The 117,614-nt window shown below is 37.8% G+C and overlaps 1 protein-coding gene across 1 annotated transcript; it reads right to left on the bottom strand.

Annotated features, from left to right (window-relative positions):
• Window positions 1-13,315: 13,315 nt before the first annotated feature.
• On the bottom strand, window positions 13,316-99,530 carry JAKMIP1 (janus kinase and microtubule interacting protein 1). The gene is made up of 21 exons (XM_063401595.1): window positions 99,387-99,530; window positions 89,155-89,429; window positions 80,830-81,324; window positions 69,264-69,473; window positions 68,501-68,620; window positions 66,551-66,697; window positions 65,783-65,923; window positions 62,579-62,638; window positions 54,868-54,996; window positions 53,507-53,635; window positions 51,536-51,619; window positions 48,260-48,322; window positions 47,007-47,105; window positions 43,892-43,993; window positions 41,022-41,075; window positions 40,025-40,090; window positions 37,597-37,665; window positions 34,375-34,452; window positions 32,598-32,801; window positions 16,938-17,003; window positions 13,316-14,227 (listed from the first exon to the last, which is right to left on the bottom strand). Exons 2-21 carry the CDS (start codon window positions 89,281-89,283, stop codon window positions 14,138-14,140), a joined length of 2,535 nt encoding a protein of 844 aa, XP_063257665.1. The 5' UTR covers window positions 89,284-89,429; window positions 99,387-99,530; the 3' UTR covers window positions 13,316-14,137.
• Between the last annotated feature and the right edge of the window lie 18,084 nt (window positions 99,531-117,614).

Below are 117,614 nucleotides of genomic sequence, written 5' to 3'. Positions count from 1 at the left end.
AAATTTTGTTCTTGCATTGATAACTTAATTGTAAATTTCATATTAAGTTCTTGACATCTATCCTGAGTCCCTGGTTGAATTTGAAAATTTTGACACTTCCTGATGGAAAGCAGATACCCCTGTTGCTTGACAACAGGAGATCACATGCACTGTGCTCATTTTCAGTGAACAGAAGAATCAGATTTGATTGTCTCAACAAAACACACCAGTGAGACAGTAACCAAAACAGCTACACCACAGAAACCAACAAAGGCACTTTTGTCTTCCTGCACTGCTCTGCAGCAAATGCCAGCAGAAAATAAACTGGCCCCTTTGCACTGAACTGTAATTTTAAAATTACATATGGATAGAAAAGGCAATGACTTCCAAGCTCTCAGTTCCCAGTGAGTCAGAAAAGGCTGCAGAATTTCCACAGGATCATCAGTAAGAATAATTTTTATTTCAACCCAAGTCAGCTGTGCTCTATTAAAAGATCTTGACTGGGAGGCACAATTTAAGTGGAAACCACAACACTTCCAAGATTCTTCCCTTGTTTTCTCAGTAATATCAACTAATAGCATGGTTTGGGTTGAAAGGCACCTTAAAGGTCCCCTAGTTTCAACCCCCCTACCATGGGCAGGGCCACCTTCCACTAGACCAGGTTGCTCAGGCCCCATTCAACCTGGTCTTGGAACACCCTCAGGGGTAGGGCATCCACAACTCTCTGGGCAACCTGTTTGAAACTAATGCCAATTCCTTGAAACACAATCATTCCTTTCCTGCACCTTCTCATTTATTTTTTTACAGATATCAACACTTGGTTGATATGTGGGTGCTGTCAAAATAAAGTGACACAAAATGATGTATAAGATCCAATGCTCAGGTGGCAGAACATCACATTGACAAATCAAGACCTCAGCTGTCATGTGAAAACTGCAGAAAGATGCATTGCTTGTTCTTTTCATACTTTTCCCTCACCTTCAACAGACCCCCTAATGCTCACATCTAGAAACTGATAAGTCAACACACATGTAACAAGCTGCTTCTTTGGTGTATGTTCATTTCTCATTCAGGCGTATCCTGCAACTGGAATATTGCAGACAGGATGCTGATACTGAGTTTGGAAATTCAAATCTTCTACAAGATTTACGTGACTACACTCCACCATAAAATGCAGTTCACCACTTGGTGATCAGTCTAATTGGATCTTGCACAGCACACAATTTCTCTTTTATACATCTGTTGATGGAGTATGATGAGCTCAAATAGGATTTTTCTTGTAACTATTTAGGCTTAAATACAAGATCGAGGTGATGAGACAGAGAAATTCTATTTTGATACATGCTGGTAAAACTCCAGATAAGAGGGAAAATCCCTCTTCAGTTTTACAGAAAAACACCAGATGTCTCCCTCCTCCTTTTATCATTGATATTGAATTTCTTTTCCCTGCTATCTCAAGTCATTTTCTACTAGAAAAAATGCAAGTGTACTTGTAGTACCAAAATAGGAGGAAGAGACAACCAGAAATGCAGAAGGCATGAGATCTGATGCTGCTGATGCTATACACAGCATTTAAAGAACATTATCCAGTGCAGCAGAGTAAAGTAAACACAAATTATGGTCTGATCACTTATACGGAAGACTGGGTGACTGAGACTCTAACCTCTTATGAAATCAAAAATGTAAATTATTACTTACAAAAGAAATGGCTAGAAAACTTCATGTAGAGGAAAAAATAGGTTTTTATTAGAGTACACCATAGAAAGAGTCCTCTTTCTTGAAGACTTCTTGGATTGGTCTTAGGCAATCAGTCAGTCGTGTATCTTGTTTCCACACCTTTAAATAACTTGACACTTTTTATCTTATTTTCAATTTTATCAAACCAATAGTAATTCTTCACTACTTCTTCTCTGGTTCTGAAAGCCCTTACTCATTTTGATTTTAGCTGTGTAGTACCTTCCTAGTGCATTTCTTTGTTGTATCTGTTTGCAACTCAGTGTAAGTTCCTCAAGAAGTACCTTAAAATATTTTTAAATCATATTCTTCATTCCCAAGGAGAAGTGAATACACTAGTTAAAGTAACTATAGCAATGGCTCAGGTAAGGAGTTGGTCTTCCTATCACCTCGGAGCAGCTACACAGACAGGTGGGGTGAGATGCAGCTTTTGAGCTCTCCACAGAGATCTCTCCACTCTGTCACAGAGACAACCTCCTGGAGCTCACTGCCTTGGGACTGTAGAAACACTAATGGTATAAAATCACCAGGCCTGAAAAAGTACATTCAAATACCAGGTTAAAAAAAATTCCTCCAGCTTTATGGGTACAGGAGTCTCTCTATCTTCTCCCAGTTCTGGAAGTGCTCACAGTCTGACTGACCTCCAATATGAAAGGGCTTTACTCATGCTCATTACCTCTTGGTTAACTGCAGTTAAAATCAGGAGAGTTCTTGGGATATCAGGTCACAATTTGAATGAGTGTGAGGCATAGCTGATCTCACTTTAAATAAAGTCTCAATAAAAACCCCTGCACCTCAGTGCATGAAGAATAAAACTTTGTTTGAGTCCACTCTGTGAAAAGAATTATTCCTTGTCAGCAAAATGAATTGGCAGAAGCTGAATGCCATATTACAGCACGAGCAGAGCTTTCCCATGCAGTCTGGAGTGAAGGGCTTGAGCAAACAAGTCCCATTCAGTGTATTCAGGGCATATCACAATGCTGCAGAGCCACAAACCACTGACTGTCCCAGCTCTCTCCCGGCCATGAGCACTGCATCCATCTTCCCTTGCTAGCCATTATCCAGAAAATCTCACAGACATCATTTATTGTCAAAAGTGCTTTTTGCTCCAGCATTTGGGCATGAATAACATGCAATAACTCATCCAACCATGTGTCCTCCTCCACTGAATGGTGTCCACAAGGCAGGTCTCAGAAGTTCTTCTGGGCTCTACTTTTAGTGCCAGCTGAGACCTTTTGCCGTGAGCACATCACTTCAAAGGTTAAGGAAAAAGGTTTGTTGAGTGTCCTCAATGTGCACCTAAGAAAAGCTCTGATGCAATGAAGCTCCAACTGCTGATTCCACTGGGTGTGAAAGAGACACTGGAAAGTACTAATGAATAACAATAATAAAAAAAAAAAAAGAGGTGGGATGAAGCCTCACACTTTTATCCTGACTATACCTCTAATGACAGGTGTAATCCAGAGTGATACAAAGATAAAAACTAATTAAATTTTGCAGTGTTTTTACTTACCAGTTGACTTACCAGGTTAACACTATTGTCCACATCCACCAATCTTGTAACATCTGAGTCTTTTTCTTTCTTCTTTTGCAATTTCACAGTACCTTGATCTTTTAAAATTCTGTTTTCATCTAAAAGCTCTTCCATTTTTTCTTGTAGTTTGATTTCAGATAATTTTAAACTATAGACATGATGGTGAGATTCTTCCAATTTTGTTCTGAGAAAGTCTTCAGTGTTCTGAGAGCACTGCAGTTCAGTCAGCAGGTCTGCCTGTTCTCTTCTAGTGTCCTCTTCTTCCCTCAGGAACTTCAGGTTTTGGTGAAATGCCTTGAGATGGCGTTTCACACCATGCTCCACATTTTCAATACAACTCTTCCACTCCATTTCCTCCCCACCAGGGTGTTCACAGCCCTGAGTCCCACTGCACACTGACTGCAGTTTCTGCTGGAGGTGCTGTGCCATTCCCTCTTCCAACTCGGATGTCAAAAGAGCAATATGGGCATTGAGATCCAGGACTTGCTTTTCCAGCCTAGATACCTCACCCTGAAGGTAACAGTCCCTTTTCCTCAGTACTGCTGTCTGTTGTCTCTGCCTTTGTTTGTAGTGCTCAAAATATTCTGACTGGCTTTTTATTTCATCCTCTTTTGTCTTCAGCTGCTCCTGAAGCCAATGCAATTTTTCCTTGTGCTTCTTCTCTGACTTCTTTTGGTTTTCAACCTATCATTTCAGTGAGATGTACAGTTAACATCTTAATATGAAAGCTCTTGTTTCCTCATAGTTTTTCTTAATTTAGTAATAATTCTGCCCTTGTTTTCTGAAAACTCGGGAATTACATAAGTAGAATTTTTAAAAGGTCAGTAAAATATTGTGTTTGGAGCAAAAGTAACCAGTTTTGTCATTTCAGCCATCACTGAAACATCTCAGTGGGAAACAAAACAAACTCATCCACATCTGTTACTACATGACATACAGGAACTTTTCAGACACATTTTTGCATGTTTCACAGTACATATTAAACCAAAATAAACCTTAGAACTATAATTCATATATCCAGCTCTGTTTTTTCAATAACAGTTGCTTAACACTGACAGTACTGTAGCACTGGGGTGTTTCAGGCAGAGAAGCAGCGGTTCTGTTATAGAAACAGGACACACACTTTCCAGAGCCAAGGATTTTTTCCTTTGCTCTTCACCATCCCTGTCATCTTTCAGCTCCTCTTATGGACTCCTGAAAAAGGAGAAAGGAACAGATGCCTTTTGAAAGTGTTGGTGAGAGACTGTGGTATTCTCCTTTGCACTACAGTGTGCTTGAACACAGAGACTTAGAGGTGAAAGATGCCAATGAAAGGCAGAAGAGGCTTTCATGAGTCCCCTACTGCCCTTGCTTTGAGCAGAGTAAGAGCCACCAGTATCACAGGGACACTGCAGCAAATTTGAAACAAGACTGAAGGCTCAGACACATGAAGGAATGACTTTGGTTTTTTCAAGGACTTCTTTAGATCAGTCATTTTGATCGTCAGTACTTTCCTGTCTGAGGCACTCACTGGCAAGGACTGGTCAGATGGAGCATTAGGCTGAAAAGTCAGGTAGATGTGGGCTAATCTTTTGTTTTGTTTTGTTAAATTTTGATGGGAATATATGTCTAAGCTTTCCGAGTCTTGAAAAATACATTTCACTTTTAATTACAAAAGCAGAAACTATTTTTCATTTTCGTGACTATTGCCACACAGTACTAGTGTCCTGTTAGAGTATTCGTCTTTGATCTAAAAGGCTGAGAAAATGAAAGTATATCTTATGATAAATGGAGTCAAAAAGAATTGTTTCACCCAAGACTGCTCCTGAAAAACTTTCACTCCTTCTTCATTTTGACGAATCCATCAAATGAACAAACTAGGAAAAAATGCCTGTTGTATGGGGCTAGAAAGATTAAGTCTGACCTAAGACTTTATCCTGAGTGGATCCTAGGGAGAGAGTAAGAAGGGGGAGCATAAATTTAATCAAGGACCTGAATGAGAGAAATAACAGCAGTGCTGTCAAAAATAAAAGAGAAACAGAAAGCTGGGAGAAAAAAAATCCAAAAATTCTTCTGATTTCTTCAGTAGAAAAAGAGAAAGGCTGAGACCATTTATTGCTTAAAAACATGTCACTGGAGATGAGCTCGACTTAAATTACTACCACAAAGAGGAAATAAACCAGGTCATTTGCAACCAGATCCTCTCACCAAGTCGATCAGGTCCTCCTGAACATCCCGCAGTTTCCCTTTAATGCGCACATTGGCAATTTCAACCTGCTCCAGCTTCACATGAAGTTGATCAATCATCTCAAGAAGTGTTTTGTGTGACAGCTCCAGCTCCTTCATCCTGTGATAGTGAGAATGAACATTTCTGCTAAGTTAATACCACAGTACAGTTCCAGATGGACAAGCAACATATCAATTTATCTTTATTTTTGTATTTGTCTCCCCAAAATAAAATAGTAACAATTTTTTGATCAGTAATATAACAAACACTTAATTCTTAACGAGCCTGCTGGGGTTTACACATTATGCTGGAGAGTGTCAAAACTGTTAAATCTTACACTTTTCTGCTGGCTTAATAAGAATACCATAAGGAAACACATTTACAAGATTTCTCTTCAATGGAGTTTGGCACGCTATATGAAGTAAGAATTTACCATAAAGACAACCACAACACTTCAGTCTCTGCCTGTACCTGCTCATAGGATTATTGGAGGTTCACAGTCAGTGAATTCCTTGTTTATGACAGTAAATGCTTCCCATCAAAATTAACATTACATGCAACCTGCTGCTACCTACGTTTTATGGGCTGAAGTGACTGTATCTCACTTGTAACATGCCTTCAGTGGGTACTAAACCCTACAGTGCATAACTGTATTGACTTTGTCCACAAATTTGGGTTTTGACAAAATACAGGTTTGCTTTGCCTGTTGTTAGTCAAATGGCAGCATAAAATTATGAAGTGTGACATGAAAATCTGTTTAAAAGATTAATTATTATTTTGAAAAAAAATTATTAAAATATTTCTGAAAAAATTTCTTGATGAATTAAACACAATTAAAAATTATATAAATAAGTGTTTAAACGCCATTTACATTTCCTAACTTTTTAAACTTTGACATTCTTTAGAACAGTGCTGTTGCTGACTATCAAAACCTTATTAGTCTAGTCAAATGTATAATTAATGCTTAATGAAACCGTCATCTACTTTAATGATTAGCATTAACAAACTAAATTAGATGAAGCTTTCTGAAACAAGGAACTTTTTATTACAACACAAAATTCCAAATTAACTCTCATTTTAAAAGGAAAGTAATTTACTTTACAAACAGAATTTACACCCTATGAATATTTAAGAATGAAACACCCTGAGAAAGCTGCCTAGTTATTTCCAACAATGTGTTACACCATGCTGTAAATCTTACTTAATAATAATTCTTTTAAAAAATTATTATTGCACTTCTAGTCTGATAGCTATACAAAACACACATGCATCTTCTCCAATACTCTAAAAACACAGAAAGTCTTTCTTTTTGCTTGTTCTCCACGTATCATTTGACAACCAGCACACAGGGCAAAATGAAGAGTACATTTGTCACAAAACAATGAATTTTAGTGCAACCCCCCTTTCGTTTACCTATTTCTTAGGATGGAATCTGACTCCACGCAGTCCTCTAGAACACCTTTCAGTTTTTGCCCTGACTTTTCCAGCTCTTTTATTCTGAGGTTCAAATTCTCTTCTCCAGCACTGTTTACTTTTTCATCAGGTGTGACTGCATCTTCTAACTCCTGGAAAACCCAGGAAGCAGCAATTTTAACACTGAAATTCAGGATAGCAAATCCTTCATTACTGGGAATTCTAATACAGTAACAAAATTCTTGTTCTCTTCCAGATGAAGGATCCATGATGAAAAAAAGCCCAAATTCGGTTCTCAATGTACTACAGTCTAAGCATGCAATAACAGAGTCTAAGCCTCTGATGATCAAATGAACAGTCCTTCTTGATTCTGAACACATTTATTATTTATGAGAGAGTCTCATCTCATTAGCCCCATTAGCATGTATGAAGGGAGTTGCTGTTCACAACATGAGATCCCCATAAAAGATTCAGTTAGACTAATTAATAAAGGAATTAGGCATCAAAGTTTAGAAAAGAGAATAATTTTCTACTAAATATGGGAGCTCATAAAATTGAGTGTGTTTATTTTGGATAAATGTATTATATTGTTTCAAGACAGAAGACTAAAAAAGGCTATTTCCTATTCAAAAGGCATTCCCTAACTATTTCAGAGAAAATAGTCCATTTATTTAATTAGTATTCTGGAATTCTGCATGCAGTATTTTACTTATATCTAATTCACCTCTGACAGGTCATAGAACCATGGCTGAAAGAAACTTTCAAATTTGGGCTTGAGAAGGCAAGCTAAGGTTGTTTTTGTTCTCCTGCCTCTTTTAGTCATAGATCTAAAAATTCTTCAGAAACTCACTTCAATGAGTATAGTCCTAAAACTGTGTCCTGGTTTCTGCTGGGACAGAGATAATTTTCTCCATAGAAGCTGGCACAGCGCTGTGTTTTGGATTTAGGATGAGAATAATGCTGATAACACTCTGATGTTTTGGCTGCTGCTCAGCAGTGCTCACCCTACGCCAAGGACTCTTCAGTGGCTCATGTCTGCCAGTGAGGAGCTGCACCAGGAGCTGGCAGGGAGCACAGCTGGGACAGCTGATCCAAACTGTCCAGAGGGATATTCCACACCACAGAGCTTCATGCTCACTATATAAATGGAAGGGAATTACCCAAAAAGGGGCTGATTGCTGTTCAGGAACTGGCTGGCCATTGGAGAGCAGGTGGTGGGAAGCTGTAGAGCAAAGCACACTTGATTGTCTTGAGTCCTGTTAAATTCTCTCTCTCTTTCTCTCTCCTTATAATTACAATCATTAGCATATTAATAGGTAATATTTTGTCTCAATTATTAAGCTGTTTCTCCAACCCAAGAGATCCACCTTTTCTTTCTGATTCTCCTGGCCACAGGTGGAGGGGGGTGTGGGGGGAGCAAGGGAGTGGCTGCACAGTGCCTGGCTGGCAGCTGGGTCAAACCTCGACCAGCTGGCACCTGTGAAATGCCTTTGATTTTGCTGCATTTGTGTTGATTTGCAATTGGATCTGTAACTGGAATTCAACCACAGAGTTTGGATTTTTTACCAGGGAAATAATGCAATTACTTTTTTTTTTTTCAGACAAAGGCTGAATCTACAGTGCAAAGAAGATTTAAGCAACTTTTTTGATACAGAGGAGAAGAAAATGGCATAAACAGTGCAAAAGATTAAAAAACCCAGTTCTCTTTATCACCTCATGTTTCGGTGTTTTGTTATATGCTGTTCACAGGTTAATTACACAAAGTGTTACAATCTTGGTCAATTGTATCAATTCCCTGGCCTTATGTCAGCCACGCAAGGACCCAGAGCTGAAACGATTCAGCCACTCCTCAACTCCTGTTAAAAGCCATGATACTTAAAAGTGTAAATAGACATCAAAGAATAAATCCATGTAGACAACAAAGTTCACACCTCTTTGTAATACCAAGCCCAGTCCCTTCCCAGAGACCACGCATCCCTGAGACATGTTAACATAATTATGGCTCTTCCCTGGATGGTATAATTTCCCAGATGGAACATTTTCTTCAATTTAGAGTTCCTTTAGACATCAGTATTTTGTCTGTACTTGTTATTTGTAAATGGAATAAACACTCTGTTCTGTGACAATGGTTATCCCTGAATAGCACTGCAAAAGGCATATATAATAATAGTTACATTAGAACATTGTTACTTTTCCCATTAATAATTTACAGTGGAAGCCAAATTAGTATCATTTGCAACTGTAGCATGAAACTAGGAAAGCTGTTACAACTGACACAGCAATGAGAAAATTAGTTTCCTTCTTCATTTATACAGCTGGACAGATGGTTTGAAAGCTGTGTCACAGAAAGGGAAAATCAGGCCCAAATTCTGTGATTCAGTCCATCTTGTACAGACTGAAACACAGAATAATAGAATCACCAAGGGTTGAAAAGAGCTCTAAAACCATCAAGACCAACCACTAACCCAGCAATGCCAAGCCCTGCATTAAACCATGTCCCCAAGTGCCACATCCATACCTTTGAACATTTCCAGGGATGGTGACTACCAGCTCCCTGGACAGCCTATTCCAAAGCCTGAACACCCTGTTAACACACTGTGCCCATTCCCAACTCTACAGTAAATACCAATATACAACAGGTAGTAAGACCGTAATGATCTGTTTTCCAAAAGTACAAATCCTGTTAGCTCAGTGCAGAAAAAACCCATCATAAATGCAATGGAAAAAGTCAGCCCACTCAGCCAATTTTCCTGAGAAAACTGTCACATGTAAATGACAACATCATAAAAAAAACCACATAACAAAATAAGGAAATGAAGCTGTTCATACCTTCTCTGCTTTGTAAGACCCTCTCCTGTCTCATCGTGGCAGCCCCGTGCTCTGACCATCCCATGTTTGTGCTTGTAGTTCCATATTCAAAATAGTGATGAGCAGATCTGTGTCTATGAGAAGTGTTTCTTTGCCAAGTGAATCCTTGTTCCTTCATTGGCACGAGATTTGATTATTTCAAGCTCTGTTTACCCCCCACTGTAGTCCTTTGCTTTTGCAATGCCAGAACTCTCTTGTGCAGTGGAAGCCTTCTTTTTCCACATTGTCATCACACTGCTAAAAGCCTTAACTAAAACACAAAAAAAATCTATTTGAAAACACATTCTCTAAATGCTTGTTCCTTTGAACCATATATTGTGAGCAACACATTCTTTTGGGGATCGAGATTCCAGACTTCTGCATGATGCTTGTTTCCAAGGTAAATTGTGCTTTCTACCAGGGTTATTCCAACCCTGACACCAGCCACAGTTTGCTGCATGTGACTGAATTAATCTTGTGGAGTGTCTCAGCTCCTTCTGCAGGTAAATGCTCTTGTCCAGTGATTTTTTTGTGCAGAATACTTCTCTTCAGAGCCTGATAATTATCTACGAAAACAGCTGCTTCTGAGGCTGATTCCTGCACCTTCAACAGCTTTTCTCTGTCCTTTCTTAGTTGCTCACTGCCTTATGTTATTTTTGTCAGTCATAATTTCCACTTCGTGTGATGTATTATTGTAACCAGATTATTCATGTTGGAGTTCAGTGTGTCCATGGGAGCAGACTTGTTTCTCTGTGGTTTTCTACACAAATATGATTTTCAAGAAAATGTGAGGGAGGAGAAAGTTATCTTCTAATATTGTGCTCTTAATGTTTTCATCTTGTCTCAACATTTCAGAAATAATTAAAATTAACTATTTCTTCTTATTGCCTTTCCAGTTCTGAAGCATTGATTTGCTTTTCCCTGTTTGAAGGAGTATTTTTTTTTTTTCTGTTTTCTAACCATTCTCTTAAAAAGGTCTTGCAACTTCCATTTTTTCAGTGTGTGCTTCACCCCAAATTTTTCTTGCAGTTCAGGTGGTGAATGACTCTTTATCTACCTCTGCTGGTTGAGGTTGTGCCATTTTTGCTTCCTGGTAGCTAATGACTTTTATTTCACCTTAGAGGATGCCATGATTTCCAAATATTCATGTTCAACTGCTTCTCTGCTTATCACATTTATCTACATGCCCATTTCTCCTAGTCCTTCTTTCTCCTTGAAGAGAGAACTGAGCACAGACCATCATGCATTCTCTTCCGCTGACCTCTCAGGCCACCATGGAATCTGTCATTTATCCAGTGCTGTCTTTACAAGACATTGCCTAACTTTTCAAGAAACGTTCAAAGAATCATACTTCCCTCACTTTAAAGTTTTCACCCACTTTAAAGTTTTCATATTTCAATCTACCATTTTGCCTTTCTCCAAAACCCTTCCTTTCTGCACCTGTGGATTTCCAACTTAGGAATTTAATATGAATTTTACCACTGCAGGGTTGTAAATGTTTATTTGTTTCCAACTTTGAACAGTTTGAGTCCTGTCAGGTATTTACTATAGACAACTTAATGTCAAACACTTAGCTTTTTAAATGTAGATATTAAAAAGGAGATCCTGTGTTTCTTGGGTGAAATGCAAACCACATTTGTTGAAAGCATGCAGTATGGAGACAAAAATCTCAGTACTGTAAGAAAACCATTTGGTAGATAAGAGTTCACATAGCAGCCAGTAATTGCACTTGTATTTTTTCTTCTGTTTGGTTGGTGTGAGAGTGTAAGTTCTGTTTATATTTTTTTTCCAGTGTTTATGATGTGCTGGTCCTTATTTGATTGTGAAATCATTCCAGCTTGAAGCCGTATCTTTAAAAAAATCTCTAATTTTAAGTTCAAATATTTTGCAGCTTCAAGAATTATGCAAACTGTTTTATGAAAAAATGCACCAATTTAAAGCTGCTTAATAAATATTTTCTGTATTTTTCCACGTGGACTCAGCTTTTCACTCCATAGGTTCTTTTAATAGCCTGCAAACAAAACAAAAAACAGAACAGGAAACAAAAGCAACAAAGAAAAGAAAAAGTCTGCTGAGCTTTAGATAAAAAACATTACTTCAGAAATACGTGTTGGTATCAAACCCTAAATTCACAGACAGCACAATGCCTTTCTGGATGTTTTATTTTACCTTCAGAATGACTAGAACCAAAATTACTATCAGTAAATCACCTGGTTTGCCTTGAAATAATTAACTGTTGAAAAGTCCAACTATAATTAACTATCTTAAAATTGGCTTTTCTGTGTTAGATCAATCAGAGACAGATTCACCTCTGGCAAGATGAATTAAAGGACAGTGCCCTTCACACCAGCACCACAATGTGGTGTGCACTCCTAGAAATGTCAGAAGCTGAGTATTTATGTGGCTGCACAGTCATTGCCCCTGTGTTATCTCCTCAAAATGCTTGTCACCAAGCTTGAATTTAATTACCTAAGCACTTAGTGTTAACAGCAAGAGTAGCACATTATATCATCACAATGCATTTCCTGGAGATTATTAACATTTGCAATTTCTTTTGATCTTTTTTCCCTCTTTTAATCCAAGGGGAACCCAAAATACTATCAGGTAACATCAGCATGGAAATCTATAGCTCCCTTGAATGCACAGGATGTCAAAATGTTTTAAATGGAATTTTTAAAATGCTGGTGATTTCACTGTTTCTTGAATGTGTACAAAGTATCTCTAGACTTGGCCAGTATACCTTTCAACATATTTAGAAACAAGTATATGCATCTAGATGTTAGAACCACTAACTGGGACTGGTACAAAAAACCTGGATAAAATTCCAAATACAATAGTTTGGTGACTCTTTTAACATTACTCTTTCAAAATTATCTTAACCAAAACAGCATCTGTCTTATCTGATCTCATCCAAAAATTCACTGCAAATTGTGGAAAGGTGAAGAGTTTATCATAAGGCTTCACCTTTCTTCAAACCCCTCTCTATAAGCATATGCTCTGTTTTTTACAAAATAAAGGAAATTTCAGAAGTAATCCTGAATGTACTGAAAAATATTGTCCAATTTCAACTACTTTCCAAGTTGTAACAATCAAAAGAAAACTTCTAAGGAAACTATAATACCCGAGAATTACATTCCACCCATCACCATCTGTTACCATTTTATTGAAAAATGAAAAGCCTATGCAGCAGTGGTTGTGATGAAAGCCCAGAGGAAGTTCCAAAGAGCATCAACAGAAGGATGATAACTGAACATACTGGACCTGAATAAACCCTAGAAAGAGCCCACAATAATACAGGTCTGATTTCTCAAAAGTACTTGAGATCTGGACAGCAGAAAATATTGTTTCACTCTAATAATATTGTTTCATGCTAATAATAGGGGCTTGGGGTTACTACTGCCATCATTCTTTTTCATCATACAGGACTGATAGCAGTTTCAAAGGTGTTGAATAAACTCACATTACAAGGAGAATAGAATGAATAAGGAGAATTATCTTCAAGGATGAAGATAATCCACAGTAAATTACAAAGAAGAAAAAGCTTGGAAATTTTGTGAAGGTAAAAGCATTGTATGTTATTGGGTTAAAAACCAAAAATAACAAACCCAACAACATTAAGAACACAAATACTGTATAATATTCAATAGCTTTAAAGCATAGTTTAATCCTCAGACAGTTAGGCTGCTGAGTTACCATCCTTCCTGAAAGGCAGTGTGGAACTTGCAGTGCTCCAGGGAAGAGGACTGGGACCGATTTTCTAAATTGCATTTCCCTCTTGTTCTCTGTGAAAGGTGAGCACTGGCACTACAGCTGAGCACTGGCTACAGCTGAAGAAATTCACTGCCTTTTGCATTGAGCTGAAAGGATCAGGACACTGTGAAAGGACAGTGAGAATGATGGCAATGTCTCAAGGGACAGGCACAGAGGTTTTTATCCTCACCCTTTTCATGTCGTGTCATTCACTTGCAACCTTCAAATTGCCTCATAAAATGGAACATTTGTTATTATTTCCTAAGTTATTTCAGGGCCACAAGGATCTGGAGGAAGTAAAATCAACTCCTTATTTTGCATGGGTGGTTATGCTCACAAGGCTTCTTAGAAACAAAACTTAAGCCAAACATTGTTTGCCACCTCTCCATCCAGCATGATAGAAGGCAGGAGCCAACAGCAATAAAAACTTTCAGACAAAATGTAGCTGCTGTGCAAGAAGGGAAAGCACTCACTGCAGTTATGGCAGGCAGGATCTTTGAATACAAAATCATTTCTCATTGAAAACCCAATTATAGACTTCCTGCAGAAATCTAGGAAGGAAAGTATCCAAGTTGGACTTTATAGATGACTCTTCCTCTCTGTGCAGGTAAAACCAGTATGCCCTTCCTCATGGTTCCAGGGTCTTACAAACAATCCCCAAAACATGGCAAAATCTAGGAGTCAAAAACTGAGTACAAAGAAATACAAATAATACCAACCACAGGTCTCGGCTCAGTTGTGTCATCAAGGCCACAGAATGAATGCTAGTGAAAAAAACAAAAAAAGGAACAAAAACTATAACATAAGATCAAAAGAAAATGAGGAAAAAAGAAAAGAAAGAAGATGTAAGATATGTAATATGAAATCCAGTGACATTACAGCAGTTATTCTTACATCATTAATTGAGTTGATCTGAAAGAAAGACAGTATACCAACCTTACTAAAAAGCAGTAAAAAAAAAAGTCAGTATTTGAGGGCAGTTTTATAATGGCAAAATCTTTGGATTTTTTTACTTCATATATATTAGGCTTGGATTTGCAATTCACTTAAAGAAGTACTTATAACTACATACACTAAAGCTTTCCTGAACCAAGACTTATCAAGCCAAGAGCACAACCTAAATGCAATTGAAATAGCAGAGAATCAGCTCTGAGAAGAGAAAAACGTGTTTAAACAGCATTTGTTCCTAATATATCAACTCACAGATTAAAACTGAGATTTTATATCATTCTTCCTTATAGCCTCTAGAAACAGGACAGTTTGCTGAACAATCCATAGGGTAGAAATACTGTAATCTTTATGTTCTAATTTGACAGAATTTTACACAAAACTTTAAAACTGAATCTACTTCTAAAAGAAAATGGAAAGTTGTACTTCTGATACAGTAACCTTAAGTGGTGCATTGCCCTTAGCTACCACCAGCAATGGGCTCAGCAATAAATGCTGCTGTTCCTTCAAAGGCATTAAACTTCTCTGGAAATGAAATTCTTGTGCTCAGTATCAGTAGCATGAAGGTGTCAGTCTGCACCCTTTAACACATTAAACCTTTAGAAGAACAATGAGGTAAAATTGTATCATTCAGTGATTCCCTGACAACACAATCCTCCTTTGGGCCATCAGAATGGGATTTAATCCCAGGGGAAAAAATAATTCAAATGTAATAGGGACAGAAGGAAGCCTTCCACCCATCCAGAACTGAATTAATAGAAAGAGATGAAGCTTTTTTGAGGTCTCTTGCTAATGTAACATTAAAGCAAAGAGGATGTTAATCATTTTAACTCATTACCAGCTTTCTGCTAAGCTTGTGATTAAGCTCTTTCTTTTCCAGTGCTTTTCCACATCCATCCGGCTGATGAACCAGCAGAGATAATGCTATTTTCCATTGCCAAAATTATCAGTCTGGCTAATCCTACACCTGCTCTGTAAATGTAATGGCAATGCCTTCAAGGCTTACATTTTGGCAATAGCAACATATAGAGATGTTGATTTTTTAGAACAGGATAAACAATAATATTTGAAATAATTAATATGTACAAGTATTGTCTATCTCTCAACATGTCTCTGCTTTGAGGGGTTAAGTGTAGCACCTTAGACATCACTGGCTGCTAGGCAGGAACAGCTTCAGGTATAGACGTGGTCAGGGGCAGAAGAGGGCAAAGGCAGCAAAAGAGCCCTTTTGGGGGTGAATAGTGCCTGTGTTTCTCTGCCAGTGCAAACATGGACACTGCCCTCCCAAAGGACACAGACCAGCCCCAGCCATGTCACCGTGGGGGTGACACAAAGCAATAACTACCAACAGCACCAGACAGCCCAGCTCCTGCAGGCTCCTCTCCTGGCTCTCCCACAGATGGATATCAGAGGCTGGAAAGTGCAGGTCAAGGTACAGCTGGGGGGCACAACCACTGTGGGAGCAGAGGGGCCAAGGAAGATGCTGAGGGAATTGGAACAGTCGCTGGAAGTGCAGCTGGGAGGACTGCCACCTCCTGAAAGCAGATGAAGGGATGCTGAGATCAGAGAGGGGTGAGGAAGAAACTTTTCCACACCCAGTCAGCTGCTCCCCGAAGCCTCTCTCTGTTCTGCAAACCCCACTGACCCCTTTCAACTCCCTCCAGAGTCCTGCAAAAGCCTTCCTTTTGCCCTTTTACCCCATTTTCATGCCAAGAGAAGAAAAACAGTGACTGAAAACTCCACTAATGTCTTTGTTCAGCCCAATGGCAGGTTTATGTAGCATTACATACCCATAAATGCTGAAGAAAATGAACCTGAGATTTGAGTCATATTGGGGCTTAGGCACTGGTTCAGCCAAAGTAACATAACTAAAACACTCTGCTGGAGCCTAGAGGAAGACTCATTGTCAGTCCATCCTCTGCAGAGCAGCCTGAACTCCACAGACCTGGGAAAAACCTGAGCCCAAAGTCCAGGAACCCTGAGCCATCCCTTGCTTGGGAACCTCAGCAACACAAATTAATTTGCTAACTAAAGCCTTGATGAGAGCTTCTTCTTCAAAATAAAAAACTGACCCATTATATTAACTTGTTTCTAAATTAAAGCAAGAAATACTCCTTAATTGTAGTGTTTAACAGGCACTTCACTAATTTTGTTTTATTTTTCAGTACTTGAAAGTTTTGCAAAACAATGCTGTCCAAAGAATAGGGCTGAGCTAACGAATTTTTTCAGAGACAAATCTTTGTTCTTTCTTGATTTAAACCACAGCAAATCCTCCTTCTTCTAGTCTAGAGCCTCTCCAGACTCCTTGATCCCTCCTGTAATTGTCAGAAATTCTAGATAGGAAATAATTTTGAGCAGATTAGAGACAGCTGCATTTCAAGCAGCAATGACTCAAACTCAAATTTTATCTTGTCTTAAAACAGATTTTGTGATATTAGGTTAAGTACTATCAACATCGATGCAACAGAGAAAAACAATTTTGTATGGAAAAAAAAATCCATTGGTACTGCCCAGACATAAATTTACCTTTTCCTCAATTTCTTTGAGTTGCCTCTTTTGAAGTTCTATTTTATCTTCTAGATCTCGAATTCGCTGGAACAGAAAAAGCAAAATAGACATTATTATATCTAATATGAAGAGCAAGTTAATCAAAAAGATAAGAAACAGGTATAAAAAAGAGAACAAATGCCCAATATTAATGTAATACTTCCTTTACAGTTATATTAAGCATGTCCATGGCAAAATTTTCCATGTTTCCATGAAACCATGGCATTTCAAACAATCTGCATGTTCAGAACATCATGTTTACTGTCAGAAAGTCCACTCATCACCACTTGTTAATCATAATTTTAACATATACACACAGACATTTCCATTTTGTACCAAAATTCCTTTTCTGTGCAACTGCCAGTTTTTCTTCTTACCTAGACAGTCAGCAGATTACACTATCACATTTCCTTTTAACCCATTATTTTCTGTTCCTATAAAACATAAGCATGCTTCCAGCATAGTCAGGCTACACCAGAGAAAAGAGAGCACACAGATTTTCAGTTTATCACAAAGATACCAGAGACTCAGCTCTGTCCTATAACCAGTCACCTCCCACCAGAGCCAGATGGAATGTTTCCTTCACTGCAGCTCTCCATATTTTTAAGGGTTTTTCTTGTTCAGTTTCACAAAGATCCTTCAAAAACAGGACTGCTGCTGGGTCCACATATTCTTTTCTGTATCACATATCCCCTTTTTTCCTCTCTGTAAGTTACACTTCTTTTTTCTTTTTTTTTTTTTTCTTTTGATGTTGGGTGTTTTACAAAATTTAGATGCATTTTATTACACTTCAGTATATTGTACTTGTTACAGATAAAGTAGGTTCTAAGTTATTTTTTCTACAGGCAGAAACCTGAAATCTACTAAGAGTCACTGGTGATCAAGAAACAGCTTCATACAAGATTTTTTGGGGGATTAACTACCCAATCTCAGCCTGGCTTACAACAGCGAGGGGTGTTAACAGTTCCTGAACTTGGAAAGACAAATTATCATCTGCTCTAAGGTGGATGGCATAGATAAATAAAATTAATGCAGCTGCTGCTGCCTCACTCCCAAATTATTTTATGACTCTCAAATGGATGTGAACAATAGTAACTCTCAAAACAGCATTCAGTCATTACTTACAAACCTGTGTGTCAGCTGATGCTGGGAGTTTTTTACCTGCACTCAGCTCTAAGACCTCAAATAGGGGTAAATGCTCCACACTCATTTTAGCCCAGCACAGCTGCAGCAAGGCAGCAGCTGATCCACTGACCAGGCTGGTTCAGAGAAAGTTTGGCTTGAAAATCACAACTCTAACCTGGAGTTATTCTAAAAATGAGGTAAACACAACCCTGCAGTTCACTTTTCGTAGGGCATACTCCTCCACACAAATATTGAAGACAGGCCACAAGCAAAAAAACTTTGTTATTGTAGCTCCTGTTTCAAAATGGAGGATTTTTCTTAAAGACTGTTTTGAATATTACACACTCAGTGTAAGTCAAATAATATCTCCACTGTATCATACTGCAGTGCTCAAAGATTTCCCCAGATAATACACAAACCAGATTACCCTCATGTGACATAAGAGAATGCACCTTTGCTGACAATCACAAATACCCAAGCACAGCTGTATTAATTTCACTTTTCCTCTATTGTATTTGAATTAATTTATAGTTTATCCACACCCTGTTCAAGGCAAGCCTACCTCTCAAGTGATCACCTTCATATACTGCATGTACCAGGAATGTTACAATCACTGTAAATAAACATGGGATGAGAAGCAGGCAGATGGAATCACCCCCAAGATCTCCAATCCATCAGGTCAGACTCCTGTTCTCTCCTACTCATTACATTTATGCTGATTCCTACTTATAACCACATCCCAGACTGACAGACTTCACTTCTCTAGGGGTTGTGCTATGCCCTGAGGTAAAATTTGATCGTAGAGAGATAAGTGGAGAGAAGCAATTTTTTTAAATACCATTTTCATCTTCAAGATTTATCATGCAAAGGTATTTTTCAGTAACTCCCGAGAGTTTGCCTTTAGAAAAGAAAATGAAAATAAAAAAGCCACCTAACATCTGGTGGCTTTCTCACCTGAGGGTTTAGAGCAAGTGTTCCTCTCTAAAAGAAGAAGTTAATTAGGATAAGATGGCATTTCTAGGATTTGGGAGTTCTGTTATTCAAGTAAAAATCAAGATGTTATTATTCCCTTAGGAATTTTTAATCTTTTCAGGATTATAGCTATCCAGCTATTTTCTCCAACTACTCAGAACAGTTCAAGAAAAGGCTGAGGCTTCCATTTTCCAATTCCCTCCTGTAATAATTGTCAAATTTTGGGAGATGAAAGATAGAAAATAGTTTTAAGGTACAGAAACATACCTTCTTAAAAATCACATAAAATACAAAGACAACCTACCAGCTGAAAGGGAATAGACAAAGGACTGAACTTCTTAGCAGTGAAAATCTACAAAAACCCCTCAAAACAATTAGATTGGTAACAGTAAGGCTGATTGTGCTGGTTTTGGCTGGGGTAAAGTTAACTTTCTTCACAGTGGCTGCTATGGGGCTGTGTTTTGGATTTGTGCTGAACACAGGGTTGATAATACAGAGATGTTTTTGTTATTGCTGAGCAGAGCTTACACAGAGCCAAGGCCTTTTTTGCTTTGCATACTCCACTCTGGCAGGGAAGCTGGAGGTGAATGGGAGGCTGGGAGGAGACACAGCCAGGACAGGTGACCCAAACTGACCAAAGGGATATTTCAGACCATGTGACATCATGCTCAGTACATGAAGTGGGAGGAAGAAGGTGGAAAGAGGGGGACATGTGGAATGGTGGCATTTGACTTCCCAAGTCCCTGTTCACATGATGGGCCCTGCTCTCCTGGAGATGCTGAACACCTGCCTGCCCATGGAAAGTGGTAAATAAATGTCTTGTTCTGTTTCTTATGTTGCCTTCTTTGCGTAGCTTTTGCTTTCCCTATCAAACTATCTTCATCTCAACCCATGAGTTTTCTGCTTTCCTCTTCCAATTCTCTCCTGATCCTGCTGGGGAGGGAGGGAGGGGTGGCTGTGTGGGGCTTGGCTGCTGGAGGGGGTGAAACCACAGCAGTTCTGTTTGGTGCCCAGTGTGGGGCCAAAGGATTGGGGATAACAACAGATTCCATTAGGATGTACTAGATTGAATTTAGAGCTCTTGGTGCTATTCAGCCAGGAATCAGCAGGCTCCTGTTCGTGCCATGGGGCTTGATCACCTGATTGTGTATTGGAATCTACTGCTCAGTAGTGGCCATTTCTTGCTTTCCCTGCTTGCTGGAGTGCTGCACTGCTTATCACCTCACTGAATGGTGCCTGGGAAGGTTCTGATAACAGCCATGGGCAGGGCCTGGGCTGGCAGGTGGCCAGGGCACTGCTGCTGACCCACACAGGGTGGATGCAGCCAGCAGGGCAGACACTGATGTGTGTAAATTGTATTCAGAGCTGCTCCAGACGTGTCGCTGAAGGGTAATATGCTGAAGGCAGGTGATTGTTAAACATCTTGTTTAAACAGCTTGTATTCCTCTCGTATGAGTGGAAATCACAGTGACAGAGTACTTCTGCTGCAAATGAGTGCAATTTTGTAACTACTTTCTTTGCTGCAGAAATTAAAGAGTTCAGATCTAGACAGGTCAAAAAAAATGTTTTAAAACACAACCTTGGGCTGGAATTGTTCATCAGGTATCAAAGCTTGGGCTTGTTTGCTCCTAGTTGTTTACTAGCTTTCCCATGGAGGATTATTGAGGAGGATGAAGTGGGAGTAGCTATTCCCATGAATATCCTCTGATTGCTCAGGGATAGCACTGGAATATAACCAGCATAGTTCAGCTATTTATATATCCTAAAAATCTGATATAATAATTTATTTCCATTTAACTGTAGAGAAAGCCTTAAAAATATATACATGTATATGAAATATATTGGCTGGAGCAAACCAACAGATTTAACCTTGCATAGAGTATTTAACACATAAAAAGAATAATTTTCCCTTATTGTACCTATCTGCATTTATTGCATTGTCATGATCACAAAGACAACAATTTCCAAAATACGACTTCAAAAAAATACATGTAAGATAAATAATCATAGCTGTAACAAAAAGGTATCTTCTAGAAGTAGCAAGACATGTTCATCAGTCAAAGGCTATATTTAATTACTGAGCAGGAAATTACACAAAAGTTGCAGATACCAACTAAGACCAAGGCATGACTGTTTGAGATTCAGTATAAGCCTTTACATCTTTATCTACTGCTCCTTGCATTTGCAAGAAATACCAGTCAAGAAGCTGTGGACTCACACTCAGATTTCAACGCCTGATCAGATGCTTTCAGCATATTCTGATTTGTTTATGTTTGTGAAGGTGTGACTGTGACAACAAATCACACAGAACTATTTCATTGTTATCATGGAATTCTACATCCTTTTATGCTTCAGGGTATAGATTGATGATCATTAAGTTGAGCTTTTCCTGCTATGTGATATAGAGTTGTAACAATTGTACTATAAAAGATGCATTCAGCTCTACCCATGACATGGCTTGCAGGAGCCTTGCAAATCCAGGATAATTCAACAGCAAAAAAAAAAAAAAAATGCAAGGAAGCAACATAATTGACTCTATTTTGCTCTCAGAACTTTGATAAGTCTCAGCTGAAAAGAATGCCACAGGCTGCTCTCTCCTTATTTCCTGTTTCAAAAAGCAAGGGATAGAAGACATGGCTAGGCAACCTGACTCCAGCAGAGTGTTTGTGTTTCCTTTAGAGTCCCTAGCCTGGTCACAGTCAGAGCGAGGATCAGGGACAATGAGGAGCAGAGCTCTGCTGGGTTCTAGCAATTCCTGTGTTCCTGCAGTTAACAGCGGCCCCTCAGTCACACGAGTGCACCTTTTTGTCAGGATTCACGAGTAGTCAAATCATGGGGCCCTACAATGGAGTTACTGCAGGCAAACACGCAGAGCCAGGTAAAAACAGAGCAATGGGAATGCAAGCATGGAAGAGAGGAGTGTGAACACAAGGGATGGATTCTGAACATCGTTCATCTTGCCTGCATTTACAACCAAACCACCAAAACAATTAATACTTATGTGTCATTGATTCTTTTACAAAAGCAAATAAAATCTCATCTCAAAAGCTCTGGATAATAGATGCTGCCTTTGCAAACACTCCCTGCATGGAGCTTCCCTGACTTTCCAAAGAGGGTTGGACCACCCCCCATTTCAGTACGGCACGCACCTACTCGTTAAATAAATCATTCTGCCACTAGCAGTGAAGCCTGCTGCCTACTCGATAAATAAATCATTCTTCCACGGGCAGTGAAGCTCGCTGCCACTTCTGGGTGAGCTCCAGGCAGCCGAGATGCAGCTGGGGCTGGGGCGTTCCCTGTGCGGAGCTATCAGCAGATGGCTCTGCTGGCCAGGCTATGCTCAGCTGAGCCACCCGCACTGCCAGACATCCACAGGAAAAAGATGCTCAAGAAGCCTTACTTATTACTTATTACTTATTACTTATTACTTATTACTTATTACTTATTACTTATTACTTATTACTTATTACTTATTACTTATTACTTATTACTTAATTGCGATTTGTACATACTTTCAGGTTCCAGTATAAAACTCTTCTTAGTAGTAGGTACACCTGCAGCACAAACATAGGAGGCACAGACAGAACAGCCTAAAAGTGCTAACAGTTTAGTAAGGGAGGACACATCCAGAAGGGTCAGGCAGCTAAAGCACACATTTCCTTTGGAAGTCTGCAATGCAAAGGCAGGCAAAGACTGTCCCTAATGTGGCAGGCACACAGACATGACACTATGTTACTAACAGAGTCACAAAAGTGACTTTACCATCAGTCAACCAGTTATATAAATTATATGTTCACTGACTGCAGGCCTCTCCAATTTAATTCCTGGAGAGATGCTGAACACAAAAGGCTGTCCAACTGCCCCAAAAGCAAGAAATTTGACTCTCTTTTTCAGCAGAAGATTCCTAATGTGCAGAAGCTTCCTCATAAATGCTCATAACTCTCCATCTCCTTTCACCTCATGATGGAAATTTCACTTTTCTGGGAAACATGATCCACTTCTTGAAGTGCAGTGACTCACTTAAGCAATTCTCTTTGATAAACTTGGATGACAAGTGCCTTCCAGTACTGTCAAGGGAACTAAGATAAGAAAGCTCTTCCTTTCTCAAGTAGCAGAGGACTGAGACACCAAGATGGGACTACAAATTCCTACTCCCAGCAGGTCTGACCTTCCTACACAGTGGGATTATCTAAGTCTGCTGGAAGCATTGCTTTTATAGGCAGTATGGTACCTGAACTGGCCTTGGTGGGACCAATTCAGGTATCTCTGCACCTACAGCTCAATTTTCCCAATAGCTGGAAACTTTCCAGCACCCTTGTTGCACCCTTGTGCAAGGGAGGAATGACAATAATCAGTCTGCACCCAAACTCAGCAAGAGGCTAGATAACCCTGGATGCAGACTGATTATTGTCATTCCTCCCTTGCACAAGGATGCAACATAAAGGATAAAACAGTGTTTAAAACTGAAGACAAAGATTCAACGAAATAATTTTAGTACACTTTCACTGGAGAACCAGCCTGGTACTGATTTCAAAAGGCAAATTTCTGTGATTTGTAGCATCTTTTGGTTCCTGCAGCTACACTGCAGCCTCGAGGTTTCAAGCCACATCTCTGGGAAGTCTGAGGAATCAAAGTTTAGGCAAAATGCAAGCAGCATGATGGTGGGTGTGTGCCTGGAAATATTACTCTACTTTCACTAATAGAGACATTTGAGTAACACAGGCTTAGAAGACTCAGCTTTTGGTTTAGCCTGAATGGCAGTATTGCTCCATTAAAAAAAAAAGAAGGTTAATGGCATTCCCACACAGAATACATGAAATATGAGTGCCCAGCATGCGTTTTAATAGCAATCCATCTACATTAAGTACCATTCCCATTAATATTGTGCCCCTTGTAAAGGAGCACTGAAATAAATGGAAATCCTTAGGCTGAGCTCAGTGAGCCCTGGGTTGCAGTCTCAGAGCTATCATTTTTATACTGGAGGCAACATTTCAGCACAGTAATGATTTCTCGTAAATTTGAGAGTTAGACACAGGAGGAACCTCCAAATACAAAGAAACAAAATTGATCTGAGATGTACAGAAGTGCCCCACTGCATTTAATGCCAGGGCCAGATTTCCTCCCCTAAGCAGCCAAAATGTGTGCCCTTCCTCATTTGATTAAACTTGTCTTTCAAGCTACCTCAAGTTCTGATGAGAAATGGACTGTGTCACTCTACAATTACACGGTGCCTTTCACAGATCCTGTTTTGTCTGGGTTTTTTTACTTGATGTCCCTACTAAAGCTGCCTCTTTAGTTGCAAACACAGACCGGGAATTTCTGCATTTTCTCTCTGTTGGGCAGTGATGCAGGCTAGATGGATTTCTTCATCCAAGCCTTCTGTCCTCTCCAATTCCCCCGTAGTGCTAGTCAGACATTGACAGTCCTGGACCAACATCCTGGATGGCTTCAAACCCTCAAGAAGCTTTGTGAAATGGGGAAAAAAATCTATCAGGAAAAGAACTTCTGTGATAAATTTCATCTTTCAGACAAACTGCAGAACTGATGTTCTTGTTCCCTAAATAAGTAAGTAAAGAGCCCATCCATATGAATGTACTGTTTTACAGACAGCAACACCAAGATGATAATTAATCTAGCTGCAAATATCCTCATTACCATGCTACTGTACTTGTGAAAATACAGGAATGTACTAATCAGGGGGGTTAGAAATCACCTTAACAGTTCCTGTGACACACTCTTATTGGATTTACATTCACCAGCAAATCCAAGAAAACAATTTGATAATTTTAGCACAAAGCAGACAAAGAAGGATTTGCTAAGCTGCTTAGAGCCTGGCCCTGAAATGTTGGAAAGGTTCAGGTTACTGTACATTCACAGGACAGGCACCATGGACAGACTACATTCAACATGAACCATGTTTTGAATGTCAGAAGTCATCTTATGATCAAGAAGGTATCTCATTCTACAGCAAAATTTGGCATGGGAGCTATTTTATCAATCTGACAGAGGGAAGAATCAATATTGTTTCATTATATCATTATTTCAAGAAGATTCTTATCACTGTTCAGACACAGGTATGTAAGATCTTCAGTAGTGTGAACAGCATAACTATGTTACATGTATAAATTTAAACAAAGATGAATATAAACTGACTTGCCTTTAGCTATTATTCAGATCACTAAAGTGATGGATAAACATTCTTTTCTTGGGCTTTTTTGAAATCTAATGCATTTTAACAGCTGTTTAAAAGCCTGTAGTGTTTTAAAAATACAATTTGCATAGCAATTGTCACATGCATTACTCAAGCTGTTGGAGCTGCTGCTGGAAGGGGTTGTATTCACAAATCCAAATGTTCCCTTTAATCCCATATTCCTGGAATGTGATTTTGCGTAATGGTCATAAGGAAACAAAAATGCCTCTGCAACAGCATTAGCTTCAGCTGGTTTTGTTGACATGCCATTTTACTTCATGAATGGAAACTTAATGTAAATTTCAGCCAGTTGCATATGAAAATAACAGATTGTTTTGGATGGACTGTACCTCTCTGACTCTCACTATGATTTTGTTCGCACAGCAGGTATCTTTTCTCTGTTCTGAAGTCTCAACCATTATAATCTAATTAATAGCTACTGATGTGGGAGAATTGTTATTTTCAATCTTTATTATGCATCTGTAGATTCTTTATTTGCCTTTCTGAGGAGAATGAACGTTTTAGCAGCAGCACTGATGCATTCAGGCACATTTTTAGTAGTAAACCGGTGAATTTTATAAATGCATGCAGCCCCAAATAACTATCTGTTATGATCTGATACAAATTACTACATTTATGTAGTATTTATTAGTAAACTTAATGCATCTTTTTTAACACTGAGAATCTTTTAATTTATGCAATAACATACATTGATATCTAACAAAAGAATATCAACAGTCCTACTGCTTTTCATTAGGGAAAACCAATAATTTAAGTCATATTAGATTTATATTTACATAGGATGGCTATACTAAGTCTATGTGAGGTCAGAAGACAAAACACATTCAACATCTTAAAACTGACTCTGTGACAGCCTAGATACATTATCAGGCAGGAAAAAAACCCCAGAAGCACAATGTAATGTTTATCTAGCATTAAATTCAGATTATTTTACATTCAGATATTTAAATAACAAATTCCCATGTAGGTAATTATAATGATATATGTATGCATTGTGCCTATGAAAATACACTTATCCTTAATTTCTGTAACAAACTTCACACACTTTCTTTTTTAGACTTGCCTTTCCTCAGCTCCCACTTGCTTTTCCTAAGAAACAGGGTATTCAGGATTTCAGAGAGGATTTCAGCATTCAAATTTCAGATAAGAGTTTTCTTGATCCTAATATTATGACAAGGCATACAACTGCTCTTACTTTGAGTAGAGCCTCAATCACACCTTGTTTAGGACAAAGACAGCAGACCTTTCAAATATAAATTTTTTAGGTATTACAGCAGTCCTATCACCACTTACTCAGACAAGTAGCATCACTAAAGCAATAAGCAAAGCAGACACCGTTGAAGACTATGTGAAGAAAATATAGGGAAACACTGGAAGATGAACATATAGAAATTACTAGAATTAACTCTCATCTGCCATGCATGTCAGCTGTGAGAAATTACAGAAGTTTATTGTGATATGGTCATTATAGCAGCAATAATGTGCTGAAAGACTCCATGTTCACTCCTGCATGACAAATCAATACCACAGGTCAACCATGATTAGCCTAGTCATGATGTGCTTGATGAATATTGATGACAGTTATACAGCTGTGCTATATCAGATGCTTTTAAGAGTGATTCATGAATATAAAAAATCGCATGATCAACAGTAATCTATTAGATTTTAAACAACAAAGAAGAGATCATTAATATTAAGGAAAAAGAAATCAGTGGTTACTCCATGTATACCTCTTCATATTGTATGCAAACAGCTAGCACCTTAACAACTGAGATCCAAAATAAAAACCTCAAACCATCAAATCTATGTAAATTCAAAGGAAAAATTATCTGAGCCTCCCCAGTCATTATTATAGCAAAGTTCATAGTAATAGTTCCACCTAATTTCTAAATTGTGTGACACAGCTGTGAGTTTTGATCAAGCCAGCCTCTCTGGCACAAGGCAACATGGCAGAGGAGGGGTTGGCTTTAATTTGTCCTCTCTGTCACAAAGCACTGTGCCAAAGAGGGCAGATTTAAGGCAGCACCTCCTTATGCCTGTCAATGAGGTACACTGAGCACAGCATCCTCCCTCCCTCTCTCCCTCCCCCAAAAGCCTTCCTGTCAAACATTAAATGTAAATAATCCTCCTGGGGTGAGAAACAAGCACCAACCACCCCCTTCCCCAAACAAGTATCTGTTATAAATGGCTGAGACAATATGATCATATAGATATGATGACATCCAACCCAATGGATTTTTAAACAAGTTACTGTCCCAATACAGAAAAATTGCTCATATACAAGAGAGCAGGAAAAACTCACAGAGCACTGGCATTCCCATAGCTTTGTTTGGCCTTTAAGCCAGAAGAACTGTGCCTTAAGAAAAGCTGCTGGTCAGAAAAAGAACTAAGAAACTTAGTGTAGAGAACTAGCTTGTTGTTTCTCAATATCAAGCAATATTTTGACATTTCAGGATGAAAAAAGATACTGGTGCTTCTGATTTTCCTCGGTGTCCACACAAAGCAGCGTCCGAGGCATCGCACCAGCAGCGAATCCTCCTCTGTGGAGTGGCACAGGAGGGCAGTACCTGCTCTGCCCTAAAGCTTTGCCTTCTTCTAGTAAAACATGCAAAAAAAGTGGTAATTTCTGCTCCTCTTACAGTTTAATAATCCAATCTGGTCACAGGACTAAATGCTCTAGATCATTTCTCTTTAAAGAAAACATAGTTACAATTTTTACAGCTATATGCCAATTATTTAAAGCTGGAATTGGATAAGTTCAGAAGTTCATAGATGTCTTATATTCTAGAACTGAAGTAATGATTTCTTACATTCTCTAAAACTGAGCTTCACCTAAGAATATTCTAACTCAAGTTAGCATAAAACATATTCAGTTTACTATCGTACTACAGTACAGCTTAGGAGAAAAAATCACACTTTTTGATGACAGAATGAACTAACCTACCTTTTATCTTTCTTTTTTTTTCCTAACAATTTTATACAAAGATAAGAGTTCTCTGGGAAATTATTGGACTATATTAATAAAATCTGTCATTCATATAACTTCTGACTGGCAGCAGCCATTTTTGGAAGTGAGTCTGTGTCAATCTGCTATCCTTCAAAGATTTTCTATCTTTGGATTTAAAGTAACTTCAGATGAAATCAGAATAAATTACATTTCTATAATAAATTTTCTTCATGTTTGAATACTGCCAACAGTGCAATTTGAATAAATCTATCCTAATTTAAAGCCTGCTTCTGCTGACTTTTCCCAGTTTCATACTCCAAAAGCAGCTACAGTAAAACAACAGAAATATATTTTGGTTTTTAATTTGTTTGATTTATATAAAGCATAATTTGACATTTAAATAGTTACTAGTTTTAGAAGACAAGACAATTACAATATATATTTTTAAGGTGAACTAACCATGATGCTGCGTGGATTTTCTCTACTGGGATTTTTTTGGGCTGCTGTTGTATTTTTGGTTTGGGGTTTTTTTGTGGTTTTTTTTTTTTTGAGTTTGCCTAATTAGGAAGTTGATATCACTACTTCAGAAACATGTTGCATTGCTCTTTTTAAAATATCTTTCCTCAGAGATGCATTTTATACCTATACAACACATTTCTCTCTCCCTCTAGAAGTGATTTAAAGTATATACATTAAAAATTACTCTTCTTAATAGAACCTCCTAATAATGACCTTCATACTTAAAAAAAAAAAAAAGCAGTAAAGTCATGCCACTGCACTGACTAGAGCACAAATGTCACTTTTAAATGAAATTCTGCTAAAAATAAACCATACACTGATTTCTAAAAGGTTATAATAGCAGTGTAGCACAATGAGACTTTTTTGATGGCAATATCCGCACGTGCGCTATCACTGGGAGCAAATATCACAGGCTGCTCATGACAGATTTTTAATTAACGTGTTTTACCTCCTCCAAATAGAGAGGATGGTGTAAATCAGAGCATCCTCTCTGACTTAGAGGGAGTACTGCCAACATGCTTCAGCTGAGGATCTGTCCCCCAGACCTGCATGTTGCACTCTGGATTTAATAAAAGTGTTGTGTGCCTTAGCAAGCAGATCTAATCACACAGTCTGTCTAATTTGGCTCCACAGAGGCCTGGTTTCCTTAATGCACAATGGGTATACATGAATGGTTCCATTTATACACTAATGAACAATAATAATGTGGGGCTATACATGCCCAAGAAGAACAGACCTACCAATGTAATACAGAGCCTAACTTCCTAGAACATTATTTCACTGGAACAAAGTCCATACCCAGTGGCCAAGAACTCAAGCTTTACATCTGGACAAAGAGGAACACACAAAGCAGCACAGGCTCACACCTGGGCAGCCATTTACCCATTTCCTTATGCCCACCCCGGTCCCTTTCAGACAGTCACTCCCCAGGAAGGACATTTAGCAGCTCTGTAAAACCAGCACCTCACACACTAAATCCTCAAAGGCCCTGCATGAAGCAATCAATCCATAATGAAACCCTGCATACCAACCTAGAGCTTTCACCACATGCCTTGCCACTTCTGCACCCTGCATGTATGGTCAAGGAGCATCTACAGGCAGAAGGAGGGAACTCTTTCTGCATCATCAGATCTCCTTGAACCCCCACTCTGACACAGAAACTCAGAGAAGATTGTTGCCAATCTGCCAGATAAGCAGAGTTGCTCTTTTGAAGCCCTTGTATCAGGCAGACCAGAAGGTGATGAAAGCAAAGAAACAGGTCTTCTGAAATGATTGAACTTCTAAAGTTTCATGGAATTTGGCGTCTTTAGTACATGGTTTCTGTTTCAGGGAAAGTTTGAGGGTGTTTGCAGCAAGGAGACTCTGAATTAAGCCTTGCAGGTCCATCATGTCCTACCATTCTCTGTAACCTTCACTCCAGCAGAGGAAGAAGTGTTGCACATACTGTAGAAGCAGTGCAGACTGTAAAATCTGGCCAGCTCTAGACTACTGTTTTGCCAGAACTAAGTGCAGAGGGTGCTTGCTGATGTCACAGTGTCAGCAAAACTTCTCCTGGATGTAAACAAATGAGGAAAAGAGGGTACTTCTCAGAGGTGTACTTTACTTCGTGCAGCTTCATCATTCATTAGGATTCTGCCAGCACAAGTGGGGTTTCATTTGTGTAACACTCAGCTTCTGTCATTTGCTAGTGAGATGAAAGTAATCCAGTGAGAATTAGCCCTCCAACATCCCAGGCAAATTAACTAGCATCTATCCCTTTGTTTTTCCTGTTTAATAGGGAATGTAGGGGTTGGGGGGAGAGCATGTGTGTGTGTTAAAAATAGATGACTGAAATACTTAGATGCTTATTAAGCAGTGGAATTCAGTTTAACATGTCCTGCAGGGGTGTAACATTAGCATGTCTAATGAGATGGGCACACACAATCCTATAAAATGGATCTGGAGACAGGTACATAAAACATCCATGGCTAATGAGGCTATGTTGATGCTAGCATTTCTGTTTTCCTATGCACTCATCATATTTAACCTTATGATGTGAAGCAATCTGTGAATACATTAACTGGAGTAACAGAAGATGTGCTCCAGATGTGCATATAAAGTGCTATAATTGATAGCAAGCAGGCCATGGAGCAAACTGGAACAAAATCCAAATTAAACCCCAGATATAGATAAAATATAGATTTTTCAAGTCCTCTGGAACAACTTTTTCACTTTATAAATCTATTTCTATTTTTTCCTTTCTATTTACCACTATTACATGAGCTCAACTTAGAGGCTCTGCCCAGATACCCCAAAAATACACACTAACAAGGGACACAAATGTGTCAAACCACATTCCTGGTGAAAGCAAAGGACCTAACTATATCTAGTCTGATGCTAAAATCTGAAATTGTCAATTATTTAGGTATAGAGGCATTACTCAACACACAATGTCATTCACACCCATTAAATGTCATCAACAAACAATATTTACCCAACTGCAAAGCGCTGTGTTATTGTTCTGAGTAAAACACCAACAGTCTGGCTAGGAAATTGGACTGCCTGAGAGACTAACAAAAAAAACTCCATTCTAACTAATTTTCAGCTACACTAATAACATTAAGATCTTCTGTCTCCATCCTGATTTGCCAAATTTAATATATTTACTCTACTCTCTCTTTCTGACACTTTTAATGCCTGGTACCTACCTTCTCCAGCTTTCTGTGCACCATTGCTGATGACTAAAAATAGGTGACACCTATTAAACAAGTTCATCTCCTGTTCTCAGTGTTACACATTCCAAACCAAGGGAACAGAATCAAGGAGTAGAGAAAGGACTTGGAACTCAGAGGTCAGGTCTAGCACAGCCACCATAAGCACTTCCCACCACTGCAGGATGACAGGAGATGACCACAGCAGTGCTGGGTCATATTATATCAGTTTCATCTATATTCTTCTACAAAGTCAACCTGAACAGAGAGCAGCCTGGACTAAACTAAAAGCAGTTCTTGCCCCAGCACCTGAATCAGCACCTGAAATAGCAACAGTGCTCTGGACACATCTGCATGGCACATTTTGGCATTTACAATATGTGATTTCAGGCTTGCACAGAATATAGCCAAGCAGTCCTCAAGAGCGAGGACATCTGCCTACAACTTCCAGAGTCAACTACATAGGAGAACCAAAATCCTTGGAAACAATTATTTCTGCTGCAGTAATTAACCTCCTGAGACATGCAGTTCTCTTCTTTTGCTGAATATTTGCACAAAAACACTAGCAATGCTACAAATACTAAATGATTACCACACTTCTATAGGCCAGGACCTTGCCAAATTCAAGTTGTCAATAATTCTGCTTAAGGAAGCTGTTTGGACAGACAAGGCTTTTCGGAATGAATTTAAAGGAGTGAGTTTGTAAATGGCCTCTTAAAAGACTTCCTGAGACTACTTCTTTTTTATTAATAAGATTTTACAAATAGCTAAAAAAATAAAAAGGGGAAAAAATAAAAAATGTGGATTCCTGTAGCTACTGTTTCTGCCTTTACTCTTCTCATAGTGTTACACACTAACTTTTCTACTTTAGGCCTTAAACTTGCAACAAGCTCCCCTTGGAGTCCTGTGGAAGACGGTGTGGCTGCTCACACATGAAAGGTTGTGCACCAGCACCCTGTGGTGAGACGGTGACTCGTTCTGTGTGTGCACCATGCTCAACACAACCAGGCCCTGACGCCACACGGCTCCTCGGCACGGAGCTCAACAGAGACCAGACTGAACACGACTCCACGAGGTGAGGGTGAAGCGATGCTGTCGTACGGGCAGTGGCGGCAGCCACAGAGGTAACACCAACACCGAGGGGGAGGAGAGAGGACAGAGAGAACCAGGGTTACCTGCTGGGCCTGCTGCAGCAGCTCCATGCGCTCGTGCAGGATCTGGCTGTCGAACTCTCGGCTCTGCCGCAGGATCTGCCGCCGCACCTTCTCCACCGCCGCCCGCAAATCCTCCCGCTGCGCCTCCGTCAGCGACTCGCTCGCCCGCCGGCCGGGATCCTGCTGCAGGGCATTGTACAGCGTGGCTTCCAGCTCCTGGATTTTCTAATGCAACCCAAATCACACACAGACAGGCTGGCGTTTGAATCCAGCAAGCAAACGGCCCACCAGGAGCTAGGGGAGAAGGCTAGCAAGCGAAGGCTGAGGCAGGAGGGCAGGATGGACACAGACAAGACAGAAAGCAGCAGGCGTGAGCAGTGAGGAGCATTCCACACAGAGTGCACGCAGCCTCCCAGCACGGGTTGACACCCGGGAGATGGGCCCTCTTCTAGCAAATCATTGACTCTTCTGTTTAACAAAGATTCAGAAGATAGGTCTGCACTCAATACCTGATAAAACTCCAAATCCTGATGCTGAACACTACAAATCAAATTCAAACTAACAGATTTCCTTCAACTGTAGCTGAATTGTTAAGCCATCCTATAAAATAAAAAGACCACAGGAAAAACTGGACAGAAATCTCGCTCTCCCTCTCTGTGGCCCTAGTGACCTGATATCCATGGCTCACAGTCCACGTCACTGGCTTAGTTCCAAGTTGCCATAAGCAATGAAGCAAGGAACACTTGTATACACTAATCCCTCATCCGTCTCCTGCTGCCTGCCAGATTCCCAACATGATTCTCATGCACTGACCAAACCTGCAGTACTTTGCAAAGCAGAGAACACAGGAGAACTTCACATCCACATGGAGAATTGTACTCCCAAGAGGAAAGGAGGGAATCATGGGCAGTGTTTCCTTGATTACTGGGGTTAGTATGATCCTATCAAAAACCAGCATCCAGACTAACAATATTTGGATCAAGAGCATCTGACCACATCCCTTTGGCCCTCATAACACCTTTGTGAGGTAGGTAATTCCATCCATATTAGTGATGCATAAACAGCTGCACAGAGAGGTTAAATGGCTTGCCCAAGGTCACAGTGCTAGAAATAGTGCCTGCTTGCTTTTATCTCAGTTATCTGCTCTGAGCACTAGACCTTGCTGCTTCTCTGAAAACATTTTCCACATAAGAAACATTTACAGTGTATAAATAGTGCTTCAGGCCATTATATTTTGATTTCCCAAAGTTTGACTATTAGCAAAGTTGTGTGTATAGTTTTACCAATTCCTGGATAATTTCTAATTGTTTGTTAGCATGAGAAAAGGCAAGGTTGCAACTTCCCTTTTGAAAACGAGGAAGGGTAAGGTTGGATAGGATCGCACAGGAAGGAATTGCATAGGTAGAACAGGCATTCCTGATTTAGGACAGGTTAGCAGCAGTAATACTTACAAATGCTTCAGGAAAAGAAATATTGGAAAAGTTCTAAAGTAATTACTGGTGTATTTTTACCAGTCATGGTTTTTTTCATACATAAATCATTTTTTCCCGTTCCAGATATACCAACAAGATGTTTGCATATCATAGAATAAAAAATGCCATGCAAAAATATTACACTTGTAAGTACTATAATCCATTTCCTAAACTTTTGTTTAAGAAATAGTTGATTTCTAGTCTGGCAGGAAAAAAAAAAAGTAAAAAAGAAACTTACTTATAATTAAAAGAAAAATAAAACAACAAATCCTGCATTTTATCATATCTGTTTAAACAGAAAAAATTAATGACTTTTCTTTTCCTACCATGTATGCCTGGTCCAGAGCTTGCTTCCTGTAGTCGAGTTCTTCCTCTAAATAACCCTTCTGTTTACTGAACAGGTCCTGAGCAATAATAAAAACAAGGGAATGTTTGTTCTTTATCCTAATTCATGAAGAATCATAAATGCCATTATTTTTATGCAAGCTTTCCACTTGAAAGCAGAAGAAAACCCATAGCAAATGACCACATTCATCCAAAGGATATTTGGAATATCAAATTTACGATACTAGCACTTCAAATCTTCAAATATTAACAAGCTGTACCTAGAAAGCATCGACCTCTACACCAGTGCACAAACCTGCCTGGACCTGACAGGAGTGCACAGAGCAGCAGAAGGTGAGTGGGGATGTACATGCAATGTGGTCCAGCAGCAGTAAATTACACGGGGCAGGCCAAGGGAGGAAAAAGACACAAGAGAGGGCACTTTATGAAAATACCCCGTGGAAATACTATGCTTAAGGAAATCAGCAATTAGCAAGCCCTAATTGCCGTTGTCTGATCTGTTCTTCCAGGGAGGAAACCCAAACATGCAGGGCCTCAGCTGCATTCTGCAGCACCATCCTGTGATGTGTTACTGAAGCTGAAGTAACAACTCGGTCCTCAGCTTGTACAGGCAGGAGGCCAATTTGAAACAGGTGAAGTGATGCCCAGACAGGTTGAGTGACTAGCTGAAGAGCTGAAGAAGTTTTCAAGATTTACAGAGATTGTTTACTTATGCTTTTAAAAATCAAATTCCTCAGCTTTCACTGTTATTACATATAAACCCCATAGACTGGGGTTCAGTGGAACTCAGTATCCAAGCAAGTTGTGGACATTCAAATGGTTGCCTGATTAGTCAAGCCTTTAGAGTGTTTTGAATGACAGAATCCTAGAATAGTTTGGGTTGGAAGGGACCACAAAAATCATCTTGATCCAACCCTCCTACTATGGGCAGGGACACCTCCCCCAGACCAGGTTTGATGATAGAAAGTAGAACATCAAATACTTACTTAATTTTATTAGCTTTTCTTTCAAAGTAGGTTTTCACTCAAAAGAATTAGTTGTAGAACAAAAACCGGAAAAGCCCTATTAGTGAATTCAATATTTTCTATCATTCTTTTTTCTAATCAACAAACTTTTGCATTTCCTCAACATGTAGAATAAATGCTGAATTAAATACATAGGGTTCTTAAGATCACTATTGGCAGCTTTTATTAACAGTATTAAAAATTCAAATATTGTTGCTCTGGTTAGTTTTCTTGGATATGGGAATGCCTCAAACTTACTTGGCCAAATTTTGCCATCAGGTATATATGTGGACTTCTGACAACTTTTCTGTCAGTTGCCAGTGTAGAACTGGTGCCAGTAGTAAAATATAAGACCAGTATTAGTGGATTCAGAGGAACAAGGTGATATTTGTTCTCTGTATAAGAAGTATAATATTTACTATCAATTTATTTTGTAAACTTGGAGTTTTTTTAATTACCTATTAATTAATATTGAAGGCAAACCCAACGTTTAAGTCAAACCTTGATCTTGGGGCTGGAATTTGGTTGGGAACAGATGGGTATCTATTGCTGTGATAGCCATTTCAGAATCTTCTGCTCCAGCATATTCTAAATATGCTACTGGTCCTGAAGGGAAAGGGCCTCCAACAAGTCCTGTAGGACATATTTTCCAGCCCTTTGTGGGCATCTTCAGAACTTTGTGTTCAGAATTTTGAGTTCAGAACTCTGAAGAATGTGATATGGTATTAGATACCACGTTTATGCCACTGAATCCCACCATGACTACCCAGGTAGCTCATTTTCTGACAAGGATGAATTACAGCAAGGCTGTTGTACAGGATGAAACACCACCATGCACTTGAGTGCACAGCCAGGACAGGCCTGGTCCTGACTTTATTACAGGTGTCTGACACCACAGAGGTCGACTGGCTTGTCTGAGACTATAAAGTGGGTCAGAGCTACCACCAGACCCCAGAACAGCAATGCAGCTGCCCTGATCACGTTACATCTCAAAAGGGATAGTAAAGGCTGCCCACAGAAAGCAAGAGGGAAGGAAACAAGAACAGGACCTCAAGCCCTTAACATGGGTCTCAAGGACAACTAAACCAGTGCTCAGTCCTTCTAAAAGTATCATGCTAGAATATAATTTCTCAACTCATTGAGTCAATCATTAGGGATGCAGATTGTCAGACTGCTGTGCTAAACAAATAGATGCAAGGGCTATCCATAGTAAGACTTGAAAACATCACAGATAACAAGGGGGATGATAATATATCAAGTTATAAACCCTCTATTTTTTCCATTTTTCTTTACCAAAGAATCCAGTATTTGTGTCCACTTTCCCTTCCCCAAGCCTCTGTATTTTTACATAACAAGACTTAAAGAAATACTAAACGTGGGAAGTATCTTATCTGTGTTAAAGTACAATTGGTATGACAGATTACAGTCAACAGAGAACACAGTCTGAGCACTTCTATTTTTGTTTGTGGCTCAAACACACACTTCTTCAGTGGCCCTGGGCAAATCACTTAACCTCCCTGTCTCATTGTCCCAATCTTTAGGATGTGCTGCTTATTTAGCTACCTGTAAAAGGTGTGGTGAGGATTAATCAGTGTTTGGAACACCATTTGAAGATGTGAAGCACAGCATGCACAGTAAACCAATAAAACCAAACACTCCTTCTAAAACTGTTCAACATATGGAAAAATAAGGTCAATTTGTTCTTCAAGACAGAACTGCTATTTGAGAAAACAGTCTGTCTTTAGGCATAAAGGCTGTGGGGCAAGAAAGGCTATCTGGAGTAAGAGGTCTTGACAGTTGGTCCAGAAGCTGAGTACCAGAGAGCAAAGAAATACCCCTGCCAATTCCCCTAGCATGACCTCAACATTAAAAAGATGATGCTGCTGCCTGACAAATTAATACACAAAGAAAGCACAGAGACAATTTCACACTGTTTAGCTAATGTGCTCTCCAGTTATGACTTTGTACCCTAATTTGTGTATGTTTCTGCTATTTTTATTCTATATAGATTTGAAAGTTCTGTCTCACCCCAAGGAATACAAGCGATAGATTGTTCTAGAAAGCACTTGCCTATTTTACCATGAAGCCACCTCTGTTAAGCAGAGAAAGGCAGCAAACCTGCCTGGGATGAAATATGTGCACACTCTCTTGAGGCGAGTTTTAGCTAAATGAATTATACTTTTAGCTAATTTTTCTTACCTTCTCATTCTCCAGGTCTAACATCTTCTGTGTCAGTGCAGCTTCTGTCCCCTCTATCTGTTTCAACCACTACAGTAGTGTGAAGAGAAAAAATAGAAAATGAACAGAGATTTTGAAAAGGGTTCTACCAAACATTTTGCAAGTTTGTTGCTAGCACTTCCAGGCATATGCTCCTCCCACACTCTCTATTCACTCTGAAGACACACATGAATAAACCAGTTGTGAGAGCACAGGGAGAATGGAGGACTGCAGAGACACACTAAAGACTAACAAGTGGAGCTTGCCTTCCTACAGTAATTTAAATGGGGTTTTCTCTGTAAAGTTCAGGAAACAAAATAGACCTGGGTCAAGAATGCAAAATCAACCTGATTGTTTCTTACTCAAATGCTTGTTGGCCTGATTTGTGAAACCATCATCTCACTTCAGGCCTCCAGTCCTGCATTTTTCCAGAGGGCAATGTAAACAAAAGACAAGGTGGAAAACTCAACACTTAATTCTGCACACTTTGCTGCACTCTTGGGAAGACGCTCACCTGTAAAACATTGGATGTAGAGGGAAAAATAAAATAGACAGACAGATGGAATCTCTTGTATTTGCCAGCATGAATCCCTTACCATTATGGTGGCATTCAAAACAGCCAGAATGAAGAACAGCCATTGCTGTTCCAAAAGTTGAAACTTCACAGCACAGCAGCTAAATGCATGGATACAAGGTTCTTGCTTAATTACTAACCAACACCAGGATTATATTAATATTTCCATTTAAGTTTATTGGAATGGATGAGAACGGTCAGTTCTGAACTATTTAATTTCATTCCCTGATCTTCAATAAGGACCCATGACTAGCTTACAAAGAGCAGATTTGCCACTGATAATTATCACTTTCCTGAAATGCCTTGTTTACTAACACTGGACTACTCATATCTGCTTTAAGTCTTTTGGTAACCTTTGCAAATCAACTCCTTTAATTTAGTGTTTTGGTGAATTCATTAGGCCTCAGACTCAAAGGAATTAATCACATACTAGTTTTTTTCCCCAAGATTTACATAGGAAATTTCAAACACACGTTTACAATTTATGAAACATGAATTCATTACTTCATTATTTTGAACCTTCCACTATTTAAGGGACTGATGAATAAAAATGGAACTTTGTTTTATCTGCCTAGCAGGTTACCTTTCTACAGGAAAAGAAAAAAACAACCAAAAACCAGGAACATCATATTCCCCAGAGATTCTATTTTCACCACTTTTGTTTTCTTCATTTGAAGGTGACAGGCTGAAGATACTCCTAGGGAAAGCCTGACTATGGATATTCAGCAAGACCCGTGAGCATTCTGAACCTTTGAAATCAATGGACATGGGAAATCCTGAGCATCTCTCACAGCTACCCTCAGTCAAGGGAAGGGCTATTTGCAAAAATTAGAGGTCTGATTTTTTTTAAGGTATGCAAATGATATGCAAAACAAAATGTTGATTATGATCTTCCCATGCTTGTTAGCCTTTCACAAACCAAGGGTCACAGGAGACACAAACAGTATTTTTGGGAGTCTCTATCTTAGCCTTTTATAGTGGGGCTCTTCCTGTTTCATTTTTTGGATGTCAAGTGCTAAAATCATTACCTTCTCTTTTAATGCCACAACATAGTGAAAACCATAGGGATTTAATCCTTTTCCCCATTTTTATTTTGCTTATAGCAATTAATCATTTAAATTAATGATTATTAAATTACCTAATATAGATTATTTACTTTAAGGTATTTAGATAAGTAGATTATCAAAATTACTTCAATTAAAACAATTATTAAAATTGCTCACATTTTCATTGTAAATATCTGATTCTGAATTTCAACAACGCATCAGGAAAGATTTAATGGAAACACATGAAAAGGATGCACAGAGCTTCTTCAGAGAAATATGCCAGTCTTTCTTAGTTCTAAATGTCACCCCTTTCTTACACAGATTATGTTCTCTGGAAGTGAAGCACTAGCCATACAGAAATGAGTGACCTGATTGATTACTTATCTAGTGCAAACAACTTTTTCTCTCTGTCCACTCATTTACAGAGGAAAGGACCCCTGACTTGAGCCCAAAAGGGACCATGGGCACCTTACAAAGAGCACCTTATAACTGTTCCCAGAGCACTGAGGACACCAGCACTTCTGGGAATGAACTCTCTAGTGTTAAGTGGATTTTTGGTACTTTATGCTAAGGGAATATCTTGAAAACATGTTTTTATTTTTAAACAGGGTTTATTTCTTAAGTTTGCCTTTACCTCAAGACATCACAATCCCAACATTCATGTAAGGATGAAAATGTGCTCCAATCCAGATGACCTGGACAGAAAAGCCGTGCTTCCCTGGCAAAGTTATGAGATATCTTAGAAGACATGCTCAGTTTTTAGCAGAGAAAAATATTTACTGAATTCTACCTTTTCACAGAGGGATAGCACAGTCCCAGCTTGGATTATTGCAACCTGCTCTTCATTCCTCAAATTCTAAAATACAAAAAGATGCATTTTAAATTGGATTAAAAATCCATCCCTTAACACAAGCAGTACATTTTAACCTTACTTCAAAAAATAAATCAGTTATAACATTTAGGAATATGGACATGACCATAAAGGATCCCATGACTGAAAGCACTGAAAGTTAAACCAAGAGTGCTTAGTTCCACTCTATTTCAGCATACTAGCCCCACAACACCTTTTCAACAGATCAATGAAACAAATCATTCAGTGAAAATTAAGTGGTTTCAGTCAGGGATTTTGCCATTTTTTCCTGATTTTGCCCGTTCACTGGACTAAGCCTTGAAGCAAGTGAATCTCACCTTCATGCACTGCAGACTTCCAAATAAGGAAAACAAAGCAAAAAGTGCCACAGAAACCTCCACAGGACTAGTAACAAAACATGCAAATCTAGTACTTAAAACTAATATTATAAGGACCTTAATCTGTTAAATACAGCGATAAACTGGACTCAGCTCCCTGGATGTTTGTGCCCCAAATGTGTGACTAAGATTTTATACTGTATTTAGCAATAAAGAGGAAAAAGGGGAGACATGCTTGTCTTTCTCCCAGAAAATCCACTCCTGGCAGTTACAGCCTTCACAGCAGAAGGTGCTACTTTTACTGCTCAAGAGAGACAATTCAGGGCTTGCTCTGGCTTTGACTTCTGTTTTGTATCTTTTCACTTTGACTATTTTCTGTATCATGCAGTCAAGACCAAATCCTACCTTTAAAAAATACTTTCCACTACCATCAGTTTAACTAAAAAATTTAGTGTTTTAAAAGCCATTCCTTCATACAAGTACAAGCATATCAAAATCACCCTTTGCACTGTCTTGGATGTTAGTATCTGCTGTGGAAAAAGAAATGCTTTAAATGAACCCTGAAACTGGAGGCACATTTAAAAGTAAAAAAGTGTTACCCCATTATCTCCAAGAATATCTAGCTTCTTCATAAGTTCAGATATATTCACATCCTGAAAAAGATGTTCAACACATTTTTTATGAAGTAGGTCAGAAACAGTTTTTATATGCTACATTTTATGTACCCTTTATTCACTTCTGTGTGTGAAAAGACTTCAAATGTAAGTGAAACGTGTTTTTGCATCACAATTACAAAGTCATTACTGATACTTTAGGATAAAATCAAAAGCCACTCTCAGTTATAACCAGCAACCTGGATGTCTGTGCATGAGGGCAGAATGTCCCGTATCATTCAAACTTACCCTGCTAATGTGTGTAGAGGAAAGATCAAAACTGACAAACAGATTTAAAAGACATAAAGAGAAAAGGCTTAAAGATTTTTGGTTGTTTGTTTGGAGTGGGGCATCAATCACATCAAGCTACAGAAGTTAAAAGGACAGACAGCATGAACATATAATAGCTAAAAAGGTTTGCTTGGTGGTTTGATTTTCATTTTCTTCGTTAAACAAAACCATGGAGTTTCAAATAAGCCTTACAGTGGCAGAAGGCAATGTGCACAGTGGGCTGAACATCCTCCTCCAAACATTATCAGCTCATAACCATCTTTCTGATTAGAAAACCACATTTCTCTGCCACTGAGCTCTCAGATAATGAACTGAACAAGCCACTGAAATAAAGAAAAACACTCCTCTGATTCGAAAAAGAAAGGAATAAATTCATGGAATCACATAATCCTAGAACATGCTGAACTGGAAGGGATGCATCAGGATCATTGAGTCCAACTCCTGGCCCTACACATTATCATCCCCAGGAGTCTCACCATGTGCCTGAGAGCATTGTCCAAACACTTCTTCAGCTCTGTCAGTTGTGCTGTGATGCTGTGACCACTTCCCTGGGCAGACTGTGCCAGTGCCCAACCATCCCCTGAGTGAAGAACCTTTTCCTGATAAAATTCACATGATGTCTCTATTTAACACTGTGCTGGGATCCATTCCTAGGCCCCAGAACTCTATTTAAGTTTAAAAAGTTGTTGGAAAATGTCATGGAACTGTTTAACCAGAGCTAATCACATTCTCCTAAACCATCCCAAGTTTGGTCTGCAGGTTAACATGGACCAGGGATCATTTCCACTGACAGCCTGCATGCAGCCGTGCTATTTGAAGGCAGGAAGCCTTGAGAGCATGGGAATAGACTTGTTCATGCTAGTCCAAAATGCTTAATACTCATACATAAAGCAAAAGAGCCTTGTTAAATGCTGTCACCCTCAACTTGACTCATATTCAGCACTTAGAAAAGGCCAACATGTCACAGGGCCATGTGTGTGATGTTCAAGTTTTTCTATCCTGAGAGGTCCCCTTCCTCTCTTCCCAAAAACTTCAGGGGTGTTCCCAAATGCTACATGAGATGTTTAACTGTGCACATCACTAACTCTGGAATGCTGCAGATTCTAATACACTTGTGCTTGGGTTGATGCTAAAAACAAAACTATTGATTACAATCACCACTGACAATGCTGAACAGAAACTTCTTTAGCCAATGAGTTACACCAGTGAAGAACAGAATTTACTATGACATGCAAGTTCTTGCATCTATTGAGCCAGAAATAATGATTCTAATAATTTATTTCTATATGATGCCTAAAGGAATAATCAGAAACCAAAACAGATTTTGCATCATTCTGGAATCTACATTGCTACTAATGGCTAACAATTTTGAAAAGCACTGAAAACAGATAAAAGGTCAACTATTTCAGTCTGCCCATATTAGGTAACTGCCTCACCTTCCAGGTAAGCTAACTGAAAGGCAAATTGAAAAGAACCCACGTGTTAAGGCATATCATGGACAACAATGGAAAAAAAAGGGGATTATGGCTCCTGGTACACTGTAGCTGCTACAGCCAACATGCAGAATAGAAAAACAGGTAAGCTAAAAGCAGGTCTGGCTCTATTGTGGGTGATGTGCTAACTGATGACTCTTGGTGTGCTTTGGGAGATGAGTATCCAACCAAACCCATAGGTAAGAAGCACCTTTTAACTCTTTTCTTTCAGACTACTAAGCTTCCTAAAAATATGCAGGGACAATTTCTATTTATTTCCTCTAGAGATCATGCTGTGCTCATTAAAGCACTGAATAGCAACAAGCCCCCTATAGGAAGACTTGTAAACAGAACTAAAATTTGACCATAAATCTCTAGTGAGTGGCACTGAGATTATGCTTTAGTTACTTGTTGCCCTGGCCTGTTGTGCAGCATTACTGACAACACAAATCTGAATTCAATCTTAAGTGAACCAGCATGTAAATCAAGTTGCACAAATAGCCTGTTCATGGGGGAATAGATATGAAAAGAGTAATTCTTGCTTCCTTAAATCAGAAGGTAATCAAGGGAGGTCCTCATGTTTATCTTATTCTTGTTCTAAAAGAGTTCCACCTATGTGAATGAGTTTTGGGCCTCATGCTTCAAGGCCCTGGCCTTGGCAAATAGCTTGAGCATATTCACTCAAAAAAGAAAGCCTTCATTAAATTGGGTGTAAAATAAGCACTGAATGTCATATTTCTAAACTCAGATGAAGACATTTAATATCACAAACCATGTACCGTAGCAAGTCTGACAATAAATCACATGAACATCCACACTCTTCCCTAGATCAAATGTAAATTATATTGATCGACCAGATTTCAGTTTCACTGAGAAGCTCCTGAGAGGACCAGATCACATTCTTATGAAACCATTTCCCCAGTTAGAAATATGTTTTCTTACTAATTTTTTTTTCATTTTCTTCCCTGGTGTCAAACCATTTGTTTGGATATTAGACTGGTCATTCAAGAAACGCTCCTAGTCATCCAACTGTTTCTAGTGCTCTGAATATACCTTTATTCCTTCCTGATGGCAGAACAGTTGAAGTGCACTTCCATTGTTTTCAGGGAAGGTGGTTATATGAAGATTAAATGCTGGTGACCTTCGCTCTCTCTCCTGAGGAAAGATTTGTTTAAAAATAACATTTGTGATTATATGTTAATATTTATTCCCCACCTTTACAAAACATGCTTGTACATTAAAAAGGCAGATTCCTGCCCTTATCCCAAATCTATTCTATTTCCTCTTACTTTTACCATATTTGAAGAATTTCAGCTAAATAAAAACACAGTGGTAACTGCCAGCTGATTCCATGCACAGTTTCTGAAAAGCCACCTGACTCTCCCCAGTTGTAGAACCTTTGCAACACTAGTCCTCATTGACTGGAGCCCTAAAATACTCCACAGGTTTTTTTATGTTGGTTATAACCTTATCTAACTACTGTTTTCCTTCATGGAACAATAAATTAGAAAGAAGAATCTGCAGAAAAAAAATTTAAACTCTGTCATGAAATAGCACCATTGAAGACTTTCTCACTAAAATTAAGCCTGTGTGTCTGTTCCCTGTTTATTCTACAGTCTACCTTCCTATTAGAGCATTTAAAATCCACATTCATATTCACTCCACAAGCTAGGATGTCAGAATATGTTGAAAGGCAGCACTATTTTACAGTTATGATGTTCTTTGTGCAAAACCAAAAAATTCTTAATTCCCGTTTATCTAAAGCTATAGCATAGCTAAAACTTAACTAGTCCATGTACATAACTTCCATGCATTTCTTCAAAATACCAACCTATTATTTCTTCAGAAGGCAGAAATAACATAAATAATAAACAAACAGTTTTACCCAAATTAAATTTTAATGTGCCTGTGAAAAATGACTGGACTGAAGGCTTTGGGCAACCAAGGCATTGGGTCTTACTCTGAATTCTCTCTGGCCATGAGAACATGAGCAAGAAACACCAGATTTCATCTCCATCTTACAAGGGGACACTTTGGCAATATGAGCTTCATTTTTTCAGAGAAACCACTGCTACAAGTATTTTAGTTCCTATGACCATCCATGTATTAATCCATTTCCTAAATCACAAATTAGTTCCTTAATTGATATGGCAGGCAGGCTGCATCCATTCACGTAAACAACTTACAAAGCATGGCAAATCTTGTTCATTAATTAGGTTAAACTTAATTTGAAACTACAATGTAGAGAGAAAATTCTCCATAGTTTATGCAATTTTCCCCCTTGGAGGTTTTGCTTTAAATAATATTTACATCAACAGTCTAATTCTGGGCTTAAAATGGGCTTAAATAATGACTGTTGTAAACCAAAACGAGAACTTTAATTCTTATCCAAATTCAGTTATGATTTTAGATACTGTTAAAAATTCATCAGTTGCTATGGCATTCAGCTCACCTAAACTTGCTTGCTTTAAGTGATAAATAAATGATTGTGTTTTACACTTTACCTAATTTTCATCTGAAACAACTTAACTGCTCTAAAAAATACTGTACTGATTACCAGAAGAACTGATGGTTTTCCTGAAGCATTGTACTGTCAGTCACATTTGTGTCTACATACTTAGCGACTAAGGAAAAAACCTTTTCTTGCAATCACACAAAAATACTTCCATTGTTGTTCTGTGAAAGAAGTTTTCCAAGATTTGGCACATGACAAAACCTTACTTGACATATTGAGCTGTTTTTCATGTGATTCCTCCATGTGAAAAATACATTCATGAAGGATGTATTGAAGAATATTTGCTCGTTCCTTAAGAAATCTTTTTTGGACAGTTTTACTTCTAAGAACACTCACACTTTAGGAAGCAATTTTTAGTGCCATGGCCAATTCAAATGCTACATTGTTCTGTATTTTACTTTACAGTCCTTTAATAAAATATAAATATATCTATTAGAAAGCATATCTATTTTTCTGAACACCTACTGGAATTATAATGACCTAAATTCATAATTTTGAATATAATGGGCTACAAAATCAAAACATATGGTTGATAAAGGATGAAAAAAAAGATTAAGAAATGTCAGACAAAAAGAACGTCCACGTAACAGGAAGACATGACATTTTCATCTTTATCAGAGAAGTTACACATGCCAAGAGTTTTGGTGAAACGTGCTAGGTGATAAAAATGGAGGAGTGACAATGACAGGTTTCTCAGAGAGTTTATTCTAAGCAGTGTTAAGAATGCTGGTGATCTTTGAAACTGAACAATGTGTCATCAGGCAATACAACCATGTGACAGCTGTGCATCACAGATATTTTGGTGTTACTAAATTCAACACAAGCCCAATTTGTGAGGGGATGAGAACTGTTGCTTTCAATTGTAATCACAGGCTACATGTTCAAAGTGTTAATTACAAATAATTTTGTTTATTTTGTTTATGCAAAGTATAGAATTTGTTTGCTGTAGGCAACATATTAGTTTAACATACAGAAGTTGTATTTCTGCTTGAACACTTTTCTTTGGCATTGCCAGAGGTTTGAGGTTTTTTTCATTTTTTATTGACTGAAGCCAATTATTTCCAGTCCATGATCACTTTAAATCATGAGAAAATGGATTTAAGGTAAGAGGAATTCTTTGGAAGCTGCTATCAAAATGTGTTCTTTTAAAGATAAATTTACTTCATATGAATGTTGTCAGTCTTAAACCAATGTAATTTAAAGCAATTATACACTGATGTGATGGATGTGTCAGATCTTTAGTCAGATCATTGCATGCAAGATGTGAGAAGGTGTGTTAATCAGTGCCAGCCAAGGCTGCAGTACACATACCAAGTGATTTTACATGCAGGAAAGGAGCAGTTATGGAAATGAAACAAATAAAAAAGGCAAAATATTGCAAAACAAAATATTTTATTAGATGAAAACCAAACTATATGCAATTTATATTAGCTATATTACATCTTTATAAACATTAGTGAGCATTCTCTCCAAAACATATTAAGGCAGTGGCATCAATTTCATTATCCCAAGATACAACATTTAAAAAGTAGATACCTAAGTGACTTCCCTTAAACATGCACCAGACATCAGTAATCTTTACAGGAATTTCAGCTTGGGTTCAAACATAATTTCTGCTCCATTTGAGAGTTTGCAACAGAGAGAATCTCTTACTTCAAGCTCTAGCACTCTGAATTCTAACAGCTCATTCTGGTCTTTTGCATCTTGCATCTCATTCTTCAGCTGGTGCTCTTCTTGTTCCATTCTGTAAATCTGTGAGACAAACACAACATGGTAACACCCTGCAAGCACTAGAAAAGATACTGCACAGAGTTACCCGCCAGGGGTTTAGACAAAACTGTTAATTATTTCCATTTTTCATTACACATCGGGCTGTGTCTTAGAGATAAAAAGGAACATCACATCAGAAAGTATTTCTGAGAATTGTCAGCTGAAAATGGTCAATGTTCTTCTAGAGTAATAATCTGGAAGTAGCATAAAAGTGATATGAATATTGGATCTAAATAAGTTAAGCAGTAGAAGTTTCTCTCTTAAAATCCACCAAATGAAACTGAATTACATTAGCATCTGGGTAGACTGTTCTCATTTTCTTTGCCTACTTACACATCTAATTTTTACACTACATAAAAGACAATAATGGAGTGGTTTTAATGACTGCTCTTTCATTTTCCAGAATTTTGCCTTGGGGTACTAACAATGACAAAACAGAAATTCAATACTGGCTATTAATTATGCCAACTAATAGCTTTGGTCTAATGTCTAGCTTAACTGGGTGATCTTTTTCTTTGTACAAAACTAAATAGAAGTGCAACATCTGGCATAATGTACTTTAACATTTCTAGTGCCCATGTAAGTGTCTAAATAAATTAAACCTGGCTGTAGCTACTTTAAATCATGATTTTTTAATTTGGTTACCTTATTTGTATTATATTAATATTAAGCTACTATTTAACAAATTAGTTATTTGTCTTCCGGAGTTGAGTAACCAACTTTCCCACTATCGACAAAGAACAATGCAGATGCTCAGCTCTGACAGTCAATATAATAAACCTTAAATCAATCAGTATTACTTAATGTGTGGAAAAACTATAAAACTGTTGAAGGGAGAAGGCAATTTTGTTAGTGGTCAGGACAATAACAATCTTTGTGTAGCTGTGCATTTTGCTGGACACTAGAAACATTAGCCAGCTTGGGATGTACTGGTGGCTATTAATGTAACTCCACAATAAAGAGCAGCTTTGATTCCTGAAGAATACAAAGGCATATTGGTACTTTAAACAGAGACTTTTATTTAAATTTCTGTTTCTGGTAAGAAATAAAGCAATTTCATGCTGATTTTATAGTACCTACTGCATTCAATTTCTTTTACAATAAAGGGCAACAATGCTGAAAATATTCCCACTTACCTTCTCTAGCAACTCCTGATTTGTTCTAATTAACAGCTGCTTTTCTTCTACCCATTTTGAATCCTGCGAGAAAGAAGAGGATTGAAAATACATATGTTTTGTTAAACAAGACAAATGAATGACTACAATAATTAAACTTCATTTATTAAAACTAGGCATCATTTTACATTCAAGTATAAAATCGTCACACATTGAAAAATAAAGCTATCATAAATATTTCAGGGATGTACAGCATTTTATACTACACTAAAAATATAAGTTCTTTCCTTTCCTGCAGCAGTCTTCTGTTTCCAGCTAGCATGTACTTTAAAATCTCTACACGTAGCAATTGTGGGTCACCACAGTTATATACTTTATGTCATTTTAAATACATTTATTTACTCAGCTGAACTCAAAACTATTGCTTTTCATTGCAAAGGTTTGGACCCATCTTGCAAAAATCATCCCATTTTAACTAGTGCAATACAAATCCAAAGGGAGAGAGGGACAAAAATGCTTTAATTACCCCAAATGACCAAAAAGAAGCTTCAGCAATATAAAGTTAATTACTCTCTGCTAAAATCTGAGAATCTGGCTAATACACAGTGTTTGTGACAAGAAATTCAAGGCTGTGGAGGAAGGGAAGTGATGCAAGACATTGTATACTCCGTTTGGAAACTGTATTTCCAATTAATTACTTGTTCCAAAACACTTCTTTCCTTTTAGGTTTTCCCATGGCTTCAACACGCCTCATCAAATATCCCTTCAAAGAACCAAGCTATAAAAACTCACGGCCAGCCACAGCTGGACATTCAGATTTAATGGATTATAACATACAAATTTGCTCTTGTTTTTCCTATAGAGAAAAGTATTTACATAACTTTGCTCATGCTGCTCTAAAAAGTTTATTAAAACAATATCTAACACATCATATGCCATACTAACTCCAGAACAAATTATCTTCTAGGTTCAAGGGATGATTTTTTTAGATCTAAATGCCTTTACTAAAGTATTAAGAATGATGCATTCTTTTTCAGGAAGATATTTGCACACTGATGTTGCACAAGCAATCAATGAAATGTACATGGTACACCAGACCTGCAGCTTCAACCACTCCAGTTCACACAAGTAGGAAAAACAGACCAATCTGCTGTGTTGATAATAAATTTCTGCATCTTTCTTGATGGAGTCCAACTACACTTTCTGAGAACACCTGAAATCCAGCAGAATTGTACTTACACACCAGCTCACTGAGAGAGTTGAGCATTCATCCATCTGGCACATTGCATACTCCAATACTTTTATATTTATTATTTACCATTTTAATATGTTTTAAGAATTTCTTCACTTAATATAAATTTTTGATGCATTGACCTCAATGTACCATGCAGAAATGGATTATTATTTTTGTGTTACTTCTGGGGGAAAACAGACAGTTCCAGCCAGAAGATTAACAAAAGCCACTGACAGTTACTTTGAAATTACACAGAAATTGTTATAAACCAAGCTTCACATAATTTTGTAACAATAAGCTTCTAATCTTTTGCTCTGAAAATGACTTCAGGAAAATTTATGAAATAATTAATCAAAAGATCCAACTGTATTATTTCCTTTACAAATACACTTCAGGGGCTGGCGCCCAGAATGAACATTTCACAATTATTATTAAATCATCATCACTGCCATGACCATCTAAATGACAAAGTAATAATAAAATAATTTTTAAAAAAATCACATAGTGCACAAAGAATTGAGTTTACCATCACAACCATTTATTTTTTTGATTGTAAATACTAACAGGTCAGGAGAACCAAGCAGCTGCTAGAGCTCCCAGGAGAACATTGTGATCCCCTGTGTGGAGAGCTAATGCTCAGTGTACAAACCAGCCCACCAGAAACAACATCACAGTGCTCCTTGTCACAGCCCTGTTCACCTTCTCAGGATTAGCAAGAAATACAAAGTTGAAAATGTGGTTCTGAATCTCAAAGTGATAACTAATTAAATTTTTAATTTCCACATACAGCTTTTTGACCTCTTGCAGAAAAAAAATCACAGAAGCAATTCCTTACATGGGTATCCAAATTATTTATCTAATTTACATACACAGTACTTACATTATACACAGTACAGTCTTGTTAATGTTTCCAACTACACAGCAATTTGCTCACATCTTTCTCATCAACAAACCAAAATAGCAGCAGGAGATGCTTGAGAGGTCTTTGGTTTCATTTCTTCTTCCAGAAGTTCAGTGGGCCATCATTTTTAGATCGATAACATTCTCAGTTTTTAGTAATATTGTATTTACATGGAATTCACTAAACAAATTTCAATTTATGTGGAAGCTAGCATAAATTGTTTTTGTCCTTAATTTGAATATGGTCCCCAAACCTTTGCATTGATACAGGGTCTTACAGAAAAAAAATTCTTACAAAGAATAAGCCATAAAAATAGTGTTATTCATTTGGCATTCATGGAGGTTATATTAACTGGTACAGGATCATCAGTCTTTGAAATGTATATCTATAGCTAGCTGTATCTTATTTTATGACTATAAGCTACCTGCAAATTTAAATTCTTATTTCAAACAATAAAGCAAAAAATAACATTTCCCCAATTTCTACTGTGTGTTCTAGCAGTCACACAACCAAACAACTTGCAAATGCATGCTCATAACTCTTAATCAGACTTCTTGAGGGCCCTAGACAATATTAAATATGCATCAGTAGACACATCTTTGGTGAGTATTTACATATATTATATACACTGAAGGCCTGATTTTACTTTGTGTGATGGTTTGGGAATCTGAAAGCAACTGGGCCTTCTGAGACTTTAAACCCAGGAGAATAACACCAAAAGTGGCTTCCAGTAACCTGACAGGCTCAGTGTTTACATCTCTACTGTGTCTAGAAGTTGTGGTTTTTTAAAATTTTTCTTTGGTACACATCAAAAATATTCTCCAGTACAAATATAGAATATTTATTTTATTAGAATTTATAAGAAATACTAACAAAATGGAAAAGAGGAGAAAGCCTTTCACCAAATGACAATGGAACAGAATGTGCATGTACACGTGGCTATCTTGATACTATGCTTTAGTGTATTATGTGTTAGAAAATGAGTCTGTAATGACATTTTCTTAGACTGTAAAATCCTGTCCTTTCTTCAAGTGCTCTAATGCTGCAGTAGGAGTTAAGCTGCATTCACACCCACACCCCAGTAAGCCACGAAGATGGCGAGGGCACCACTGCACGCAGCGGAGAACATGATGTGGTAGAGGACATTTAGAGAGCCTTTTACCTGGCCTTTCTCCAGCAGAGCTTTCTCCAGGTCCTCAATTTTTGCCTGACACCGGAGAAGATCAGCCTGCAGCTGTTCACGAGTCTGGGAGGGGGAGGGAGAAATCAAGAGTAAATATATGTCCTACTATTTTATATGGGCTGTGCTGTCAGCTTTTCATGTTTTTCATTAAAATAACTTTATGTTACAAAATATTTGAAGCTGCCAGTTTAATAGGATTTTTCCTTCCTAGCCTAAAAAGATGTTAACATCCCATATTCAGTGACAAAGTTTTTACCAGTGGAAGAAAAAAAAATAGAAACTGAAAGAGCTCTAAGAAGCTATTCATAAGCTTTAGCAGTTTAAGGCAATTTGGAGAAAAGGGGACAAGGGAGAAAGGGAACTGCATTAAGCATTGAAAAAGGCCTTTAGGTAAATGAAATATATTGACCCCAAACAACTTGCATATCCCATAAGCAGCATATTTATGGGTCAGTCTTTCTCACTTACACAATTACTACACTCACCACTACACTAAAGTGGTATTGCCCCCTAAGTCCAGTGGTGTTCTAAAAGGGACTGGATCATACAAGGTACCAAAAAAAATAGGATATAAAACAAAGCATGTTTCAGAGACCCTCAGCCACTGAGGTTCCTTGAGCTACCACAAGTATTTTCTCCACCATTTCCATTTCAGGTACTTTTTCACCCAAGCAGTTTATATTAATATATATTATATTCATATATTGGAATATATATGGAATGAATATATATGAATTAATATATGGAATATATTAATATTCCAACAGGAATTTCTTCCTCCATCTTTGCATCCTTGCTTACCTTAAGCCTCATCTAAAAGTAATATGAAATGTTCATCCCACCAAAATAAACCATGCAAAAAGCTACTTTCTGACTCACTCAAGAGAAGGATTTGCAGGGATGTGCCAAAAAAAAACCAAAAGAGATAGCAACAATTTCCAATGCTATAAAAAAGTATGGTCTGTAAAAGCCTGCAAAATAAAATTTTAAAAAGCACACAAAGGCAAAGAAAATATATAATGCTGTCTCATAACTGGCAAATAGAAGACTGCCCCTGAAATCCTTTTTTATTAGTAGATGGAGTTACGCCCCCTATCCTAATTCTATCTTGAGAAGTGATCTTCAAAGTCTTTATAGCTTTCCTTGGCTAAGTGTCCTACTTAAAAAGAGTGTCAAAACTGACTAGGCTTTCATAAGATACCAACTCTAACAAATAAAACCATAAAGCAGTAACTCTACTACTATAAAAAGTGTATTTCACATGAAAAAAATAAAAAAGAAGTGTAGGTTGGTTGAGTCCTTTCCCACCAGTAGTTTTTGAACACATTAAAATCATTGTCCTTCCTCACTGTTAGCAACACAGTGCAGTGGCACAGCACCGTGTCTATGGCTGCATGTAGCAAGGCAGTAACTTGTAGTAATTCCCAGTATTTAATGTTTCTCCATTTCTGGGGTTTGGGGAAGCTGTAGATGGGAGAGCCTCAGGGGTTTTTAACTGTGAGCTCATGGACTTGGTGTCCATCAGGAGCCCCCACTTCCTCTTGTGCAAAACTGCTTTCCAGTGAGCCAGAACCAAGACTTTTGATTGAGATTTGGGTCAGATTTTTAATATATTCACATGATAGAAGTACCTAAGTACTTGTAACGACCTATCCTGGGATTGATTTAAAATCCATCATGTCACTATCCAAATGCAGGTTCAAATGGGTTATGACTCTCATAGCATAGAACTCCTTAATATATTATACATGCTAGAATAAAGTATAATGACATCTTTGTTCTGATTGCACCAGATGAATCTAAATTATCACCTTACTTACAACATCCTCTAATCCTCAAAAACATTGGGCTTTGCATTCCACTGACCTGCAAAGATACCTCCTGCTATTACAAATTGTTTCAGCTTTTTCTATTATTTCCGAGTTAAAAGAATTTCAGTTAAAAGATTACCCTTGCTTCTCTCTCTGCATCCAAGGTTCCACCAACTTGTTCTTGGAGTAATGCATATGCTCTTTGCAAAGCTTGATACTCTCTTGTTAGCTGGCAAAACCTAAGCTCAGCTTCTTCTTTAGGCGTGCTCTTAATGAAGAAGGGGGAAAAGGGGGTTATTATAAATATATATAACAATGGGTTTGTTTATATGAGTCTTTGACAGACTTGCAAACATAACAAGCAACACAACCCATCTCAAAGTTTAATAAAGGTATAAAATCCCAAAACAAGTGGAAAAGAAAGGAAGGAAGGAGGATGAGTTACTGTGTCTAGCACACAGTTTAAGGACAGTGTAAGTTGTCATGTAAGACAGCAATGAACAGAAATGGGAAAACTGTCTGGGGAAAGATGACAGGGAACAGTTTTGTGCAACACTGTTTGTTTCAGTAACTCCAGAGCCACAGGGGCTTGAGAAGGTATTTGTTCTGTTTCTCATGCAGTCCATCCTTCCCTCCTTACACTTTTTTTCTACAGTGCCAGGGTAAAGCACACTGACACAGAAGTTACGTTTCAAATGCTGCAAGATATTTTCCTAAATTTATTCTTTTAATACGAAAAGGTCTTTATTTTTGAAGTCTTTATTGTCCTTGAAATTTGAGCCACTAACTTTAACACTTAAAAGGTCTTTCCTGTACTGCTGAGGACAAGAAATGTCCTTCTCTTTAATTAATTTTTGCTCCAGGAAATTGAGTTCTAAGGGAAAGAGATTACAATATTATTTGATACTAAACCTAGGAAAAAAGGAAGCTTCTTCTGACTGAGGAGTATTAGGCAGAAGTTAGTGAACAAGAAGAGAGATGAAAAAGAGCACCTAATTCGTGCTTTGTGCTCACACACGCGATTTTCCAAAGTAGGCCAGCAGCACTGTATAGCACAGAGCTGAGACAAAACATGTCACTGCTGTTTACTATCTATGATCATTTAAGCCTTCATGAATTGCAAAGGCCTCTCTGAGTACTGTGAGCAAAGAAGGAAAATCCTGATTGTATCAAAACAGTCAAACAAATTATAAGGTTGAAAGGCAAACTATTGTCTAGTAAGTATTGACTTTTGGCAAAGCAATGTGCCTATTCATTTTCTTTTGACTAATAAAAAAGAGTTTGAGGGAAAAAATTATTTCTCAGCCCAATATCTGCCAAATCTGTGAGGCAGAATATTATCTTATTAATTTTATTGCCAAGTGTGTATGTTAGCAGACTTGGAAAAAAAAACCCAAAGTAATTCTCTGCCAAGTATTTCACAGTTCACATGGTACAATAGCTGGAAGTTTGTATTTAGACTTCAAGAAGTAGAAAGAAGAACAATCAGTTACCACTTACATCTTCCAAATCTTCTTCTGGTGTTGCTGGTGTTCTGTCTGTTTTATCTGTGTTGTATGAAGTTACAGATGAAGTTTCTGAATCAACAGATTCTTCATCAAATCCAAAAAATGTCTCCACAACATGCCTCTGAAAAATTAGGTTTTTCAGTTATCAGCAAAACAGATGAAAAGCCCCAATGACCCCGTAAGTAGTAACCAAGGTCCTCTCTGACGATTATTTTAGTATTTAGGAAAGGTTCCAGTGCAAGCTCTTTTTCTCTGATTAAACAAGTTACTTTTTCAACAACATTTGTGGAAGAATCTCCAAGAACAGAACTGGACATAAGAACAGAGATGAGGTAAATACCAAAAGAACAATGCTTTAGCAAAACTATAAATCTGGTTACCAAAATCACACAAGTCCTTACAAGACTCTCAGTACAGAAATCCAATATCTATTCAGAAGAAAGTAAGCCAGTACAATGCAACGTGTACACTGTGCAACCAAAAGAAAAAAAGTATTCTGGAGACCAATGTGGAACAGATTTAATTGCTCATACTAATTGTAAAAACAAACAAACAAACAGAACTATTTTGGAAAACCCTACTTAAAAGTATAAATTAATGCTTACCATTTATTTTTTCAATATCATCATTAATTTTTTTCTTTTTTTTTTTTCAGAAAGTTTGCTCCAATACTATGTCTAACCAAAAAGACATGTCTAGGGAAAACCAGTACTGCACTGCAGATTTTAAAAAATTTACACAAATTTATCCATTAAATGCATGCTTAGAGAGAAAATTAATAGCCAGTGGAAATAAGTACAATATCAGTTGTGAAAAATGTGATTTTTATATAAACACAGTCATATAAAGCAGCAAATTTCCATGGAAATTCAACTGTTATATTGTGTATAAATTTAAATAGAAAAAACGTTTTTATCTGTTATTAATCAATAGAAAGCATAACTTCTTACACCACACAAGTATTTTAACAATCAAACATAATTTCAGAGAAGCAAGAAAACTGAGAATATTCTTTAAATATGAAAACTGGATTCAGGTTATGAAGCAGCCTAGACAGAGAGGGTAGTGGAGAGCGGTGGCTGTAAGAAGATGAAGAAAGATCTCTGTATATTTTGCCACTGCTTGATACTGAACCACAGATCTTGATGTCACAGTTTGCTGTTCGGGTTTTTTCCAAATATATATAAGAGGTTATCTATGAGAAGATAATAGCTTGTTCATTAAAACAGCCATAAGGATTAGAAAAGTTTCAGTTGTTATTAATTCCAAATATCATGAATCCTGCATTTCAGCAAAGCCAAACTGCCTGAGTGAAATTGTGATTTATTAATTTAATTCAAGATACTGACAGGTTTTAATATAATGCCCTATATCAGGATAATTTCCAAATATTTACATTTCCCTGCAGTTATCAGACTTATCTAACCTTAGAGATTTTTCCAGTATATGTAAATAAGTATGGTCTTCTCTTTCTCACAAAGCCCCGTAATGCTCACTATATTCTTTTGGTTCAGCACAGCTCTCACGAGCAGTCAAAATGCTGTCTTTTTTTAAGGGGTACCAAGAAATCAAGCTTGTAAAGGTGTGGCTTTTGGCCTGCATGCATGACACCACGTGCTCCGTTTACAGCCTGCAGCCCTGGCCCCCACGGTCTGCCAGGTCACAACCCCATCACTCCTAAGCTGAACAAGTCCATAATAGTTTCACAGTACAGCCAATTCCACTCAAACTGCCAAGGACAGCTCCGAGGTCATGTCCTGAATCACTCAACTGCTTCACTTAAGATGAGCCCTTCAAACTACTTAAAAATTTTCATTCAGAGACCCAAAAAGCTGTATCTTGGCTAAACATACTACATTTATCCATATGCATGCAGATAAATAGGATGCAGCACAAAAGGCAAAGAGATTCCAAACAATCTTGAGAAACAACTTTCCTTTTGCAAGCTACTAGACCACTACTTGGTGAATTTGTAAGATCACAGTTCTAGTGCTACAGTGCTGGAAAGATATTACTGTTTCCTCCCTTGTTAAGGAAGCACTGTGATCTTTCACCAGGCAGAGCTATGTCCAAGGTGCTTAGACAAACTGTTCCCTGGGATAATTTAATCCTTTCCTCCAGCATTCACCAGTTCACCTTTCTGCCCTACTTAACCAAATAAAGGGCACAAGGAATAGCTTTAAGCTCTATTCTAAAAATACAAAGTCTTATCCAGAAAGCTAATGTATTTATTCGAACTTGAATTAAAACCATTTCAGACTTCTCTTTCATAAGTACAAAGGTTTACCACAAGTAACAAGGGGTAGTTAGTCCTTGGGAGATGGCCACCCAGCTTTTCTCTCCCCCAAATACCACTGCAGCTAACAACCATGGAACAGCAGTACTACAAATAAATATTGGAAGTCAGAAACAGGGCTAAAGAAAGGGTGCTATTTCAAGTTGTAAGGAAAACAAATTTACAATCTGAGTAGCCAGCTCAACTCACTGTCCTGACCCCAAACTGACCTGCAGGTACAGCTTCACGAACAAGAAGGTACATTTTATGGAGGTAAAGAAGATGGTGGCAGGTACACAAAGTGAGTGTCAAGTCTTGACTTTGAAAAGGCTGGCAGAAGGGACTTCTAAAAGATGGAGAACAATCTCCAATTTATTATCATATGGCACAGAGCTCACAGTACTTAGAAGTGACAATAAAAGCTACCACGCCTATGGGATTTTTTGCTACATCTCTGCTGTACAGTCATTTTTAGGTAACTGAGGTCAAATACATGTATTCCTTTAACTCTGCATGCACACACCCATCCATACCATTTCAAGAAATGAAAATAAATTAGCAAAACAGTGATTTTGATTTTAAATAAAGGTATATAGGCTGGAGAAAATACTTAAAGCAATGCCAATATTGTGAAACATGTACCTGCATTTAAACATTTCACTCGCAGCAAAAGTAGGGGAAAATATGCATATATAAATAATAAACCACTTAATTATTAGATGTGAGGGAATTCTGAAATAAATTTAGTATTTCCCATCACACTAAAAAACCCCTACACTTAAAGGAGAGTTAAAAGTCAAAAACTTTTGAATGGTATAAGACTGTCTGTAAGATTTGGAGTTACAAGTGAACCATTAACTTTCAAGACTCCTTCCTTTTTAGAAATGCTGTATATTTATCATTTGGTGGAGCAGACATGTTTTCCAGAGCAATAAGGGATTTAATTATTGTCTGTTACCTGCACATGTATGAATTGCTTCATGACATAATTACAAAATAGCCAGATTAACTGCTGATCTACTATTTGAAACAACCAACTACAAGAACTGATTCACAGCAAAACCGAAAGAAATTAATTCACAAGGGAATAGCTGTAGAGAGAGAAAAAAAAATACTCAAAGACATGTGAGGCATAAAATTGTTGATAAACACTGTAATAAATAATAAAGCATCAATAAATATATCAACTCTAAAGGAGATTCCACACATGGTTCAAAAGCTGAACCACAATGGTTTCTGAAAAGTCCACAGAAATGCACTCACTGGATTTTTGTAACTATAGCAACTATGTTCAAGTTTCATTCAAACTTTTTTTAAAAAATGGGAACATCCTCAATTAACAACTTAGAGATTCCTTTCTATTTGTTAGCACATTTCTTATTTCTAAATCACAACTTCTTAACTGAGAAAACACACATGTAAATTGCTGAAAATTTCTAATTTGAATTCTAATTTCCACTGACTACTGCCATGTATTTAATAGCAAGTATTTTTCATGTGGATTTATAGTAATGCTTTCACATAATTTTAAAATGAAATTATGTATTAGGTCTTTATAACTCAAGCATTAATGCTTCTACTGATGTATGGTGCTCAGTAAACATCAAAGTTTAGAATACTATAAATCAAAAGTGACACACAAACTACATTATATGCAAATTTCAATATAATCTGATTTCTCTGTTGGTAAAGTAGTTTCATTTTGCATTTAAATATCTCATTTTAAGGGACTTAATCAAACATGATGAAAATGATCCAACATATATTTCCTTGTAATGCAATCAGATTTGCTCACCAGTAACTTCTTACCTTCATGCTTATATGTCATTTCTTGGCAGCCAGAAAAATACAGGCACACCAAAGCACAGAGGCAGAGAAAAAATGAAAAATACAAAACAAGAAATATGAACTCCATCACACCGGTGTGCAGGCTTTCCACCACTGCAAATACAGTTCATTTATTAAAGTTTTTTAAAAAAGCACAATCCATGGAGACCTGCAGTTACCAAATGAGCTGGGTAAATATGTCTTACTTTCAAATGCATGACTCCATCCATCATGGAATGAATGTAACTCCATTCCACATGTCAAAAATAAACAAAATATTAAAAAATTCTGCTTCTGAAGTTTCTTGGTTATTTTACAAAAACTGAAATAATTTTTTTTTAAAAGGCTTCTTGGAAAAAATTGGGTACCTGCCTATACAGAGTCACTACATCACTCCTCTGAAGACCTTGCAAGCACAGAGGTTATAAAGCCCATCCCACTTTGCTGCTCCTTTCCTCAGGAGCATTGCTCCATGGACTCCTATGCTCCTTGGGAATTAAAAGAGTGCTCAGTGAAAGCTGCAGTAGCAACAGTAACCTAGTGCGCCTACAGAGCTCCAGAAATAACACTGATGTCTAATTGCAAAACCAAAAAATACAAAATTTTCAAAAGCTTCCAGGGCTGTAAAGGCTACTGGCAGATCATTCACACAAGATGTCTCAAAGATGGAGAAAAGCATCCCTGGACTCTGTTCCAAATAACACAAACGTCAGGAAAGTGCTCATTAGAAAACACAAGCACAGACTCACTAGAAAACAACCACAGACTCTCTGCAGTCAGACCATTTCAGGAATGAAGGAAGCTGTAGTCTAAAAGCATCCATTTAGTACAATCTGCAACAGATGAGTATAAATCTTCACCCTGTGCACCACGTTCCTGGTTATTAGAACAAAAATAAATCATTCTGTATCTTCCAGAATGAACTTATCTGACCACTTTCATGAAACCTCATTCTCATGAGTTATTGCCTCTTTCGCTTTGACACAAGGAATGGCAACATCTGGAAATAGATACAACCAGCCAAACTCATTCATTCACCGTGTTAATCCTAATTTTACATTTAACAAACCCTAGAAAAGCAAAGCCAAAGACTTAGATCAGCAATTTCTTTTTCCGAGTGTTTGGTTAGGAAAGGTTAACACATAATTTCACTACTGTTCTATACAGGTTATATCATCTGTAGGAGATTAAAATCTTGCACAGATAATAGACAGTAATACACTTATGCTGTGCATGTCTATATATAAAACAACTCATCTTAGACTGCCTTTATAGTCTGTGGAGAAAATCAGGCAATTTTAGGACAAAACTTTTATGTTCTATTTAGATATCTACTTCCAACCGCTTAATGTTACCCTTTGTCCAGAGCAAGATGTCTGTATCTTATGTCCATCACTGACATCTAACCAACATTTGCAACACTCAGTTAAATAAATTCTACAATTTCCTTCTGTATTCCTCAGACAGGCTGTAAAAACAGAGAGGATGAAGTGGTAAAATCCCAACTCATCACAGTAAGCAAACCATTCCACAGAGATTGTTTAAATTAAAAGCTGTTAGAAAAGTGTGGGGAACACAGATTCCTTTGAGGATTTTGAACCTCACACGACCACACAGGTGGCCTGGAAGGAAATCAGCTCATATGCCAGGACTGGATTTTTAGAAGTTGACACCAGTCATGGTTTAACTGTGAGTCAACAGTGCATACAAATGGGAATAGTCTACAGGTTCATGCACTGGCAGGTAATGACACAGCAGTAATACTGATTACTTCTTTCATTTCTTAAGGAATTAGCTCATTTAGAAAGTTTAAATACAGCTATATATTAGCTATATATTAACTATATTAACTAGTGTGTATATATGGTGTAACTACCATAGTACATATAGTCCCATTTGCTCTTCTCTCACAACTTCCTCTTTTTTCACTTGTTTTTGTTTTAGATTCTTGCTTTTCCTTTCAGGAGATAGCATCATATGGAAGTTCAAATGGTCACTGAGGCCAATGAAGAGCTAAGGGACAGGGGATGGAATAATTTGTAGCAGAAAGATCTGCTACTGATCAATTTGTTCTTTCTGATGTATCCATCATACCCTCAACAAGAAGCATACCCCTGTAACTCTGCTGCCCCTAAGCATACAATTCTTGCAGCACACTCTGCAGAATTCCCTGTATTATAGCACTCTTAGAAAACTGAGAATAGCATTGCTACAAAATTTTTAACGGTATCATGCCCATTCTCTCCAATCCTCTTGTTTTTCAGCTCTTGCTTTGGTAGATAAGGAAAAGAAGAAGAGACCACAAAAGCATATAGGAAAGGTACAGAGCCTATGTCAGCTGAAGTTCTACTAACACAGAGCATTTTCAAGACATGAATGGATATTTATTGAAGATTTCAGCCTACAGAAATTCTCATCACCAGTTACCAACACCTCAAAATGGACTTAACTAGTTTTCTTTCATGAGGAACTTTACAATTTAGCAAATTATTTTACATATTTGACTTACAGTCAGATAAAGGCTAATAATTAGAGAGAACTATAAAACGTACAGTATAAGTTACATACATATATATATTTAGTTTTGCATTCTGTTTGAAAAATTGCTCTCAAAACACAAATTTTCAAGAAAGAATGGTCTGCAGTTGTTGTAAATATATTTGGCAGAATCTATTGTTACTTCTGATCTTTTCTTTTTCCTATGTAAAAGATATATCATTATTAGAAACAGAATTTGAAGGAACTCCCAGTGGAATAGAGAGTCCCAAAGGATAAATTTCTCAGAATACAGGCGTTAGAGTGCAGAGCAATTAAAAAGCACCACCTGGAGGTTACCAGGAATAGACTGTGCAGATAACCCTGACACAAGGCACCCATTTCTGACAGAATATATCTTAAGCTACTATTTAGATGATAATGATATCTCCACTCTTCATTTCCATTTCTTCCCTCTTACTCCATTTCCCACCTCCCACACACAAGCTCCAGGCTGCTAATGTTCAACTTCACAAAAAACATTATTCAGCAAATTACTTTAAGCATGTTACAAGAAACTTTAAGGGTACTTTCTGAAGCAAAACATTTCTTTTCTTTTTGAATTTTTGTCTTGAACCTTGTATTCTAGAGCAGAAAAGTTATTAGAGCACAACAGCTGGAATTGTCTTACTACTTACATATAACATCCAGAAATAATATTTCAGTAACATCCCCAGCATGAGTAATTCCTTAATTGTGATTTAGCTCTACATTGGTGCAAGTAGTTTAAAGAGGGTATGTTCTTTAAAACAGAATGAATATCTGTCTCCTTTGAAATTGTAGTTGTTTCAAACCATTCAATCATTATGCCTCAAGCCACTTGAATATTGAGGTTACAGTGGCTAAAAGTGTAATTTTATTGTTTATTTACAACAAACCCCAAAACAACATCACTTGTATGAAGTACAAAACTCCTCAATTACTCTAAAAAATGAAGCACTCACCAGAGTAAGCAGAAGAATTACATGGATTTTTCTCAGTAAGCAGAGCTTTAAATTCAGGCAGTGTTTGAAAGAGGTGTTGTTCACAGCAACAGAAATGCATGAAAAACCGAAGGTTTGCTCACCTTTGGAGGCTTCAGACTTTTCCTCCTCTGTTTTTTAGACCGCAATAACCGTTCTCTTTCCTAGAAGGAAAGAGAACATTTTGGTATGGGTTTGTTTTAAAACTATACTTAGATATGTCTAACACAGAAAAGTACCATTAGCATTTTCTTTAAGCCTCTGGTAAAGCTAACACGACGTCTTTATCCTTTTGAATAACACCATGTTACACCACACTGTACTGCAGCTTTATGCCTTTAGCAAACAAACCTTCAGCCATGTATTTCACACATGTGATGGGAAGTTGGCAAGAAAAGGCTTTGTTAAATACTGAGCACAGATGTCTGACAGTTCTTTTGCCTCTTTTACCAAGAAGCTCACTATGGAAACAGAATTCAGAGGGTCACTTCAGTGTTCAACCATCCCGAAGAAGCAAGTCAGTAGCCAGAAATTAGTCCAGTCTTATTAAATAAGTCATTATATCAGACATATTCTGATATACAAGCATGCATATGGAGATACAGTGTCACATTTGATTTATTCTTGTAGGGCAAAAGTCTCAAATCCAAAGGCACTCTCAGTCTGTGTCAACTTAGTCGCTGTCTTTTTTCTACTCCGGTTTTGGTGTAGGATCACAATAAACTATATCATAACATGAGGAGGTCATGACTGGAAATGCAAGATTTATGTTCATCTAAATCCATGAATACTGCCTTAAATTCCAAAGGAGAAGAGGAGGAAGAGAAGGTAAAAAAATGCGAAGAAGCAAGCAAAAAAACCCCAACAACACAGGAGGCAGGTGCTCTGTCTTCTTGCTTTTTTTCTGACTCTTTCCTTAGCTCTGCATCTTTGTTTGCAGCACTTCTATTTTTAAAAGACAGATTGCAGTTCCAAGTGCTTCTTTAGCAGTTATTGCTCACTGCATGGTATTAGACTATTCAGTTATTTGCTTTGCATTCAGTTCAGAAACTAGAAAAATAGGAAACTCACAATAAAAATCACAATAAAATTATCCATCAGCACATTGTTCCAGAAAATAAGTTTTGAAAAATGCAAAATAACTGAGAGAAGTACAACAACTTACACAGCACCTTGAATACATGTGGTCTGAAAAATAAGGAAAAGTTATGACTGCCAAGGTAGAATGGTGCAGGTATTTCAAGATGCAGAATAATATAATATTTTAAGCTAAAAAAACCAGACAGTTGAATTTTATCCCATTAAAGAGGAGTGCTCTCTTCTCAGATGCCCACTTAAGGCACAGTTCCTGCTTTAAGCGGTGTATTCTGCCTCCCAAACAGGTGTCCAAACACATGCAGTGCAAAATGAACAAACACTTCCAAAATCCCAGTCCTTCCTGTTTCTAATCTTGTTTGTAAGACTGCTTAATTTACTGCCTCAATTTTAGCTGAGCTACCAGAACAATAATAATGACAATTGAAAGTCACTAGCATCTTTTGCAGTCATCTGAGTTTACCTTGGCAGTTTTCCTTTTAAGAACTGACCAGAACACCACTGTTGTGAGAGAAGTCATGTTGAGAAGGTTGCAACAGCATCAAAGATACCCTACAGATGACACTGTTAATCACTTCAGACAACCCTACTGCCTAAGATTAATGTTCTTAATTCCTTGTATCATATTGGTCTCAGCTGGAGTTAAGCTGATGATTTTTATATTCATCAGATAAGGGACATTTGGATAATTCTTGGTAACTATGATACATTTGTAGTCCGTAGATGTGTGGTTTGGGCCAGAAAAGAGAGCTCAAAAGCAACAGTGCACATAATTCCACTGCATTCACATTGAAGGCAAATGCTCAATTTGTACTGGAACCAAAGAAATTTCCTAGTTAAATGTTTAATTAATTTCTGCAAGTGGAATAGTATCTGTAAATAGGAAACAAAGCAAAAAATGAAACAATATTTTAAAATATTTGTTTATTTTACTTTCACACTAAGCACAAGTTAATATTATTTGACCGAAGTCAGAATACAATGTATTTCCTTATATCACTATCTGAGACAGTAAAAAGAGAGTCCTTTCACACCCACTTTGCACTGAAATATAAGTGAGGTTATATCTGTCATATACTGCACATCTAATATCACACCACCATCCCTGCCTCTGCAGTTTTATTTGGCAGCTAAAGCAGCATCCCTCTGAGGACCAGACCCTACATCACAGCATCTGAGGAACATCCTACTGCTTGTGACACTGTGACACTGGAGAATGCACACAGACAGTGAACTTTGGCACTGATTTCAGAGAAAAACCCTGGGTCAAAATCTCAGAGGAACTGCCAGGAACTGAGACAATGTTTCATCCACATACAGCAGCTCCACACCTTCTTGTTTTTCCTTTTTGGAGCTTCTACTTTAACTTTCAATAATGCATCCAATTGTTTGATTTTCTATTTAGACAGAAGGCTCTTAAATTCTTTTTAGGATTTTGTAGCAGTCAGTAGTGCCATTTGAGATGTCTGAGTCTGCCTGAGTTCCAGATGCTGCTCCAGAATGGCAGGGGTCTCTCAGATTATGTGTAATTTCTGCTAGCACCAAAAGGATTTATCACAAATTGCACTAAATACCACTAGACACCTCTAACACAACTTGAAAGATTCCTCATCAAACACAACTTGAAGGGTTCCTGATCAAACACTGCAAACATCTATGAGCATCACCTTCAGAAGCCTTCAGAGTCAGAGGGCAGCAGCTGTGCAATTCTAATCCTAAATCATGCTGCTGCCTTTGGCTTGATGAACCACACAGAGTTCTCCAGGGCCATCTGTTTTAAATACAGCTTACATGGCCAGCTCAAAGATGCTTAGCCAGGTGAAATTAGCACCACGTTTCTTTCTTTTAGGAGAACTTCTAGATCAGGGGAGTTCTTGGGTTTGCATCCAATACATTTTAGTCATTAAGTTTTGGAAAGTCCCCTTTACTCAAGTTCCTCATTTGTTGACAGCCAGTTTTGTAAGTAAGGTCAGTGCACTGATGATGCACTTTTCTTCACAAGCAGCTCATAATAGGTAAATATTTTTAATACAAAGATTCATACACAATCCAAAAAAATTCATTCACTACCTGAGAGAAAACAAAAACCCTTTGACACCGAAGAACTATTTCTGCATCACTACTACAACTGGAGTTAAAACATTCCTCTCAAATCTTTAGCTTGCCTATAGATGTGTGTGCATGCACATGTGTATACCAGTCATAAACATTACCACTGTGAGATCATCAATAACATGCTGTTGTTCTTTGACTTGCAGTCTAAGGAATTCAATTTCTTGTTCCTCTCGTGTGCTGCTGAGATCGTTCAAAGATGTGTGCCTCTTCAGTGCTGGTTGTGCTGATAGCTTTTCCTTCTACAAAAATAAAAAACATAAAGAATGCTTTAAAGTGTCTTGCTGCAAAAGGAGAAAAATTCTGTGAGAAAAATCCTGAAAAGGAGGTGATGTAGCAACCAAGAATTCTGTGAACTCATCAGTGGATACTCCACTATAACACAAGGCCTCTCTCAACAAAAAAACCCTCACATTGTATATGCTTCTGTGTTAATTTCTCACATAAGATACTTTAAAACAGAATCAAAGAACAGTCTGGGAAAAAAACAGCAGACAAGTGAACTCAGTGAGCTAGCCTAGTGCATGAACTCAAATTCAGTTCTGATTTCTAATCATAAAAGCAGTATTTATTAAAGCTGATTTTAGTTATAGCTTTTTACAGCCTGCAAAAACATTTTATCTATCTGTGCTCCTTTCCCTTAATCAGTGTGAATTGATACAACACAAAGCACATGCCACTCTGAATTTAGAATATGAGTATTCAGCTGCATTGTCTGCATTTGACAGTTGCACCATCCCACTGTGGAGACTGATTTGTTTGTGATCAAATAAAAGCCTCACAAGCACTTCCACCTCAGAGTAACTGTGTGCAATGTGTTCTCATAACATGATGTTGGAGATGATTACTTACCAGAGATGGTTACTTACCAGTTCTACATTTTCCCTTGATAAATTTTTTATTTTCTCTTCCATTCTCTGGATACATTGTAACATATCATCATTTTTTTTGCTCATCCTCTTATTTTTTTCTACCAAAGGCTTCAGCTGACTTTCTGTCTCCCGAGAACGCTTCAGCTGCAAACAGCAAAGGAACGAGGTTAGCTGTGCTTTAGTTTATCTTTGAAGGAAACAAAACACAGGTGTGCTTTCACTTGCCTTTCTCAATTCAGAAAGTTCAGCTCTTCTGCTAAATGGCACCCGACATACACCACTGCTGAACTAAGAACTACAGCAGTCCAAGCAAGTAAGATGTAACATTTTTGTACTGTGTGCCAAAACACCAGATCTGGTCACTGGATTTTGCTTTTGGCAAACATTTGTGATGATCCATAGTGATTTCTTTATAAACTAATCTCAATTTACATAATTGAGACCAACTAGGTATTTATAGGAAGGAATTGATACCTTCTTGTGACCAACCAGGTCTCTAGACAAGTTGTTTTCACCAATTTAGCCATCTCCTAAGAGGAAGACACTCTTCCTCCTCTACTTCAAAAAACCCTTTACCTAATGCATAATTAGAGCAATAAGAAAGTCAGCCAGAGGGCACAGATTCAATCTCAGCATTCTGCTGACATTTTCAAGCTGCTCAATTTTGCCCCTGTGGTTTTATGATGTTAGACAATTATGTGAAGCAAATTACTGCTCTTCCTTGCAATTCTGTGTATTCAATATTTCACTGTTTGAAAAAAATGCTATTTTTCTCAGACAAAAGGATTTTAAATTTGCTGAGTTTTATCTAGAAAGGAGAAAGAGATAATATTTTTTTTTCCTGAGATGAATTCACTGAGCATTTGGTTTTCTGTTTCATTCTTGAGAAAATTATTTTTCACAGTGCTTAATCAAAAGGCCTTGTTGATACTAATGATCCTATGTGTCCTATTGTCTCATAACATAAAACCTGTTCCACATCTCCTTCAAAATATATTTCTTATGCCACTGAATCTAGAATCACAAAGAGCACTTGATTGAGTCATACATGCCCTCCATCTAGAGGGACATGGAAGTATATATTACAATACTTCAGTATTCTTCAGGGATCGTTAGAATTTTTTATTTATTATTGTTTCTGCCCACAGAGAGGATTAACAAGGAGGAAGATGTCAATGTTTCACAAAGACATCAATGTTTCACCCGTCTATAGGACTGACACATGGCACCACTTCAGCCCTCAGTGTAATTTTAGAATCAGACATATAGGTTCCATCTTTTTAGAATGGAAAATCTTTTCTACTGCCCCTAGAATCAGGGCATTAAAGGATATGTGTAAAAATTCCTATTGTGAAACTCACCTCCCACTGCAGTCAATGGGAGTTTTACTACTAACCTCAGTCCAAGCAATTATGTAGTGATAAAGGCTAATAAAATTCATTCTTAAAATTCCTGTCATACCCTTTCTTGTGTAAGTTACTATCCCTCTCCTAGGATAATTTCACCTACTTAAGAGACTTCCCTTGAGAAATGGCAGATTTTTCATCACTAGCACAAGAAAGCTTTTTTAACTCCTAGCTAGCATAAGCATGTCACAAAAACAGATTTCAAAAGGATGAATACAGCAATTTAAGTGCATGGATTATGCATGTTTTACACAACATCATTACACAGTGCTACAGGCAATATACCAGTTAATTTGATTACTATGACCCCAAAACAAATTTGTAAATTTTTATTTTTGTGGAACAGGAAAGATTCCACCCATGTCTTCTATGGTCAAAAGACTAATTTCTATAGAGATCTCTGTTACATTTAAATGTAATTGAATGAGGCCAACCAGGACTGATTTGTAAATTATTTATAACACTGACTTTCCACCATTAAATCTTTTACCATAAAGATGCCCTCCCCAGTCACCATCTGTGTTATTTCTAATTAATTTACCAGTTCATTTCTTTCATCTGCTAGGAGAGTATTTCTGTCTTCCAGCTTCCTTATTACAGCATTCAGTTCAGCGATTTTTAACTGAAATCTCCGCACATCTCGTTCATCCAGATGCTGCTCCTTTACATCAAAAACATATAAAATTACTTTTTAAAAGTATTTTACTGTCCATTGTTTAATATCATGGCTTAGCAAGTGTATTGTGTAAATTTAAAACAGACTTGTACATTAGTGTTTAGAAAACTTACTATAATTAACTGAAACACTAAATAATAACATCCTGGGAAACTGCTTCATCAACAATGTCTTGTGAAATGTATGTAAAGTTTAACAATTAAAAAAACAACTAGCTAGGTAAATAATGTTTCATATGTGTCAGGTTACTTCTCTCCAGATTTCTTACTCTCAGCTAAAATAGTTCTAGTTTAAAGAACATACATTAAAATCACGTGATTCAGTTTTTGAGAAGTATAGTACCTATTTTCTAATGGCTAAAATATTCCTAAAGTAATGGAATAGTGAGAAAATACTAAGGTTCATAGTTCAAGATCACAGTGTAAACTCTACAAGTTCTATATCCACATATTTCTCAAAATTCTTTGCAATTTAAGAGGTCCAAGGAGTTTTGAAATCATCAGTAAAACAGCACAATACAGTGACAGGCCATTTACCATTAATTGATCCTAGTAGTAACCACAAAACCAATGTGAACACGCAGGCAGTTATCCAGAACTGAACTTGAGAGAAAACCTCATTTTCTTACCGGACTCCCCATCAGTTCGCTGATATCTCCTACTCCCGCAGGAAGCTCCCTCTTAGGACTGCTGTGGTATCTTTCTGCCTCCTTCACCTGGACAAGCTGCTCATCCAAAGCTTCTTTCTGAAGGAGCAGTTTCTGTGTATGGCCTGCCTGGACACCAAGGTCCTTCTCCAGAGCCAGAATCACCCTGTCTTTGCCTTTTATCTCGTCCATCTGGAAAGAAACAATGCACGCAGGAAGCTTCTGTAAGATCCCCATGCTCACTGCATGCAAACACACAAATTTGCAAAAACAAAGTCCTGTTTCTCTCAGGATTACATCAGCACCAAAACTGTGGCTGCCAAAAAGAAAATGTATCTCCTCTGGAGTCTTTTTCTCTGTCCTTAAAAAAGGTTCAGCCTTCACTTAATCAAAAGTTCCATTGGTCCAGTCTCAACTCAAGAGACAAACAAAACCAGATGCAAATGTACAGTGAAACAGAATACGTAGCCACTGAAAACATCCACTTCATCTTGAGGATACACACTTCTACATGGAGAAGAAAAATCTGCCTTCACTATGTTTCAGCAAAGAAACACAACCAGTACAAGAAAAACACACCCTTTAAAACTCACCTGGGCTTTGCTTCAAAGCTTGAGCCACACACATTTGCCCCATGTTGACTCCCTCTTTATTAGTGAATATCTCGTGTGGTGAATCTCTTCACAGACATTTAAAATTAGTAGCATATACATGCACAATATTTAAAGTTAAAATCTTAAGCATACCTATGTATTTTATATAGGCCCTTGTTTTAAGATTCAAAAGAGGACTAGTCTTTGTGTAGAAGGAAAAAAGGAAGTGCACACAGACCATTAGAATAAAGGGTAGGAAGAAACAGTTCTTAAACACCCTCTCTGGTTACTGAACTGTGTGTTCATACATCTCCATACCAAATAAAGCACATTGCTCACAGTGATCTACTGCAGCTCTCATAGGATTTGTCCCTGCAGCATCAGTGTTAAATTCACTTTGGTACTATTCCAAATGCTAGAGGAAGTGACAATCTGCAGCAGTTACTATAGAAACAGATTTCTTAACCAGAACATTAACCATTAACAATATATTTATTGGAATTGTGCTGTATCTCCTCCAGTTTAAAAAAATTGTCTTCTTGGCCAACATAAATGCATGGAATTTTGGAAGTAAGAGTATTATAATCTTACTTGAAAAAATAAAATCATGAACTAGTCAAATCATACATTTGTTGTTTATTAGAGTCCTACATCCATAGAAGTCCATTATGTTAATTTACACCAAAAGAAAAAAGGAGAAGAAAAAAAAGACATACTAAAAGTAATTTATAGTTCAATCAAAGTGATTTACAGGATTAACACAATGAGATTACAGGATAGGATGCAATTTGCTTCTTCAGGATTCTTGTCTTAATCCCTTCACAGTCTACAAAGCATGTGAAACTAGTCTGTGTACAGAACCTGACTGGCAGGAGATGGCTTGGCTGAACCACGATCAAAGATAAAGGGCTCATATCTGAAGTGAATAAGCTGATCTGGACTACTCTGAAGTTCTAACTGGAACTGATAAAGATTGGTTCTGATGGAGATTTCTTCCCTGATTTAGAAAAGTTGCTGTGTCCCAACTCTTCGTACAGTAAATAAAAGCAATACTTCCCAGTATGTCAACTCGCTTCCAAGTATGCCAAAAAAGGACTTGCAGGAATAGAATGCAGTTTGTATTAATGGAAGAATTTGCAACATGCAGGATTTCGGAGGGACTGTGCAATGAACAATGACAAAAATTAAGCAGCTGCCTCATTTACTGAACGCTGTCAGGCACACTGATCTATCAGGGAGGCCTTGGGAGGAAAAAATGTCATGTAACTAAATACTGTGGAGAGTTTCACTTTCAATTACACAGGTGTTCACACTGAACATCCAGAGAACTGACACAGGAATTTGCCCAGGCAAAGGCACACATTCAATAAGAAGACCCAAGCTTAAATATGCAGTCCAAATTCAAGGTACCCAATGAGTAGCATATTTCATATTCTTTCTGTTCTCACAACTTAATGGTAAATGCAATGACACAGGCTTTAAGTTGGAAGAAAAAAGGGAAAGCAACAATGTTTGTACGTCTGCTTCTTGCTGAACTGACGCAGAACTGATCCTTTGGAACAGATGTGAGCGGTGCAGTCACACCCATGTCACCCTCCTGTCACACTTCCACTGATCAAAGGACACAGGCTCACACAAATCAGAAAGAAATGCCACGAAAGATCGTGGCTTTGAGGTGAGGGTTAAGGGAAGGCATAATTCTCCTCTGCTTTTCCTACTACTCTTTTTCCTACCACAAAAATCTACATGTGGCGAATCTTTCAGAAAACAACAAATACCTCATGTTTAAGTCAAGCACAAAAATCTTTGAAACACTGATATAACAAAATAGCAATAACTGCAGATCCTTTTTTATTTTGGGTTTCTATTTTAAGTTACAGATATGCACTAGAGAACCTCCTACTGATGCAAACGTGCACACACACACAAATACACAGAACACTGCAATAGTGCTTAGTTTTTTATAAGCACAAATCACCAGAAGAAAGAATTTCTAAGCAACTAACCTACCACAAACTTATAAAGATGATTAGAACTGCACCAAGAATGCCTCCAAATTATGCTTCAGAAACATAGGGGTCAGTATAATTTTGCTCTCTTCAAGGGGATGGTTACACCCTTTATTCATCCAATGTAACTGCACTGACCTAGTTAATGTCTCAATTTTCTAACATCTACTGCAATCTGACCCAAAGACTTACTATCTATTTCAGCCTTGAGTGGGGCAAAGCAAATTCCTTAACAGAGAGTACAAATTGGTCCAGAGTGGGAAACTAAAAAGGAAGAGAAGTATTTTAGAGCAATGCAAGCTCCCTCAGTTCCAAGTGGAAGAGATGGTATGTCGAGGGCCCAGGAGGTAATGAAGGAGGAGTCAAATGACTAGGAAGAGGAAAGAGATAGTTTAGGCTTAAACTGAACATAAGCTGCCATAGAAGACCTTAGTTTAGCCTAGTATTATATATTCTAATAGTTGTAAAAGCTCAAAGTCTCCATGTCTGTCCCACTGGAGAACCACTGGAACCAGTTTGTTACACGAAGGAAAAAAAAGTTGTCAGCATAAAGGTCAACCCACTAATGTAATTAGGTATGAATTAGGTATGTATTTTAGACATATGTATTATGGTCTCTGTTTTAGGGGGGAGAAGCATATCTTCCATTAGGCAAATGAAAATCAAAATGGATTAATCCAGCTTCCCTGTTGCTTGCTATTTTAATCAAGCACATGTTGTGGAAGCAACACGGTCATAGCCGAGACTGTCTAAGAATCTACATGGTCTTAAAGAGAAGCAGTATTTTTTATTAGACTAAGTGACAGAGTTGATAAGAAAGCTTTCAGGCACAGAAGCCCTTCAACAGATCAGATTAAGAAGTCTTTTCATGTTTTCTACCGCGGCATTGTTACTTGAAGGACCAAAATGTGACAACTGGAGCCTGCGTGCACCAACTCCCAGCACTGCTTTCACAGATTCCTGCCTGCTCTGCAACTCATTTGAGACCTCTCAGTAAGATAAAGAGGAGAGATACCATCTTTTATTCCAACATATTCAGTACAATGACATCCCAATCATGCACTGGGCTCACAGATGTTGTATAAATCAAATATATAATCCCAGAAATTCCTTCCAAGTGTTGTTAGGTTTCAAAATTGTCAGTTTCCAACAAATTTACCAACCTTTTGCAGCTACCAGGCAAAACAGGGTCACATGAACTCTTTTATATTCTCTTTTGCATGGATTTTAAAGTACTTTAGAACAGTGATTATTTTTCTTTATACATTTAAGGGTGGTACAAGTCAGTAAAAAAAGTCAGTGGTAGGAAGGCAGTGGAGCAACATGAGGTTAGAAGGTATTTTCAATTATAGGCCTTGAGAAGAAAAGTAGCAGCAATACCCTCTGAAAGAGGATTTAAAGAAAATAAGATCATTCACAAGCAGCTGCAGAGGCAAATTACTGAGAAATCACCTTGTGTAGCATAAATAACTCTGGAGCGCTTGGTTAAAATTAGAGCTTTTTAAATAATATTTTTTCAGGGGTTTTGTGCTGTCAGTGTTAGATGCTGAACAGAGACACTACCTGCATTATGTCAATGAAGAGCTAGCATTTACAGCCTGTGTCAAAATTACCCAGGTTCCTAAGAACATGTAAGAACTGCCCCCTTACAGCTATGAGAAATGAGCAGAAATTAGTCTTTTAATAATATTTATCAAACATGAAAGAGAACCAAGCCACTCATTAGAAAAAGTATTCTCTGCCAATTATGCCACACTTCAATGGCTACAGTGAAAGAAAGTCAGAGACCTTTGGGGGAACTTTAGTCTCTCATGAAGTTGAAAGAGAAATTCCCAGGGAATTAAAAGCCACATCTATCAAGGCAAGGACATATTCAGTTTCCAAAGTGGAAAAAGCCAGCTGCTGTATTGCCAAGTGTAAGACTTTGCTCTTTACCCATCCTTGTCAAAGTTATCTCCTAGCCAACTGCAGAACAAAATTCTACAGTGTTCTTTCCCAGCAGAAATTTAATTAACCTTTATACTAAGTGCCTGACACTGAAAACAGGGCTACCATGACAGAGGGATTGCTGGTTACTATGAAGAACAAAAAGAAGATGCTACTAAAAAAAATCAGGTAAAGATTGAACCAAAAAGAATTAATATAGTTTACATTTTTAAAAGGATACTAAGACCTGACAACAATATCCCAAGCTGAAAGCCCATGTGGAGAAAAACTTAAATATTCCACAGCTGTGTATAGTATTCCCTACAATAGACATGGTCAGCTATTTAAATAAATGTTTGCTGCTTATTTAGAAAACTTAGGGGGGAAAAGGACAAGAGATGGTTACCAATCAGTGGAGTAACAAGAGTCACAGACAGGAGTGGATAGGACTTACTCTTAACTTCACGTGTAATTCTTCTAAACCAACAGTCAATAATTTCCTCCAGTAGCTTTTCCCACATATTCTCAACTGTGTAAATCTCATTAGAAGTTTTGATAAATTATACAAGAAACACCACATGGGCAGAAAATTCCAGAATTTACTGATAAGGGGTTTCTCACATCTTTCTCAAAATCCAGTTACAATCTTAGTACTAGATTTTTCCTGTTTCCTATCCCAAGTGTTCACTGATAGAACTGTCAATGAACACTTAAGTAATAGGACAAATTGAACAAGTAGTCAAAAAGACAAAAAATTAGCAAAACTAAATACTAAGTTTAGGAGATTTTTTTTTGTCTGTGTGCTACACCATATGTAGCTTTTGTGGGGTTTTAATACTGTTCCAAATTTTGTAAGGAGATATAGAAGTCAAATGTGTGACCTTCCTAACTTTTTAGAAGATATTAAGAACAAGTAAAATATGCTGAGCCTGCACTATGAAGAAGGTTTCATTAGATCTGCTTGATACAGGGAAAAGCGTCTGGCTGGAATGCTGCCCTGTGAGCTCCTAAGAGAAGAAGCATAAATCTTTAGAGAACAGAAAGCCAAGTACTATTTGCAGTCCTACAAAACTGGAGGTGGTGGGTCTCTCCTGCAGATTAGCTCAGCCATGGAATGCAGCTGAAACACATGTCTCAAGCAGATGGCAAAATCCAGGGAACAGCTACAATTTGATATCAGCAGCTGTGTGTGAAATACATGCGGGGTTAAGCGGCCGAGAAGAAGCAGCTCTGCCCAACCGTGCACGACTGCCTGGGATGATTCAAAGCTCGGCTTTCCACTCTCAAAATTCAAGACTGGTTAGGAATCAAAACTCATGCATACGTGCCATTGCACAAGTGAAGTGACAAAAACCAAGCTCCACCCTTCTCCCCAGGCCAGCAGGGAGTGCCCCTGCCAACAACCAACTGTCCCTCTGCTCCAGAATTTTCAGCGACAAGTGTCTTTGCATTGCCCCAGTGATGAAAGTAACACAGAATACAAATTCCATTGCTTTAAAATGGCAAAATCCTAGTAATGGTAATGCAGGAGAAGAGGAATGTTGTTAGAAAACTGTTCCCATCAGTAGGTAATTTGGGGTTCGGTGGAGTGTGAAACTTTTGCTTCTATCATTTTTCATGTCAATTGCCCATATGAAGAAATGGAATGCACTGTTCCCCAAATTTGTAGATGATACCAAATTTGGAGGAGCTGTTACCACACTAGAGGATAGGAAGACCACTCAGAGGAACTTTTTGACATATTGGAGAAATAAGCCAAGAAACCCCCATAAAGTCTGCCTAAGAAAAATACAGTGTCCTGCCCCTGGGAGAGCTCAAGCACTTGCAACAGTTGAATACCAACTGAAGTTGGCAATTTCGCAATGAGAAGAAAGAAAAGAGTAAAAATAGAAAGACAAAAGGGAGATCTTTGAGTCCTGTAGGGCAAGTTGGATACGGGTCAGTGGTGAGAGCTTGCAATGATTGAAGTCAACTTGATACTGGGCCAAACCAGGAGGGGTGTACCAAAAGAGATTTAGTCTTTTATTAAGCATATGGGAAACCACACCAGGAGCACCACAGCCACTTCTGGGCTCCCCAGCACAAAAAAGAAGCTACTGCCAAACTGGCCTGAGCGCCATGTAACTGGAGGAAGGTCAGTGAGAGCACTATGGGGCTGCAGTATCCAGTACTGAAGGAATGGTGAAGGTGCCAGGCTTGCTCAGCCAGCCAGAGGAAGCAGGCAGGATGTGTTACAATAGCAGATATCCACTCAGCCATCCAACGGGGAATACAGTGATGAACAAAGCGCATGTTTCTCCAAGATACAAAGCAAAAAGACAATAGTGACAATCAAAAGAAAAAGAAAGCTCACAGTGGCTAGGTCCATCTTGGGAGGTTTTCAAATTGGACTGGAGAAGCCCCAGAGCATCCTGATGCAACCTTCAAAGGACACTGGGCCAGCTCACCTTTAGAGGACCCTCACCATCTAAATTTTTCCATGACTGTATTACACTCCCAATGCTAAAGCATTGTAAGACACAAATACCTTATTACTATTAGTATAATCTATACTAAAGACAGATAGAGAGACAACCATATTAAGAGTTGTGCAAGGTTAGAAAATATGAATTTGTGAAGGATGCAAGTTGAAATTTTGGGCTGTCCTAAACTGAAGCAACCTAATTCTTAATTTCTGAAAAAAATTTTTAGAATCCTTCACTTAAATCGTGAGATGCTGGGTTAGACACAGACACAAAACTGAAATATTAGTGTTTTAAAAAATCAATATAAATGATACATGAGCTTATTCCATAACAGGGTTTTTCTCCTGAAGAGAAGTTTCAGTGAAACTGTCTGGATTTCCAACTTTAAAAACTGTTCAGTCTATTAGCTTGAATTATATTCTTTCATGTCCTGCATTATATTTGTTTGGGAAACACCAGAGAAGAAGCATTTCACACTGGAAGGAGTTTTTTATTTATGCAGCAGTGTAATTCGGACAAAGGAGATTAAGGCCACTTAAATGGTGCATCTGTCTCCATAAATCACTGCTGATCAGGAACTTCTGAAAATCAACCCCTGAAAACAACTTATTTTACTTTGATTCTCTTAGCAGCTAAAGGATTTTTTGCCTTGCAAGTATGAATCTGCAGTACTGTCACATTGCTCTTTAGACAATTTTTATAAGGCTACTTGAAAATACAATTGAAATTTGCAAATTTAATTCAATTGGTGTACTGTGTGCCCTCTTAAACAGGAACCTTATTGTACATCGAGTACAATCAGTGGAATCTTAATAATTTTGTGGTTAAGAAAATTTGGTCTATTTTATATTGAAATCTTTCAGTTAATTTCAATCCAAGCTGTTCAAGAATATTTAGAAAGACCATATGTGTAACGATTTTAACAGAGTAGAATGGTATTTAGCTGTAAAATAAGTAAAAGGCTTGGTGTTAAAGATATTTCTAATAAAAGAAACAGTTTTCACTAAACATACACCACAAAATGCAGGGTGCAAGTGTTATTTGTTCGTTCCAAAGTTTAAATATTATATTAAGTGTTCCCAAATAAACATTCAGGTTTTCTTCTTATGCAACCAATATTAAAGATTAGTAGATCAGTGATGTCATAATTCAACATACTTTGAATGACTGGGCTTTAGCGTATGTTTTCCAAGGCAAGCACTGCAAAGTATCCATTAATCTTGCCACTGCAAAAAAAAAAACAGTAGCTAGAAAAATGTGCCTTGCAACGTAAGGGCCTGCTTAAAAATGGTATCCAAGGGGTCCCAGAAGGAATGTAACCTCTAGCTAACATTGACTATGCTACAGCCAATAGCCACGGCCTCCTTCCCACCTGTGCTGCTAACAGAGAAAGGCTGCTCTGTTTCCAGGGATCACCAACAGTGTAAGCAGGTACGTCAGGATTGCCAAAGAGAGCAACTTGACTCACCTCTGAAAACTAACTTCAAACCTCATTTTCAAACCAAGTAAGTCACTTAAATGTCAAGCTTAATCGTTACCTAAGAAAAATTGGCTGAAATTGCTATTTTGTGTACTTTTGTACAGTTCATTCTGTGGAACAATAGAACTCTTCAGACTCAACTACTCAAAAAATATGGGCTGAACAAAATAAGTAATAGCTGTTCTTGCTTTCTCATCTTATTCTCCAAGGTGCCTCTTTATTTTCAAGACATCTGTTTCATTTGTCCCTCCAGTTTGTTACTCGCTATTTTTACTTCTGGTTTCATAGCTGCAAGCACACTGTGCTGATGCATATATACAACAAGGATGTATTTTCTTAGAGGGTGGGGGAATAAAATCCACAGCATTCCTTAAATGAATGAAAACATTTATATCACTATTACATTTTCAATTACAGGAACTGAAAAATTCCAATGTAATTTCATACTACACATAGAAAAAGTGTGTTATATTTTTTTGCCAAATAGATATATTGCTTTCTCGTATTAAGCACTAAGACCTTATCCATTCAGTCTTGTTTCTGTTGAGGTTTGTTGGGCATTTTTCATGCCTCAGTTCAAAACTATGAAAACAATCCCCAAACTGATTAATCATATTTAAAAAAAATATGGTCAACATAATTGTATCCATATACATATAGACAATGGATTTTGCTGCTTTCCTTTCTCATAACTTTTTTTTTAACAGCAGCCAAGAATTATAAAATTTTAGTCAGATTAGTCATGGGTGCTAAAGTTAATGGCAAAATACAGATCTTTTTTCTAGCTGCAGTATCAGTAAGAAAAACATTCACAAAAGTAATCTGTGATCTGAAATGCAAAATAAATCAGCCAAGTCTGACAAGACAATCAGCCTGCATCCTGAATTACTCTAGCTGAATTTGAATTACAGTATGGCCAGCCCATCTAGGTTGTTAAACCCAAAGATGATGGTTTTTAATAGTGCCACATAACACTGCACACATACAAAAGAGCATATTAACTGAAACTCAGTTACAGAACTGTGCTAATATTAATAACAGTGCCTTTCACAGCCTTATCATTTCATCTCCCACAATGGCAGAAACCAGTCAAGAACCCCAAATCCAGAGCTGATTGGGTTAATCTGAAACTGAAGCTTGAGCATCCCTTGAACTAATTAAATGGAGGGGAGAGGAGAGGAGAGAGAGAAATATCCCAATGATCAGATCCTATAATCCCACGTGCTCTCTCAAAGGAAAAGAGAACCTATCTAGAAACCTTGCAGCATGTTTTACCTCATCGCAGATTTAAAGACTGCCCTGTGCAATAACAACTACCTACATTCCTAAGAATTCCTGGAAGAAACTCTTCTCTCAAAAACACCCACAAACCACCAAATTTAAGGAAAAAATTAAAATTCATAATATGAAAGGAATGGAGACACTAGAAGGCAGCACCAGACTCTTGGAAGAAGGCACAAACATTTCTTGAGAAAGCCCATGGGACCAGTGGCAGGCTTTCTCTGGTGCTGGGAAAAGGAAACAAGAGTTACCTACACACTCTCCCAATATATTCACCTTTTTAGATGTACTGAGTAACACAGGCCCAGCATGGCTACAATTAAATTTTTGAATGACTTCACAGGATTTTTTTTTTGTGCCAGACAGAAAACAGAGTGCCCTTCTTCATCATCTTTGTACAACGGCAGGCTGAAAACCTCTACTCTTGAAAGTGAAGAGTTAAGTGTTTCCTTTGAAATCCTCCTTGGAGGAGGTTAAGTTTATTTAGAAAATGTCCTCCAGAAAAACATATGCCAGAATGTATCAACCTTCCCTCTTTTTTAATACTTTTTATAATTGTCTGTACTTCATAGACATGATTTTAGAATTTTACATTTCTAATACAGAGCAAAATACGAAAGAAACTGTTTGTAGAAACTCCACATTGTCAGTCTTTGCAGTGGTCTTAAATAATGAACAAAATGATACCCCTGAGACGTGATCAACATCCAGTTAATTTAAAGCATAAATATTTACTGCATTAAACACGTTCATTGTCTCAGGCAGAAAATCAGCAGCATTAAACATATATTCCAGTTTGTAGCTTGCCATCATTGTAATTTTTCCAAAGGAATACGTGAAATAAGAGGTCATTTCTGTGCAAATTCAAACCAACAAGATATTTTCCTAAGGAAACATGTTTCATTCTACTAAAAGTCCATACTACTTGACATAAATTAAATATTATGCTTATTGTATTTTTTGATTTTATTTGCATAGCTATCATACTGCTAGTTTGGGCATATAAACAATTAGATATATACATATATATGGAAAATACGTTGTCAAACAGAAGTGCCACCTGACAAAGACTTCTGTAAATGTATTACTGTGTACAGCCCATCTTAGATTCTTTACATTTTACAAAGCTGAATAATTTGGGGCACCCAGTGTCAGGAAATATTGCCTGGATTTTGATTTTATACAAACAACATAGTCTGCCATCTGTGCTGGAGTCCTAGGGTTTATGATGCGTGAAAAAAGCCTGCTGTCTTAGGCCCTAACTTTTCTGCTGCTATAGAAAAAACACAGAAATTCTGAAAGGCCAACAATGCTTAAAATTGAATGACCTGGATAAAGATGCAGAAGAAGCAAAGAGACTGTCTTGTTTTAGCACAACTGGTTCCTCCAATTTAAATACAAAAACTCTACAAGAATTTAATGTTGCTATCTCACAAGGCATCCTTGCATTGTCCAATGAACAATCCCTGACTTGTTTTGGTCACCAGGAGTACAGCTGTGCAACTAGGAAAGGGAAAGTCTGTTCCTTTGATCTGCTGAGAAAACTAATTCTGGAAAGTCTTGGTTGACTTGTATTCTATTTGGTGGGACATAAAGCTTTGGACTGTGTTGGACTGGCCAAGGTTCACCTTTGCCATAAGGAGGAGAAAGTGGTGGAAATAGTGGCCTGTTGTAGCAACCAGCACTGATGGAAGATATCACTGCCCAAGGCCGCTTTGATATTTATGGGCACATACAGCAATATACCAATACCTTTTACAAACTGGAATAAGCAGCACCACGTAATGAACTTACCAGCCTGCGGATCTCCCTCTCGCATTCCCGCTTTATTCTATTGATCTCATCCTGGTGGGACTGATACGCCGTGCGCAGGTCCGCAGCCTTCATTTTATCTGCCTGCATGATGTTGTTCAGAGCCTCCTCAAGCTGCTTTTTGCCCGATTTCAGCTCCAGGATCTCTTGTTGCAGCTTCATTCGCTCCCCGTCGAACGCCTTGCGAGCCTCCTCCTTTGCCTCGCTCAGCAGCGCCGTCTTCACTTTGTCAGCCGCCCCATCCCGCAGGACGTTCACTGTTGACTGCAGACGCTGAATTTCACCATCTTTGATCTTCACCATCCTTGCCACCTCCTGCTCGTGCTGCCGGATCAGCAGCTCTCTGACGCTCTGAAGCTCCTTCATTTTCTCCTCATGGAGCTTGGCTTTCAGTTCAGAAACATAGGCAGTGTGCTTATGCTGCTCCTGCTCCCTTTCTTGCTTAACCTCTTGGATTTTTTCTCTCAGTTTACCCACCTGGAAAAAAATACAAAATATTGATTAACAAGCACCACTCCACTTTTTAAAGTCACCAAGGGAGCTGCTTCTAAACTGTTCTTAAAAATCTGTCCTGAATATTCAAAACAAAGACTGCACACCTCTCTCCAGTAAACAAGTAAAGAAGCAGGGCTGGAAAAAGGCCATGTGCATGTTAAGGAATCTGCTATGGGATGTGCAACTGGCAATGAGTTCTCACAGATTCAGGGAATAAAATAAAACTGAGCAATATATACAATCTACTTATTTTCCTATTTCTTGTACCAACCACACCAGGCTATTCTCACCCATAACCTCTCCACTGCACTTTATAAGCAGATGAGAAATCAATCAAACAGGGAAAAGACATGCTGGAAATACTTTTATTTTAGATTTCTTAATTTCTTAGCTATTTTAATGGGAAAGTCCTTATTAGATAAGCTGAAAGAACTGGCCTTTTGAAAAATGAAGTCTACTCAATGGACCTCAGATCTCACCCCCAAACTGAGAATATTCATGTCCCCAGACATTTCAGAAAATATAGGCCAGTGAGTCTAAGGGTTGGGAAGAGAGTAGTGGAAAAATGTTACAGACTATTATAGGAATATCCACTGTGATGAAACCTCATTATAAAATGATGCTCAGCAGGCTGCATGAAAAGCAATGCTTTCTCCATATGGGATTAGATGTTAATTTAGAATAAATGGGGAAAAAAGAGAAAGGCTCACTTGGCTATTGCAGTATACCAGAAAGGCTATAATGTATTTCATCATTCACAGTTTCAGCAACTGTGAATGATTTCTATTATTCCCATTACAGAGACTGACAAAACCTCTATCAGAGGCAGACGTTTCAAAACTTGTGTTTTAACCTTGAGTGACAATAAAATATACATAGCAAATAGTGCTTCATGGCAAAAGGAGGCTACAAAACAGCAAAATCACTGCTTGGTCACTGTCACATCTGCTTCTATCTATTCTACACAAAGCTGTGATCTGTAGTCATGTGATGCATTTAATTTACACTAAATTAAGCCAGGATTACAACCTGGTCAGATAGGTGCCCAGTCAGGATCAACCCACCACAACTTGACCTGAAGTCTTCACACAGCTGGGACAGCAGAATTTTCCTATGCAGAAGATGTTACAATCCTCTTATTTTGAATAGTAACTTTGAGAATTAACCAACTCAAATGTACCCTTGATTTAAAGAAAGGAAGAGACTGGAGCAGGAAAGGAGGAAAGGTACCTACATTTTTATGAAAGTAACCAGATGTTGACTAAACACCACCCATGAGAGCACTATAATTACAGCTGTTTAAAAGGTAATAGCTCTCAATCAGACATTGTCACACACAGATTTTACAGATGCTGTCCCTCTGTTCCAGGGTGATTTTGAGAATCTATCAAGAGAGACAGAGGTTGAGTTTTTTTCCCCAAATGGTAAATCTGGCTACTGGACATTATCTGCAGGATATATCCATGTGTTATGGACATTCAGTTCCAAGCCTACAATGGATAGCAGTGATTTTCTGTGCTTGCATTAGGGTGTCTAATTCCATTGGAGAGTCCACAGAAGGGAGGCTGGAGATGATCTTTAAAGGTCCCTTCCAGCCAAACCATTCCACGATGCTGTAACAAAGCCAAGTCACTTTTTCACCTATCTACTACCAGAAGTAAACAGATTAGTTTAGAGACAAATTTACAAATGAAACAACACTCATTATTTACTTATTGACTTACTGATGAACCAAGAAAATGGAAATGAAAGTGAGCAATGAAACCTATAATAACAACACAGGGAAACAAACTGCATAATGGCATACACAAACACAAATAATATACCTCCAGAACTACAGTAATTTTAAATTAGTCATACTGTACATAAAGCATACAACTGAAAGGCAGTTTTCAGTACAACACATTCATGAGTTTAACTTCCTAAGTGAACTTTTAATAAATGAGAAATGGATTTTGACATTTTGGAGGAGTGCTGAGTCACACAAATTAGCATACTTGCTCCATTTTTTTCAACTTTCACTGAACTAAGGGAAAGCAAGGCAAAACCTATATGCATTGTTGCTGTCTGTGAGAACATGTATTAACTGCTCAGAGTAACTGAGTAGCATCATATATCATTACTAATTTTACGTAAAAGCTTCAGTAAGAGGAATTTAAACAAGAATTAGAATCCTTAAAAAAACCCTGGGTTTTTACACAGCATCTTAACTGCTTACTACATTCATGATCCAGAAAAAAAATATGCATCTCAATTCTCAAGGTCTTTAAAATGTCTCTTCTTATTACTGCGTTTTGTCAAAGAAGATAAAAAATTAGATCTGTCTGTTAGATCTTCTCTGAAAGCCATAATCTGTCCTTCCCACACCTCTCACAGTCCCTCTTTCCTGCACACTGTGCAGTTCTGTACTCATCTGGCTTCCAGAGCAACTGGCTGAATGAAAATAGTAGTGTGGCATTTTCCCATATGCCTGAGTCTCAATTTCCAAATGAACCTAAATTTTAAAGCAATTTCTCTTTTTCAATTTCCAGCACTCTTTTTGTAGTTTTTTAATATGAAGAAAGCTATCCAAGAAATTAAGCCACTTGGGAAACAAAGTCAGGCATGATATCAGGGCACCAATAAACCAGTTGTTGTCTACCTTTTTTAATTTAAACTTTAATAGCTGGCACACATTGATACAATGTTGTTGTCATAGCAGAACTTAACTTCTTCAAAAAATAATGCTAGGCGTCATTGCTTCTTTCCTTTCATATGTCTAAAAAGTGCCTGAAAGCAGGATTTTCTTTAAAACTATATAATTATATTTTCCTTGGATATTTGCATCTGGTGCTGTTTTCTACAAGCAGTTGTTTTGCACACTTGAGACAGAAAAATAATAGTTTGGCTTTATGATCAGAGTCAATGGAATAATTTTAAAACTATGCTTTTCTAAAAGGTAATAACCTATTAAATCATGCATGCTTCCAAGCACTACCAAACCACTGCCCCAATAAAAATGTTATGGTAAGAACTTGCTCAGGACTACCTCATTTTTTTCTCTTGGATTTAATTGCAAAAGTTTTTAATTTGTGGCACAATAGTCCACCACAGGAGGGACAATCTCCACACTGCTTTTTTGCCAGGAACTGCAAATTTGAATGTAAAAGAAGAGAAGGTAATCAGGAATAGTTAGCATGGATTCATTACAAGGAAATCACGCTTGGCCAGTCTGATAGTCTTCTACAATGGCACGGCTGGATGGGTCAATGAGGAGGGAGCAGTGAACGTTGTGTACCTTGACTTCAGCAAGGCTCTTGACACTGTCTTCTGTAACATCCTTGTAGGTAAACTCTGGAAATGGGGGTGAGAGGAATGGACAGTGGATCTGGGTAGGTGAAGAACTGGCTGAATAGCAGAGCTCAGAGCATCATGATCAGCACAGTAGAATCCAGCTGGAGGCTGGGGAGCATCAGGGATCAATACTGGCTCCATATTCAACTTTTTTCTCAATGACCTTGGCCCTGGTGAGGTGCATCTGGAGTACTGTGTTCAGCTCTGGGCTCCAAAGTTCCAGAAAGAAAAGGAGGGGGTTCAGTGGGGGGCCACAAAGATGAGAAGGGGTCTGGAGCAATCTCTCTTACAAGAAGAGATTGTGGGAGCTGGGCCTGTTTAGTCTAGAGGAGAGAAGAGTGAGAGGAGACCTTGCCAATACATATAAATATCTTGATGAGTGACAAGAGGACAGTGCCAGGCTCTTTTTGGTGGTGCCCAATAACAGAATAAGGAGCACTAGCCATAAACTAAAACACATGAAGTTTCACCAAGCCACTCTCTCTCTTCTTCCCAATGGTGAAGTATGCAGTGGCCTACTTGGTGAAGATGGAGTGACAACCAACATTTTAACACCTTGTTATCAAGAACAAAGTATAACTCGAAAGATTACCTTCTAGCTTTTCCTAACTATCTCAGTGAGAATAGGTACATTGGAATACTTGTTCCTAAATATTCATGGATCTCAGCACAAGCATTAATAAAACCACTGAGCTGACTGCCAAGACCATGCTCAGTCACTGCAGCTCCTTGTGCATGTAGCACTGGACTTCAAGGTTCAGGCAGAGTAAGTTCTGTCCCCATTTACATTAAATATAATTTTTGCACTTTGGCCAATTCCTTTCACCAGCAGAGCAAGAGTACATGAGCCCTTGCTCAGATCATACATTTCTTTCTCCAGGCTCTCCATAGATGGCAGCAAACTTACAGTCCAAGAGGACATCCTATATCCTACAGGGTCCTCAAAGCTAGCAAGCAGGTGTTCCCAAAACAAGACACAGTACATGGGAACTAAGGCAGGGCCACAAATTGTCCATGTGTCCAATGGCCAAAACACCACCAGCAAGATCAACAATAATGCACATCCAAAAACGTGCAAACATATCAGTTATGGATCAGGTATTGCATAAACACACAGTAAACAACTTTACAGAAGAAATTTCCTTACATGGATCAACAACCAATGAAACAAGATGTAGTAGGAAAATACATACAAAGTTTTGAATGTCTCTTGGGTAAAATTTTATTTCATAAAAAGCAGTATTTTTCAGGAAAAGTATGTTATGGCTAATTTCCATTTGTGATATCTTTCATTATTAGAAGGTTCCTTTTCAGATAAATCATTAATACAGGCATATACATGAGGGAAAAAGATGTTTAGGAAAATTAAATTGAATAAATTGGCCCCATAAGAGTTTGTTACCTTTCCTAATAAAGTTTATATCCCATGGGTCACCGAGCTGTCTGTTTAGCAGCTTCAATACGTTTTTCTTTCCTCTGCACCAGTAAATACATCTAATTTATATAGAATTCTCCAGGTACTGTGTTTCTACTTTTCTGATACCAAGAAGTAATTTCTCTTGGTTTTGTTACTATTTTTGAACTACAGTCTAAACAGGAAAAATATCTATGGTTTTGATTTACTCATCTTGTCTGCCAAGGCATCCTGTAACTGCTGCACAGACCAAGAGTAGGCTGGGAAATAAACTACACATTCAATTCCAGTTAAATGACTTCAGACTGCAGTGTACACTTAGTAGGATTTTGGAACATTCTGGCTGTAATTTCCTCTTTCACACATTTCATAAATGAGCTCACCCGCTTCTCTGCACACATATGTGCACAATACAAAGATCTGTCTCCAGTAACAACCTCGATACACTAAAAAATATTAAATTTTTAAGCTGAAGAAAGGTGAACAAGTAACCAAGCTGAAGCAAATCTTCCTAAACTGAATATAGTGTAAGAAGACTAGTTATTGGAAAAGGTTCCTGCAGCTGTCATGGTCTTCTACTTGCACTTCATTCTCAATTGAATCAAGAGTTAAACTTGATGCTCTTACAGGTAAGGACTGGAAGTGTATCAGGGCTAAACTCTTTCTAGTGTTCATGTATTTTTCTTTCTAAATCACAATTATTTAAGGACTCAAATTTAATTAATTCTTCTGTCCAAGGCATAACTTCTTAACAATGTGCTCTTTTTAATGCAATTTAAAAAGTCATAATAAAATTCACATCCATATTTCTACATATAAAGTTATACAGAATGAAACACGAAATAAGATAAGTAAAAAGAAAAACTAACTACTGTAAACGTAATCTACCATCACTCTTAAGTCTCTGAACAGAAACACTGAGACACTAAAAATGACAGTGAAATAATTCAACTTATTGACCTGTAAATTATAAAAGGTATAAGTCACTACTAAATTTCATGGTGTGTTGTTTTAAAAAGCTCAAGTAGCTTGTACCACTTGTTTTAAAATTTGTTGTGATTATATCAATCAACAGCAAGAGAAGTTGGATGAGGAAGCCCATAGCAAAACCTCCGACTTATCTGTTCATTTATAAATACCCCTGACCCGTAAGAGATTTGACTTTTTGCTTTAGTGAAGAAGAAAAATTTCCAAGGCAACATAAATTTAGTTGGCAGATATTTTTTGAACCTATTGCATCAATCAAACATGAATCAGTCTTCACAGTTTCTTTTTCCTCTGTAAGAAAAAGGTTCTGAAGATTACATTTGTGATGGGTTTTGGGTTTACTTTGTAAACTAAAAAGTAAAAAATAAGTCCTTTCTAAGCTAAGTATCACACAAGGATGTTAATGAAATAGAATGCACAGAAATGTTGTTATTCAGGTGTTCCACACTTTACACTGATAAAATAAAAAAGGCTAGAACAAAAATACTTTATATAAAGAAAACACGTTTTCAGTGTGTACTTTCTTCACCTGGTAAGTCTTTGAGACTCTGCAACTACAGTATCCCCAGTCAAATACTCTCAGGGTTGTTGTTTCCCTGAGATTCTCCTTGGGGTTGCTGACCCCCAAGGTAATAAGGGTTCCCCCAAGGTTGCTGTCCCCTGGGAGTTTCCCCTGGGTTGCTGTTCCCAGAGGTAATAAGGTTTTCAGTCTTCCCTTCGCCCTGGGTGTTTCACACCGAAGCCAGAGACGACAAGTTGAGTCCAGCAGTTCGTGTTATCAAGGCTGTTTATTCTTATTAATCTATCAGCTCTTGTCCAGCTTTGCAAGGCGTCCCCAGCAGAGCAGGACACGCGGCTGGACTGGGGCGGATCAGAGAGCCCCGCACCTTAAGTACGGTACCCTTGACCCAACCACTGTCCGTGATGTATTTTTTATTTACAAAATTGTACCAATACCTGCTACCTATACTAACATGTCAGTTCTACTCTAAGCCAATCTCTAAAACCCAACTCAGCACAAGATGGGGGACGAGAGCAAGAACTAGGAGGACAAGGGCCACTCCCCAATTCCTCCATCTTGCCTCTTCAGCCCCATATACTAAGAATTCTAATTTCTATATTTATATTCTATAATAAACCATCCACTACTTATTCTAAATTCTTAGGATTCGTGACTCTTCCTGCATGTGAGTGTTCACTCCCATGGACAGGAATCAGAGTCAGTGCCCTCCTGGGATCTGTGTGGGTCTAACTGACCCCCCTGTACAGATCCCAGACCCTCCTGTACAGTCTTCAAATCCTCCAGGGTGGCCAGAGGAACATCCTGGACTCCAACAAAATACAGATAAATCCACCTGCAAATGGATTAATCTGCAGAACTGCCTTGTGCAAAGTCAAATGCACTAACTGATTTTAATAAATAACAATAGAAATAACCTCACTGGTTTGTCCATATTTTAAACATTTTACAGTAATATATAAAATTAACTGCTAATCTTCACAAATACAAATTAATTTGATGAACTTATAGTTTCTCCTATATGTCTCCTTGATTACCCAAAAAGACCTGTTGAATATGTGCTAGGTAGACAAAAATTGATGGATTTGTTCCATTAGCAATCAGATGTAATATTGAATATGAACACAGAACAATGCCATGCATAACCTCAGCAAATCAAATCAGGACTCCTACACAGAGAGTTTCCAGTTAACTCATGTTCTTCATAAGCATTTAAAGTGACATGCTTTGAATAAGGTGCTGATATTTGAATTTGAAAACTATTCTTTTTACAACACACACTTTTCAGTAATATCAAACACAAAACTCTCTTGTCAGTAAGCTAATGCCATTTGTATTGCTGTGATTGCAAATTTCAGTGACTGGGTGTTTGGGGATATTTAGTCCCTTCTGCACACTGTTTAAAAGAACTGGCACCAATTTTAGTTTATCAGTTGTTCTTCTGATTTCATTTCCCTGTCATGTTTTTCTTTTACAACTAATACATTTTAGTATTAAACTCTGCTTGCTTCAAACAGTGCTATTATTAAACGAATGATCACAAAATGCAGACAAATACCTTGGTTTTTTCTTGCTGGAACTCTATCTGGATGTTGGTTAGCTTCGCTCGCAGCTCCTCATTAGCAGCTTGCAGGGCTTCAGTGTCCATGTCGGGCTTCTCTCCCTTGGCACGACTTTTCTTTGACATAATTGTTTTTGAAGTTTAAAATAAAATGTTTGCTCCACACTGAGCTACCAGCTAGTGCCTTCTGCTGTTAGCATTTAAGAGTCGTGCAGTGGTCAACAAAAGCTTTCATACAAATCTCTGCCATCATGGGAGCAGTCTCTCATGGCCTGGAAGAAGAAAAGTGGTGGGAACAGAATTAGGCTACAGCATTGAGCAGAATCAAACATCAGATTTAACATCCATTTCTAAAACACGCTGAACTTCCTTGAATTATACTATACTGCAAGGTGTACCAGAGTTTGAAAGAAACAGATAAGAAGTTACGTAATATTTCACCATCTTTAAACTGCATCCACTGTACTCTGATGTTCACAGAAATAAAAGTATTTACAGTTATGATGAATGTAGTATACAAACAGAAATTATATCTTATTCAAGACCTGACTAGAACCATGCTCAGGACTCCCAAGAGGCACAGAGAAAACCATAAATTAACTGAGGTAGTGTTTCAGTGGGAATAGTTTATTTTCTGCAGTAAGAAGAAAGTATTTCTCTCCCTAATGTATTAGTTATAATGCATAATTATATCATTCATAATTATCATCGAGTTTCACATCATCAGCATCTATTAAAAAGGAATCACAAAACTGGAAAAACATTTCAAATTGTTTCCTAAAATATCATATACATAACCTGCTTATGTTCAGGGCTGATATTGTTTGGAAAGCTACAATGGAAACAAGAAGGTATTTAACTTCATTTTCATTTCCCAGTATGCTCTAAGCTTATAAAGTATTCAGTTATTTAAATCAGCTTTATGTAATATTCAAGGAGAATATCAATAGCAGACAAAGAACCCTAATTACAATAATTAGGAAATCCCATGATTAGTTTGCTTCATAAGTAGTTAGTATAGGAGGTTAATCTGTGATTTTTTTTCCTCTCTGCTCTTCTCTACGAATAAATTAGTGCTCCATAAGCCCAAACTGTGGAACAAGTGCTATCAATGCTGAACTAGTTTCCAAACCCATGTCCTCTACGCATCTTTAAATATTCACATAATTTCATCAATTAATTTTTGACAAAGCGGGAAGGTTCCTATTTTAAAACTGAGCAACCTTACTGGAATATTATATTATCTATAACAGAAAATTGTTATCAATTTGCCATCACACAATAAGCTGCTCTTTCCAACCTAATACTAATGAGGAATTACTTTAGAAATTGTATTAGAATGAAAATCCCATGCATTCCTTAGCACATACTTTCTAAAGGGTTAGTGACTAATACCTCAGGTGAGTAGAGACAAACTAAACACCTCAGATTTATGCTCATCTTCAAGCACTGGTAAACAGGTGGTGAGTTACATATCTTGCTTAGAATGACAAATCAAATGAGATGAAAAGTGAACACAACTCAGGACACCAAGCCTCAGTCTGTTTGACTATACTCCCATTGAGTTCTTTAATTTGTAAAAAGCAATTGAAAAAAACATGAACTTTACCAATTATTTGCTGAAATAACTTAAGTGAAATTGTGGTTTTGGTCTGTAATAGCAGCTATCTTTCCTTTGAAATATAATAATCTATAAAGTTATCCTAGTCAATAAAATTTTGTTTGTTCCTTATATTCATTATATGAAGCATTTTAATACATAATCTGTGAAAAAAACAGGAACTTAAACACATTTTAATTCCATCATGTATCAGACCTACCTCACAAAACAAACACTGGTGCTATTGTGCTTTTGAACACAGTAGCCGATTCAAGAAAAACAAATCAGCAATATCCTTACAGTAAATTTAAAAAAGAAACTCTTTGGTGAGCAGAAGAAATGTGAGGAATTACTGTTTTTAATAAAGGAATTTCATGCTATTAATCTATGGAGTTTCTATGATGCTCAAATTACATTTAATACTCAAATTAATCTTAAAAACTAGAGACTTCAGCATTATTCTCTGAAGTACTCTTCAGAATTAAAAATCTCTCAAGGCATTGCTCTCAATCTTTTTTCCTTTAACTCTCAACAATTGAAAATTTTACTTTTCAAGTAAAATAAAAGCTTAGACACAGAACCTGAAGAAAATCACCTTCTTCTCTAATAGGCATTGAGGGAAGGAGAGTGTGGAGGGGAGTGAAAGCTCCACCTCCCAGCCAAACTAAAAATAATAAATTCTCTAAAACCACAAAACAAAACAACAAAAAAAAGAAAAGGAAAAAAAACAAACCCCAACCACCAAAACAAAACAAAACAAAACAAAAAACAAAAAACAAAAAAACAAAAAAAAAAAAAACCAAAACCCAAAGCAAACAAAAAAACCCACAAAACAAAAAAAAAACACCAAACCAGGAAACAACCGCAACAAGCTGCATTGATGAGCATTAAAAACCCTTCCATTTTTACACTTCCTAGATACATTTTCCAGCCTCCCTATTGCAAAAGCAGGAACTATGGCAACACCAAGCCTGTCTATATACTCAGAGAGAGAGGCACCTAGCCCAGACACACAAGGGCTGAAGCAGAGATTTCATCCTGATTCCCAAATGAAAGGCACAGAACCAGTGAGTGCCCAGATTCCCTCCTGGCTGACTACCCATACTTAATATTTGAATAAAGGTCAGGAGAAAAAATAAAAAAAACCCACAAACACAAAAACAACAAAAACCCAATAAAAAACCCCAAACAACTTGTAAACAGAGTGAGAAGAAATGAAAGATAAAACACTCCACTCTCCACTCTAACAGAATTTAACTGATGCAGACACTTCAACCCACAACCTATTTATTAACTCCCCATATGTCTGCTGAGAGGCAAATTCATGATGCCACAAATCACTCCGTGATTAAAAATAGCCACTTCCTCCACTCTGAGTCCTACACATTTCTTGCAAACCTTGGAATCATTTGAATGTATTTTATATTTCACACCAAGAAAAGGGATAGGAAAGAGTAATGAATTCTGAATCACAAGTCACGTTTTCAGCAGACTGGAACATACCAAGTTTCTCACTTGACTTGATAGGTATAGGGGCAATTGTCATTGAAGAAAAACAACAAAATAAATAAACTCAATTGGATCTGAATAAGCTATTCAATAGTTTGGGGGATTGGTGTGTAAAAGATCAAAATATTTAACATGGTTTCTCTTACAGATGTTTCAGAAAATCCATTAAATTTTTAACAAATTAAGAAACCAACCAGCTGAACAATGTCCTAACTTCCAATTTCTCTTCTATTTGCTTAGCAGATTTAAAGGATGCTTTTTATAACTACCTCAATCTCTTCCCTGGTTTTATCAAACAAGACCTCAAACTACATAATTAATTGCGATATGATGATTCTAGATGTTAAATATCAATAAAACTTATTAGGAAAAAAAGAAAAATCGGTTAGTGCAGAAACATGAAAAGTGTAGCATCAAAGAATTTTGATTACATAAGGGTAAGGAAAAAAGGAACCCAATACTTTCTATTGAAAAGTAAGTCAATTTAAAGAAATGCAAACATGATCCTGTATAAAATACACAAAAATATGGCAAGGGTTTATATGTTTAGAGAGTGAGCTTTTCAGTAACAAACAGTAATCAACAGGAAAAGTAAATAAACCCATAAAATCAAGTAATAAATGTGGATAACGTGATAACACAAAAAATTTACTGAATTATATCAATCAAAATCCTGCACTCCAGCCTTATTTCAGACTTCAACAACATTATTCAGCTTCAGCACAATTTTTGGATGGTGAAATTGTCAATGAGTCATCTCAGCTGAAACACCACGCTGTAACTCAGGTACTGGAGGGAAAAAATAAAGCTTCTTCATCTAGATACTTCACCTCCACATAAATAGTGAGCCATTCTACTTCTTTCTTTTTTTTAATTTCAACCTTTCTCTTACAATTCTGCAGAGCCTATTGCAGATAGCACTGATCACCATCACTGTGCTTGTGAACATGAGATGTAGCACTCTCCATACAGCACAATTCTCAACATTCAAGAAGTTTAAAATGACTTTTATTGCCATAGTATCTGACAATAATAAATGCAGTGGACAGAGGTACAGTGTTAACTTCAGAAGTAACTTAATAGTTTTAAAAAAACAGTGATAATCAACCAGTGACTGTATGGGAGAGACAACATTCATAGCTGCTGATGCCCAAGGCACGCTTCTCACAAGGTTCAGATGACCTACATTTACTGCCTCAGTTCTCAGTTCTATGTAATAAAACATGACTGAATGGATAAAAGCAGAAGAACCTCCACAGGACTGTAAAATAATACTCTTCCTGCCAACAAATCTAAATGCAAATTATCAGTACAGGTTTCTAAGTAGATTGTAGACTGGTCACCTTTCTGATACTCCTTTGTTAGCTATCCACAAAGACAGGTCTATTTCTGTAACACTAGAACATCTGAGGGTTATTTTAAATCATAGCCTGCTTAGGGAAATACAGAGTTTCCTTACGGTGGAACACTTCCTAAATGTCACTTGATTTTTTGATGGATAAAACCAGAAACATCTTTATTGTTAACTAACAGCCCACATGCACTTTTTCAGATTCACAGCCTAAAATCCTGAGTCATCCTTGCTTTCATAAGAATATACCTTATAGGGCCACACTATATAGAAAGCAATCACCAAGAAACTAGAAGCTTTTTTTTTCCCCCCCAGAAGATCTCAAAATAACAGTCCCACAGAGCCATGTGGAACAGAGCTTTCCTTGGTAGAGATTAAACTGTAGCATGAGTTAGGCTTTTATGACACTTGCTCAGATTTCCACAGCAGGTGACATCCTGCAGATGAGCACAGGATCTGTAGTCAACTCTTCTGTCCAGGTTAGTAATTGCTTCCTTATTTTTCTCAGCAAAGGTGATCTGTGATTCTGTCACTCCACAGTCTTTCAGAAAATTCCCAATGCCCTCAGGAATCAGTACCCAGGTTTTTACTTCCCACCACAAATCACTGCTTTCCAAGTACTTATACAGCAATTAACAGAACTAATTTGGCAAGTTCCTAAATGAATTTCACCAATGTATTCATTTTCTCTTCAGTGAATTAGTTGCCTGTGACATGTGCATCTGTTAAAACACATGCAACTAAAATATGGATCCAAGTCACTGCACACCAAAAAAAAAAAAGTAACCACATCAAACTCACTTAGACCCTATGCACACACAAATGTGTGTGCACCTGCGAGTAACAACCATGTGACACTGAATTTTTATTTTTGATTGGTACTATCCATGCCACTGGATAGCATCCAGTATATTAATGGCTTCATTCTAGTGAAAGGACATAAACAGCCCACCAAAAAAACCCCAAAAACCTAGCTATTAGTTTAAAAGGAATTTTCACAAGTAGAAAGGAATGTCTGAGCTGAAGAGGATGGCACGAGGAAGGGAAGAAGCACTCCACAATACTTTCATACACAGGAGTTACTGAAAACAACCTCCTCAGAAAGCTATGAGCTTGATTCCAGGACTTTTTTATTTAAGGTAAATAAAAAATATTCACTGGCTTCAATGAATGTACATTAATACTATTTATCCAATTTCACTTACAGCACTGTTTCAAGGGTTTATCAAATCATTAATCATTAAAATCTCTCTATTAGCTCTAATAAAAGACAAAATGCTACAAACAGGAGTCCTCTGACACACAAAATAAAAGAGACACTAGCACAGATAGAAGAAGTTCAAATGCAACAAAAGATGGTAAAACAGAACCCTCCCTCCACAACCTTCACAACTCAGCTCTGTGACCCAGCCACAGAGCTTTAGGATTCACTGCACCTCTGAAGGGGCAGCTCCAGGCAGAGCTGTTCCTCTGATCTCAGGCCAATTCCTTTCTCTCCAGCATGGACAGAGACCTGACCTGATGCCTGCTGTGTGGCACAGTGCAGGAGCCTCTGGACCTTCCCACTGTGCCCTGGCAGTGAGGTAGGGAGAGCCCTGTGCTCGCCCCGAGGAGCAGCACTCCCGTGAGAGCAGAACTTTTAACAGCAAAAACAGAAGGAGGAAGAAAGGGCAAGTTACAGCATTTCTAATATCTTTACTGACTATCACTGACACCCCACAAATGTGATCAACCTGTCAAATTTAGGCTTTTGGATTATACTGGACCAGCTTTGTTTAGCTACTCACCTGATTTTTGCAGGAAGCTTCCTTTGGGTATTTTTTTAAACCCACCATCATTATTTTTATTTTATTGTGTGGAGATAGAATAACTAAGACCTGAAACTAGAAAAATTAAAAATTCAGGGATGACAGCTGTGTAGAAAGTGTACAAGGCAACTGAAAGCTCTGGGGGGAGAGGTTCAGATTCCAAATTTGATGACTCCAGAGAGAGGAAGAACCTCAATGAGAGAAAATCTGGGCTTGTGATGCACTTCACTGCATCTTGAATATTTATTATTTTGTAAATCAATAGGACAAACTTGAGAAGTCAGGCAGGTTTTCTCCTCCTTAGGAGAAAAGGTGCTTCTGGATGTGAGATTAGTTACCAGCTGAACAGTGAAGCAAACAGAGGGGACATGATTTCATTCCACTGTCTCTGATCTCAAAAATTTTGTGCTGTTGACTACTAAGTGTGTAAGCTACCTCATGCTGTGGCAGACAGCTCACATTCTCACCTCACTGCTCCACACAGCTCTGTGCAGAGCAGCACAAGCACATCAGTCAGCACAAAAAAAAAATAATTACAAAAAAAAAATTACAAAAATTTCTTCACCTACCAAGGCGTGGCTCAACTTTCACACAATTTCTCATTAAAATCAGGATTCTTAGCCAAAATAAAAAGTATCAGTCTAGTCCAGTAGTACAGGAAGACTGAGAAAAGAACATGCTGCACTTTTTTCAAAGTTCCCATTGTGGTCCACTTTTAAAGCCAAGCTCCTTAGTTCCTGAGATCAGAGTAAGGCTATACACTACAGACCTGGCACTGCCGTTGCTTAAATTTTGAAGAGTCATAGAATTCCTAAAAAAGTATCTACCTGTGTTCAAGAATTTAGGACTTCAATCCAGTGTTTGATTACTGCATCATGCTGAGCATTACTGCTCAGCTTCAATGTTCTTGAACCCCACTTGCAAATCTAGTTTCAAATATAGCTGAATATTATTATTATTATTTTCTTATTGGCAACACACAGGCTAAGTCTTGATAGATTTTGGTTCCATCTACAGTTGTCACAGATGCCTTGTATTTTCTCTACCAAATCACTTATTCTCTCAGTAAAGTAGTCATTACATTTGCAGAAAGACTATCAGAAATGTATTCTGAGGACAATATTATGAAATAAGAGACTGGATACAGGTAATGAGAAATGAAACTTCAGAGACCTAGAAAGAGTCTGTAATTTTTTTTTTTTTTTTTTTTTTTTTTTTTTTTTTGGCAGGAATCATCAAATTTAGCATCCCACAAAACTGCAATTCCCTCGAAAGACCTGTTAACTATTTCACAGCAGTGCTCTGATAATCAGTCAGCTAAAAGTGGTATTTCAAATACTGGTATTTGCAGTGAACAGAGTTAATGTCACTTTGGGAACTGGCTGATGCAACTGCATCACCTGGAATAAAATATTTAAACTGAGTGTTGCAGCCAGACAGCAGCTTCTTTCCTCTCTCAGCTCTCTGAAAGGGAGCTGTGCAATGGCCTCAAACTACAGGCAGTAAAAAGCACAGCTAGATACTAACACAGCAAGAGCCTGGAGACTTTTGTTTCTCTCTCTGGTTAAACAGGACAGAGACAAATATGACAAAGGACAAGAAAAGCAGAGAGGAGAAACTGTGAACTCTTTGTGCAACCATCTTCCAATGTCCACAAATAGAGAGAACGCTTCACCACCGTGAGAAGACTACAAATAAAACACACTTCTGGTTACTGCCAGCAAATTAGATTCAAACCATTCCAGACTTGTTGGAAATGCTGTTGGCAAGTTGGCCACCAGAAACACGAATGTGCACTCTGAAGATATTGAAAGTTGAATGTGGCAGCCATGAACAGTTATATAAAATATATTTGTCCAGATACATGTATCAACATCATAATTTTGTCCCTCAGAATGTTAAAAAGCAGACACATTCAGTCATGGTTCACCTTAAAAAGAGGAAACAGGCAAGCAGATAAAAATAAAAACCTCCAGAAATACTCTGTGACACACCACTATAGACTGTGACACTTTCTGTTGTCCAGATTAGACTGCCACAAAGTATTCTCAAGCTCAGATAATCAATGCACACACACACATATACATACAGACACACATATAGACAAATACAGATTCCTAAAAGCTTCCTAAATTTGGGACAATGTTAGACGGAACCAGACTACTTGCACATGCAATTTTGAGCACTTTAGCATGCAAGCTGTGCATGCAACTTATGGGGGTATCCAATTTATGGGGGCACAGCATTGCTGGCAGTGTATCCTAAACTGAGTGCTGTCATAATCAAGCTGATTTAGACATTCAGGGGGATTAAAAAGTGACTTGTTATTCACTCTGAAGAAAACATCTTTATGTCTCTTTACCTATATAACATCTCTCCTTCACTGAGAAATCACGATTTCATTTCATTATACTGTTTCAGAGAGCAGACTGTGAAGATGGTACAGTGTTCTGCAGAAAGTTGAGGCCAAGACATGTCAACTAAAGCTTACAAAAGTCCCAATGGTTAAATGAAAAATGTTTGTGCTTCAAGGCTTCAGAACATAAATTCCTTCTAGCCATGGTGCCTGCAAAGAAGACTTTTCTCTGGAAGGTCTAAATGGCTGTAAATCACCTGTGACCATGGACAAAAATCTTTATTCAAGATGTACTATCATGCAAATTTGACACACTTATAGTCCTATCTATGAATCCAGTTGTGTAAAAATATGTTTATATAATTTCTGCTATTAATTGATCTTGATGTTCAGTTCTGTTCTTCGTACCTTATCCCCTAAAAGAGGTGGCAGAGGGAAGCCTCAAATTTAGGGTGCTGGCAATGACTTTACAGACCAACTTAGTCTTAAAGAAGACTCAGTGAAAAAATATGGAAATAGGTATTGCCAGGGACTATTCTTTCTATACCATGTCCCTAAACTTTAGGTGAAAGTGTGACTAAGATCTTCCTTTAAGGTTAAGGTTAGCACAGCTATGGCAGTAACACAGTAATTTTTCACCTCCTACATAGCAAACCTATACTAGCAAAACTGAAAACTTCATGTAAATCAAGACTTGGCTGTTACCTGCATACACTGCCCTTCCACATGAAAGGGAAAATGCTGAAATGCTGCCTGTTTCAGTGAAAAAGGTGAAAACTTCAGTGAAACTTAGGAGTTCTTAAGTGAACTCATGCTCATTCCCATCCCAGGGCATATCAATTTAAATGGCTGCACTACAAACACATATTATTTATTAATTTTTTTGAGTTAGAGACATCTGGAAATACCAGAAAGATCTTCACTAAGACTTCCCAGATGTTGTACAGCATTAAGAGTAGAAAATTACTAGATGTTTGCTTTGAGATATGCAAGTCTTCACCAGTAAATAACAAGGTTACATGTTTCCTTTCACTGTCCCAGAGTGTGCATTTTTCATTCTTACACTGACTGTTGAAAGTTGAAATGCCCAAATAATCTCTGCCTCCCTTCTACTATAAAAATCTCATTTTTTGTCTTGTGTTGTAATAACATCCAGCACACTTGTATAAATACAGTATGTGCAGATGTGCATAGGATGGGTTTCCTTCAGAAAGGATAAGTTGCACATGTTGAGATTAAAATTAGTGTCCTTCAAGATTTTTTTCCCCTAGAAATCAACGTTTACACAATGCTATGCATAGAACAGGATTTTTTCCACATGCATACATACATCATCATAATAAAATCCAATTATCAAAGCTATTTAATATTCAAAATATCATTTGGAGCTACTGACATTACAAATGAATCAAAGAGCTGAGAAAAACAAACAAAAAGCAAGAAAGACAACCATAGCCAAGAGAGAGCCTATTTTTCACAAAAAAGCACCAGGTACTGCAGAACCAGTGTATCCTAAGGAATTCTCAGAACTGCCGAGTTTATGGCCTCTCACTACTGTTTATTGAATACACAACACACAGGCTACAGGCTTCTCACAGTTCATACCTTTTTCCCATTCATACTCATTTATGAACACACAAGAAGCTTCAGAAAGGACTGAAGATCTGCTGTGCTTTAATACTGGATAGCAAGTCTGATATATTTGTCAGCTCTTTCCAAGGTGTCAGGAAAGTTTGTTTAGTTTTCTTTTTAAGACCTCTTGCAAACACTCAGCCCAGAAATTATTACTTTTAGATGACTAAGTGCAACGTCACTTATCTCAACATGACCATTACCAGCCACAGACTTTATCTAATGGCAAAACATGTGTGGGAATTCTGCCAGCAGCTGCACAGCCACCAGCCATCCAAATGTTCTACCTTGTTACGTCTGCAAGTAAGTAAAACTGCCTAGACATATGCATGTTATGTACTTGTTTTCTGTGTTTGGAAAATAATGGATCTGTAATCATGTGGCAGTGAATGTAATATCTGTATAGATGATTAGTCAGCACAGATTGTCTGTTCAAAGGATGTTAAGAAAAAAATGGAAACATGAGAGCAATACCCAAGTTTATCTCAATGTAGTTTTCAGCATTCAGAAAAAGGGGGTAAGTATTAATCTTTGATACATTTCATGATCAGCAAAAGAAACAGAGACATTTTAAAAAAAAAAGTGCCTGGCCCTATTGCAGGCATGCTGCAGCAATCCTAAATTTTCACAGAAGCAGCCCATCATTCCCTAAAGCAAAGTGCCAGCTCACAGCTGCATGATACAGGAGCACCATTCCTGCATGAATGCTTGTGTTTGCACTTCCAGGCTGAGAAGTTGGAAGAGATCAGGAATAGTCTAGACAAATAACAAGACATGGATAGGCAAAAAATATGACTAATCAAAAAGAAAAACAGGAACCAGATTGGCAAGATTTTCTCCTGTAGTACTTGGAAAATATGCATAAGCAATTCAGATTATGAAAACCTATTGTTCCAATTTTCATCAGCTACTTCCGACTATTAGGATAGCTATAGATAATTGGCACATGACAAAATCACTTTCCAAAATACATTGGCTGTTGAAAACTTATGTTTGGAACATTTCACAGTCAGCTAAACAAACTATTAAGTCTAAATCAAATTTTTAATGTATGTTCCACTGTTTGGATGTATAGGAACAGAACAGTCTAAAGGACAACAGGGGGATAACAATCTTTAAATAGCATTCTGAAATTTAAAAATTAAAATACATTAACCTTTGCAGAAAGCCAAGTGATAACAGTCATCAGCTGGGCTTAGATTTTTTTTCCAAAATCAGCATCATTTACTTTCTGCTATTATTAAGTAGATAGGGAGATAATATTTTTAGATAAATCTATGACTGAAGTTACTCATGAATTTACCATTAGGTGTTAAACCCAGCCAGAAGAAAAGGATGAACTACCCTCCCAGGTACAGAAGAGAGAATTTAGTAGTCACATCAGTTTACCTGTTGCCCCCAAAACAAATTTAGTTACAAATTAGAAATTACAAATTAAAATAATTATTTTCTATAGTGAAAGTTAATTACATTAGAAAATATTAAATTATTTTAGACATTTTCATTATTTATGTTTCTTTATAATGACTATACTATAATGAAATTCTGTGAAGTGTTAAAATCAAAGATACTACAATGAAGTAGAAGCTGTATTTGAGTGTCATAGAAAACAGATGGGCCCTAAGACTCATTATATATCCTATGTTTTTTACTTTATTCTTTCCTTCTTCATGACTTTTTTATTAATGATCATGCATTCTACAGCTGTCAGTTCCCATAGCACTTGCCTTATTTAGTGCCATACTTTTCTATTCAGAGAAGAAAGTGTTCATTGTGCACTACACTAAGTATAATAAGCTATATTTCAAATCAAGCAAATTTTGTGAGTAGCAAAGAGGCAACAATTTCAATATGCAAACTACAAAATAGCCATTTGGAAAGGATATTTCCTGGATTACTGCTGCTTTGCTTTTCTTTCTGTACTACAGTTTTCTGGCAAACTTCAACTATATTCTCAATATCTTTCTAGATAAAAATGTCTTTTCTAGGGATCAACAGCATTTTGCTGTAGAAAGAGGAGTTACACAGAGGGAGGGTTTACTATTTCCTAATATTTCTAAGTCTAATAACTCTCATCACTGTAGGACTACCACAAGATGAAAATACCAAAAATTAGGCATGGGGTAAAACTGTCATCCTTACCATACTTCTCTAATAGGAGGAACAGGTAATTTCAAGATGATCCTTGAAGCAAACAAAATATTATGTCAGGGTTTATGCCTGCTGAATACCCAGACATGTACACATTATAAACACACAGATGTCAACAGAAGGTTGGGAAAGTCTGTCAAAGGAGCTTAGCTCTCTTGACAGAGACCAAAGCAACTAAAGCCCTTCTTCTTTAGTAATGGTGACAGATGCAGCTGAGGTAACAGAGTGGTCAAGTTAACAAGCATATGACAAATATAAGACACTAAGTACCCTTCTGTACTGCACATCTTAGATACCATGGGTGGTGGTGGTGAGGAAACATCTTAAAAAATTAATAAAAGAAAGAAATCACAAGTGAGAAAATGTTTCTATCAAGAATCCGTTCAGTGATTCCAGAAAGCATCTCTGTAAAGAGAACAAAAGCAGTATGCAAAAAGACAGAAGCTTCACATAGATTTGGCTTATTTTATTGCCTGTGAAATCTGGTTGTGTTTAAAAATCTCTCTCTGTACAAAAAGAATTTCAAACTTGAAGCTTCAAATGATAATTGTCTCTAATAACATGACAAATTATATCTGGCAGATTTATTCTCTTCCTACCCAACCAACATGCTGGCAATGCACAGTACCTTTCTCTTGTCCACAGGTTTCTGAGGCAGCTGTGTTTGATTTTAATTTAAAGAGGTGAAGACTGAGCAGCACCGGTAGCTAAGTCACAAGCTATGTTTGTTCTGGCACTTTCCACACCACAGCTCCTAGTCCTGCTGGAACGTTCTCCTTTTCATCAGCAAGGAGGGCTTCCTGAGCAGTATTAGTGACATCATCTGTTAAACAAAAAAAAAAAGAGATTTAATACAAATCAGATTTAACAGCTTTGATGGTAGCAATGCAATGAAAATTTATTTACACAGAGTACAAAATGCAGCAGAATAAAGTATCATATAAAATTGTAAGTGTGGCATCTTCTTTCCATTAGGAACACGTATGGAAGGGTGGCCTTTGCTAGATGGCCCTCAGTGAAAGCAGGATGGAAGCTGCCAAGCTCCTTGGCAATCAGAGGAGATCAACCCAGACTGTTAACTCTGCCTAGCTAACACTAAATTTGTCTTCCATTTCCACACAAGTGATTGGGTTTTGGGACACCTTAATTGTCATGCTGGCCACCTATAAGTTGTCACATACAGATTGTCCACTGCCATGAATCCTGATAAATACCAAAAGTATACCAACATAAGGAAGTTATCGTGTGCCATATTGAAAGGAGGACAAGACTAATTTTAGAAAACCTGAATTCTGTTCTTGAAGGCAATGATCGCAATTTCCTTTCTGAAAACAAACAATCAAAAGATAATAGACAGGGCCTTGATATTGTCTTACTTCATATTTCTTTATAATACGTCAATGTATTTTGATTGCAAGGGGAAACAACAGAAGCATTTAAGTTTTTGTTGCTGTTCACTGCATATTAATTTGAACTGGTACTTCCCATGCACAGAAAAAATTGCAGGAATAAAATTATCATTGTGGGGATATCTTCATGGAAAATATCACTCTGAAAGCTGAATGACTGAAAGCAATTCAAGTTCCTTAATGACCATCATCTACCTCAGTTTTCCTAGAGTCTCTGAACACCTTTAACCACACCTTTCACTGCAGAGTGGAAAAAAGAAAGTAAAATCTCTTCAGTACTAAATATTCTCTAGGCATAACCCGTTGTGTTAGAGATTGAGGACAAGTGAATTGAACAAGCCAAACAGATTTCAGCAATGTGTGAAGTAGGCATGGCCATCTGAGGTCTCCAAAGCAGAGGGCTGGCAGACACAACATGGAACAGGTCGAACTCCTTGCCTTTTGGGCAAGACACCTGGAAGCTAGACTGTGCTGAAATGTGATGGATCTAACTAGCATCATGTACAATGTTCATATCGTCACAAAATAAACTGTATTTCAGTTTAAAATACATCATGTTTGTATCCAACCCAAAAAAACTGTACCAGTCCTAAAAACATAATTTCTAAACCACTTCCCTTGCTGGAAAATACTGCATTTCTCTCTAGGGGTTTGTTTAAGGCAACACCATGTATTCTGTTGTTAGTGGCTTAAAACCTAAATCCTCAGGGAATTTACTAGCTTATTTGTTCAATAAAGGCAGGCATCTAGGTAGTATTAAATGGAGAAAAGAAATCTGCATACTCATTTCCTTAGGGCCAAATTCACTGCTGTGAGAGAACACTTTTCAAAAGGATGAAAGTACAGCTAGGGCCAGATCACGGCAGAAGATCAAAGTGCTGAAACAGCTTAGTTGGCATATTTAAGTAGCACAAAACACTGGAAAAGAGGAATTCAATTTATTTATATAGTAACAAACCTCCTCAGGCCAAGCGCCTCTATTTTTTATGACGTCGGATATGTCTCACTTCACCTTATCTTCATCATCCTTTTTGAGTTGCCCTATTCTTTAATATTCCAATATTGTTATTCCACATAAAACACTTTGCTGCTTCCTTTTGGCCTTCAGTTAGCAATCTGAATACATTTGAATAAAAGGGAAAGAGAAGGTTTCCCCATATTAACATGCAATATAGAAACACCTAAGACGAAGCAAGAATTTACTTGTAAAAGGCAAGTAGACAGGAATCAGGGCAGACAGTAACAAAACAGACCAATACCCACAAGACTCAAAAGGGAAAAAAAAACCAGAAAACCACAGCTCCAAACTCCAAAGTTATCTAGGTAATTTGTCTACATTGAAAAATGTACTTGCCTTCTACTATATCTACTAATTCTGTAATACCAATTATTCTAAAATAAGTTATTTGATCCTAAAAAGCTTATTGTTAAGATTAATAGTTTTTTGAATTCTTTAGTAAATCATGAAATAAGAAATATCTTTTATTTTTGCCAACTGGCCTCACTATACAACAAGAATAGTGTTTACAAAGGTATTGAGAGAAGAATGAAACAGAGATGGAATGTGTGTAAGTTACAGTAATAAGAGCTATAAAAAGAAGTAGTACAGTGATGTGACAATATCTGCTTCTGAAAGTGGATGTTTCAGTAGCATATCATATGAGTGAGGTTAAAAAAGAAGATTAATTGGCAATAAGTCTTGCAAAAACTGGGGCAAATTTGAAACATTTAATTACACCGGTAAGTACAAGTTGTTAGAGTGGTGTTCACAGCGAATTACCAGGAACCACTGGAAAACTACAACCTAATAATCCTTCAGTAATCTCCCTATAGCTTCTTAAAAGACATGGTAATACAAAAATAAAATAATTGGATACTTAATTTCTCATTTCCAGTAATTGCTAAGCTAAATCTATTTCTAATGGTAGAGTGCAAGGATAAAGAGGGGAAGCTATTACTGTGGAAACGTATCTGTTAATCTACAAACAAACAGAGCATAAACTACAGCTGTTCAAATTCATTCAGAATATACCACACACACCAAAAGCACCTCAAAGAACTATTATAGAAATAATTTGCCAGATGAGCTGATGTTTGATACATTACTAATTTCACTGAGTGCAGCAAAGTCACCAACATGTTCATATCCCAGAGTTACGGCAGCACAGGCTAAATAAAGAAAGTTGATTCAGTTATGTTCTTCATCATGTAATGGCTCTCTAGACAAAATACAGTGTTATAAAAATAAAGGGTTTTCTCTGTTTACATGGAAATAAGTAGCAACACTTGTCAACATTTTCCAAGTAGTTAGGAAAGGATAGAAGGTATTTGAGATTGCTTGTTCAGGTTTTTAATCACAAACTAATACACAGAATCTTTGGGGAAAGTTCTGTTTCTCACTCTTTTACCTCCATCATGTCAGGCAGCATTGCATCTTGAGAGCAAGGTAAATGTAAAGGTAGGAGAGTAAACACTGATGCCAGCCTCATCCTTTCCTTAAGACTCCCAAAATGGGCAGAGCACTCAGGTTCTCAGAGACATTAGCTAGATCTGTTCGCATGGGACATCTTAGTCCATTTTTACTCTTAAACAGAGTGCATTACTTGCAGTTTTTTAAAATAACTACTAAGGTGGACAGCTAGATTTCTTGGAAAGCAGAACAGCTGAGGACAATTCCTCTAATAAATGGGGTAATGTTGTGTACAGTCCACACACGCAGGGTCTGTGGACTATAAAGGGTGGGGATCTCAAAAGAACACCTTGTTCTGGAGAAGAGTGGTACAAAACCTTCCTTCTGCACAACGCACATCACACAGAAACAGGCAGGGTCCCGCTGTAATCCCCAGAGCAGAAAAAAGAGCAATCCCATCCTTGGCATATGGTAGCAGAAAAGCAGCTTCCCTGAATGTTTTGGAAGCCCTCCCTATGTCTTTGTACAGCTGATCCACATTTTGAAAACAAGGATTTTTTGCTTTAAAATGACTAAGCATAAAACTAAACTGACCCAAATAAAAGGCAATTTCTTTGGGGAAACCGTGCTGAACACAGCTGTGAGTTCTCTGGAGTAGCTGCTAGAAATTTCAAATAGCAAATGCTTTGTAATGAGAATATGTACATTACCACTGGCTTTTTGTCAGAAGTTACTCTAATTGACAGCTAGAGGAGGGGGAGAGGGGTTCTTTCATACAACCAAATGTTCAAGGATTAAAAAAGCATATTTCTTTCCAAAAACCTATGACGTTTTACTATCATGCCTTGTATTCTACTCAAAAGCTTTCCATTCAAAATATTAATTTAATTTACATCTTTTTAAGAGATGTATTTGTCAGCCATACAAAATACATGCAAGGAGACTGCATCTTCCCCTTCCTGCCCCTGCTCTTGGATTTCTAAGACTGTGATACTTGCTTTGGTACCAGATTCCCTGGGATTTCCAACAGAGCAAAAACTTTATTTACACATCAATAACTGGCACAGATGCAGCCCTTCATGAATGAGATTTAACATTTTGACAGCCAGAATCTGCCAGCAACAAAAACTTATACCCAATATACATCACTTGCTTTCTCCTTTACCCATTCCGTGCCTGCCTAATACACAGTATTACAACCAGAAATGTGTTGCCTTCTGCTGTGGCTGCACCAAAAGCAGATTGGGAAGAAAAAAAGACGGGGGGGAAAAAAGGATTTATTTAAAACAATCCCCTGAAAGCAAAGACAATCTAAAGGGAGGCTTCAAAGTGAATGCAGCATGGTCCAAGGAAGAAATAGAACAGATCGTGCCACAGAGTCATCCCCTTTCAACACAAAGACTTATCAGCAGGAAAATACCGTGGCATGACCTTTATAGACCACTCTACATATCCTGAGCAACATACAGTTTGAAAAATGTGCAACCACAATCTCCACTCTTCACACAGTGAACAAACTTAAAGAGCACAAAAAGACTTCAGAAACTTTCTTTTCCTTCTTATTTTTAATATCAACTTTGAAATTGATATAGCAGAAATCAAAGACACGATGAGCAACAAGTTCTTGGCTAAAAATACTTCTTTCATTACTACCAGGGAATACAGATGAAAACTTTCCTGATCTGTTTTAAACTCTTGTTTATTGCAAAATACATCTTTGGTGGACAAAACACAGAATTTTTATTTGGATATAAGAAGCAATGACAGATACAGAAGCAGTCATTCACTTTCCTGCCTCCTTTATGTTACATCTTTCTGTTTTGGCGTCCCCATAATAAGGAACCCTTTGGGATCATTTGAACTTCTGTCAGCAATGGTGGACTACCAAAATTAGGTCAACAATTCAAATTTGTTTCCATGTCATTCTTTTTGCCTTGCTGCAGATTACTATGCCACAATTCCCAGATGGAGAGCCTACCAATGACTGAAACAGTGCTTTCAGAGGAATTGGTATCATTCCTGACACCTTGCTGCTTTAATTGGATTGTCAATGCAAAGAAAAATCTTCCTATTCTTTCTCTTTTTCTCTGAAGTAGAGGGCAATAGGAATTCCTGAGCTTGTGTTTCAGAAGACTCTGAATGTGACTTGTTTCTACAGTTGATTTAAAACCATAAAACACATTGGAAAGTAAGCTAATTACAGTATTTGCTAGATTTTATATGACAAATACAGTGTATTTGCAAACCACAGGACAGGGCTGCTTTTGCATGCAGTATTAGGCAAATCTGCATTCTCTATGTTACATAGTGCTTATGTGTAATAGTCATACAAAAACTTTTTAAGTCATTAAGATGAACGGGATGAAATAGCAATTGGAGTGAAAGCCATCCATGAGAAATTCTGTCCTTTAAGCCTAGCAATAACTAATGAATAAAGCAATGAATGATATTCTGTATTCATTAAATATCAAATGCACTAGAGCTTTTAAAAAACAGATTCAATGGGCTTTCAGTGGGCATGACCAGAGACTACACAGCCTCACTAATGCTCAGAACCAGTCTTTTAATACCTTTAAAAAAATAAAAAAACCAGTCAGCATAAGATGTTTTCCCCAACACAGATTTCTTTGCTGAAGGCTAAGACTGGTGACACATCTCAGCCTGTTTACAAATGTTTGTTGGTTTTTTTTGTTCCCAGGTCTATCAAAGGAGACAACCTAGTCCCTGGAGGCTCTCCTATCCAAGACCCTTTCTTTCACACAAAATAAGCTTCTAGACAGGTTCTATACACGAAAGTGGTCTTAGGCTAGTCAGACATACAAAATAGATATTCTTTTATGTTAACAATTATTTTTATGTTACCATAGGATGTATACAAATGCAACAGAGATGGGAACACCAAAGTTTTATATAACCATCCATAAAGCATCCCCCTACAAAGTATAAAAGTGGGGGGTCTAACACTTCAATAGGTGGAGCCTCAAGTGCATTACGAAACTAGCAGGAATATTCTTTTCTTTATACATTCTTAAGTACCAGTGAATTTTGAGAACTTTTAGGAACAAAGTAATGCTCTTCAACACACTCTCTTTAGTCTTTTCTAACTGATGAACAGAACCAGTGAGAGTTTCCAGCCTCAAATAGGCTTCAAAAACAGTTCTGTGTAACTCCCACCCCTTGGCTTGACACCTCTTACTCCATCAGCCTGTGCTACACCAGCAGGGAGTCGAATGGGACAAGAATTAAGGGAGATGTTGTGGCATTGCTCTGCTTTGCTTTGTGCTCATTGGCAATGCTTTGCTTCCAGATCAGTTTCAAGCTGCTGAGTAACTATTTTCGTCCTCTAGACTTACCCAGCAACCAAAGTTATTTTGTCTTGCTGTTATCCAGCTTACTCACAGGCATAGGCTGGGACAGGGCAGGTTTAAAAGACCATTTTTCTTTCCCACTCCCACAGACAGTGTCCAGTGCTGCCTTATCAAACTGATGTAAGATCACCAACTCACTCTCTTCTTCAATATTTTCAGATACTTGAGATTTGTCAGTTTTAAAGTCTGAACAAAACTACTTCATATGTCTGTCACTGGTAAAACAACTATATGTATTTGCATGCCTGAAGTCCTTCACACAATGGAAAAGCAAAGGTCTCCTCCTCCAAAAAGAATTCCTATTTTTTCAATGGTGTTCCACAGGGTATAGTATCTATAAAATGTAAGTCTAATGTGAGATTTATTAGGCTATTCAGGCCTTTTAAGCTTCTCTCACATATGGCTTGTTTATTTGCTGTTTTGCCTCAGCAGTTCATGCAGTATATAAATATGCATGACATTCATTTTACATTTATATGAGTACAAGCATTTATATGAGTACAAGCATTTATATGAGTACAAGCATACAATGGCCCCATAAAGAAACAACTGGATTCCTAAGTCTTAACAACCTGAAATCTGTTTCCATATCTTATCTGAAATCTTTTATGCAAATACTATTCAATTATCAAACTTAACTTTAACATGATTAATTAAAAAGTAACAGTTTTTCACAGGAGCATTTGCAACGAGTTTGAAAATTGCCAAATGTGACCACTGCTAAAAGTAATAGTGTTCACTTTTAATTTCCTTTTGCACTTTAGGAAATATGCACTGCGTGTTTTATTTTTCAGAGGTTTTGACAAACTAGTCACAAAACTCTTCTTGCAGCTCTGTAGCAGTCCTTCCCTTTATAAGCCAGATCCTAAAAGCTACAAGAAATCTTAAAATATGTTTTTCAATAAGGGAAGATTTGAAATCAGTACATTTAAAATTTCAACCCAAATGAAAGCCAACTGCTGTGCCAAGGATCTCTGCCAGCTGGAAGTTGGCATCATGAGAAAAACTGGAAAAGTTTAACTTTTGCTTTACAGTGTTACAAAGATCTGATAGGATCACAGTCTAATTTTTTTTTCATTAATTTTATAAAAAATCCCAGCTTTAGGGGCTGGTCTGTATATGAACACTTGTAACTCAAAAATTTTGGGCAAGTTAGTTCAAAAAAAGGCAGATAAGTATATAAACAGATCAAATATCTGTAAATCTAAAATATCTAGAACAACATAAAATTATCTGTCAGGAGGGGGAAGACAGGATGTCAGAGACCCATTACAGAGACAGTCCACTAGAATGCTATTATCTCTATTTCTGTATGTATATTCCTAAGAACAGACATGTATGCATACAGGAAGCCATGTTAAAGCTTGAAAGTAACATTAAGCTGGAAGAAATTTGATTTTTAAATTTCGGTACCAGCTTTTCCTATTATTCTTTTTGCTTTTTAAACAGAGGCCTCTTAATTTTGAATCACTTTTGCAGGGTCAATTGGCATGTGCTCTAAAATCTGGGAAGCCAAAGATAAGGTCAATTGACATCCTGCCTTCAGACAAGTCATCAACCCTCCATCCCAGCTCTGTCCCTTAACACGTAAAGCCTCATCTTCTTTTTTATTACAGACACACAGTGCCTACCATAAGATTAATAAAGCAAGAAACAAACGAAACCATTTACACGGACTCTGCGGCTTCACTGAACTCCTCACCCAAGATTAAGTGAGCAGGTCACTGCTAGTGCTCCTCATTTGCAGGCAGCACATGCCAAGGGAAGAGGTTTACACAAGGTCACCCAGTGACTCAGCAGCAAACTGCAAAAGGACTCGAGGCAGCCCAACCCTGTGCTCGCTGTCAGCAGCAGCTCAGCCTCGGCAGCAAACCCGCCCTCCCAGACCCGCCAGCATCTTCCAGCTCTGCTAAAACACAGATTAAGCAACCTTAGGTTTGTAGCCTATTAGCAGTGAATGCTTCGGTTCTAACAGCAAAGTCACAAATGCCTCTAAGAAGCACACAGTTATGGCACACACAATACAGATTTCAGAATGATAATAAAAATGACACGAGCTTGCACATCTGCTAATTCTGTGCTTCTCAGTGCTCTCTTGGTGATTTTGACAAAGACTGAACATTTAATAAGTATCAGAATCCAGATCGCCTATTATTCCACCTACTCGCAAATGGGGTATTTTTCTGTTCAGAAACAGCATGATAAAGTGAATCACAGGAGGAGATGGTAAAAAGCAGGAGGAAATAGTAAAAGTTTCTTTCTCCCAGAAACCTCGGCAAGTTCAATTAAACAATGACAAGCGTAACAGCTTGAAACAGGCACTGTTCGATACAAAGACATCACTATCTTTCAGTAAAGGACCTCATGCTAGTTTTACATGAACAAAGAGCTGCTTCCAATTAAAATCATAGTAATGGGGGATGGGAGGAACAAAATCAACCCAAATGCTCTGCATGTACTTGCCTTTATGGAACAATTACCCAGCAATAAAGTGACATCCTTCTCTAGCCATTTTGCCAAGAGCACTGTAAGGGAGTGCTCTAATGTAAGCCTGATGGCTGCTAAATTCTAGTTCTCTGTTAATTCCAGTCCAGTTATTTACCCAGCTGAACTCTTACTGTGAGGTCTCTACTGTGAGGATTTCATGTCTGATAAATGGCACACTTCACAACATACATAATTTTACAGCTGTTACTGAAAACGCATCTTCCAGTCAAGAACTATTTAGATATTCAGAGATGCAAGGAGATAGTGATTTCTTAAACTAGGCAACCAATATATATGTGCAATTTGTCTACCATAGATTTTTCAGTTCCTAAGACTGAACACTAGCTGTCCTAGTTACTCCTACCTATGCACAGAAAGAGCAAAGTCTTTGGCATTCTCAGTTCAATACATTTAGTTCTTCACTAGCAGCACCAAAGGTGCACCTCACATGTACAAAGGAAAAGCCCAAGACTATTGATATCAAAACTGCAAACTCAATATACGTTTCTTTTAATATACTAGATTATATTCTTCCTCTGTTCCACCTTCCCATTCTACAGAGAATGAACTCTTTTTCCTACTGGAGACAATACCTCGCCACTTCTCCCTATCCTCTTCATCTAATTAATATTTTTGCATGTCATGAGTACTAAATACATTTTCTTCTCGAGATGTTCTGGCTGACACATATCTAATTAAAGTCAGAACAGGTCTTCTTAGCTCAGAATAAGCTGGGCTTTGAAGGTGGCCCCTTGTCTTTCAGACCTGATTAAAAGGCCACATGCCCAAGACCTTGTTTAACTCTTCCACTGACATCAGCTGGATTTAACAAAGGCTAGGTGAGTGTCACTGCCTGCAGACACTGCCTTGCCAGTATAAAGAGTCAATGACCTCTCCTGAGGACTAAACATCTACAATCAGAATCAGGAAAAATACATTGGAGCAATTTTGGTCATCAATGAACAGAAAGACAGGAATCCAATGAACTGTACTTTGATAGAGCTTTGCCTTCACTATTACATCATCAAGTTCTGCTTCTAGCCTCCCCAGCAAGAGCCGAAAATACCAGCTGTGAAAATCTGAGTGTCCTAAAAATACGGCTGCCACGGCCTTCTCAAGATACATTAGAGAAACGAATCTTGTTCCACTAAGTAAATGAAAAGTAGAAACACATCTCCTAAAGCCTGGTGTCTGAAATCCTTTTTCCTTCCTCTCCTCACACATTTTTCTCCTATATAGATATATATATATACATAAATTCACATACACATAGCAACACATATGCTGAACACCAAAACAGAATGCTGTCATTAAATGGCGTAGCCAGAAATGGGTACAGATTTGGCAGTGAAATTTCATTTCATGCATAATACCCTGGCCTGAGCCTCAGACACAGCAACTCCACCAAGCCTTACACTGGTGTTCACTAAGGTCAGGCAGAACTTGAGCTGGAATGTGCAATATCCCAGTAAGACATCCATGTTCCCCAGAGGTGACACCAAGAGGCAGGCTGGCATTTCCTGCGTTTGTTACACTTCCTTCAGCACTTCAGAAATGTGTTCACACAAACCTGCAAAATACCCACCTTTCAATAACAGCAGTATGGAGACCAGAAACAGACACAAACCTGCTTCTAACTCTCCCACAAGGGAGTTCTCATTATTGTGACACATGCTGAGCTTAAAATCCTTGCTGCGCTGACTGCACTAACACAGCTCAGCTTGTTTTACTTTGCCAGCTCACAAAGTTCAAACTCAGCATCCCTAACTGCAGCCCAGTGCTGTTCTGTCATTTCCACACCTGGGCAGAGTGAATTCCCCTTTTAAAGTAATTCCAGTTCCAAGAGAAATTTGCTTCCAATCTGTTTGCTCCATAACAAGCTAATTTTGATATTAATACTCTAATAATATGTTAAGAAATATGAAGTGAAATTCTTTGAAATACCAATCATCTTGTACCAGGTATTTTTTATTTATGATTCAGTTAAGACAATTTATGCCAAATAAAATTATCTACAATACTATCCAATTATCCAGTACTAACCTGATCTGTTTTCCTGACAATTAAAAAATTAATTTATTTTTCACTTTCTTTATAAACCACCTTTAATGAAAAGCATAAAATAACCACAGAATCATAGAGCACTTTGGGTTGGTAGGGATCTGAAAGACCATCTTGGTCTAACCCTCCTGGCATGGGCAGGGACACCTTTCACTAGACCAAGTTGCTCAAAAAACTGTGCACTTACTTACTACCTCTAACTTAAATACTGAACAGAAACATTTAAAAAACCCAACCCCTTTTTCCAGTTTCAGCATTGTTTTTTGGGTTTTTCTTTGGTTTTCCCACACTGGATAAATCATTTGGCTTTATATCATCCTTTTTTTTTTTTTACTGTGTATTTAAATAAACACCTCCCAGTAAATAAAGTTTCAGATTAAATCGACTGCTGCTTGAGTCAGCAAAAATATGCTAGAAAAAGAGAACTAACATATATGCATGCTACTACATCAAAGTATCCATATTTATTAGGCACAATGGAACAGTAAAGGCAAGGAAAATGCAACCATCAGCAGAAGTGCACGTTACAGATAAAATATATTGAAGAAGTTATGTGAAAGCTGGCTTACACTTACTCCTTATCTACACAGCAATAATTTATATATCTTTATATATAAAGATATATGCATATATATATTTAAATATATACATAAATCCAAGATTTTTCTTTTACCAACATGGCAGTTCTTACACATTTTCTCTCTAAAACATTATTAATAATGTATCATTTAGAGGTCCTTTAAGGGGTTAAAATGGGAAGATGTATACTTGAACTTTTATTTCTGGCACAGATTTCCTTTGTTGCAAGGCAGGCCGATAGTCTGAATGCTGTGGATATCACCAGTTATGTGGTGCTGTCTTAATTACCACTCTCTGCCTACCATCTAAAGGTCATGGGGCTGGGTTTGTTTTTTTTGGTTCAGCACAGCCCAAAGGCTTCTAAGGAAGCTGTTCACCAGGTTGAATGTATCCATTATAATTTAAAATCCAACACATATTGCAGTTTTTCATCTCCACACATATCACTTTGGGCAAATCTGCACTAAATTTATTCTATCATATGGCCAATGTTCACCTAGAAGCTTTTACAAATCCTTGTGGGATTCCTCACAATACTCTTTAACTAACACAATTTGTTTGCTGAAAGCATGGCAGCTGCTGCAAAACAAATAAAATTCAATTAAACTTTATACTAAAATATTGCTAAGTATGAAATGTTGGCACTATATTTCAGATTTGATGAGTTCAAGGCTAATTAATTTCAGACCACTGAATACTTAACACAAAGGAGAATTTGTTTTTAAAATTTAAAAAAGTAACTCGAATAAGCATTATTGGATATGATATATGTGACATAGCCATCTAATCATCATCAATTTTTAAACACCAATCCAAGCAGCAGCATTTCGGAAAAAATAAAATTAACCTGTAGGATGACTGAGATGGCTTGGTACTATTGGTACTATTTCACCCAGAGGATTAAAGAAAGTAAATTATCACGTTTTTCCAGGAGATCCTCTGCCTGTTGTACTGCAATAGGATAAATTATCCCTTCCTATTTGGTTTTGACGTTTTTAAAATTTGACTTAGTACAGATACAAGCAAGTCATCAGGATGTTTGCAGAGGGAGGAAAATTATTTACACAGACACAGCTAGATCCTCTTATGTATATACTACTACCACTGTATATATTACTCTGAGCTCCATTAAACTTTGTAATTGTACTTGGAAATTTTAGTGCAATCTGCTCTAATTCCACAGGCTAGAGGCATGAAATAAAATGTAAGCCCTCTAAAAGCTGCTCTTTAGGATTGCATTAAATCAGAAGACCATAATCCCAAAAACAAATTGTTCAAATTGAAAAAAAATGATAATTGACTATTTAGAACTGAGGTCCTTATTCACAATCAAATTTCTAAGATACAAAAAGACAACTGATGAATCAGTAACATGAATGTGTAAATCAAAAAAAAAATTCAGGTTAAAAGTTGATACATACTATTCTAATTCTGCTATATTCCAACATAGCACAAAATGTATCTTTACAAAACACACTAGATTTATAGCCCTTTTTAGCAATTAATGGTCTCCAAAATGAGGCAAAGATTAAAACAACATGAGCAAGTGATTTTTTTTTTACAACAAACATGAGCAGATAGAACAACTTTTATTTAAGTCAGATCTTGTCTAAACTACAAAAGCAGGATAACAAGTTATAAAACAGCTGACTCCTGCTAATTACTATTTCTAGATTTATTGGATTTTAGCCTAATTAAGAAATTTAATTAAAGTCCAATTTACAGCACAGATGATAACTGTATTAAGCACAGCAGCTTGGTGGCTTTGTGGGATCATTAGCCCCTCTCAGTGAATGTCAAGTGCAGGGCACTGCTCGGGGCAAGCATCCTGAGCCTCAGCCCTGTGTCCACAGCAGCCACCCAGCCCAGGGAGCACCCCCAGTGCCCTTCCCAACCAGAAATCACCACCACTGCTCACAGCATCACACACAGCAAGCCATTTCTTAGAGAATTCAGGTAACTGTAAGCCAACAAACTCACTGAGCAAATGCATTAAATGTTTTTCACAAGTCCCAACACCAGCTTTCCCATTTCTCACCTGATTGCCAGTAGGGGCTAAGACAACAAATTGAAATCCCCTTTAAAGAAAGCTGAAATGAAGCCATGCATGAGTTTACCAAGACTTCAGAGATGTGTTTGACACTGTCATCCCACAGCATTTTACTGGAGAACCGGCTGCTGCTGGCTTGGATGGGAGCCTGGAATAGCTGTCTGGGCCCAGAGAATGGTGGTGAATGGAGCCACATCCAGCTGGGGCTGGATGTTCTGGGGAGTGTTCCCCAGGGCTCAGTACTGGGGCCAGTCCTGTTTAATCAATGATCTGCACAAGATCAAGTGCACCCTCACTCAGTTCACAAAGGACACTACATTGGGTAGGAGTGTTGATCTGCTGGAGGGCAGGAAGGCTCTGCAGAGGGATCTGGACAGGCTGGATTGACAGGCTGAGGTCAGTGGTTGAAGGCTCGACAAGACGAAGTGCTGGGTCACAACAACACCAGGCTGAGACAGGCTGGGGCAGAGTGTCTGGAAAGAAGTCTGGTGGGAAAGGACCTGGGGGTCACAACCCCACATTCGTAAGCCAGAGTGTGCCCAAGTGGCCAAGGAGGCCAATGGGAACTGGCTTGTATCAAAAACACAGTAGGACCAGGGCAGCAATTGTCACTCTGGCACTGGTGAGGTCACACCTCAAGTTTTGTGTTCAGTTTTGGGCCCCTCACGACAAGAAAGACACTGAGGAGCTGGAGAGTGTCCAGAGAAGGGGAACAGAGGTGAAGGGTCTGGAGCACAAATCTCATGAGGAGCAGCTGAGGGAACAGGGAGACCTTATCACTCTCTACAACTACCTGAAAGAAGGTTGTAGCCAGGTGAGGATCAGGTTCTTCTCCCCGGTAACTAGTGACAGGATAAGAGAAAACAGCCTTAGGTTGGAAATGGTCAGGAAAAATTTACATAGGAAGAATTTCTTCACTGAAAGGGTTGTCAAGCATTGGAACAGGTTACCCAGAGGAGTGGTGGAGTTGCTATCCCTGGAAGCATTGAAAACATGTGTAGATGTGGCACTTAAGGACATGGTTTAGTGGTGGACTCGGTGGTGACTGGATTAACAGTTGGACTCAGTGATCTTAAAGGTCATTTTCAGCCTAAACGAGTCTGTAATTCTATCTATATATAATGTTCTCTATCACTTCAAACCATGGTGTATAGTACATAATAAAACCCTTTTTATCTAAAAGAAAAAATTCAGTATTAAAAATGAATGAGCTTGAAACACCAAAGGCTAGAATTAGGTCTAGAAAAGTTTAGCAGAGGAGCTCCAAGAAGGGATTCTTATGTTACTACATCTTTCCCAAAACTATACAGAAGGTCCCAAGTAGCACCATAGTGGGCTGGCTCTGGCTGGATGCCAGACACACACTCTGTCACCCCCCTCCATCAGTGGACAAGGAGGAGAAAACATACTGACAGATACAGGAGGTGAAGTAAGAGCAGGGAGAGATCACTCACTGAGTACCATCACAGGCAGAACAGACTCACCTTGGAATATTAACTGAATTTATTACTAACAAAATCATACGAGGACAATGAGAAGTAAAATAAATCTTAACACCTTCCTCTTCCCCCTCTCCCTGCTCTCCAGCTGTACCTCTTCCATTCAGAGGCACAAACTCCTTCAAGAAGCCTTTAAGGACTTAAAAACATACTGTGCATCTGTCTCAAAAAGCAGACTAAGTGCAAA

This window comes from Prinia subflava, chromosome 7 (assembly GCF_021018805.1).
Source record: "Prinia subflava isolate CZ2003 ecotype Zambia chromosome 7, Cam_Psub_1.2, whole genome shotgun sequence".
In the NCBI taxonomy this organism is placed as follows: domain Eukaryota; kingdom Metazoa; phylum Chordata; class Aves; order Passeriformes; family Cisticolidae; genus Prinia; species Prinia subflava.
This window is presented reverse-complemented; position numbering and strand designations above follow the sequence as displayed.

Bases quoted from the DNA above. Each gene is read 5' to 3' on its own strand.
- JAKMIP1 (XM_063401595.1), bottom strand. From the start codon at position 89,283: ATGTCAAAGAAAAGTCGTGCCAAGGGAGAGAAGCCCGACATGGACACT. The intron at 53,636-54,867 runs GTAAGTGGTAAC...TTCTTCATTAAG, and splicing joins CAGAAGAAGATTTGGAAGAT to AGCACGCCTAAAGAAGAAGC. The intron at 48,323-51,535 runs GTAAAAGGCTCT...TCTTTCTCGCAG, and splicing joins CTCTGCTGGAGAAAGGCCAG to GATTCAAAATGGGTAGAAGA.